Here is a 117,838-nt window from a genome sequence, read left to right on the forward strand (position 1 = left end):
CGGATCCGTCAGGGTGATGAGTGGAAGACTGAATTTAACACACGTGATGGACACTACGAATATTTGGTCATGCCCTTCGGCCTGTGTAACGCTCTCGCAGTATTTCAAGAATTTGTGAATGACATTTTTCGTGATCTCCTCTATGTTTGTGTTGTGGTGTATCTCGATGATATCTTAATTTTTTTCCCCATATCTTGTGACTCATCAGGGCCATGTCCGCCAGGTGTTGCTTCGATTAAGGGAGAATCATCTTTACGCCAAGTTGGAGAAGTGTGTGTTCCAAGAGAAGTCTCTACCCTTCCTGGGCTATATCATCTCTGATCAGGGTCTCAAGATGGACTCTGAAAGGTCAAGGCTGTCCTGGAGTGGCCACATCCACAAGGCTTAAGGGCCATACAATGCTTCCTGGGATTCGCCAACTTCTACAGATTGTTCATTCCCAACTTCTCTTCTTTGACAGCCCCCATCTCCACCCTCACTAAAAAGGGTATGAATGCCAAGGTATGGACTCCAGAGGCAGAAGTCGCATTTAAAACCTTAAAGGCCTTTACGTCAGCCTCTAATCTTCATCACCCTGATGTGTCTCTACAGTTTTCATTAGAAGTGGACGCCTCCTCTGTTGGTGCTGGTGCACTATTGTTCCAGAGAGGTTCGAAAGGCAAGACGGTGGTATGTGGTTACTACTCCCAGCTGTTTTCTTCCGCAGAGTGCAACTACTCGATTGGAGATCGGGAGTTACTGGCCATCAAGCTGGCTCTGCAGGAGTGGAGACACCTACTAGAAGGCTCAGCTCATCTTATCTTGGTGTTCGCGGACCACAAGAACTTGACCTATCTACAGACGGCTCAACGGCTGAATCCTCGTCAAGTCAGGTGGTCATTGTTTTTTGCACGGTTCCAGTTCGAACTCCACTACCGACCTGCCGACAAGAATGTGAGGGCCGATGCCTTGTCTAGGTCATTTGAGACAGAGGACACTGTGGAGTCCCCACAGAATATTATCGATCCTTCCTGCATCTACTCTGTTAACCCTCTGCAGGTTAGAGACATTCCTCTGGGAAAAATTTTTGTACAGTGAAGGAAATAAGTATTTGATCCCTTGCTGATTTTGTAAGTTTGCCCACTGTCAAAGACATGAACAGTCTAGAATTTTTAGGCTAGGTTAATTTTACCAGTGAGAGATAGATTATATAAAAAAAAAAAAACAGAAAATCACATAGTCAAAATTATATATATTTATGTGCATTGTGCACTGAGAAATAAGTATTTGATCCCCTACCAACCATTAAGAGTTCAGCCTCCTCCAGACCAGTTACACGCTCCAAATCAACTTGGTGCCTGCATTAAAGACAGCTGTCTTAAATGGTCACCTGTATAAAAGACTCCTGTCCACAGACTCAATTAATCAGTCTGAGGCTAGATTTACACGAGCGTGTACGTTTTGCGCGCGCAAAAAACGCTGCGTTTTGCGTGCGCAAAAGGCAATTGACAGCTCCGTTTGTCATCCGTGTATGATGCGCGGCTGCGTGATTTTCGCGCAGCCGCCATCATAGAGATGAGGCTAGTAGACGCCCGTCACTGTCCAAGGTGCTGAAAGAGCTAACTGATCGGCAGTAACTCTTTCAGCACCCTCGACAGTGAATGCCGATCACAATATACACCAACCTGTGAATAAAAAAAGACGTTCAAACTTACCATGAACTGCCTGCTTCCTCCAGTCCGGTCTCCCGGCCGTTGCCTTGGTGACGCGTCCCTCTCTTGTCATCCGGCCCCATCTCCCAGGATGACGCGGAAGGCCATGAGACCGCTGCAGCCTGTGATTGGCTGCAGCCTGTGCTTGGCCTGTGATTGGCTGCAGCTGTCACTTGGCCTGAATTGTCATCCCGGGAGGTAGGACTGGAAGAAGGAGCCGGGACTTATCGGTAAGTTAGAACTTCTGTTTTTTTTTACACGTATATGTATATTGTGATCGAAAGTCACTGTCCATGGTGCTGAAACAGTTTAAGTCTTTCAGCACCGTGGGCAGTGACTGTCTCCTGACGTCGCATACCCGAACATTTTTTGCGGTTCGGTCAAAACGAGTTCGGCCGAACCCGGTGAAGTTCGGTGCGCTCATCTCTAATTTGACACTCCGTTTGGATGTTTGTAACCAGAAAAGCACGTGGTGCTTTTCTGTTTACATTCATCCTTTTGACAGCTCTTGCGTGATTTTCGCGCATGCAACGCAGGACCGTCCGTGTGGCATGCGTTGTTTTCACGCACCCATTGAAGTCAATGGGTGCGTGTTGCGTGAAAAACGCAAGAATATAGAACATGTCGTGAGTTTTACGCAACGCACTCACGCAGCGCAAAATTCACGCATCGTCTAAACAGCCCCATAGACTATTATAGGTGCGTACGACACGCGTGAAAAGCACGCGCGTCGCACGCGCGTATAATACGCTCGTGTAAATGAGGCCTAACTCTAACCTCTACAACATGGGCAAGACCAAAGAGCTTTCTAAGGATGTCAGGGACAAGATCATAGACCTGCACAAGGCTGGATGGGCTACAAAACCATAAGTAAGATGCTGGGTGAGAAGGAGACAACTGTTGGTGCAATAGTAAGAAAATGGAAGACATACAAAATGACTGTCAATCAACATCGATCTGGGGCTCCATGCAAAATCTCACCTCGTGGGGTATCCTTGATCCTGAGGAAGGTGAGAGCTCAGCCGAAAACTACACGGGGGGGACTTGTTAATGATCTCAAGGCAGCTGGGACCACAGTCACCAAGAAAACCAATGGTAACACATTACGCCGTAATGGATTAAAATCCTGCAGTGGCCGCAAGGTCCCCCTGCTAAAGAAGGCACATGTACAGGCCCATCTGAAGTTTGCAAATGAACATCTGGATGATTCTGAGAGTGATTGGGAGAAGGTGCTGTGGTCAGATGAGACTAAAATTTAGCTCTTTGGCATTAACTCAACTCGCCGTGTTTGGAGGAAGAGAAAAGCTGCCTATGACCCAAAGAACACCGTCCCCACTGCCAAGCATGGAGGTGGAAACATTATGTTTTGGGGGTGTTTCTCTGCACAGGACTACTTCACTGCATCAATGGGAGAATGGATGGAGCCATGTACCGTCAAATCCTGAGTGACAACCTCCTTCCCTCCACCAGGACATTAAAAATGGCTCGTGGCTGGGTCTTCCAGCACGACAATTACCCGAAACATACAGCCAAGGCAACAAAGGACTGGCTCAAAATGAAGCACATTAAGGTCATGGAGTGGCCTAGCCAGTCTCCAGACCTTAATCCAATCGAAAACTTATGGAGGGAGCTGAAGATCCGAGTTGCCGAGCGACAGCCTCGAAATCTTAATGATTTACAGATGATCTGCAAAGAGGAGTGGGCCAAAATTCCATCTAACATGTGTGCAAACCTCATCATCAACTACAAAAAAACGTCTGACTGCTGTGCTTGCCAACAAGGGTTTTGCCACCAAGTATTAAGTCTTGTTTGCCAAAGGGATCAAATACTTATTTCTCTGTGCAAAATGCAAATAAATATATATAATTTTGACAATGTGATTTTCTGTTTTTTTAAAAAATATAAATCTATCTCTCACTGGTAAAATTAACCTAGCCTAAAAATTCTAGACTGTTCATGTCTTTGACAGTGGGCAAACTTACAAAATCAGCAAGGGATCAAATACTTATTTCCTTCATTGTATGTCTGGTAGAGGAAGAATCCTTCGCTGGGGTCACCGTTCCAATCTGGCAGGTCATGCGGGTGCCCGTAAAACCCGAGACCTAATTGCCCTTCAGTTCTGGTGGCCCATGCTGCCCAAAGATGTCATGGACTTTCTCTCCTCCTGTACGGTGTGTGCAGCAAACAAAGTTGCCCACTCCAGACCAGCCGGTCTGCTCCAACCACTGCCTGTGCCCAATGCCCCCTGGCGGCATATTGCTATGGACTTTGTCACAGATCTGCCTCTCTCTGTGGGATGCAGTGTGATCTGGGTGGTGGTGGATTGTTTTTCTAAAATGGCTCATTTTGTTCCTCTGACTGGCCTGCCTTCTGCTGCTCAACTGGCTGATCTCTTCATGCAGCATATCTTCCGTCTGCATGGATTACCCCTGCATATTGTCTCGGATCGAGGGTTCCAGCTCACCTCAAAGTTCTGGAGAGCACTCTGCGGCCTGCTCAGTGTAAAGTTGGACTTCTCTTCAGCTTACCATCCTCAGTCCAATGGACAAGTTGAAAGGGTTAACCAAATAATGGAGAACTATCTGCGGCACTTTGTCTCCAGACGACATGATGACTGGGTGCAGCTGCTCCCGTGGGCGGAGTTCTCTTACAATAACCATACCAGTGAGTCCATCACTTCTAGCCTGTTCTTCATAGTCTACACCAACATCCTCGAATACCCCTGCCTGGCTCTACTATGTCCCAGGTGCCTGCAGCCGACTCTACCTTCAGGAACTTTCTGCAGATATGGCAGCAGACATGATCTTCTATTCTGCTGGCGGTGGACCGCATGAAGAGAAGGCAGACACTAGAACATGAGAACCGCCCAGTTTCTTCCAGGTACAAAGGTCTGGCTGTCTTCCAGGAATATCCGGCTGAGGGTACCATCTTGCAAGTTTGCTCCCAGTTTCCTGTGTCGTACAATCTTCGACTGCCTCCTACACTCAAGATCCCTAACTCCTTCCACGTCTCCTTGCTAAAACCCGTGGTCCTGAACCGCTACTCCAGGACTCCTAGTTCCGCAGTGGCTCCTGTCGGTTCATCCGGAACTTTCAAAGTGAGGGAGATCCTGGCCACCTAGAAAGTAGGAGGAAGGACGTTTTATTTCGTGGATTGGAGGGGATTTGGTCCAGAGGAGAGCCCCTCATAAAAGGGGGGTACTGTTAAGGATCTGCCAGGCACAGCTTCTGTATCCACGCCCATAGGTAATCAGTCTGCACCTGCTCCTATGTCTGTGAGACTGACTCCATCTTCCACCACTCAGGATGGCAGGCTTAGGAGTGGGAGAGCCTATCACAGTCTGGCCAGACGGAGCTAGCTCCCGCCCTCTGTCTATTTATACCTGCCTTTCCTGTTCCTCCTTGCTTGTGAATCTTCTCTGTTGGATTCCTGGCCCTGCTGCAGCTTCTGTACTATTTGACCCTGCTTCATATGACCCTGGCTTACGGACTACTCTTCTGCTCTGCGTTTGGTACCTCGTACACTCCTGGTTTGACTCGGCTTGTTCACTACTCTCCTGCTCTGCGTTTGGCACCTCGAACTCTCCTGGTTTGACTCGGCTCGTTTACTTCTCTTGTTGCTCACGGTGTTGCCGTGGGCAACTGCCCCGTTTCCCTTTGTTCTGTGTTTCCTTGTCTGGTTGTCTGTCGTGCACTTACTGAGTGTAGGGACCGTCGCCCAGTTGTACCCCGTCGCCTAGGGCGGGTCATTGCAAGTAGGCAGGGACTGAGTGGCGGGTAGATTAGGGCTCACTTGTCTGTTTCCCTATCCCTGTCATTACATATATACTGAGTATACTCACACTATATGTAGTAGAGTATAAACACGGTATCACAGTCCTAATTATACCACCACCCACTTACCTAAACATACATAGAAGTTACAACACAATACACGCTCACTATTTCTGTCCCATTCCCTCCTAATGTAACTTTCCCTATACACTAAGGGTTAATACGGGATAACGAGCAACAAGGGGAATGGGTTTCTGTGTACCTGGGGGTTTGCAGGTCAAGGGTAACTGCAGGGTACTTAGTGCAGCAAGGGTAAACAGGGACCGCAGGAGGATAATAGGATAACAAGGGGAATGGGTTGCTGTGTACCAGGGGATAACAGGTACATGGTGGGAAAACGTTAAACAGGTATGCAGGTAAAGGGTTGAAGTAATGAGGGGGAGAGCATAACGTGTACCTGCTGCTTCACATGGATAATTAGCGGTCCATGTGGTTAGGCAGGAAAAGAGAGCAGAGCAGCAGGGAAGTGGAGTCCGTTGGTAGCAGGAAATAAGAGAGCGAGTGTGAGGCCGTTGACCCTCTTATAACTTGTCCGTGCACATCTGTGTGACATCACAGCTCATGCACGTGAAAGGGGGGCCTGGGCCTCATGGCTACCTCATGGAATACCATTATCTAGTAGTGGGATGGAAGGGCAGTTGGAACTTCCTGCTTCCTGGATTAGTTTACTGTTTATGGTTTCCATCCCCCAGGGTGTCTGATTACCTGGTAGGGAGATGAATATACACCTTTCTGGAGGGACAAATATATATATCTACACTCACATGTACATAGATATAAAAATATAAAAGACTTCCCTTTACAGCCGGCATCTCCCTGGAGGGAGCGAACGCCATGAAGAGAGATGTCCATGGCCGGGGCCGTCAAGTGGTAAGTCTGAACGACGACCCCTGGCCATAGACGTAACAGTATCCCCCCTCTTACGCCTCCTCCTCTTGGGATCAGAGCGGGAAAGAAATTTCCTCACGAGGACAGGAGCATCAATGTTTTTCTCTGGCTCCCAAGACCTCTCCTCTGGACCAAATCCTCTCCAATCCACCAAATAAAATGTCCTTCCTCCTACTTTCTTGGTGGCCAGGATCTCCCTCACTTTGAAAGTTCCGGATGAACCGACAGGAGCCACTGCGGAACTAGGAGTCCTGGAGTAGCGGTTCAGGACCACAGGTTTTAGCAAGGAGACGTGGAAGGAGTTAGGGATCTTGAGTGTAGGAGGCAGTCGAAGATTGTACGACACAGGAAACTGGGAGCAAACTTGCAAGATGGTACCCTCAGCCGGATATTCCTGGAAGACAGCCAGACCTTTGTACCTGGAAGAAACTGGGGCGGTTCTCATCTTCTAGTGTCTGCCTTCTCTTCATGCGGTCCACCGCCAGCAGAATAGAAGATCGTGTCTGCTGCCATATCTGCAGAAAGTTCCTGAAGGTAGAGTCGGCTGCAGGCACCTGGGACATAGTAGAGCCAGGCAGGGGTATTCGAGGATGTTGGTGTAGACTATGAAGAACGGGCTAGAAGTGATGGACTCACTGGTATGGTTATTGTAAGAGAACTCCGCCCACGGGAGCAGCTGCACCCAGTCATCATGTCGTCTGGAGACAAAGTGCCGCAGATAGTTCTCCATTATTTGGTTAACCCTTTCAACTTGTCCATTGGACTGAGGATGGTAAGCTGAAGAGAAGTCCAACTTTGGTCCTCTCCTCAGGCCCGTATCCTCTCCAATGGACCAGGTACTGGAGGGAGCCTTGGACCATCTTGCTGTCCACAATCTTGGCCACCTCGAATTCTACCCCCTCAGGGGTGAGAACGGGGACAGGAGATTTCCTCGAGGCAGCCAAGGACGGGGAGCAGCGTTTAAGGAGGGAGGCATGAAACACGTTGTGTACTCGAAAAGATGGGGGCAACTCCAGTCGGAAGGAGACAGGATTGAGGACTTCAATGACCTTGTACGGCCCTATAAACCGGGGAGCAAACTTCTTGGACGGGACTTTAAGGCGCAAGTTCTTAGACGATAGCCACACCAGATCCCCGACCATAAACAAGGAGTTAGCAGAACGTCTTCTATCTGCCTGAGTTTTTTGTATGCTCTGGGACGCCTCTAGGTTCTTCTGAACCTGGGCCCAGACTGTGCACAGTTCCCGATGAACGACCTCTACCTCGGGATTGTTGGAACTACCAGGTGAAACGGAGGAGAACCGTCGATTAAACCCAAAATTACAGAAAAAGGGGGAGACCCCTGACGAGTTACTGACCCGGTTATTAAGGGAAAATTCGGCGAGGGGAATGAATGAGACCCAATCATATTGACAGTCAGAGATAAAACACCTTAAATATTGTTCTAGAGACTGATTAGTCCTCTCAGTTTGGCCATTAGTTTCAGGATGGCAAGCAGAGGAGAAGGACAGATCAATCTCCAACTTTTTACAGAAGGCTCTCCAAAACAATGAAACAAATTGTTCCCCCTCTGTCAGAAACAATATTGACAGGGACCCCATGGAGACGCAGGATGTGTTTGACAAACAAGGTAGCTAACGTCTTAGCATTGGGTAGTTTTTTGAGGGGCACAAAGTGGCACATCTTACTGAAGCGGTCTACTACAACCCACACCACCGACTTGCCTTGAGATGGAGGCAAATCGGTGATAAAATCCATGGAGATATGGCTCCAAGGTCTCTGGGGAATGGGCAAAGAACATAGTAAGCCCGCTGGTCGGAACCTGTGAGTCTTGGACCTAGCACAAACCTCACAAGCGGCGACGTAGGCCTTAACGTCTTTAGGCAACCCAGGCCACCAATAGTTTCTGGCAATGAGGTGCTTGGTACCCAGGATGCCTGGATGACCAGACAGTGCGGAGTCATGATTTTCCCTAAGTACCCTTAGCCGGAATTGCAGGGGAACAAACAGCTTGTTCCCAGGAAGGTTCCCGGGAGCTGAACCTTGATCAGCAGCAATTTCAGAGACTAAATCAGAATCAATAGAGGAAATGATTATACCTGTAGTCAAAATACAAGCAGGATCTTCCTCCGAAGGAGGGCTGGCCATGAAGCTACGCGACAGTGCATCAGCCTTAATATTTTTAGACCCAGCCCTATAGGTAACCAAAAAATTTAATCTGGTAAAAAATAATGCCCATCGAGCTTGTCTCGGGTTTAGCCTCCGGGCCGATTCTAGGAAAACCAGATTCTTGTGGTCGGTAAGGACCGTTACCTGGTGCCTAGCCCCCTCCAGGAAGTGGCGCCACTCTTCAAATGCCCATTTAATGGCTAAGAGTTCGCGGTTGCCAATATCATAGTTACTCTCAGTGGGCGAAAACTTCCTGGAGAAGTAGGCACAGGGACTGAGATGGGTGAGGGACCTGGTACCCTGGGACAAGACAGCCCCCACTCCCACCTCGGACGCGTCAACCTCCACGATAAATGGCTCCATTTGGTTGGGCTGAACCAACACCAGGGCCGAAATAAAGCACTTCTTAAGGGCCTCAAAAGCCTGGACAGCCTCAGGAGGCCAGTGGAGGAGATCAGCACCCTTGCGAGTGAGGTCCGTAAGAGGCTTAGCGATGACCGAGAAGTTAGCAATAAATCTCCTGTAATAATTAGCGAACCCCAAGAAGCACTGTAACGCCTTCAGGAAGGCAGGTTGGACCCATTCCGCCACAGCCTCGACCTTGGCGGGGTCCATGCGGAATTCATGAGGAGTGAGGATTTGACCCAAAAATGGTTTCTCCTGCACCCCAAACACACATTTTTCTGTCTTCGCAAACAGTTTGTTTTCCCGAAGGACCTGGAGCACCTTCCTGACATGCTCAATGTGGGAGGACCAGTCCTTGGAAAACACAAGTATGTCATCAAGGTACACTACAAGAAATACCCCCAGGTAATCTCTTAAAATCTCATTTATGAAATTCTGGAAGACCGCTGGAGCATTACACAACCCAAAGGGCATGACGAGGTATTCGAAATGACCTTCGGGCGTGTTAAACGCAGTCTTCCACTCATCCCCCTCTTTGATGCGGATAAGGTTATACGCCCCCCCGTAGATCAAACTTAGAGAACCATTGGGCCCCCTGAACCTGATTAAAGAGATAAGGAATCAAAGGAAGGGGATACTGGTTCCTTACAGTGACCTTATTCAAGTTACGGTAGTCAATGCATGGCCTAAGACCACCATCCTTCTTCCCTACGAAGAAGAAGCCAGCACCTACCGGAGAAGTAGAGGGGCGAATGTAACCCTTGGCTAGGCATTCCTGGATATACTCTCTCATGGCTTCACGTTCGGGACAAGAGAGATTAAATATCCTACCCTTAGGGAGCTTAGCTCCTGGTACCAAATCGATAGCGCAATCGTATTCTCTATGAGGAGGTAACACTTCGGAGGCCTCCTTAGAGAAAACATCAGCAAAGTCCTGAACAAACTCAGGTAGCGTGTTCACCTCCTCAGGGGGAGAAATATAATTAACAGAAAAACATGACGTCAAGCTTTCATTACCGCATTTGGTAAGATCCCCAGTATTCCAGTCAAACGTGGGATAATGCAACTGCAACCAGGGAAGGCCTAAAACCAAATCGGACGATAATCCCTGCATCAACAGTACAGAGCACTGCTCCAAATGCATGGAGCCAACAAGGAGTTCAAAAACAGGGGTATGCTGTGTAAAATAACCATTAGCAAGAGGAGTGGAGTCGATACCCACTACCGGGACAGGTTTAGGCAAATCAATCAAAGGCATAGATAGAGACATAGCAAATTCCACAGACATGATATTAGCAGACGACCCTGAATCCACGAAGGCACTGCCGGTAGCAGACCTACCACCAAAAGAGACCTGAAAGGGAAGCAAGATTTTATTACGTTTCATATTTACGGGAAATACCTGTGCGCCCAAGTGACCTCCCCGATGATCACTTAGGCGCGGAAGTTTTCCGGCTGCTTATTCTTACGTCTGTATATACACTCACTCTTATTTGTTTTGTCATCCTGTTCTCCGGGTCAGCCCGTGGTTCTGGTTCTCCTGAACAGCATGGGCGCCGGGGGGCCCGTTACCGTCTTTTGCGGTCCTTTTAATCTGCAACATTGACGAAATTGGTATTATACAGTTTATACTTGCTCTAGTCTCTCTATTTTTTTCCTTTTAATTTTATGTAATGTATTTATCTATTATGTAAAAGGTTCTTTTATATAGCGAATTGTAAATTTGCGTTTTTAATTTGACAAATTATCATTTTTTCTTTTTGCTTTAAATCATACTAGGATTTAATTTTTAACTTTTGATATTATGTATATTTTATACTGTATTGTGTGTATCTATGTATATATTCAATACCTTTCTCCCTTTGGTATTTATTTGGTGGTTTCAATTGCCGCAGTCAAATTTTATAGCATCCAAACGGATGCTTTTGGGCATTATTAATTGTCTGCTTTTCTCCCCCTTTTTTTTACGTTCTTTCTACATGATTACTCAAATTGGATTACTATTACTATTATTATTATTTTGGATATTAGAATAATGGCTTTGAACGGCCATTTGAGCCTTCCGTTTGGGATGATTGACAGCCTAGTAATTTTAAGGTTGTCATGTGTGGAGATATACATGTTTTATATATATATATATATATATATATATATGTATGTATGTCTACTGCGTATTTCACCGTGTTTATTATACAAAGAGATGTTTATCTCGTTAAACATCGGTATGGTTGTGTAGAAACACGCTTGCACTACCTATTGAGCAGTGTTTCTAATCCTAAACTGCACGTGCCGACTACTATGTACTGTAAATTTCAGGAATGCCAGCTGTCCTTCAAATGTTACGATATGGTATTGTTGCTTGTTCAAGTAATGATGTAATTTATCATTCATATATATTTTATTTTGTGTTTGTTATGTTCAAAATTCCTGTACTGATTACGTCATTGGTGCCCTCTGACCTTGATCACATTGGCGGTTTTTTTCTGCGTGGTGTATTTAAAGCAGTTCTGTTCTGACTGCAATTTATATGGCCTGAGGAAGATGCCGGTGCGGCATTGAAACGCGTAACCTTCATCAAATAAACATCATTTAATAATTCATGCATCATTATTGAGTAGCAGCGCCGTATATGATCCCGTTTTCTACTTTTACTTGATTATTCTTACGTCTAGGACAGGTGTTCACTTGATGCTTGTCATCCCCACAATAGAAGCAGAGACCATTCTTCCTGCGGAACTCTCTACGTTGTTGGGGGGACACGGAGGCCCCGAGTTGAATGGTTACCTCCGAGTCCTCCGTGGAAGAACGAAGCAACGGAACCTCGGGAGGCATCATGGGGGAGTCAGAGGAGAAAACACATAAACGTTCACGTTGTCGTTCCCTGAGACGTCGGTCAAGTCGTACCGCTAAAGCCATAACCTGGTCTAGGGAGTCAGAAAAGGGATAGCTAACTAGCAGGTCTTTCAGGGCGTTCGACAGACCCAACCTAAACTGGCAACTTAAGGCAGGGTCATTCCACCGAGAAGCTACGCACCACTTCCTAAAGTCAGAGCAATACTCCTCAACAGGTCTCTTACCCTGACGTAAGGTCACCAGCTGACTCTCGGCAAAGGCAGTCCTGTCAGTCTCGTCATAAATGAGTCCGAGAGCAGAAAAGAAAAGATCAATGGAGGAAAGTTCAGGGGCGTCAGGAGCCAAGGAGAAGGCCCATTCTTGGGGCCCTTCCTGGAGCCGGGACATAATTATACCCACCCGCTGGCTCTCAGAACCTGAGGAGTGGGGCTTTAAATGAAAATAGAGCCTACAACTCTCCCGAAAGGAGAGAAAAGTCTTCCGGTCCCCTGAGAACCGGTCAGGCAACTTGAGGTGGGGTTCAAGAGGTGAGGTGAGGGGCACTACCATGGTAGCATCAGGCTGGTTGACCCTCTGAGCCAGGGCCTGGACCTGTAGGGAGAGACCCTGCATTTGCTGAACCAGGGTCTTAAGGGGGTCCATAGTGGTGTGTGAGGGACCAGGGTAGAGTAGGTATATGGGCTTGTGTATATGTAATGACAGGGATAGGGAAACAGACAAGTGAGCCCTAATCTACCTGCCACTCAGTCCCTGCCTACTTGCAACGACCCGCCCTAGGCGACGGGGTACAACTGGGCGACGGTCCCTACACTCAGTAAGTGCACGACAGACAACCAGACAAGGAAACACAGAACAAAGGGAAACGGGGCAGAAGAGAAGTAAACGAGCTGAGTCAAACCAGGAGAGTACAAGGTGCCAAACGCAGAGCAGGAGAGTAGTGAACAAGCCGAGTCAAACCAGGAGTGTACGAGGTACCAAACGCAGAGCAGAAGAGTAGTCAGTAAGCCAGGGTCATATGAAGCAGGGTCAAATAGTACAGAAGCTGCAGCAGGGCCAGGAAACCAACAGAGAAGATTCCCAAGCAAGGAGGAACAGGAAAGGCAGGTATAAATAGACAGAGGGCGGGAGCTAGCTCCGTCTGGCCAGACTGTGATAGGCTCTCCCACTCCTAAGCCTGCCATCCTGAGTGGTGGAAGATGGAGTCAGTCTCACAGACATAGAAGCAGGTGCAGACTGATTACCTATGGGCGTGGATACAGAAGCTGTGCCTGGCAGATCCTTAACAATATATTAACGTGTTATATATATTGGGGTATACTGATACTATACTGTGATCAGTTACTGTGTTCTGTGTTTGGTGTATTTTATATGTAAGTGTGATTATTGTTAGTAATAAATATTACCCTTTATTTACTACACAATTGTATTTACTATACGGTCTTATTCCCTTGAGTAGAAGCAAAGCAAGTAGACTAACGTTAGTATAAGGAAAAGGTAGGGGAACTAGGCATAACCAAGTAGGTGAAACACGCTATTATACAAGCCCTTTTACACAAGTGGGTGTGTAGTGAGCATATATAGCTCATATATATATATATATATATATATATATCAACCGAAAGCAGCAGCACTCACTAGATGTTAAAGTATAGGTGCCAGGCAAGTCGTCCCGTTCCAAGGACAAAGCAATATACAAAAGTAGAGATCTTGCAGCACTCCAAATGTGAAAAAATAGTGGTTTTATTCAGCCAACAAACAGCGACGTTTCTGTCCAACAATAGGACCTTTATCAAGCATGGTAACACACTAAGTGGTAACAGTTTATATAGAGCAAGAAAGCATTTACATAATTAATCTTATTAAAATACAAATAAAGTGCATAGTGCAAACAATACATTGTATCTATGTGTTCATACGGTATCAAATACAATCAAAAAGTTGATACATAAAGTGCAAGTGCATATACATATATAATAAATAATAATACAGCATAGTAAATATACAGAATTACATGATTATGACATAATCAAATACACACCAGTCGTGTCAGAACTAATCATGATAGTTCCACTCACCAATCAGAGCTTCAGGACCTTCTTGATGAAAATCACCATCAGGTTGTATGTATCCCGGTGATCATTCCACACCACGTTGTATTCAAAATATGTGAGTGTGTACGTGTATTGCCGACATCCGGTTGAAAAACCGGAAGTCATACGTCGCTATGCAACAGAATGCTCCAGGAACGTAGTGAGGACATCACACGCAGAGCGTCCACCGTTGTCAGGCAACCACCAACCAATGAATCCTGTCTCAATAAAGAGGTAAGGCTTGTAGCACGATCGTTGATGGTATAGTATGTAGTCCCAACCGAAAGATCATAACATAATCTAAAATACGCTCCTAGGGACAATCAGTGTTAATATAGCGGTGCACATGTCTAGCAATTCATATATATTGACAGATAAAAGGCACCTAAAGTTCCACACGCAGGTATCCAAGATCCCTGGGCACACTTCCGTGGTCAAAGGGTTCAAGTCCCCAGGATCTGCAGGATTAAACCAATTAAATTTTCATGCATATAGGTAATCCAAAAGATCACAAACGTGTAACGGACCTGCGTGTATCGATGCCATAACCATTCCAAAATACTGATATTTATATTAATAACGATGTGTGTACCTGGGTAACGAACCCAATATCACCCTACTGATTATCACCAACGGAGACAAGAAATGATCAATATATAAACAAAATTACCTTTATTATATAGGTTGGGACTAAACAAACCAAAAGCAATGACAAGCAAGTGGCGTGATGACATAATCGTGCCGCTTGCATCGTTGAAAGGCGCTGATTGACAGGGCATTAGTGCCAATGCCCTGCCAATGCCCTGCCAATCAGTGCCTTTCATAGACACAAGCGGCGCGATGACGTCATCTCGCTGCTCACATCTTTGAAAGGCGCGGATTGGTAGGGCCGAATGACTTGTCTTGTCAATCAGCGCAAAGAAGTAATCGTGCCGCCAGCGTAGTTGAAAGTAGCGGAACGTACCCGACCATTCATCTCTTATCCCTAGGAGGGGTTGGCGGCGGCTGGTTTCAGTGGTGCTGCCCCTGTGCCCCCCCCCCCCACCTTCCCCCAACTTCCCTCTTAGTTGCACATAAAGCCATGTAGTGTAGGCATACATCTACCTCCAATAGATGTCTAGGAACTTTTGAACACCCAACAGGAGCCTCCTGGATATATATATATATTTTTTTTATTGTGTCCCAGTAAAATATCTGATTGTATTTGTAGAGTAAGAAAGGTCTCTAAAATAAATTTTTGCATTTGAGCACGCTTAATTCTAACCCCCTCAAAACACAAAGTTGTTATCTGGTTTGGACTTTGCTTCACATATGCCAACTTATGGCAAAAAGCAGTGAGATATCCCTTGATCAAATGTAATTGCAAGGAAAAGGTGCTGTCGATTTAATTCTCTTCAAAATAAGCTGCAAGTAAAATAATGCATTACATGGTCTGAATTGAAACTCTGGGCAGAGGGGTAATTCTTTGCAGTGACTCTCCAAATGGGTCTGCTGACTGAGACATCACTGAGGTGAGGGAAGCTGCCACATATGATCCTTACTGGATGTGGCACTCATCATTCTTGTTTGCTAAACTGGGCTTGGTAGATCTACACTACCGTTCAAAAGTTTAGGGTCACTTAGAAATTTCCTTATTTTTGAAAGAAAAGCACAGTTTTTTTCAATGAAGATAACATTGTTAATGTGCTAAATGACTATTCTAGCTGCAAACGTCTTGTTTTTAATGCAATATCTACATAGGTGCATAGAGGCCCATTTTCAGCAACCATTCAGCAAGCATTCCAGTGTTCCAATGGTACATTGTGTTTGCTAACTGTGTTAGAAGGCTAATGGATCATTAGAAAACACTTGCTTGAAAACCCTTGTGCAATTATGTTAGCACCGCTGTAAACAGTTTTGCTGTTTAGAGGAGCTATAAAACTGACCTTCCTTTGAGCTAGTTGAGAATCTGGAGCATTACATTTGTGGGTTCGATTAAACTCTCAAAATGGCTAGAAAAAGAGCTCTTTCATGTGAAACTCGACAGTCTATTCTTGTTCTTAGAAATGAAGGCTATTCCATGAGAGAAATTGCCAAGAAACTGAATATTTCCTACAACGGTGTGTACTACTCCCTTCAGAGGACAGCACACACAGGCTTTAACCAGAGTAGAAAGAGAAGTGGGAGGCCCTGCTGCACAACTGAGCAACAAGACAAGTACATTAGAGTCTCTAGTTTGAGAAATAGACGCCTCAGAGGTCCTCAACTGGCAGCTTCATTAAATAGTACCCGCAAAACGCCAGTGTCAACATCTACAGTGAAGAGGCGACTCCGGGATGCTGGCCTTCAGGGCAGAGTGGCAAAAAAAAAAGCCATATCTGAGACTGGCTAATAAAAGGAAAAGATTAATATGGGCAAAAGCACACAGACATTGGACAGAGGAAGATTGGAAAAAAGTGTTATGGACAGACGAATCGAAGTTTGAGGTGTTTGGATCACACAGAACATTTGTGAGACGCAGAACAACTGAAAAGATGCTGGGAGAGTGCCTGACGCCATCTGTCAAGCATGGTGGAGGTAATGTGATGGTCTGGGGTTGCTTTGGTGCTGGTAAAGTGGGAGATGTGTACAAGGTAAAAGGGATTTTGAATAAGGAAGGCTATCACTCCATTTTGCAATGCCATGCCATACCCTGTGGACAGCGCTTGATTGGAGCCAATTTCATCCTACAACAGGACAATGACCCAAAGCACACCTCCAAATTATTCAAGAACTATTTAGGGAAGAAGCAGGCAGCTGGTATTCTATCTGTAATGGAGTGGCCAGCGCAGTCACCAGATCTCAACCCCATAGAGCTGTTGCGGGAGCAGCTTGACCGTATGGTACGCAAGAAGTGCCCATCAAGCCAATCCAACTTGTGGGAGTGCCTTCTGGAAGCATGGGGTGAAATTTCTCCCGATTACCTCAGCAAATTAACAGCTAGAACGCCAAAGGTCTGCAATGCTGTAATTGCTGCAAATGGATCATTCTTTGACGAAAGCAAAGTTTGAAGGAGAAAATTATTATTTCAAATAAAAATCATTATTTCTAACCTTGTCAATGTCTTGACTATATTTTCTAGTCATTTTGCAACTCATTTGATAAATATAAGTGTGAGTTTTCATGGAAAACACAAAATTGTCTGGGTGACCCCAAACTTTTGAACGGTAGTGTACAGATTTACACTTTCATTATTAAATACCTGAAAATACTGGAATAAGAACGTGTCTTCTTCAAGAAACTCTAAACGCTTATCGAAATCATAAAGCAAAACAGTTTAGCATAGCGGTATGGGGAGCGCTCTACCCATCCTCTGCTACGTGAACAGGGCCGATTCTAGGTTTTCTGCTGCCTAAGGTGAAAATTGAAATGACACCCCCCAGATTTTGATTGACATCCCCGTCTGTTCTAAATCACTAGCAGCCTCCCAAAAAACACCAAAAAACCATACCAGCCATTATTTTGCTGCAGATCATAGTGACTACAGTACTGATTAGAGGCAGAATAAACATTAACATTAAGTGACGTCTCCATCCAGTCCAGACCTCTATGATGACTTCTCCTGGCCATGCCCCATTTCTGCAGTTTTCCACTCAGATTTCTTCAGCTTCCCACTTTTCAAACCTTTCTTCACCTATAAATGAAGATAAAATTCACATGGGGCAACACAGAACGCCCCTGAATATAATCGCGCCATACACTGCACCTCTAATTCTAATAGAACCATACAATGTGTCCCTGATTATACTAGCACCATACACTTTCTCCCACACACACAGTGCCCCCCATAGAGCCCCCTGTATATAGTGCCCCGTGACAGTGCCCCACAGAGCCCCCTGTAGACAGTGCCCCACCTAGAGCCACCTGTAGACAGTGCCCCACATACATAGTGCCACCTATAGAGCCTGCTGTAGATACTGCCCCCATAGAGCCCCTGTAGATAGTGCCCCCCATAGATAGTGCCCTACTTAGATCCCCATGCAGATAGTAGCCCCTGTAGATGGTGCCCCACATACAGCCCCTGTAGATAGCGCCCCACATATGACCCCCCTGTAGATAGTGCCCCACATATGGCCACCCCTGTAGATAGTGCTCCACATAGACCTGTCCTCAGGGTGGCCTGAAGCATGGCCAGTATTTTCCCCACTGCAGAAGTTGTATGTAGTAACAGGGGAATCGTTCTTACCCCAAGTATTGAACTTGTGTTTGTCCAATGATAAGATATCAACAGTTCTCCAGATGTTATTCCAAAGTTAGTTTGTTTAACCCCTTAGTGACGAGCGTTGGATATATCCGTCGCCGGCAAGTGTTACTTCGCGCAGAGCGATGGATATTTTTGAAAAATAAAATAAAAAATAAAGACTTTTGATCACCCCCAGTACCCCATTTTCTACCCTCCCCCTCCTTTTTGCTAATAAATAAAAGTGAAAAAAATAAATAAATAAATAAAAATATATATAAATAATACAGTCCAAAAGCAAAGGTACATAGAAATATATATATATATATATATATATATATATACATATATATATAGAGTAGCGTTCGGCATAGGGTATTAGGTAGCGTTAAGTGTTGGGCGTTAGTTAGGGGGCAATTAGTTGGAAATAGTTAGTTAGGGCTAGTGTTAGGGAACATTTATTAGCGTTAGGTTTATGGTGTGGTAGTTGTAGCATTTAGATATATAAAAAAAAAAAAAAAACTAGTGTAGTGTTTAGTTAGCGTTAGACTTTGTTGGTAAGATTAGCATGGCTCAGCGTCTGTATCCGAGCAGATCATGGCGTAGTCCTCTTCTGTCGTTTACAGAAAGCGCAAGTGAGCAATTTTTCGTTTTGTCATCGACCACCAGCACCAGGCAAGATTGTCCACATCGCACTAGTCCCATTGATCCTGATTGGGTGCCCACTGAGTCATATACCCCGTATGTTCCAGAATTTAATTCTGTGACGGGCATCAGAATCGGCATCGAGGGGTTTCGGGAGGAGGACTTTTTTTTAAATATTTCTCTCAGAGGAATTATTAGTCCTAATGGTTGAGCAGACCAATTCATATGCTGCTCAATTTATTGCCAGTCACCCCACCTCCTGTTACGCCAAAAATAGCGGTTGGCGACCAGTAGTTGTGGCAGACATTTTAACATTTTGGGGCCTCTTATTCAACATGGGTTTGGTTAAGAAACCCACAATTAGGTCTAATTGGACATCTGATGTCCTGTACGACACACCTATGTACAGGGAAGTGATGACAAGGCAGCGCTTTGAGACCATACTGCGCTTCCTTCATTTCGTGGATAACACCCTTTGCCCACCCCGCAGTGACCCCATCCATGACCGGCTTTTTAAAATTAGGCCACTTTTTTAAAAGGCAAGTTTTCACAGACCTATACCACCGAAAAAAATATTGCCATGGATGAGTCCCTGGTCCTTTTCAAAGGCCGGCTTCAATTCAGGCAATATTTGCCAAATAAGAGGGCCCGATTCGAGTTAAAAATGTATAAATTATGTGAGAGTGCCCCCCTTCACTCAACGTCAGTGGGAAAATTGTAAGGGACCTTTTGCACCCTCTTTTTGATAAGGGGCACCACTTATACATGGACAATTTTTATTCCAACATATCTCTCTTTAGGTGCCTGTCCGAGAAAAAAACGTGGCCTGTGGCACCATACGCCACAATCAAAAAGGCCTGCCAAAGTCCCTGGTCAACCAAAAATTAAAAGCTGGGGAAATCAGGGGACTTTGTAAGCAATACTTGCTGCTTGTAAAATTCTGTGACAAGAGAGATGTTCTCATGCTAACATCAATTCACCCAGACAGCAGCAACCACATTCCTGTACGCCGGAGTAGTAGTACTGTCTGTAAGCCTGTGGGCATACATGATTACAATAAATATATGGGTGGGGTGGACCTTGCAGACCTGATGCCGCAGTCCTATAGCGCTGTCCGGAAATCCCGGATATGGTACAAAAAACTGGCCGTTCACCTCATCCCAGTATTCCTATACAATTCATTTGTGATTTTTAGAAAGGCGGGGAGCCAGGGATCCTATCTTGAATATCAAGAAAAAGTGATAAAATATCTTATTTTTGGAGACCAGGCCCAAGGGAGGGGAGGGGTGGCATCATCAAGTCAAGCCAGCAGAATTGTCCCAGGACAACATTTCCCATCCGAAGTGACCCCTACTGCCAAAAAAGCCGACCCCAAAAGAGATGTCACGTATGTTCTAAAAACGGCATAACGGAGGGAAACCAGTTACCAATGCGACACCTGCCCAGAGAAACCAGGGCTCTGCATTAGGGAATGTTTCCGGGTGTACCATACAACCCTAAATTTATGATTTAATTTTAAATAGTTTTTTATAGCCCTTATGCATTTTCTGATATTTTTCTAAATTGAGATTTTTTTTATCTTCACCTTTTATTACCCTATAGCCCACATATAAATGTAAAAACTGTAAAATAATAAATAATAATTCTCACTACACCCCTAGATGAATACCTTGTCTTGTAAATGACGTATATGTGAAAAAAAACACAAAAAAACGACATTTTATTTTTTACAATACCTTTGCATTCATTCCTGCAACCAAACGTGGCCTTTAACTACTCACTACACCCCTAGATGAATACCTTAGAGGTATAGTTTTCAAAATGGGGTTACTTTTGGGGGTGTTACATCGTTCTGCCAGCTCAAATCCTTTGTAAAGAAGGAGTGGGGCCTATAAGTCATTAAAACTAAAATTATGTCCTGAAAACCATAGAGGGGTTCCTGTCATTTTGGGTCCCACCAGGCAATGGATTACGTCCTAAGTGGGGGTACTTTTGAAAACCGTAGAAGCAGTGCAATAAATGTTGGGGTGCATTTTCTCATTTTTTATGTACTATGTACGAAAAATATGTCCTACAAATGACACATTTGTGAAAAAAAAAATCGAAATTTAATTTTTTACGCTATCTTTGCATTAAATTCAGCAAATAACTGTGGGGTCAAAATACTCACTACGCCCCTAGATAAATACCTTAAGGCGTCTAGTATTTTAAATGGGGTCATTTATGGGGAGTTTCTATAGTTTTGGCAGCTCAATGCTTCTCCAAATGTGCAGTGGGGCCTAAAACATTTTCAAGCAAAACATGTGTCCTGAAAGCCAAAGGGTGCTCGCTTCCTTTTGGGCCCTGCGGTGTGTCCAGGCAGCACATTATGGCCACAATGGGGGTGTTTTTAAAACAAGAGAAACAGGGTGATAGATTTTGGGGTGTGTTTCTTCATTCTCATGGTCGCTTTACAAAGAAATCGGTCTTCAAACAAATACTTTTATGAAAAAAGTGAAATTCTTTTTTTTTTCACCTGATATGCATTAAATTTAGCAAAGAACTGTGGGGTCAAAATAATTACTATATACCTAAATAATTACGTTAATGGGTTAATGGGTAATTCGTTTTACAAAGAAGTCAGCCTTTAATATGCTACATTGGTGAAAAAAATGTAATTTTATTTTTTTTCACCTGCTTTGCATTAAATTCAGCAAAAAACTGTGGGGTCAAAATACTCACTACACCCCTAGATAAATACCTTAAGGGGTATAGTTTTCTAAATGGGGTAATTTATGGCGAGTTTCTATCGTTCTGGCAGCTCAATGCCTCTCCAATTGTGCAGTGGGGCCTAAAACATTTTCAAGAAAAATATGTGTCCTGAAATTCACCGGGTGCTCCCTTCCTTTTAGAACCTGCCGTGTGTACAGGCCGTATATTAGGACCACAATGGGGGTATTTTTTAACACAGGAGAAAAGGTGATAGATTATGGGGTGTGATTCTTCATTCTCATGTTTGCTTTACAAAAAAATCTGCCTTTAAAATTATACATTTGTGAAAAATATTAAATTATATTTTTTTACACCTGCTTTGCATGAACTCCTACAAAAAAAACTATGGGATCAAAATACTTACAACACCCCTTAATAAATACCTGAAGGGGTGTAGTTTTCAAAATGGGGTCATTTATGGGGGTTTCCATAATTCTGTCACCTATGAACCTCATGAAATTTGGCTTGGTGCAGGAAAAAAAAATGTACTTCAAAATGTATAAAATTATTATTACATTTGTAAGTCTTCTAAATTGCTCAAAAATGATTATTTTTTTTCAAAAGTGCAGCCAAAATGGAGTAAAGAGATAGAAATATATATTTAATAAAAACAATTGGATAGTATGTATGTGCATATGTGACATATTGCAGTTCAAACTAGGGAAAATTAACATTTTTACAAAATGTCTTCAAATTTTGAATTTTTGTATTAATTTATGGAAATCGTATCTGTCTACTTTTACCACTAAAATTAAGTACAACATGTGACAAAAAAACAATGTCAGAATTACTTGGATATACAAAACTCTGATAAAGTCAGACATACCAGATTTTCTAAATCTGGCTTGGTCATTAAGTGACAAACAGGCCCGGTCATTGACCCCTTAAGGACGCAGCCTAGTTTGGGCCTTAAAGAGGCTCTGTCACCAGATTTTGCAACCCCTATCTGCTATTGCAGCAGATAGGCGCTGCAATGTAGATTACAGTAACGTTTTTATTTTTAAAAAACGAGCATTTTTGGCCAAGTTATGACCATTTTTGTAATTATGCAAATGAGGCTTGCAAAAGTCCAAGTGGGTGTGTTTAAAAGTACAAGTCCAAGTGGGCGTGTATTAGGTGCGTACATCGGGGCGTTTTTAATACTTTTACTAGCTGGGCGCTGTGAAGAGAAGTAACATCCTCTTCTCTTCAGAACGCCCAGCTTGTGACAGTGCAGATCTGTGACGTCACTCACAGGTCCTGCATCGTGACGGCCACATCGGCAGCAGAGGCTACAGTTGATTCTGCAGCAGCATCAGCGTTTGCAGGTAAGATCGACTTACCTGCAAACGCTGATGCTGCTGCAGAATCAGCTGTAGCCTCTGGTGCCGATGTGGCCGTCACGATGCAGGACCTGTGAGTGACGTCACAGATCTGCACTGTCACAAGCTGGGCGTTCTGAAGAGAAGAGGATGTTACTTCTCATCAGAGCGCCCAGCTAGTAAAAGTATTAAAAACGCCCCGATGTACGCACCTAATACACACCCACTTGGACTTGTACTTTTAAACACACCCACTTGGACTTTTGCAAGCCTCATTTGCATAACTACAAAAATGGTCATAACTTGGCCAAAAATGCTCGTTTTTTTAAAATAAAAACGTTACTGTAATCTACATTGCAGCGCCGATCTGCTGCAATAGCAGATAGGGGTTGCAAAATCTGGTGACAGAGCCTCTTTAAGACTCAGAGCCCATTTTTCAAATCTGACATATTTCACTTTATGTGGTAATAACGTCGGAATGCTTAAACCTACCCAAGCGATTCTGAGATTGTTTTCTCGTGACACATTGGGCTTCATGTTCGTGGTAAAATTTGGTCGATATATTCAGTGTTTATTGGTGAAAAATAGCAAAATTTAGAGAAAATTTTGAAAAAATTGCATTTTTCAGAATTTAAATGCATCTGCTTGTAAAACAGACTGTTATACCACCCAAAATAGTTACTAGTTCACATTTCCCATATGTCTACTTTAGATTGGCATCGTTTTTTGAACATTCTTTTATTTTTCTTGGACGTTACAAGGCTTAGAACATAAACAGCAATTTCTCATATTTTTAAGAAAATTTCAAAAGCCTTTTTTTTAAGGTACCTCTTGAGTTCTGAAGTGGCTTTGAGGGGCCTATGTATTAGAAACCCTGATAAAACACCCCATTTTAAAAATTAGACCCCTCAAAGTATTCAAAACAGCATTTAGAAAGTTTTTTTTAACCCTTCAGGCATTTCACAGGAATTAAAGAAATTTGCTGAATTTCAATTTTATTCAGTTTTTTTCTGTATCACAGAAGGTTTTACCAGAGAAACACTACTAAATATGTATTGTCCAGATTCTGCAGTTTTTAGAAATGTCCCACATGTGGCCCTACTGCGCTCGTGGACTAAAACACAAGCCCTAGAAGCAAGGAAGCACCTAGTGCATTTTGAGTCCTCTTTTTTATTAGAATATATTTTAGGCAGCATGCCAGGTTTGAAGAGGTGTTGAGGTGCCAAAACAGTAGGAATCCCCCAATAGTGACCCCATTTTGGAAACTACACCCCTCAAGGAATTCATTTATGGTTGTTGTTACCATTTTGACCGCACAGTTTTTTCACAGCACATATTTGAATTGGGCTGTGAAATGAAAAAAATGTCATTTTTTTCCAATAAAATGTCATTTGGGATCAAAATTTCTTACTTTCACAGGGAACAAAATACCTCATTTTGTTGCCCAATTTGTCCTTAGTGTGGCAATACCCCATTTGTGGTGATAAACTGCCGTTTGGGCCCATGGGAGGGCTCAGAAGGAAAGGAGCGCTATATGTTTGTTGGAGTCCAGATTTTGCTGGATTGGTTTTCGGGTGCCATGTCGCATTTGCAGAGCCCCAGAGGTATCAAAGCAATGGAAACCCACCAGGAAGTGACCCCATTTTGGAAACTAGACCCCTTGAGGAATCCATTGTAGCTTTCTTGGGGTGCATGCGGCTTTTTGATCAGTTTTTATTCTATTTTTAGGTGGCGTGGTGACTAAAAATCAGCAATTCTACTATTGTTTTTTTACAGCGTTCACCGTGCGCTATAAATGACATATTCACTTTATTCTGCGGGGCGATACGATTACGGCGATACCAGATGTTTATAGTTTTTTTATGTCTTATGGCGTTTGCACAATAAAATACGTTTTGTAAACAATCATTCACTTTTTGTGTTACCTTATTCTAAGAGCCAGAACTTTTTTATTTTTCAATCAATAAAGCCGTGCGAGGACTTATTTTTTGCGTAACGAACTGTAGTTTTGATCAGTACCATTTTTTGGTACATGCGACTTTTTGATCTCTTTTTATTCCATTTTTTGGGAGGTGAAGTGACCAAACAATTGTGATTCTGGTACGGTTTATTATTATTTTCTTTTACGGCGTTCACCGTGCGGGATAAATAACGAAATAATTTTGTAGTTCAGGCCGCTACGGACGCGGCGATACCAATTATGTATAGTTTATTTGTTTGTTTATATATTTTTATTAATAATAAATGACTGATAAGGGAAAAAGGGTGATTTTTACTTTTAATACTTTTAAAACTTTTATTTTCTTATTTTTACACATATTTTTTTAACTTTTTTTTAACTTGATTACTTTGTCCCACTAGGGGACTTGAGGGCAGGAGGCCCTGATCGCAATTCTAATACACTGCACTACATGCGTAGTGCAGTGTATTAGAACTGTCAGCTACTCACTGACAGCAAGCATAGTGGGTCCTGACGTTGTCAGGACCCACTAGGCTTCCGTCTATGGCATAGCCGGACGCCATTGTTTGGTGTCCGGTTGCCATAGTCACCATCGACGTCCGCTATCGCGTAGCAGGCCGGCGATGGCAGCTTAACCCCTAAAAAGCCGCGATCTCTATAGAACGCGGCTTTTAAGGGGTTAATCAGCGGGGACACAGCGATCGGTCCCCGCTGTAGGAGCTGTGACAGCTGCTGAACAAGACAGCAGCTGTCACATCTCCTGTATGTGTCGGGAGGACGGCCGAAACGGCCGTTATTCCCGAGACGTACTATTAGGTCATGGAGCGCGAACGATACAGCTGCCATGACCTAATAGTACGTCCAGGAGCGGGAAGGGGTTAAGGGGTTAATAATGATGTTCAAGAAGTGTTGTGGGAATAATAAATACTAAGGTTAAGTTTTATGTAAAGTTCTAGACCAGCGTGCCTTAGCATTTGACTATTGGAGGCATGCGTCCGATAAAAGGTACAGAAGCGGAATATTCCCATTTGAAATTTTTTTTTCGTTGTGAAAGGAACATTTTAGAGCAGAGAATTCTGTGTAGTCTATATATAAAGAAGAAAGATCAGTTCTCATGTATCACTTCAAGTTACTGCTCAATGTGAATGTTTAATATAAAGATGTTATTTGTTAATGTTTTTCTTCAATTGAATTATCTGATCAAGATCAATTAATGATTATGTAATGTAAAAGATTGTTCTCCACAGGAAGTGTCCAACTGGGATTGAAAGGCGTGAAAACCAGATTCTAACAGAATATGGATGGATAAAGGAAGGTAAACCGGTGTCACGATGCGGGGTGTGGACCCACTGGACCGTACCGCGTGGCGGAACGGCAGCTGACCAAACAGGTAAGTACAGAGTCTATAGTCCAAAGAGGGTACCTGTGGCAACTTGGACAGCAGCAAGGCAAGCTCGGCGGGGACCAGGCAGCAGGTAGACATGTGGCGTGGCATAGCAGAACAGGCGTGTATGCAGCACAACACGACAACAGCTCAGCACAGTACTAGATCTGGATAGAACGGGAAACAGGATACAGGAACATGGAACACTTGGAAACTGGAAGACACTAGGGGACCATTAGCAGACAAACTTTGGGTAACGAACAATGCTCAGGCAAAGAACAAGAGGGCAGGGCCCTTTTTATAGCCCATTCTGGGCTTGATTGCAGACTTCTTGCAATTATGTGCACACTGGCCCTTTAAGACCGTGCACGCGCGGGCGCCCTCCGGGAGACAGTCTCGGTGCCAGGAAGTGAGTGCCGGCGCCTCACTGGGGGATGACGCACCAGAGAGCACACATGTCCGTGAAACGTCGGAACGACGGGCCGTGGCCATAGACGTAATAACCGGTAGCATCCAAGGCACTCTTGATGGCACTTGCATTGATGGTGTGTGACCTCACATATGCCCCCAAGACTGTAAGGATTGATTTGGTAAGATCTAATTGGTATGTCCTAGGTTTTCCAGCTGTTGCTGCTCAATTCTGTTAGAGCTGTTTGATTTGCCTACAGAACAGTCCTGGCAGACCGGTGCCAACTTCATCATACTTGCCTCTCACGAAGAGAAGCGACCTTACATACAATACAAATTAGAGTAAGAAAAATTGGTTTGCGACACTTGTCAGATAAACATATGGTATCTGCGTATATTTTTGTGAGTAGGAGCTGTTCCAGGTAATCAGCTCAAAACAAGGTACAAATCCTGCTGAAAAGTGCAGCACCAAGTGCAAATACAATGTAGCCAGTAACTACACATCTTCTAGGTGCCCTGTCCATTGGAACAGAGAAGTTTTTCTTATATAAAGGTGTGTGTTTGATTTAGTTTAAGAGTTTAAGGGCCTGACATTGTTATTGTAAGTACTTAGTACAATTTTTATATTATGTAGATGATGTTATCACCAGATTAGCATTTATTTTAACAATTGACAAAGGTTAGGGGTCCCCAGCAAGCGCCAGTAAATATGAAAAGACTTTGATATGATGAACTCCATCACTGAGATGCGGCAGGCGCAGCCTGAGCCAGTACAACGCGTTTGTGACGGCAGTGTCACAATTCTAAGTGCAGACAAGCAACATGCCGGAGGAAGAGGACAGATGCGGAGGGTTTCTGGTAGTCACAATAAAACTCCACTACTCCGTTAACATGGGAACTCACCCCAGGCTCACAGTACAGCCCGGTGATGTATACTAAAAGAGACGGTGTGTCTGACAGATGAGAAGGACCAAGCCAAGTCCTGATGACATCAGCAAAGTTCAAAGTAAAGCAAAGACCAAAAACCTAAGTGAACCCGTTAGCAGCATCCAAGTGTTTTAATAAGTAAGTGACCTTAATAAGAGTCCACAACTGTGTGGTTTACCCTAAGGGCGACAGTCAGTGAAGAGCAGAAGACAGAAGAGGATGACGATGTGCAGGACTTGTCAATGCACTGGTGGGACCCTATACCCCAACCTGAGATTGCTGATGGCATTATGTTATTAGTTGTGGCCCTATTGATATATTGTTTGAGGTTTACAATCATAATATGTAATTTCTGTAATTTAATATGAGAAAAAGGGGGATTTGTGAAGGATGGTTTATTTGCTTATATTCTCTGTATGAAATTACATTTTGAATTATCAAGCAGGATGCCGTATTACTAAGATATGCATTTTGTAATGAACTTTCCTCTATAGAATTCTAGATGAGTCTCAAGGAAATGTCTTATCTTCATGTGTTCATAATATGGTCTTCAGAACCCATTGTAGCGGGTTGGCTGAACGCCCAGACAAAGTGCAACTATTTCTCATTAGCACAACAAACTCCCTCCCTCAACTGCCCATTATATGTTTGTCTCCAGGTGTTACCTGATGTCAGCATTTTAATGAAGAATTAGAATTATGTATTTGAAATATTCTTATAGTCTGCTATTGACTGAATACGAAATATATATATTATTATAATTGAGTTTGGCAATAAACCTCCAGAGGAGAATTTTGAGCATACCAGCAGCGTCTGTGTGTTATTTCTCCTCTCTCTATATATATCGGTATGAAATCTCCTGATTAGGATGCTGGATAAAGTGCCTGGCGTGAGTGTCTGTTGGAACACTCATCTAAATTTTAGTCTAATATATTTTGAGCCATTGACTTCCACGACACAGGTCAATTTCTGAGCGTTTCTTCTGCTCAGTATTTACGCAGCGTGTGGATGACATTTGTTCAAATATCATCCAATCTGCTGCTACTGTATTATGCTGTGAATTTCCGTATGAATTGACCCTTAGGGTATGTGCACACGGTAGCAGGCTTTTACGTCTGAAATGACAGACTGTTTTCAGGAGAAAACAGCTGCCTCGTTTCAGACGTAGAAGCAGCTCCTCGCATTTTGCGAGGCTTCTCTGACAGCCGTAAATTTTGAGCTGTGTTTCATTGAGTTCAATGAAGAACGGCTCAAATTACGTCTGAAAGAAGTGTCCTGCACTTCTTTTGACGAGGCTGTATTTTTACGCGCCTCGTTTACGTCTGAAAATAGGTTGTGTGAACCCAACCTTAAAGAGGCTCTGTCACCAGATTTTGCAACCCCTATCTTCTATTGCAGCAGATCGGCGCTGCAATGTAGATTACAGTAACGTTTTTATTTTTAAAAAACTAGCATTTTTGGCCAAGTTATGACCATTTTTGTATTTATACAAATGAGGCTTGCAAAAGTCCAAGTGGGCGTGTTTAAAGTAAAAGTCCAACTGGGCGTGTATTATGTGTGTACATCGGGGCGTTTTTACTACTTTTACTAGCTGGGCGTTCTGACGAGAAGTATCATCCACTTCTCTTCAGAACGCCCAGCTTCTGGCAGTGCAGATACACAGCGTGTTCTCGAGAGATCACGCTGTGACGTCACTCACTTCCTGCCCCAGGTCCTGCATCGTGTCGGACGAGCGAGGACACATCGGCACCAGAGGCTACAGTTGATTCTGCAGCAGCATCGGCGTTTGCAGGTAAGTCGATGTAGCTACTTACCTGCAAACGCTGATGCTGCTGCATAATCAACTGTAGCCTCTGGTGCCGATGTGGCCGACACGATGCAGGACCTGGGGCAGGAAGTGAGTGACGTCACAGCGTGATCTCTCGAGAACACGCTGTGTGTCTGCACTGCCAGAAGCTGGGCGTTCTGAAGAGAAGTGGATGATACTTCTCGTCAGAACGCCCAGCTAGTAAAAACGCCCCGATGTAACACACATAATACACGCCCAGTTGGACTTTTACTTTAAACACGCCCACTTGGACTTTTGCAAGCCTCATTTGCATAAATACAAAAATGGTCATAACTTGGCCAAAAATGCTCGTTTTTTTTAAAATAAAAACGTTACTGTAATCTACATTGCAGCGCCTATCTGCTGCAAAAGCAGATAGGGGTTGCAAAATCTGGTGACCGAGCCTCTTTAAGCTTGGTGTAGGAGAAATACAATTCTGTTGCTGTGGTCATAAAAAAAAGGGAATGAAATTCTAATAAATTATGAAATTCGAGAGAGCCTTCAGAAAGTGTCAGTGTATGTAGGCTTAGGTTGCTACTACTCCTGTGTGAATTCACGATTCTTCATTAAGGGTATGTTCACACGGCCTATTTACGGACGTAATTCGGGCGTTTTTGCCCCGAATTACGTCCGAAAATAGCGCCTCAATAGCGCTGACAAACATCTGCCCATTGAAAGCAATGGGCAGACGTTTGTCTGTTCACACGAGGCGTAATTTACGCGCCGCTGTCAAAAGACGGCGCGTAAATAGACGCCCGCGTCAAAGAAGTGACCTGTCACTTCTTTGGCCGTAATTGGAGCCGTTATTCATTGACTCCAATGAATAGCAGCGCCAATTACGTCCGTAATTGACGCGGCGTTCAAGCGCCTGCACATGCCGTTACGGCTGAAATTACGGGGATGTTTTCAGGCTGAAACATCCCCGTAATTTCAGCCGTTACGGACGCCCTCGTGTGAACATACCCTAAAGATTGCCCAAGCTGCAGTCTAAGGGCAGATACAGACGGACGTTGCGTTTTTGCGCGCGCAAAAACCATTTGACAGCTGCGTGTGTCATCCGTGTATGATGCGCGGCTGCGTGATTTTCGCGCAGCCGCCATCATAGAGATGAGGCTAGTCGACGCCCGTCACTGTCCAAGGTGCTGAAAGAGCTAACTGATCGGCAGTAACTCTTTCAGCACCCTCGACAGTGAATGCCGAACACAATATACAGCAACCTGTTAAAAAAAAAGAAAGTTCGTACTTACCGAGAACTTCCCGGCCGTTGCCTTGGTGACGCGTCCTTGGTGACGCGTCCTTGGTGACGCGCCTCTCTTGACATCGGGCCCCACCTCCCTGGATGACGCGGCAGTCCATGTGACCGCTGCAGCCTGTGCTTGGCCTGTGATTGGCTGGAGCTGTCACTTGGACTGAATTGTCATCCCGGGAGGTCAGACTGGAGGAAGAAGCCGGGAGTTATCGGTAAGTGAGAACTTAGTTTTTTTTTACAGGTTCATGTTTATTGGGATCGGTAGTCACTGTCCATGGTGCTGAAACAGTTTAACTCTTTCAGCACCCTGGACAGTGACTATCTCCTGACGTCGCGTACCGGAATTTTTTTTGCCGGGTTCGGCCAAAACGAGTTCGGCCGAACCCGGTGAAGTTCGGTTCGATTGTCCGGGTTCGCTCATCTCAAAGACACTCCATTTGGATGTTTGGAAACAGAAAAGCACGTGGTGCTTTTCTGTTTACATTCATCCTTTTGACAGCTGGTGCGCTGTTTCAGTCGGTTCGCACGGAAGTGCTTCCGTGCGACCTGCATGGTTTTCACGCACCCATTGACTTCAATGGGTGCGTGATGCACGAAATACGCGGAGATATTGAACATGTCGCGTTTTTTGCGCAGCAGACAAACGCTGCGCAAAAAGCACGGACTGTCTGTACTGCCCCATAGACTTGTATTGGTCTTTGCGTGGCGCGTGAAAACCACGCGGCCCGCACGGACCGAATACACGTTCGTGTGAATCCCCCCTAAAGGACAGAGTCAATTTACTTTTTTTTTTGTAAATTGGGCTTGTAAAGCCAATATGCTTTAGCAGGCAGAGCACACGATCCAGGAAAAGATACAGACTAGCTTTTTCACACTAACTAGCTAGTGATTTCTTTTATTTCAGGACATGGACTCTGCGGCCTGCAACTTTCCTGCTATGATGGCAATATTTTCCACACAGCTGCAGAGATGTGGGGATTGAGCTGCAGCAAACAAAGCATATTACTTTTTGGTCAGCAGGCAAACTAAGTAATATTACCAGAGGCAGACACAGACTGCAAAGGCCCCCTGTGCAAACCATGTGCCTGGGCCCCCCAAAACCTAACCACACGCATGTAAAACTATACAAATCTAAATTGCACATTTTATTTACTGGTTTAGGACACAAGTACCAAACATAAATAATGCAAATATTTTCTAATAATAATAATGCAAATAATGTTACTGAATAATACCTCCACACCATAACCATAGTGACTGAATAATACCCCCATACTATTACTGAATACCACCACAACATAACCCCATAGTGACTGACTAATACCCCCATACTTTTACTGAAGAATACCACCACACCATGACCACATAGTGACTGAATAATAACCCCATACAGTTACTGAATAATACCTCCACACCATAACCCCATAGTGACTGACTAATACCCCCATACTTTTACTGAAGAATACCACCACACCATAACCACATAGTGACTGACGAATACCCCCATACTTTTACTGAAGAATACCACCACACCATAACCACATAGTGACTGAATAACACCCCCATACAGGTTACTGAATAATACCACCACAACATAACCCCATAGTGACTTACTAATACCCCCATACTGTTACTGAATAATACCGCCACACCACAACCACATTGTGACTGAATGACACCCCCATGATGTTACTGAATAATACCATCACAACATAACCCCATAGTAACTGACTAATGCCCCCATACTGTTACTGAATAATACCTCCACACCACAACCACATTGTGACTGAATGACACCCCCATGATGTTACTGAATAATACCATCACAACATAACCCCATAGTAACTGACTAATGCCCCCATACTGTTACTGAATAATACCTCCACACCACAACCACATAGTCTCGCAATCTCCAGGGGGAGATGGTTGGCACACATAGACAGTTCATTCCAACACGTTGAATAAGGGTTTAAACCAGCCGCAGCTAGCTTTATTGTCTTCAACACAGCAAGCAGTGTTACAACAAAACCGTACAAAGTAAACCCTAGGCCGTCAAGCCTCTAACTAAACATTAAGTGTCTCTCCCTAAGAGACCCTGAGCCTTGTGCCCAGTACCTCAAAACCTTCACAGCTTTATCTTACACGGTAGTGACCAGGGCCGCCATCAGGAATTTCAGGGCCCCCTACAGCTGAATTTTCTGGGCCCCCCTACCGTGGCACCGCCTGTTAACGGTACTCCGTCCAGCACTATATCATGGTACCCAGGGCCGCCATCAGGGGGGGTATTAGGGGTACTGATGTGAGAGGCGCGGCCAAACCTAATTGAAAGGGGGGCCCGGCAAACTGCCGCGACTTGCCTTTGTTAGAAAAAAAACAGGCCCCTGCAATGGGGCCTGTTTTTTTCACCAAAAGAATGTCATGAGCTGCGGGCCCCCCTTTCAATTAGGTTTGGCCGGGCCTCTCACATCAGTACCCCTAATACCCCCCTGATGGCGGCCCTGGGTAGCATGGGGGTCGTCATGGGGGCCGTCAAACACCGCCGCCCGTGCGACCGATCGCGCGCACCCGAAAACTCCCGCGCATGCGCACCGGCGACCGCCTGGAACCGCGCACCGAATTTTGAGGCAGATTTTGACCTGCCCACACTATCTTGCCGCGTCTTTTGCCCGCGGCGATTGAGGACAGCAGACAAAAAACGCAGCGAAAAATGCATTTTCTGCCTCCCATTGATTTAGATGGGAGGTCAGAGGCAGAACCGCGGCAAGAAAGGACGTGATGCTTTTTCTTTTTTCCGCGACTGGCTCCCATTGATTTCAGATGAAATCAATGGGAGGCGGTTTTGGAAGTTGTTTGGTGCTGATTCTGATGCAGTGTCCGAGTCAATATCAAGGCCCAAAAACTCTGTGAACTGGGCTTTATTGTTAGGGCTTATTCAGACGAACGTGTAATACATCCGTGCAACGCGTGTGATTTTCACGCATCTCGCACGGACCTATGTTACTCTATGGGGCTGTGCGGACAGTCAGTGATTTTCATGCAGCGTGTGTCCGCTGCGTAAAACTCACGACATGTCCGATATTTGTGCATTGTTCGCGCATCACGCACCCATTGAAGTCAATGGGTGTGTGAAAATCACGCCCAGCACTTCCGCAGCAGTATAAACTATGAATGAAAACAGAAAAGCACCACGTGCTACAAACATACAAACAGAGTGTCATAATGATGGCGGCTGCGCGAAAATCACGCAGCCAAGCATCATACGCTGCTGACACACGGAGCTGTTATGGACCTTTTGCATGCACAAAACGCCACGTTGTGGACATTCCTCCTAATTATTGAGTTCAGGTGTTTCAGCAACACCCATTGCAAACAGGTACAGAAAAGCAAGCACAAAGCCATACAATCTCCATAGACAAACATTGGTAGTAATATGGTTCATATTGAAGATTCAACAGGTGAGTACTGTGTTTTTTTTATTTTGTCTTTTAGGCCTCGTTTACACAGTGCAGATATGATGCATATTTTACATGCATTTTTGTAAGATAAAACCAGAATTGGATACGGGAGAGGAGAATACACAAAATACGTCTGAAATTATGGAGCTGTTTTCAGGCAAAAACAGCTCCTGAATTTCAGACGTTTTTGCAAGTACTCGCGTTTTTCGCGCCGTCTTTTACGGATGTAATTGGAGCTGTTTTTCATTGGAGTCAATGAAAAACGGCTCCATAAACGTCCCAAGAAGTGACATGCACTTCTTTGACATGGGCGTATTTTTACGCGCCGTCTTTTGACAGCGACGCGTAAAATGACAACTCGTCTGAACAGAACATTGTAAAACTCATTGCAAACAATGGGCAGATGTTTGCAGACGTAATGGAGCTGTCTTTTCATGCGTAATTCAAGGTGTAAAACGCCTGAATTACGTCTGAAAATAGGCAGTGTGCACATACCCATACATTTTCTAAGAAAAGCTGCGAGGTGATCTTCAGGCTGATCTTTCGTCTATGGCTAAACTTAAAGAGGCTCTGTCACCAGATTTTGCAACCCCTATCTGCTATTGCAGCAGATAGGCGCTGCAATGTAGATTACAGTAACGTTTTTATTTTAAAAAAACGAGCATTTTTGGCCAAGTTATGACCATTTTTGTAGTTATGCAAATGAGGCTTGCAAAAGTCCAAGTGGGTGTGTTTAAAAGTACAAGTCCAAGTGGGTGTGTATTATGTGCGTACATCGGGGCGTTTTTAATACTAAGTAAGTCGATCTTACCTGCAAACGCTGATGCTGCTGCAGAATCAACTGTAGCCTCTGCTGCCGATGTGGCCGTCACGATGCAGGACCTGTGAGTGACGTCACAGATCTGCACTGTCACAAGCTGGGCGTTCTGAAGAGAAGAGGATGTTACTTCTCATCAGAGCGCCCAGCTAGTGAAAGTATTAAAAACGCCCCGATGTACGCACATAATACACACCCACTTGGACTTGTACTTTTAAACACACCCACTTGGACTTTTGCAAGCCTCATTTGCATAATTACAAAAATGGTCATAACTTGGCCAAAAATGCTCGTTTTTTAAAAATAAAAACGTTACTGTAATCTACATTGCAGCGCCTATCTGCTGCAATAGCAGATAGGGGTTGCAAAATCTGGTGACAGAGCCTCTTTAAGACATTTTGTTGCACGAACTTTGTAACCTCTAAATTTGTGCTACAATCGCTATTCATAGAGATGAATGAAGTTACCCACGATTCACTATATGAAAGAGAAACGAGAGCGTTTTTTTTTTTTAATCGCTACATGCCTGGATTTTGCACCGATTTCCCATAATCGTGCTACAAGTCTTTTATGGGACAACATGGAAATTGTTGTTACTAGTCTGTAATAGCGATTTCTAAGAGATTTTGATGTCACTTCCTGTGTCTGCCGTTTGGAAAAAAAAATTTAAACTTTATTTTCACATCAAAGAGATAAAAAATAACTGTAAGGGTATGTTCACACGCAGTGACCAAAATCTTCTGAAAATACGGAGCTGTTTTCAAGCGAAAACAGCTCCGGATTTTCAGATGTTTTTGTAGCAACTCGCGTTTTTCGTGGCGTATTTTACGGACGTTATTGGAGCTGTTTTTCAATAGAGTCAATGAAAAACGGCACCAAAAACGTCCCAAGAAGTGACATGCACTTCTTTTTCGCGGGTGTCTTTTTACAAGCCGTATTTTGAAAGCGACGCGTAAAATTACACCTCGTGGGAACAGAACACCGTAAATCCCATTGCAAGCAATGGCCAGATGTTTGTAGGCGTATTAGGGGCGTTTTTTCAGGTATAATTCGAGGCGTAAAACGCCCGAATTACGTCTGAAAACACTGCGTGTGAACATACCCTAAAAGTGCTGTGAAATCAGTGGTGATTTTTTTGTTGTTAGACAAAAATCACTTCAAAATTGCTAGTAATTTCCATACAGCGACAAAGTCTTGAGGCAAAAGTAGTTTAAAAAAATCACTTGACATTGAGCACTAAAGCGGTAAATCGTTCCAGGAAAGTTTAGGCGTAGTCCTAACCTTAAGGCCTTATTCACACGAACATGTTAAACGTCCGTGTGACGGCCGTTGGAACAATGGCCATCAAACAGACCTATATAATTCAATGTGGCCGTTCACACGGCCCTTGTTTCAACGGACCGTGTGAAGATTCGGTGAGAAAATAGGAAATGTCCTATTTTTTCGCGCTTCCCTCCATAGACTCTAGTCTATGGGGGATGCGTGATATAGCATCCCGCATCGCAGAGCACGGATGCACCTCGGATGTGAAAAACTGCTCGTGTGAATCCAGCCTTAGGCCGGATTCACACGAGCGTGTGCGTTTTGCGCACGCAAAAAACGTGGTGTTTTGCGTGCGCAAAAGGCACTTAACAGCTCCGTGTGTCATCACCATATGATGCGCAGCTGCGTGATTTTCGCGCAGCCGCCATCATGATGACACTGTGACGTGGTGCTTTTCTGTTTTCATTCATACTTTTCAATGCTGTTGCGCGAATCACGCGCGTCCCACGGAAGTGCTTCCGTGTGGTGCGCGTGATTTTCACGCACCCATTGACTTCAATGGGTGCGTGATGTGCGAAAAACGCACAAGTATAGGACATGTCGTGAGTTTTACGCAGCGGGCACCCGATGCGTAAAAGTCACGGACTGTCTGCACGGCCCCATAGACTAATATAGGTCCGTGCGAGGCGCGTGAAAATCACGCGCGTTGCACGGACGTATATCACGTTCGTCTGAATAAGCCCTTAGGGTAAGGCCACACGGTGGGTTGTTGATGCGGTTTTCTTGCATTTGAAAAACGCATATGGTCAACTGCATGCGTTTTTTGTCTCTGTAATGCTGCAGTTCTGTTGCGGTTTATTTACACACATAGGTTATGGACTAAGTTTTCACAGGTGTTGAAGTTTGTTAGGTGCTTCCTGTATATAGTTCATTACCAGGGGCGTTACTAGGAAAGACTGGGCCCCATAGCAAACTCTTGACTGGGGGCCCCCCAGGTACCACACAGCCCCCTTACAGATAGTGCCCCCTGTGTAGATAGTGCCATACAGCCCCCCTATAGATATCGCCATACAGCTCCCCCTGCATATAGTGCCACACAGCCCCCTCCCTTGTATATAGTGCCACACAGCCCCCCTTAGTAGATAGTGTCACACAGCCCCCCTTAGTAAATAGTGCCACTCACAGACCCTTGTAGATTGCGTCACACACAGCTCCCTGTAAATAGAGCCACAGCCCCCTTTGAAAATAGTGCCATACAGCCTCTCAAGTAGATAGTGTCACATAGCCCCCTTAGTAGTGCCACGCTGCCCCTTGTATATATATATAAAATGATCGCTGCATCTTAGTGGTTGGCAGCAGATAGGCAGTTCTGCCCTGCAATCGCAGGACTACAAACTGCTACTATGGCAACAGGAGGCCTAGCAATTGTCTCATGCTTTGCCATTACGGAAGCAGAAGAGGCCCCACCCGGAGGCGAAGCCTAATCGGCTTGCTTTCAGTGAATGACTGTCAGATCTAATACATTGCACTTCATAGGTAGTGCAATGTATTAGAAAATGAATCTGACAGTTGATCCTTCAAGTCCCCTAGTGGGACTAAAGAAAAGTGAAAAAAAAGTATAAAAAAAGTAAAACTAAAAGTTGTTAAAAGTAAAGTAAAAGTTTAAAGTAATAAAATAAAACACAGTCGCCCTTTTTCACTTATCAAGTCTATTATTATTGAAGAAAATAAATAAACTATACATATTTGGTATCGCCGCATCCTTAAAGAGGCTCTGTCACCAGATTTTGCAACCCCTATCTCCTATTGCAGCAGATAGGCGCAAAAGTCCAAGTGGGCGTGTTGAAAAGTAAAAGTACAACTGGGCGTGTATTATGTGCGTACATCGGGGCGTTTTTACTACTTTTACTAGCTGGGCATTCTGATGAGAAGTATCATCCACTTCTCTTCAGAACGCCCAGCTTCGGGCAGTGCAGATCTGTGACGTCACTCACAGGTCCTGCATCGTGTCGGCACCAGAGGCTACAGTTGATTCTGCAGCAGCATCAGCATTTGCAGGTAAGTAGCTACATCGACTTACCTGCAAACGCCGATGCTGCTGCAGAATCATCTGTAGCCTCTGGTCCCGATGTGTCCTCGCTCGTCTGACACGATGCAGGACCTGTGAGTGACGACACAGCGTGATCTCTCGAGAACACGGCTGTGTCTGCACTGCCAGAAGCTGGGCGTTGTGAAGAGAAGTGGATGATACTTCTATACACAACGCCCAGCTAGTAAAAGTAGTAAACACGCCCCGATGTACGCACATAATACACGCCCAGTTGTACTTTTACTTTTCAACACGCCCAGTTGTACTTTTGCAAGCCTCATTTGCATAAATACGAAAATGGTCATAACTTGGCCAAAAATGCTCGTTTTTTAAAAATAAAAACGTTACTGTAATCTACATTGCAGCGCCTATCTGCTGCAATAGCAGATAGGGGTTGCAAAATCTGGTGACAGAGCCTCTTTAACGGTCTGAACTATATTATGTTATTTATTCCACGAGATGAACGGTGTAAAAAAACAACGTAAAAAACAATGCCAGAATTTTGTGTTTTTGGTTACTTTGCCCTACAAAAATTGGAATAAAAAGTAATCAAAAAGTCACATGTATCCAAAAATGATACCAATACTAACTACAGCTTGTCCCGCAAAAAACAGCCAACATACTACTACGTCTATGAAAAAATAAATTCGTTAAGACTCCAATATGTCAGGAAAGAAAAATATGCAGTTTTGCAAAAAGTTGTAAAGCATAAAAAAGTGCTAGAAATTAGGTATCGCCGTAATCGTACTGACCCGCAGAATAAAGTTACCATGTAATTTATGACGCATGGTGAACGTTGTATAACAAAAATTAAATAACTATGCAAGAACTGCTGTTTTTTGGTCACCTTGCCTCCCAAAAAACTAGGATAAAAAGGGATCAAAAAGTTGCATGTATCCCAAAATGGTACCAATAATAACTACAGCTCATCATGCAAAAAACGGCCCCCATAACACTACGTCTATGAAAAAATAAATTAGTTAAGCCTCCAATATGTCAGGAAAGAAAAATATGCAGTTGTGCAGGCCCGAGGAGAACATTTCTTCTCTTTCAAAAGGTGATTTATCAAGGCCCTAAAATTAGGGAACCAGGAAGGGTAGGGCCCAAACATAACTGCTGGAAGTAAGGGTGCCCGTATTATACCAGGACAACACTTTCCCAGCAAAATTCCCTAAACTGCAAAGGTGCCGAGTATGTACCAAAAGGGGGATAAGAAAGGACACCATTTATCAGTGCGACACTGGCCTGTGCAGAAAGGATTGCTTCACAGCGTAACAAATATTTATGGATTATTTTATTGTTTTTTTTATCCCATTATTATACCACCTGACTATGCCCCTTATATACTCCGCCCGGCTTACATGTACCCCTACATTATAAACTAAAATACCAGTAAAACTCCAAACAAAACCACTACTAAGCAAAATCCACGCTCCAAAAGGCGCAACCTTCCTTCTGAACCCTATAGCGTGCCCAAACAGCTGTTTACTTCCACATATATAGCATTGCCATACCCGGGAGAACCCTTTTAACAATTTTTGGGGTGTGTGTCTCCAGTGGCACAAGCTGGCCATGGCATATTTGCCACTGAAATGGCATATCTAGGGAAAAATTTAAATTTTTACTTTGCACCATCCACAGTGCAATCATTTATGGAAAAGACCTGTGGGGTGAAAATGCTCATTACTCCACTTAATAAATTCCTTGAGGCGTGTAGTTTCCAAAATGGGGTCACTTCTCAGGGGTTTCTTTTATTATTTCACATCCGAGCACTGCCATTGTGAACCAATACTTTGAAAGTCGCCAAATTAGGCCTCAATTTCGCATGGTGCTCTTTTACTCCTGAGCCCTGTCGATCGTCCAGGCAAAAGATTAGGACCACATGTAGGGTGTTTCTAAAACCGGGAAACACCGCATAATAATTGGCATATCATATATTATAATAATTACCACATATTGGCATATCTATGGAAAAATTCCTATTTTCACTCTGCAACATCGAGTGCACACTAATTTCTGAAAAACACCTGCGGTTTTAACATGCTCACTACACCCAGAGATGAATACCTTGAGGTGTGTAGTTTCCAAAATGGGGTCACTTCTGGGGGGTTTCTACAGTTTTGGTCCCACAGGGGCATTGCAAATACGACATAGCGCCCAGAAACCAATCCAGCAAAATCTGCACTCCAAAAGTCAAATGGCACTACTTCCCTGAGCCCTACTGTGTGCCCAAACAGCAGTTTATGACCACAAATGGGGTGTTGCCGTACTCTAGAGAAGTTGCTTTACAATGTTGAACGAATACAGCTCAATTTAGTGCAACCCGTGCCGTATAGGTTTGTACGGCGTAAAACTACAGCAAACGCATGGGCAGAACAATGGTAAGGATATGCTGGGAGATGCTGTTTCACAAAAATAAAAATCATACCACCCATCATCTCGCTGCAGATCATACAGTGACTACAGTACTGATTAGAGGCAGAATAAATATTTACATTAAGTGACTCACCGGTGACGTTACATATTCTAGTTCTTTTTCTCCTCCCTCCGGTACAGACCTCTATGATGGATTTCTCCCGGCCACGACCCATTTCTGCAGTTTTCTGCACAGATGTCTTCAGCTTCTCACTTTTAAAACATTTCTGCACCTAAAAACGAAGATAAAATTCTCAACATCTCTAAACATATATATATATAGCGCCATACACTGCACCTCTAACTATAATAGCGCCATACACTGTGTCCCTGATTATAATAGTACCATACACTGTGTCCCACACAAACACAAACACTGTGCCCCCTGTAGATAGTGCCCCCATAGCCCCCTGTAGATAGTAAGTGACCCCATAGAGCCTCTGTAGATAGTGATCCCCATAGAAGCCCCTGTAGATAGTGCCCCACATACAGCCCTCTGTAGATAGTGCCCACATATGGACTCCAGAGCTGCAAGGCAATAATGCTAACCACTGAGCCACCGTGCTGCCCTACATATAGCTTCCCCTATTGATAGTGCTCCACATATAGCCCCTCGGTAGATAATGCCTCACATATAGCCCACCCCTGTAGACAGTGCCCTACATATAGCCCCCTGTATATAGTGCCCCACAGGTAACCCACCCCTGTATATAGTGTTCCACATATAGCCCACCCCTGTATATAGTGCCCTACAAATAGCCCCCCTTATAGATAGTGCTCCACATATAGCCCACGTCTGTAGATAGTGCCTCACATATAGCTCCCCCTGTATATAGTGTCCCACATATAGCCCACCCCTGTAGACAGTGCCCTACATATAGCCCCGTTGATAGTGCCCCACAGGTAACCCACCCCTGTATATAGTGTCCCACATATAGCCCACCCCTATAGATGGTGCCCTACAAATAGCTCCCCTATAGATAATGCTTCACATATAGCCCACCTCTGTATACTTTGTCCCACATATAGTTCACCCCTGTAGATAGGGCTCTACATATAGCTCTCCCTGTATATAGTGCTCCACATCAACACATATAGACCCCCCTGCAGATAGAGCCCCCACTGTAGATAATGGCACTCAGTTTTAGTAGAAAAAAACAAAACTTTACATACTCACCCTGATCCTGTTCCCGCGCCGACCGGTGGCAATGCAGATCTGCCCTCTTCTGAGCAGGTCTGCTGGAGCTGAACGACGCAAGCGGCGCGTCGTTGAAAGGCGCTGATGTGCAGGGCAGAATGACTTGCCCCGTCAATCAGCGCCTTTCAACCGCGGAAGCGCTGATTGGCGGGGCAAGTAATTTTGCCCCTCCAATCAGCGTCATTGTAAGGCGCTGAATGGTCGGGCACGGAACGTGCCCGGCCATTCATCGCTAATGCATGTATTTGTACCTGCGTGCTATAGACGCAGGTACAATTACTACAAGAGGGTGTGGCTGTTGCTAGCATTGGGGCCCCCTCCGGTGGTAGCGACGCCACGGGGCCTGAGAGGGCCCGTGCCGCCCAGCCCATAAATGTTAGAGGCTCGGCGGCGCGGGCCCTGTAGTAGCGTCGCTACCACTGTAGCATCCATAACGGCTGCTAGCGGCGCCACCGGGCATATAGGGGGGCGTGTCGGCAAGCGGCACGGGCCCCCTCATGCCGTGGACTCCGTAGCAGCCGCTACGGCTTCTACAGCAGTAGTTACGCCACTGCTCATTAAAATGCATTGCAGAACTGCAAAAACGCAAGCAGTTCAGCAACAACTTTGGCAGCGCGGTCATTAACTGCATGCGGTCAGACATTATTAACATGCACAAATTTAACCGCACAAAAAACACATTGTAATATAATAGCAGCAGTCTGTCCATAACAAACATCTCACCATTGACTTCTATTGAAAAATTACTTGCTGCGGTTTAAAAATGCAACGTGGCCGCACCCTAAGGCTGTGTTCACACAGAGTTTTTTGCAGGAGGAGAATTCCTCCTGCAAAAACTGCTCAAGATGTTTGTTGCACAGTGGTTTGACAAAAACTCATCAAGGTGTTTTTTTACCCTTTCTGACTGATTGAAATGGGGTTTTGGAAGCGGAAACCGCCTCAAGATGGGTGATGGGTCATGTCGCTTCTTTTTACTGCGACGCGGTTTTTTGACTCGCGGTAAAAAAAACTCGCCCAACTCCCATTGAAATAAATGTGAGGCATTTTCGGGCGTTTTTTGACGAGTTTTGCGGAGCAGTTTCCGCGCAAAAAAACTCAGTGTGAACAGGGCCATATGCCTTTTTAGGTTAGCCGAGTGGGCATATTATTTCTATGAAACAAGGGTGTAGCTGGGAAAATGGGGATGACGGGGCATATGCCCCAGGTGCTGGGTGCCAAGTGGCTGCAGACAGGCATATGCCCCAGGTGCTGGGTGCCAAGTGGCTGCAGACAGGCATATGCCCCAGGTGCTGGGTGCCAAGTGACTGCAGACATATGTACACATCTAGTGCTGCTTATCAGTGGGAAAACGGATCAGGGAATTTGAAATCTATCATTGGGTCACTGCTACCCTCAGATGAAGGGGGTGATTTGCCGATCCCCATATGCATGATTGTCCTCCAGCTTTCGATATCGCCCAGATCCGATAATGCTGGTAGATACTGCACAGTACTCTGACTAGACCAGCAGATACAGGCTGACAACAACCAGTTGCAGGCATAGTTTTGCATAGCAGTTGCTGAGAGTTTCTTCCCCTAGGTTATTACAACACTCCCACACATAACGAGAGCGTTTCTGATGATGATAATGATAATAACAATAAGTATTCCTAGAATTGTGTCTGAGATAGAGCTGCCTAACAACATAAGGCGCTGAACCTGCAGGGGGCGCTTCCGACAACCTGGAGGTAGAGGAAAGTTACATAGACCAATCAGCGTTAAAGAGGCGTGGCGACATTTCACTTCCGCCTTTCCTTGTAGGTGGCGCTGTTCGTGTCTTTGCCTACCCTGCTACCAGACTCCTCCGCCTCTTCCTTGTCATGATCATGGCTGCCGGCTGTGAAGAACCTTTTCCTTTTCATGGGCTGCTTCCCAAAAAAGAAACCGGAGCCGCTTCTTTCCTCTCCCGGTATCCGCACTATGATGGACGCGGGGCGCTGATTGCAGTGCTGGACACCGGGGTGGACCCGGGTGCCCCCGGGATGCAGGTACATGAGGGCAGCCATTTCTGCTACACTTCCTATTTGTAATAATTCAACTTATGTGTAAAATAGCGTTGTAAGATGCCAGCTGTGCTGCATGGCGTCACTCTGCTGTATAACATGCCCTGTGTCTGGTGGTGCTGAAGGGGGGCAATGTCAACAATGGCAGGAGCGTGCCTTATAGCCGGGCTGATGGCAGTGCCAGTGTGCCTGGGTCACAAGAGATGACTTTACTGTCTGGTGCAGCTGGCAGCCTCTTCATCTGATCATGTTTCACTACATAAAACAAAGCTGATCTTCTAACTCGCCCAGCTATGTACCCAAAAACACATGGGGAAAAGTCCTGAGCGTTTGTGTTCTTATACGGTGCGTTTATATCCGTATATACCCCGTTACGCGATGCCTCCTAGCTGTCACACAGAGGGGCAGGCCTTGTGTATGCGTTTTGTCTAACCCTTTCCGTTTGCCCTATTGCGGGGTATATGGAAAGGTGGGGTCCCCTGATCAGCACCCATTATTACCCAAAACAAAGACTCTTTCTTGCCCTCTCACAGCGTGAGCAAGGCCTCAGGGTACTGACTGGCAACTGGTGCCCCGTGAGCCCATGTGGGTCTTGAAATCTCATCCTTAGACAAAATCTTTTGCTTTACCACTGCGCTGGCACACTGCAGTATATTATGACCGTGGCAAACAAAATAATACCAGTGAATTTACCCTAAGGCCTCATGCACATGTCCTTCACCATCTTCTCGTCCGTTTAAAACGGGTACGTTGTGACATCCGTGTGGTTTCTGTTGTCACTCCGCATCCGCTCCGTTGTTCCGTTTCAAACGTATGCTGTGCTTCTGTTTGTCTAACGTTTTAAACGGTCTGTTAAAATCCATCTTGCGTGTTGAATGCAGGGACGTTTGGCACGCCCTGCCATTGCTTAAAGGTAATGTGTTGCCAGAAAAACATGTTTGTTTGTTTTTTATTAAACATTTAGTGTGTAGGTGATTAAACATTGTTCAAATTTTTTTTATTTTTTTCACGAGTCAGGAAATATTATAAATTAATTCTAATTTATAATATTTCCCATTGCTGGTCACTAGATGGAGCTATTCCCAAAATTGCAGCATTGCAAAATTGGGTAAAAATCCCTGGCTCTAGTGAGCTCTCAGCATCCCCCCCTCCTTTATCCTGGCTAGTGCCGGGATAAACGAGGGGTTTGAACGGTGTAACCTCCTACACTGTGTGTCGCCATTTTTTGAGCTAACACACAGTGTAGTAGGTTTACATACAGTAGTAAACGTACACAAACACGAACATCCATTGAAATCTCTTACCTGCTCTTGCCGCGACCGGAAGTAGTAATCTTACTGTCCGGCCGCGACTTCCGGTCCACAGGAAAATGGCGCCGGACGGCGCGCATTTCAAATTGGACTGTGTGGGAGCGGCGCATGCGCAGTTCCCACACAGACGGCGTACATGTTAGTGGATGGAACGGGCCCCGTTCGCAGTCCCTATGGGACTGTGGCTGCCGTATTCCATGTCTGTATATGTCGTTAATCGACACATACAGAAATGGAAAAAAAAATGGCAGCCCCCATAGGGAAGAAAAAGTGTAAAAATAAGAAAAAGTAAAACACAAACACACAAATGAATATAAACGTTTTTAATAAAGCACTAACATCTTTAACATATTAAAAAAAATATTGTGATGACACTGTTCCTTTAACAACGGATCCGTGAAAAACTGACTGCACACGGATGCCGTCCGTGTGCAGTCTGTTATTTTGATAGACCCGTATGCTACAATGGGCACCCCGGGCACTCAACGACAGACAAAATTAGGACATGCACTACTTTCGACGGAACAGTCAAAACAACTTAAGTGTGCATGGCCCACAGAAATGAATGTGTCAGGGTGCTATCAGTAAAAAAAACTGGATGGCACCCTGAAGAAAATAACTGAAGAGGGCATGAGGCCTTAGGCTATGTTCACATCTGCGTACCGTCGGAACGGAGCCCTGATTGACACAAACTGAAACCGTAGGTTTCCGTTTCCATCACCATTGATTTCAATGGTGACTGATCCGGTGCCAATGGTTTCAGTTTTGTCTCCGTTGTGCAAGGGTTCCGCCGTTTTGACGGGATGAATACGGTATTCATCCTGTCAAAACTACGGAACCCTACGGAGATAAACTGAAACCATGGGCACCGGATCCGTCACCATTGAAATCAAAGGTGATGGAAACGGAATGCTTCGACGGTACTTCAGGTCAGAGCCCTGACGCAGATGTGAACATAGCCTAAGGCCTCATGCCCATTTCAGTTATTTTCTTCAGGGTGCGATCTGTGTTTTTTTTTTTAACGGATAGCACACTTACACATTCATTTCAATGCTGCCATTCGCACTTCTGTTGTTTTAACGGAACCGGGTGGCCGTTCCAACAAAAATAGGACAGGTCCTACTCCTGTCCGTTTTTGACGGAACAGTCTTGGCCATTATATTCGTTTGGTCTGTTGAAACAACGGACTGCACATTGAAACCATACGTGTGCGGTCTGTGTTTTACGGATCCATCGTTAGCGGCCGTTAAACAGCCACCGGAAATGTGCATAAGGCCTAAGCCTTTACGGAGGCACATGAAGTCTTTGAGGTGCTGTACTATGGAGCCATCGGAACTCGTGTGCTGCTGTACGGTGCCATCGTCCAGTGCCCTATTACAGAGATATTCTTAAGGAGAACCTTTCACCTCCCCATACATGTGCAGCATGTAATGAGGAGGGCTGCACAAACCCTGGGGCACTTTACATTTTTTCCTACCTCCTTTATTTTCATATTGGTGCCGTTATATTTGGCGCCCGATATTTAAAGAACCCCATGAACAGTCAACGGGGCGTGTACTGGCAAGGGGGCGTGTTACTATGGCTGTGACACTGTCCAATCAGATATGGACAGTGCAACAGCAAGAGCGAGGAGAGAGGGTGTGCGATTGCAGTCTTTTCACCCGAACTGGAAAGGGGGCGTGTCACTGCTACGGACAATGTAAGAGCTGGGGAGTGCTTGCACTGTCCGTAGCAGTGACACGCCCCCTTTCCAGTTCGGGTGAAAAGACTGCAATCGCACACCCTCTCTCCTCGCTCTTGCTGTTGCACTGTCCATATCTGATTGGACAGTGTCACAGCCATAGTAACACGCCCCCTTGCCAGTACACGCCCCGTTGACTGTTCATGGGGTTCTTTAAATATCGGGCGCCAAATATAATGGCAGCGATATCTAAATAACGGAGGGAGGTAGAAAAAAAAAAATTTGTTCAGCCCTCCCCATTACAAGCTGCACTCAGCTGCACATGTATGGGGAGGTGAAAGGTTCTCTTTAAGGGAATCCTTTGACATAAAATGCGTCATAGTAGGTCCTTTATAGGTGCCATTTTATGGCTTTGTACAACATGGGTTATATGGAACCATAATATCGTATGCATGAGCACTACCACTCGATTCCTTCAGTTTTGTTGCAGTTGAAATAAACAATTACCAAGTGGTAGGACCTCTGCTGATCACCAGAAGAGGAGCATTTTTTCCCCCCCTTTCATAATATGTTAATAAAATATTGGGGGAAGAAAAGTTTTTTTTTTCCTAAATGTAAAAAAAAAAATTACCTTAACTATTATGTCCTAGAGTTGCACTAGGTGGATCGTCCAGACGCTTCGGAATTGCCGCTTTTTTTCCGGTCTGAATTTTGGCTGGAAAAAAACGCTGCAGACTACAGTAGCAGCATAGTGGATGAGATTTAACCAATTCCATCCACATGCTACGTAAAATTTCCGAGCCGAAATTAACCTGCAGTGCGTAATTTACCGACCGCAGCATGTCACTGAGAAAAACGCAGGAAATAGTGCGTTTTTGCCGCAGCGGAAAGCCTTTGACTTTCAACGGAATTGCTGTGTGTGGACAAGCCCTAATGCGGAAATGACACACGGATCGTTTTTAGAAGCGAGGCTTCAACAAGATCTTCTGAGTGGACGAACCCTGTCCACATGTCCTATAGGGCCGTACCTAGCAACTATTGATGTCTATGGTTTGCGGAGACTGATCTTTGCCCCTAGCGGCTGAGGGTCATTGAAATTCTGCTAGTTGTATGGGAATGGGCTGCTTAAATCTATGTTGTACATGGTTTTTATTGTATATATTTATTTTTTCCTCAGCAAACATCTGATGGAAAGCCGAAGATAATCGACATTATAGATACAACTGGAAGTGGAGATGTAAACACCAGTACTGTAGTTGAGCCAAAAGAAGAAGTAATATTGGGCCTGTCTGGTAGGACTTTAAAGGTATGTACATTTATTATATTCAGATGCTAGAAATGTCTGTTAAATACTTTTATAAAGGAGAACTAGCATAAATGTGGAGTTTATCGGTAGAGCAGGTGAAGTCTTGTAGACACACCCTTAAAAGGAGCCTAAAACAGGTTTAAGGCCCTGTTCACACAGTTTTTTGTAGGCAGGAAATTCTGCCTGGAAAAATCAGCTCTGTTTTTTTGTCGTGTTTTGTGACGCTTTTTTTCTTACCCATTTCTTCAACAGCAATAGGGAAAAACCGCGAGCGGTTAATAGACAAACTGTGTCAAAGGACGCGTCAGCATTTTTTCCGTCTACCATTGATTTCAATGGGGTTTTTGAGGCGGAAAACGCCTCAAGATAGGTCATGTCGCTTCTTTTTCTTGCGAGCGGGGCAAAAATCACCTCCACCTCCCATTGAAAACAATGGGAGGCAATTCCAGCCATTTTTGCCGGCGGTTTCCGTGGCAAAAAACGTGTCAAAACTCTGTTAACAGGGCCAATAGGGTAACTAAGCTTTTAAAAAAAACTTTTGACATGTCAGAAATTTTGATTAGTTGACGACTGAACACTGAGACCCCTACCATTTTGATAAAACGATGTGACAGAAGCACTCGGGTGAGCGCTGTGCTGCCTAGTTTTTGACCGGCTTTCTTCGGAAAGCTGAGCAAGTGTTGTACCGGCTCAATACCCCACATGTCAGAAGTCCTTTTTTTTTTTTTATAGTTTAGTTATACTTTAAATAGCCTCTGTCACCAGATTATAAGTGCCCTATCTCCTACATAATCTGATCGGCGCTGTAATGTAGATAACAGTGGTTTTTATTTTGAAAAACTATCCTTTTTGAGCAATTTTAGATTTATGCTAATTAGTTTCTTAATAGACAACTGGGCGTGTTTTTATTTTTTACCATATGGGCGTTGTACAGAGAAGTGTATGACGCTGACCAATCAGTGACCAATCAGTGTCCTACACTTCTCATTGTTCCGGCCCAGCTTATTTCACTGCACAATCACACTGTGCTGTGGATCATGCTGGGCTGGAACAATGAGAAGTGTAGGACACTGATTGGTCACTGATTGGTCAGCGTCATACACTTCTCTGTACAACGCCCATATGGTAAAAAATAAACACGCCCAGTTGTCTATTAAGAAACTAATTAGCATAAATCTAAAATTGCTCATAACTTGCTCAAAAATGATCGTTTTTCAAAATAAAAACTACTGTGATCTACATTACAGCGCCGATCAGATTATGTAGGAGCCAGGGCACTTATGATCTGGTGACAGAGTCACTTTAAATTAAAGTCAGAAGGTGAAGAGAAGAAAATGCAGTGTAATTACGGGTATCGGCGCCAGGCTGCATTTTTTTTTCTCTTCACCTTCTGACTCCCACCTTGTCCCAGGTACTAAGGATTTAGCACCAAGGGACAGCAGTGGGTGGCAGCCGGCTATCTACACTTCACCACCCCATAAGAGTCTCGGAGGAGCGCCGCCATCCCCTCACCTTTTTGCTGTACTAACTCTTTAAATTAAAGGCATTTTCTGAAGAACTACATATATCTCATACTGATTGGACATGACATAAATTGGACACATGCCGATAGTGCCTTGTCAATTCTAATTTCTCTTGTTCGATCTAATGTCCCATGAACAAGACAGTATTTTTCATCAGTAAATATTGACAGTAATTATGGACCCATTCATTTCTATTGGCCACGGACACCTTTCGGTATTTTTACTGATGTGTCCGTGCTGAAAAATTATAGAACCTGTCCTATTCTTGTCATAGAATGTGTGAGCTTCCGTAAATACGGACGGTATACAGATGTGCATCCGTATTTATGAAAGCGTTGCTATGCAACATGCTGACGACATAATTTGCTTCCCCCCCTCTTTTTTTACGGTTCCGTATATACGGATGCAATACGGACTGTATTTATGGACACCCTTCCATATATACTGATGCTTATGGATTCGTATTTACAGACAGTATTTCGGGATAGATGAAAATACGGTAGGGTGCATGGGCTTACGGGTATGTTCACACGGCTTTTTTTTTGGGCCGAAAAATCAGAAGCAGAACGCCTCCAAACATCTGTCCATTGATTTCAATGGGAAAAATGTCGTTCTGTTCTGACGGGCCGTGTTTTTACAAAACCGGCCGCATAAAGAAAACTCCCGCAAAAAGTGCATGTCGCTTCTTTGGAGCCGTTTTTCATTGAAAATCAGGAGCTGTTTTCTCTTGAAGACAGCTCCGTGTATTCAGACGGTTTTGATTTTGTGTGTGTACATACCCTAAGTGTTGTTAAAATCCTTAAACAAAATCCGCTGTAAACGATTTGTGTTATTTTTGGTCATTTGCAAAATGAAACACTTCTTCTTTTTTGTGTTTCCTCAACTGTAGATTCCCACCAACTGGCAAAATCCGTCTGGCAGATATCACGTAGGTGTTAAGAATGGGTTTGACTTTTATCCGAAGGCACTCAAAGAGCGACTACAGGTAATCCGTGGGAATGATGGGAAATGTTTGCTCACGAGTCATGGGCTGAGCTCTCTTCTTTTAACTTATCCACTTAACCAGGGTTGTCAGTTATATAAACAGTGGATAGCCACTTAATGATTATTATCTGAACCTTGTTATGTATTGACTTGATATGATCACATGTCTGCGGTTTCACTAACTGTGAAAATCTTTAATGTACTCTAAGGCTATAGCTGCATGGCGAGTTTGACCACAACACAGGTTCAAACATCGCTGTGGTACGATATGCCCATTGTAGTAATGTGAGTGAATGTGGTCGCAAGTGGCGGTAGCAAGGAATCCATATTGTATGGATGTCTTGTAAATGTCAAGTTGCGTCAACTTGCGGGTTTCCACGTGGCCACGTTTACTTACATTACTGCCGTGTGCATAGCACGACACCGCGATCTTTGGATGCTGCCTATGTCGCTGTGTAGCCCGAGCCTTTATAAAAGTCCAATAAGTAGAATATACAATATGCATTACTCGGTTTAACATTAACATTGTTTCTACAACTCTAGAAAGAGAGGAAGGAGAAGTTATGGGACCCCGTCCACAGAGCTGTACTAGCAGACGCTTGCAGGAAGCAAGATGAGATTGACACAAGTTCTAATACTCCAACTTCGGTATTGGATCTTCCTCTTGTTCTTTCCTCTTCAAAAACTTTGTCATCTGTCATTTTTTTTTTCTTTATATTTTATCTATTTAATGGCCTTTCTTTATTTTGAATAGATGGGGAAATTGGTTAAAGAAGATATTCAAAATCAAGTTGAAATACTGAACACATTTGAAAAAAAATACAGCGATCCTGGCCCTGTATATGACTGCTTGGTGTGGCATGATGGGGAGAGCTGGAAGTATGTCATGTCTCACCTGTATTACCTCTGCATGCTGGATTTTAAGAAAAATCCGTGGCCTACAAAGTGCAAAGCCTTTACAATTATGAGTAACATGTCGGTCAGGCTGGCCGTAGGCATAACAATTAAAGTTGATGACCTCTTAAAGACTGAGTCTTTAAGCTCAATATAAAAATACTTTTATTTCATATTATTTGAAAATGACCATACATTAAAAAAAGGGATCCACAATGATGACCATAAGATGACTACAGGGACTAATATATATATATATATATATAATATATATATTTATTTATTATTTTTATTCTATGTGTATTTTCTCTATCACAATAGTTATAGATCTATGTTTCTTAATTAAGAGATAATATGCAATGCAATAAAAATAGATACTAAGGTGCAGTACATGTGGGCAGTATGGTGTAAAAATGGCTGAGTTGCCTGCGGCTAGTATATACGCCCATGTGCCAAGTAATACAGATACCAATGAGCTGCTACTTGGATAACTACAGTTTCGCCACACTGAAGCTTAAAGTGCTAAGTGCAAAGTTGATGAAATACAATTAAATCCCCCCACATCAATTAGTCACCATTACTGACCAGTAATGCTTAATTCCCTGCAATGATGTCCTGCCCCGACGCGCATTTTGGCTTGCACCTTCGTCTGGGGGTGACTATTCGAACTACTCACTATTTATGGGGACATTGACCAATCATGTGCACCTTGCTGCATATGAAGCAAGAGTTAGGCGCGGCAGAGTAGGGCAGTCTCTAATATCCTATATACTGTATGAGTACAGCTCTGTTACTTATTGAGATCATTTAGGTAATGAAATCAAATGCAGTGGATTTAGGTCAGATAACAATTAAAGGTAATGACCTAACTAGAAAACATCACTATTCTTAATGACTTATGCAGGATACTAGGCATTTTACGGGTGCCATGCAACTATGCCCCTAGCATGCAGTAGTGTCTTTATGCGCCCAATGTGTGGTCTGGCGGGAGATAGAAAATGCAGGTATACTTTAAGTCTCTTGGAAAATGATTGGATATAATTGATAGAAACCTGTTCTAAGAACCAATACAGATACAGGATTTGTTCTACGTTTTATTTTCTGTTGCCAATTTAAGTCTACCGTCATAATATTTGATCCGTTATCGTTTGATAAAATAAACAAGGAGCAATGTACATAAACAATATTTTCAACCGTGGTAGCAAGTTTCTCCTATGATTGTAGATATCTTGCAGAGTGTGACCCAGCCTGTCTTGTTTCCAGTCTATAAAGCTCACCATAATCTTTTGAATATACAGTAGTTCCTGTGTATGAATTATTTATAAACCATGTGGTGGTAAGAAATATTTTTATTTAAATGTTATAGATTGGATTTTGTAAGCACACTTTTAAAGGCTATGGATGCCTTTGCACTGTTTTTGCAAAGTTAAACCGCTTTCTAAGTACTCTTTATAAATAATTTGCTACATTTTTCTTGTGTAGTCTGTGCAGCTCCTGTAGATAACTGGCTGTGCTGCTGCTTCTAGCTCAAATCCTTCAGTCTACTTCTCCTGACAGGTGTTATCTGCTCTCCCCCCTCCCTTCTCTCTGTGTTGGAGACAGCAGCAGGGAGAGGAGGAGGTTGTACACGGCAGAACACACTGTAGAAAGAAAGCTGTGCTGATAAAGGAGAGCTAGTGAAGACGACAGCATCCTGGACTCAGACCTCACATCTCTGCATGTTTTGCAGAGAGGGCAGATCACACAGGCTGTTGGTATCTGTGTGTAGATAAGGAGGAGAGCAGAGGTGGAATCACACAGGCTAGTGTAGAAAGAAAGCTGTGATGATACAAGAGAGCTAGTAAAGACATCAGCATCCTGGACACCCAGAACTCACATCCAGCATGTATTACTGAGAGGGGCATGTTTACAGGAGAAAAGTCTGAAACTAGAGCAGCTTGCAAACTCAATATCAGGGGGTCTGAAAAGGAATGCAGATTGCAATTGAAACTTAGTGCAACTTTTTTTTTTTTTTCTTCCAGATAACCATAACATATATCAAAATTGTTCCCATGTCAAAACTTTTAAAGGCTGTGGAAACCTATCTACTGTCCATTACTGTGGTCCGTTTTGTTTTGGTTGTGGGATGCACACTTGAAATGATGTCTTTATAATTTTCTTGTTTGCCCTCTTGCAGAGCATGTATGGACACTAGTGAGTCTGGAGATCTTGACACCTGCACTGTGTTAGGAAACTACAGGGAAGCCCAAGATTATGCATCATTCGGTACAACGGAAATGCTGAATTATTCAGTAAACATTTATGATGAAGGCAATCTACTTTCAATTGTGACAAGTGGAGGTAAGTTCTCATAGCTTTCCTTACTCCTAGTGTAACAAATCTTGAAGCTCCCAATTAGGACATTCTGCAAAAAAACAGAACTGGAACAGTATCCTTGTTTCTCATAGCAACTAATCAGAGTGCAGTTTTCACTTCCAAAATGGCACTAGGAAAACTCACTCTGGTTTCTCTGGACAACAATGTGTTCAAACCTGCTCACATGATGAGATCTTAACAGGAGACTAGTCCATATTCACATGCAGTAGGATCCGGTCCATCGTGTCACGGTTTTGTGGAAGCCTCTGTATGCGTGCTCTTCTCATATGCTTATGGCAGACTACACTATTCTAGGAGGAGCAGAATATTTAAAGAGGACCTATCCCTTCCAGGGAAACCTTGTGAAGTAAGTGTTTGTTAGGAAAATTATAAACTCTTGTCCTTTACGAAAGGGTGACAGTAAGCAGTCAGTCTCAAGTGTTTTTCACAGTTTTGTGAGACTTCCTGGTTCTAAGCTAGGAGCAGGGCTGGCCTTAGGATAGATGGCGCCCCGTGTGAAATGATCCCTGAAGGAGCGGAATCCCAGTGTGGCCGGGGATTCCGCTACTGGAACGCTCCGCTTGATGTCTCTGTCCAACGCATGTGCAGTTCACACACAGACGGCGTACGCTATAGTGAATGGAACGGCTCCCGTTCGCATTCTCTATGGGGATGTATGTGCCGTATTCCATCTCTGTATGTGTCGTTAATCGACACATACAGAGATGAAAAAAAAATGGCAGCCCCCATAGAGAAGTAAAAGAGAGAAAAAACAAAGCAGTACAAAACAAAAACACAAATAAAATTTATTTTAATGACATACTAAAAGCAATAACATATAGAAAAAAAAATTTTCGTGACACCTTCCCTTTAAACTAGTTATTGGGAACCAATTTCCTTGGAATGGTTTGTTTGACGAATTCTTCTAAAGTGTCTTCTCTTTGAATCCGTGTTGCAACTGAAACAAATTTTCTCCGTCTTCTAATTATCATTATGTTTTACAGGTGCTCATGGAACACACGTGGCCAGTATTGCAGCAGGGTTTTTTCCTGATGAACCCGAAAGAAACGGTGTTGCTCCCGGAGCACAAATTCTAGCAATAAAAATTGGTGACACAAGGCTGAGCACAATGGAGACTGGCACAGGTCTTATTAGAGCGGTATGAATTTTGTTCTGTGGGCAAATTTTTTTTATTTTTTAAACTACAATTTTTGAAGTAGTTCTAAAGTCTTGTTTTTATTTCACAGATGATTGAAGCAATTAAATATAAATGTGACCTGGTCAATTACAGCTACGGTGAAGCAACTCACTGGCCAAACTCTGGGTATGTATGTGCATCTTTGCCGATATCTGTAGTGAAATAATACCGGACTGTCACTTTTGAATGGGTAGATTTTCTGCTGACTCCATTAAAGGGGTTTTCTCATCAGAGACATTTATGACCTATCCACATCCACAGGATATATCAGATCTGGGACCCGCACTTATTTCTAGAAGGGGGACCCCTAAACCCCGTTCTACTGCTTTGTGTTGTGGCTGAAGCTTGTGATTTCCGACCATGAATTACTGCTGAGCTGCGCTGTTTCCGTAAGTCCCATAGAACTAAATGGTAGTAACGGAAACCGCTTAGCTCGCATGCTACACTGCTTCCGTAACTGCCATTCACTACTATGGGAGTTACGGAAACAGCGTAGCTCAGCAGTAATTCATGGTCGGAAATAACAAGCTCCAGCCACAACACAAAGCAGTAGAACGGGGTTAAGAGGACCCCCTTCTAGAGATAGGAAGGACCCGCATCTATCTGACATTTATGACCTATCCTGTGGATAGGTCATAAATGTCTCTGTTGGGAAAACCCCTTTAAATGTAAATCTATCTATCATAACTAGTTTTTACAATAGAAACTGTTCAAACCCCTGCGTCAAGCATTGTATTTGTGTGTTCTTTACACAGGAGAATTTGTGAAGCAATTAATGAAGCGGTTTGGAAAAACAACATCATTTATGTCTCAAGTGCTGGCAATAATGGCCCATGTCTTTCCACTGTTGGCTGTCCTGGAGGAACTACCTCTAGTGTCATAGGTGAGCCAGTCTACCAGAATGCACTGACAGATATGTTTCTTGAATGATATACAGTAGTGGCATAGCTTAGCTTAGCATACATACTAGCTCTATTCACTAAGCACTGAAATGGGTTTTTATGTTACATTTTTAAATCTTTTTGTTTCTCTGGACACATTTTATTAATGTGACTGAAAAGTGTCAAGTAATTGGTATAGGGAGATACAGACAAATTTGGAAAGACCAAATCACCGTTTAATAGGAGGAAGCATGGGAGTCAAGTTGAAGGTCAAGTCCAACAGCAACATGCTGCTACTTGATATACAATACGCATGTATCTAACTAGTTTTCTTGGCTTTATAGGTGACTGGGAGGGTCAATGGCTTGTCGTGTTTTTTTTCATTCTGGATGAAAGGAATTTCACCTTCTATATGTACATTTACAAACAACTTGATATTGGTTCCTGTGAAATGTTGTTCTACCATTCTTTTCTCTTCAGGTGTGGGGGCCTATGTTTCTCCAGATATGATGGTTGCAGAATATTCCCTCCGAGAAAAACTACCTGCCAATCAATATACTTGGTCTTCACGGGGTCCTAGGTATGATTTTATTATTTTGTATTTTAAGGGTTTTTTGTTTTTTTTAAAGTTGAAGAGAACCTGCCACCTTTTTTGTTTTCATGCACACGGCAGGATGTGATTATTTGTATAATTGTAATACATTTTTTATTTTATTTTTTATTTAAAATTAACAAGGATAAGCCAGTGTATTTTTGCACAGAAAAGCGAGTCTCTCTGACATTAGGCACATCCAGCAGCTCCTCTACCCTTCCCAGACAGCCCAGTAACATGGAGCCATTTTTTTCCCCCTGTGGTGTTAAAGCAAATCTGTCATTATAATATGGTGCACTCTTGACATCCGCTGTACTATAAGCCCAAACGGCCCATAAAAAACTGTGCTGTTTGACCAATTGCCCTTACAAAGAATACAACAGACCTAAGTTACGAGCCTTCTATCACCCCCCCCCCCCTCTCACCAGTGACTGACAGCAGCCTTGTATCTACATGTATACATGGCAGCCATAAGTGAGGGAGACAAGAGGAGAGCATTCCTTATGAATATAAATAATTCCTCTTATATCTGGTAGTCTGCTGTATTCCTTGTTAGAAGCTATTGGCACAAAATTATAAATTAATATATTTATAAAAAAAATGTTCTGTTCGGGTTAATATTACAGCAGAATAATTGAGAAGAGTTACGCTTTAAGGATTTATGGTTCAATCTTTTTATTACATTTTTCAAATAGAACAAGTATGACAGTAAGTATAATGACATCTTATACATAATAGTAACCCAGTCATACAATGAAATACAACAAAAAAAGCATAGAAAAACATACAAAGTAGACAAACATACCACATAGTCGTAGTCTACGCTTTAAGGATTTAAAGTGTACAGTACACCGTGGCAACTACCATTTAAGGTACCAAAGGGACCAGTAGATCTATCTTACTTACCACTGCTAACCAGTAGTGGAATCTAAACATAAAGTATTATATTTATCCTTTTTTTTTTGTAAAAATAAGGATGGAAAAGAGTGACCAAATCTGTAGCGTGTGAAAGTGGCCTTAGTTCTCTTCTCCTAAAACCTATCCAGCGTTAATGTTTCAAAATGACTGCAGCCGTTGGATAATTCTAAACATTTGTATATAGAAGTTATTGATTTAAGGTAAAAAATAAATACTACATCGAAGGCTATGTTGACATTTGTGTCAGGCTGTCAGTTCGGAGCCTCCGTCACAGACTTCACTGCATCCTGGTTTCTGTTTAGAGAGCATTAATTATATGCGATGAAAATCTGCTCATCAGGTCCTCGACTGTAATGGCCATGTTCAGCAGTGCACAGGCTCACAGCAGGCCTGACTGAAGAACCTGTGGAGAAATGAAGGCGGAATATGTCCAACAGTCCCCTTGATATAATATCCACACAAGATGCAGTTTAGATTATGTTGAAATAACTCATTTAGTACTTTGGGCTTGAAGACCTGCCAGTATGTCTGAATTAAAGGGTTTTCTATCACTTGCGTAATCTAAAACTATAAACTGTAGTCCTAATGAAAAAAGACCCTCACTTATAGACTAGTGTACAGAAGATGTCATGTTCGCTCACTGTTCAATCCTGTAGCGATAACGTGTACAACATGTATAGATAGAGAAGTCATGGTTTGTTTTTTTCCCCCCTGTAATCAGTACTGATGGATGCCTTGGAGTCAGTATAAGTGCGCCTGGAGGAGCCATAGCATCTGTTCCAAATTGGACCCTGCGAGGGACTCAGTTAATGAATGGAACATCCATGTCTTCTCCCAATGCTTGTGGAGGCATTGCACTAGTATTATCAGGTACATTTAGAGCTTAACTTTATAATTTCAAAGCTGTAGGTATCGCCAATGTCTGAGCTGACTTGGATGGGTTAACTTGCTAAGCAGTGTGCTTATTTTCCACACATCTCCTGCTTTATTTTTCTTAATTTGCTTTTTTCCCGCCTTTTTTTTTTTTTAGGTCTCAAAGCAAATGGTGTCCCGTACACTGTGCATTCAGTTAGAAGAGCTCTGGAAAACACTGCTCTGAAGGCTGAAAACATTGAAGTCTTTGCTCAAGGGCATGGTATTATTCAGGTATGTGAACTTTTAGATAAGTGTGCCTATTTTTTTTTCTTTTTAATCTGTAGTCTTGTTCATATAGCAAATTGGTGGTTGTTGGAAATTTCTGAAGAGGGAGGTGGACTTCACATTTTACACACAGTTTTTGAATATTTTCTTTTTCTAGGTTGACAAAGCTTATGACTACCTCATGCAGAATGATTCACTAACCAGTAAGATAGGATTCACCGTTACAGTGGGAAATGGCCGTGGAATTTACCTCAGGGATCCTGTACAGGTTTCTGCCCCATCAGATCATGGTGTAGGCATTGAACCAATGTTTCCAGAAAACACTGGTGAGGAGAAATTCTAGTTAGATAAATAAGGTCTTTTTTTATTTATATTTTTTTTCAGAGAAGAAATTCTGATTCTCTGTATAAACATTCATCTTTTGACAGATAACTCTGAACGAATTTCCCTTCAACTTCACTTGGCGCTTGTCTCGAGTGCTTCCTGGCTTCAGTATCCCAGCCACTTGGAGCTAATGAACCAGTGTAGACATATAAATGTCCGTGTGGATCCTCGTGGTTTACGTGAAGGGGTGCATTACACCGAGGTAAAACGACATATCCCTATCTTTGATTATAAAGAAAAAATAATTTCTGGGGGAATAAGTGGATGGTTGAGTCTGCTGTGATGACTAGGGAAGGGAATTGTAGGGCCTGCTGTGATGACCAGGGAAGTGAGGGGTGGGGTCTCCCGAGTGGTGGGGAACGTAGTTGTAACTACCATGGGGAACTGTATTCTACTAAAGCCTCAAGTGCTATGTACCTAAAAGGCATCTTCCTGTGCTCAGAACCCTTTTTTGTGCTGCCAGTGCTTGGGTGCCAATCCAATATAAAACAATATCCTGGTCTCGGATGGTTTTAATTGCTCAGCAATTTACAAGGTATTGTAAATCCATTTTGAGTGATAATGAGCACTTCTGGTTAGTCAAAAAGACTATTTACTTCTCTCTACATGGCTCAATTTTCAGATCGGGTAGAAATATTGAACAAAGTAAAAATCCCAAAACTTGGCATATTGTCTTTCAATTGGAATATTCTTAAAGTGTTTACTCTTATGGATTGAGAATTTAGTATATGCTAACTAACCATTTGCTTGTCTAAAGAACTGTTATTTATTTTTTATTTCTTGCCTTCAGATTTGTGGTTATGATGTATCTGCTCCTAATTCTGGTCCATTATTCAGAGTTCCAGTTACTGTTGTCATTCCAGCAAAGTAAGTGGTATTAACCTAGTGTGTGTGTGTGTGTGTGTGTGTCTGTCTGTCTCGCCATTTTACTAGACACCTGCCCTTTTACAATTGTAGCTTCCCTGTATGGAAAATAGACTCATGACCCTGGTGTGCAGCATAAAAAAAATCAAGTGAGCAAGTTTTCCGTTGATCAGTTTCAATGTGAATATACATTAGAATTAGAAAATTGAGCGACTTTGAACGAGGCATGGTCATTGGTACAAGATTATCCAGGTACAGTATTTTAGAAAAAAACAAAACAACAAAACTGCCAAGCTTGAGGGATTTTCTCGTGCAACGGTGTCAAAAGTATACAGAGAATGGTGCAATCAAGGAAAAACATCCGGGAAAAGGAAACCTGTGGATGTAAACGACAAGTTGAAAGGGGTCAGGAGGATGTAAAGAATCGTCCTGACGAACAGGCGGTGCACAGTCAAGGCACTTGTAGCTGAATGCAAGCTGGTGCTCCAACTAGCATGTCCGTACGCACAGCTCGTTCCTTAGTACGGATGGGCTAGAACAGTAGGCTACCAGTTTGAGTGCCATCTCTGTAGAGGGAAACAAAGGCAAGACTCCAATGGTCAAAGTGTGCAAAAATTGGACCACTGAGCAGTGGAAAAACATTGGTCAGATGAATCCAGATTTCTGTTGCACCGTGCTCAGAATTTGGTGCAAACAGCATAAATCGATAAACCCTTCCTGTCAAGTGTCAACAGTCCAGGCTGGTCGAGTAATGGTGTGGGGTATGTCTTTCTTGGCACACCCTGAGTCCTTTGATATACTTGTGGGTGGACGTTTAAATAACTGAGTAGACATTTGTAGAATTATTTTGCTTAGATATAAATGTGGCTTTCCCCCGTTAAGGCCACATGCACACTACCTTAAAAACTGTCCGTAATCGCGGACTGTAATACAGTCCGCAATTATGAACCCATTCAGTTATATTGGCCACGGACACCTCTCTGTATCGCTACGGATGGGTGTCCGTGCCGTAGAAATGTTCCGAAAATTATGCAACATGTCCGTTGTTTAGCATTTTACAGGCCGTGCTCCCATACCTTTGCCAGAAATCGCGGGCTGTGATTACGGGCACTGCTGTGTGCATGGGGCCTAAAGGCGGTTATTCCTAACCTTGCATTTTTCCTGACCCACGTGTACTCGCTTAGTGTCTGAATGAAATAGGTTTTCAGTCATTAATGCCCCCTTCACACGGCCGTAGTCATAATCCCGGTGCGTGATTACAGCTACGGACGGCCGCGGAGGGGCTTCCGCGGTTGCGGTCCGTGCTCCCATTATAAAGTATGGGAGCACGGTCTGAAAAATAAGACGTCCCATTTTTTATGGAAGCTTTCTACGGCACGGACACTTTCCTGTAAATATATGGGAAGGTGTCCGTCGGCCATAGAAATGAATGGGTCCATAATTACAGTCCATAATTACTCATGAAATCCACGGTTGTGTGCATGGGGCCTTACTATGTGCTTTTTTTTTTTTTCTTCCATTGCTTTCCGGGTCCTCCGTTCCAACTTCTTGTTTCACTGGGCAGTCCTGCGGAGTGGCACATGTGACTGCTGTTTTGCAGTTAGAAACTAGAATTCCCACAAGCCCTGAATTTAGTTGTGCTAGACTCCACATTCTCAGCCTGTGAAGAACAAAACCGTGCATTGTCAGACAGCACAGTGAGAAGTAGCACGTCTATAGTAAAACAGCGGCTATATTACACAGCATGCCATTACAGAAGGATGCTACTAGGGGCAACCAGGCACTAACAAGCAGATATCGTGGGATATTTGGGTGAAAGTGGGTGTAACTGAGGAACCGTTGCAATTTGCTAATTGATTGTTTGCAAATATTTAATATAGGATTGGTTCAATGAGTATTAATAATGTGGTAATACCGGTTTAAAGAGGACATGTCCGCTCTCCTGACATGTCCGTTTTAGTAAATACTTGTATTCCCCGTAATATAACAATTCTGGAGCATCTTTACTTAGAACTTCTCATTGCATCTTCTAGAAAGACTATAGTTTAATTTTTCTTCATGTTTCTCTCAGACTCACTGATTCTACATATGACATGGAGCGCAAAGATATTAACTTCAGACCTGGACAGATTCAGCGCCATTTTATTGAAGTTCCTCAAGGCGCTACATGGGCTGGTAAGCTTACGTACTTTTGTTTTGTAGATTTACGAGGACTCCTGCTGAAGTTTGAAAGAGATTTAATTTGTTTTTCCCCATCCAGAGGTTACGGTGACCTCTCGCTCTTCAGATGTGGCTTCCAAGTTTGTTCTTCATGCAGTTCAGCTAGTGAAACAGAAGGCTTACAGAAGTCATGAGTTTTACAAATTTACATCATTGCCTGAGAATGGTTCTGTGACTGAAGCATTTCCTGTGCTGGTGAGTTGTACTCAATATGTAGAGCTTCTATTTTAGTGGGGTACCAATAAAATGTAACAAATTATGTAAAGATTTCACAATAAGGCCATTTACTTTTGAGCCCATTTTTTTTATTAATATACAATATTCTGTGAAGTGCTCACTTGTTAATCTGCGCTTAACTTTCTGCTGAATTTAAAAGGGTTTACCCATCTCCTTTCCATAACATATGCCATAAATGCATATTTATAGGTGTGGCCCTATGGTGGGAGCTTTTTTATCAAATTATTTACATAAGTTTTTATATAGCAAGTTTCATGTAAATGATCCTAATTTACGCATAATTTCTGTGCACTGAATATTTTTTTTTTTTTACTTGACTGCAGGGGGGCAAGACCATTGAATTTTGCATTGCACGTTGGTGGGCAAGTCTCAGTGATGTCAATATTGACTATTCCATTTCTTTTCATGGAGTTGCTTGTGGACTGACACAGCTGAATGTTGTAAGTTTTATAGTTGTATTACATTTGTGTAGTTCTTTAAAGAGGCTCTGTCACCACATTATAAGTGGCCTATCTCCTACATAAGGAGATGGGCGCTGTAGTGTAGGTGACAGCAGTGCTTTTTATTTTTATAAACGATCTATTTTCACCACGTTATTAACGATTTTAGCTTTATGCTAATTACTTAATGCCCAAGTGGGCATGTTTTTACTTTAGACCAAGTGGGCGTTGTACAGAGGAGTGTATGACGCTGACCAATCAGCATCATACAACTCTCCATTAATTTCCTCAGCGCATAGGGATCCTGTTAGATCCGTATGTGCTGTCTTATACTGACATATTTACGTTACTGAAGTGTTTAGACAGTGACTAGACATTCCTTCCAGCCAGGACGGGATGTCTATTCACAATCCCGGCACTTCGGTAACGTTTGTTTGGAACTTACAGCAGAGCAAAACGTAAACTCGCTGTAACCGGTCATTTACAGCGTGATTACGCTTGCTCTGCAGTAAGTACCACAGAAACGTTAGCGAAGTTTCGGGATTGTGAATAGACATCCCGTCCTTGCTGGAAGGAATGTCTATACACTGTCTAAATGTAACTTATATGCTGACTATATAGTTGGGCTCTGTTCACTCTTGCACTCGTGGTTTCCATGTATAACCTAAATCAAGACTTTGCCAAACACATCGTGCCATGGAGACCAGCAGCGCCACATGAACCCCATTAAATTACAATGGGGTCTGTCTGGTTCTGCTGAGGTATCTTATTGACGGGAAAAATAACTCCATGTGCTATTTGTCCCTTCAAATTTGAAAAAATCTGCGATGGAGGCTTCTAATGTAATCTCCAGATATTAACATACCTTTACTGATTTTCAAGGCTCCTTATATTATTAGAGCGCTTCTGAGTAAATGCAGGGATGCAATTGTTTTCTCCCTACACGTTGTAAAGCCTTAAGCCTGTATTGTACAATTACCTTTTTATGTTTTTTGTTACCAGCACGCATCTGAAGGGATCTCTCGTTTTGATGTGCTTTCTACTTTAAAGTATGAAGACCTGTCTCCCAGCATCAGTTTAAAGAACTGGGTGCAAACCTTAAGGTACTGTACAAAATAAAAACATTGTGTGTGTTCCTTTTCATATTGTGCACTGTACACTGAAGTTTGCTCCTCTATTAAACCACCCCCATAATGTATCTATTTTCTGATTGCAGGATCTAATGTACCTACTGCTTTATTTGGTACATTAACCTTTTCGTGTAGTTCTATTTTATTGTGGGTGAACTTAGTCAGCATTACCTATAATGCACAAAATGCCTGGTTCATTTGGTACCCACCCCACCTCCAAAATATGCCTTGCTTTTTCTCCACGATCCCGCATCCTGCTCTCAAGGTTAGGTCCTAAGCAGCAGATGTCATGGCTTCACTGGGAACCTGCACAGGAAATAATTTTCTGCCAATGTAGAAATAAAAGATTTGTATAAATAATGGGCATATATAAAGTAGTATCAGTGATCAAACACACACATTCTTCTGGTTCCTGAAGGCCCAAAATGCCTTTTTTAGCGTTCAAGGGTTAAATTTATTTTCCTGAAGTGGATAATTTGATCCCATATCAAAATGTTTATTTGCGATTTTAAGTTGACACGTCGAGTAAGGGTGAGTTCACACTGAGTTTTTTGCAGGCGAAAAATCTGCCTCTAAATTCAGTTTGGAATTTTGAGGCAGATTTTCCTCTGCCTGTATTTTCGCTGCGTTTTTTTCTGTCCGCGGCCATTGAGCGCCGCGGGCATAACACCGCAAAATAAGCTTTTTCTGCCTCCCATTGATGTCTCGCGGGGAAAAAACACCTCCGCCTCCCATTGAAATGGGAGGCTTTTTTGGCGCGTTTTCAGTTGCGGTTTCCACGGCAAAAAACGTGTAAAAAAAACTCTGTGTGAACTGGCCCTAATCGCTTCAGATTTTCTGGTGGAAAATCTGCAGCGTATTACAGTTGCAGCAAAGTGGATGACTTATAACAAATCTCATATCCACATGCTGCAGAAAATTTCTGTGGAGAAAATGACCTGCGGTGCAGGTTTTTAAATCTGCATCCTAGCAATTTTTCATTGATATCATTGGGGGACACAGCACCATGGGTATAGAGACCCTATTGGTAGGAGGCAAAGCTAGGTAGGTAAGAACCTTGGCTCTTTCCATACAGGCAATACCTTCCCCGACACTGGTTAATTCAGTTTTTAGCCTAGTATCCCTAGGATGCAATCCTTTTATTTATTTATTTTTATTTCTCTTTAGCTGCAGGTGGCCTGTCAGCCTGTTCACGGCCTAGTCAACCCCCCTGCGGGTTTCAAAAAAATCAGGCAGTCCTCTGCACTGAATTTCGCTTTCTGCCAGTCACCTAACTTGTTTTTTCTGCGTCCGCAGACAGCGTGCTAGTGACCCCAATATAGGTAGGAGCTTACTGATTTGGTGACTCTGCCTGCACCTGAAGTCTATGGGGAGTGAGTAGGTTATTTTCCATTCCCCCTCTAACACCCCTCCCCACTTACACCGTTTAGGGTCTTAGTATTTGGAGAGAGGGGCTAGATTTTTATTTTATCATTGAGAAGGAGATTTCTTCTAGACATCCCTAGGGATTTGCACCTCCCTTTTTTTTTCTTCTTTAACTTGCCTGTATTCCTGGGCATAGTTTCATGTTTTTTGGCATTGCTCTGACGGGCTATGTGTTTGTGCTGTTGTGCGCCATTTTTACACAGTTTGTCCCGCCAGCGCTTCTTCCAAATTTAGCTCCTGGCTTTTTCCAGACTTAGGCTGCGATCTCCCCTTTTTTGCACTGCCTCCTGTCTGTCACATATTGAGTTTTAACCTATTGCCTCCACCCTCCGTGTCAAAGGGGACTTGGAGGGAGGTTTTGGGGGTGGGGCGGATGATTAAAGAGGGCTGTGATCTGGAGCAGCACTATTTTCAACTGAGTGCTTAATCTTTAAACCACTCCAGTGGTCTGGTGGGCCATCCTTTTTGCTGTATCATTATTTTTGTGCAACTTCCCCAAGGGTATTCTTTCTCTTCAGACACTGCTGTTTGTTTTCTTCCCTTTCCTCCTCACTTCTGTCATGTCTTCTCGTGGAAAGATTCTACCAAGCAGCCTATACAGGTGGACATGGCTACATTCTATGCCTGTGGGGGCTGCAAAATAAGATATTCAGGTGGCCTGTCTACCCCATTCTTGCCTCAGTGCTTGCAATCGTGGCACCCCTTGAATGGGTGATATTTTTTGCTCAGGCCCTACTGGGCTTTTTCAGACTATCCCTGTCTATGGTTCAGTCTTTGGAGTGTTTGTTTTCCCAAATTTCGGTAGAGCATAGGCCCAGTCTACATCTTACAGTAGATCGCATAAGAGGCGTAGAAGTGCCAGAGACAGGTCAAATTCCTTGTCGTGCTCCCTTCAGGGGTTTCGCATTAGAATTTTTTTTAATGGCTATGTTGCTTACAATATGGACCAGTCCATTTTTTTTTTTTTGTATCCTCTTTCTTGGATTAAGAGTCAGAACAAGAATCGCAATTGACAGCTGCCATGCTGTCTCTACCATCAATATTTACAATGCCCAACTCCATATCCCCATCACAAGGAACCACCAGCGTTTCCTTCATTTACGGTTGGTTCTCTACATTTCCAATCTGTCGTCTTCCCTTTGGGACTCGCCATATTTGCTTGGTTCTTCACCAAGGTCCTGGTGCTTCCCTGCGCCAGGGAGGTTGCTGTCATCTCTTACCTAGACAACCTCTTTCAGGAGTTACGATGGTGGAAGACCTCATCGGCCATCCTGATGGGTCAATTTTTTTTCCTCCCCTCCGGTAACTGGTGGTCTGAACGGATGCCAGTCTGTCCAAGTGGGGTCGAGTTTTTGGTCTCCACACAGTTCAGGGCACTAGGTCGCATGAAGGAGACATCCTTACGGATCAACCTTCTGGAATTGAGGGCACTCTTCATCAGGGTCGGACAGTCGGTATCCAGATTGACAACTCCTCATTGGCTGCTTATCTGAATCACCAGGTCAGCACTAGGAGTCGGGCAACTCAGGTGGAGTCCTCTCGAGTCCTAATGTGGGCGGAGCAGCATATTCCAGCACGGTCAGTGGTCCACATACATCTACAGAAGTTGACAATTGGGCCGCAGATTTTCTCAGGCAAGATAGACCAGATCCGAGAGAGGTACCTCTACCCAGACGTGGAGCTCTTTGAATCCCATATCAAACAGTGTCCTGACCTATATGGCCAGGGCACGGGATCCCAAGGCCATCGCAGTCTATGCGGCGGTCCCTCCATGGAAATATTGTTTTCCCTGTATCTCTACCCTTCACTAACACTCTTGCCTAGTGTACTCAAGAAAGAAGGCGTTCCAGTGAGTCTGTGGCACCGGATTGGGCCTTCTATGCAGACTTAATCATCCTTCTTACGTAACTGCCTTAGCATTTTCCACTTCTCCTCGACCTCCTTTCCCAAGGCCTGCTACTCCACCCCACTTTAGCGCATATGCGTTTAAAGGCGTGGCCGTTGAAGCTGTGGTTCTGGGGGCTCTTTGAGCCTGTTATTCAGAAGATGTTGAAGGCTAGAAAGCCTCAGTCAGCCAAGGTCTATCGTTATATGTAGAAAGCTTATTTCCGCTGGTGTGAACATAGTAATTTTGATCAAATGAAATGTACCCCCCCCCCCTTTTGAGTTCTGTTCTTCTTGCAATCAGGCCGTGGCTTATTTTCCCTGAGGGGTCAGGTCACTTCTCTGTCCATTATTGTTCAGAGATCTGTGGCTTTTCGTTCTCTAGTGAAGATCTTTTTTGCAAGAGGTGGTTCAAGTGGTCCCTCCTTTCAAACATCCTATTGAGCCATGGGATCTTAATTTAAACCTCTTGGCTCTTCAGGTGGCCCCTTTCGAAGCTTTAAGAGACAATTTGTTGCATTTTCTCTCTGGAAGGTAGTTTTTCTGGTGGCTGTCACCTCCTTCAGGTGGGTTTCAGAACGTGCCGCCCTGTCCTGCAAGTCCCCTTTTTTGGTCATATATACAGATAAGTTGTTCCGCCCGATTTGGTGCTTTCTACCGAAGGTAGTCTCTGCCGCCGTTTTGCCCCTCCCCATCTCATCCGAGGGAATGGGCTTTTTCATGGTCTTGATTTGGTAATAGCAGTCAGAGTGTATCTGGCTGCAATCGTTTCGGCACTCTGATTCTTCCTTTTTGTTCTTGATTAGCCTCGCAAGGGTTTGGCACCATCCAAGGCGTGTTGGATCCGGTCTGTGATTTTGGAAACCTGTTGGTCCAATGATAAAGTTCCTCCCCTACAGGTTACTGCCTATTCTTTTAAAGGCATGCATCAAGCTTCAGTTGCTCAGGTCTGTGAGGTTGCTACCTGGTCTTCTGTGCACACCTGCACCATGTTTTACCAAATTCACTCTTTTTTGGCCTCTGCTGATGCCAGTCTGGGTCGCAGTGTGTTAGATGGGTCGCATGGCTGTACTTTATCCCAGTTCCTGAGACTGCTTTCAAATGTCCCACGGTGCTGTGTCCCCCAATAATCAGTGAGTACAGAAATCTTGTTTTATTCTTCAGAGTGGTTGTGCATTTGTTGCACTTTCCTGATTTGAGTGCATTGGGGAAGTGAAAAATATAGGTGGTTTTTTTGTGAAATAGCTGGATTTTCCCAGCGAAAATCGCAACTAGAAAAAAAAGGTAAGTTCCCACAGGTCAAATTTACCCTGGAAAATCAGACCCAGATTCCGCAAATTCAAACAAAGTACACACAAAATCATATTTTGTTCAGATTTTCTGCTAATTTGATGCTGCACAGGAAATAGAAAAACACATGATTTGATGCAGTTTCTGGCTAGATTTCTTTTGGAATCTGGGTCGGACTTGTTGCGGAGCTATGGGGTTATGTTATCAGCCTGCTGGGAATATAAAAAAACAAACCTCTGCAATATAACGGTACTGGTAGCAGTGAAAATTCAGTTTGCCATCTCTGGTATCATGACAGCTCTGTGGGTTATACAGTTTTCTTTTTATCATGTGCTTCATGTAACTAGAGCTTAATATTTTGCTAGATTGCCTACAGGTATATGAATATCTTCATAACAGAGCTCATTCTTGTACTTGCATATTAAAAATCTGTTGTCTCTGCAGGCCTGTCAGTGCCAAGACAAGACCACTGGGTGTCCGTGATGTTTTGCCAAATAACAGACAGTTATATGAAATCCTCTTAACCTATAATTTTCATCAGGTGAGTTTCGCCTCAATCCATTACTTTTTCATTCATGTTTTTTATAAACCTGTAGATCTTTTCTTTGTTTAACATGAAGTATAGCAGGGAATTTTATTTATAGCAGTTGTGTAATAAATACATATTATGTGAAGTGTTCTCTGTACAAGCAGTAACTTTTTTAGTAATAGGGCAGATTAGGCATGGGAAACCAATTCCCTGGATTGTTAATATAGAGAGTAATGGGGCTTTTGTCATTACACATTACAACTGCTGTCTCCTACCTGCACTGAGCTTTTGCTTTAACCCCTTCCCGCCATTTCACGTACAGTTACGTGATGGGAGATGGCCTTTTCCCGCATCTCCACGTAACTGTACGTGATGGAGATGAAGCTGGCTCAGGAGCTGAGCCAGCGACATCACCGCCGGGTGACAGCTGTATGTTACAGCGGGCACCCTGAGGTATCGGCCAGGACCGGAGCTAGCCTCCGATCCGACCGATTAACCCCTCACATGCTGCGTTCAATAGAGATCGCAGCATGTGAGGAGTTTATAGCCACCGGCGCCCCAGCAACATGATCGCTCGGTTGCCGGTGGCTGCAAATGCGATCGGAGGGGTAATACTTACCTCCCAATCAGCCTGTAACGGAATCCTCCTATGTCCCGTCGTCGGCGGGGCCCAGGAGGCTTCCGGTACCATCGGCAAGATGGCGCCGGCTCAGCTTCCGGCTCAGAAGCTGAGCCGGCGTCATCAGCAGTGGGTGTCCGCTGTATGTTACAGCGGACACCCCGATTTAACGCCAGGAACCGGAGCTAGCTCCGATTCCTGGCATTAACCCCTTCAATGCAGCGATTCAATGCAATCGCTGCATCCAAGTGGTTTGTATGCAATCGGCAGCCCTGCCATGCGATGGCAAGGCTGACGACTGCTACTATGGCAACAGGATGCCTAACAATGGCTTCCTATCTGCCATTACGTTAGCCGATTAGGCCCCGCCCGGAGGCGGAGCCTGATCGGCTTGCTGTCAGTGAACAACTGACCGTTCTAATACATTGCACTACATAGGTAGTGCAATGTAGTAGAACATCAAAAAAACTGTTGGACCTTCAAGTCCCCTAGTGGGACTAAAGAAAAGTGTAAAAAAAAGTGTCAAAAAAGTAAAAATAAAAGTTGTAAAAAATACAATAAAAGTTTCAAATAATAACACAAAACACAATCGCCCTTTTTCACTTATCAAGTCATTTATTATTGAAAAAAATAATAAAGCCATACATATTTGGTATCGCTGCGACCGTAACGACCTTAACTATAAAAATATTGTTATTTATTCCACACAGTGAACGCCGTAAAAAAAAAACTAAAAAATACTGACATAATTGCTATTTTTTGGTCACTTTGTCTTCCAAAAATTGAAATAAAAAGTGATCAAAAAGTCGCATGTACCTAAAAATGGTACCTATAAAAACTATAACTCGTCTCGCTAAAAACAAGCCCTCATACAGCTCCGTCGACGAAAAATGTAAAACCGTTATGGCTCTCACAACTTGGCGACAGAAAAAATCCATTCTCTTTACAAAAGTAATTTTATTGTGCAAAACGTTGTAAAACATAAAAAGTGCTATAAATGAGGTATTACCGGAATCGGACTGACCTGCAGAATAAAGGTAACATGTAATTTATAACGCATGGTGAACGCTGTATAAAAATAACTAAAAAAATATGCCAGAATTGTTGTTTTTTTGGTCACCTTGCCTCCCAAAAAAAAACGATAAGTGATCAAAAAGTCGCATGTGCCCCAAAATGGTACCAATAAAAACTATAGCTCGTCCCACAACAAACCAGCCGTCATACCACTACGTCTATGAAAAAATAAAATTAGTCAAGGCACCAATAAGGGAGGAAATAAAAATATGCAGTTGTGCCGGCCCGAGGGGAACGTTTCTTCTGTTTCAAGTGGCGAATAATCAAGGCCCCTAAAATTAGGGAACCAGGAAGGGGAGGGCCCAAACATATCTGCTGGAAGCGAGGGTGCCCGTATTATACCAGGACAACACTTTCCTGCAAAATCCCACAAACTGAGTGTGGACCAAAAGGGGAATAAGTAAAGACCATTTATCAGTGCGACACCGGGCTGTGCAGAAAGGATTGTGTCACAGCGTAACACACATCTATGGATTATTTTATTGTTTTTTTTTTACCCCACTATACCACATGACCATGCCCCTTATATACTCCGCCCGGCTTACATGTACCCCACATTATAAACGGAAACACCAGTAAGACTCAAAACAAAACTACTACAAGCAAAATCTACGCTCCAAAAGCCAAATGGCGCTACCTCCCTTCTGAACCCTACAGTGTGCTCAAACAGCAGTTTACTTCCACATATATGGCATCGCCATACCCGGGAGAACCCTTTTAACAATTTTTGGGGTGTGTGTCTCCAGTGGCACAAGCTGGGTGCCACATATTGTCATATCTATTGAAAAACCATTTTCACTCTGCAACATCGAGTGCAAACCAATTTCTGCCAATCACCTGTGGGGTTAATATGCTCACTACACCCCTAGGTGAATACCTTGAGGGGTGTAGTTTCCAAAATGCGGTCACTACTGGGGGGTTTCCACTGTTTTAGTGCCACAGGGACTTTGCAAATGCGACATAGCGACCAGAAACCAATCCAGCAAAATCTGTACTCCAAAAGCCAAATGGTGCTCCTTCCCTTCTGAGCCCTACTCTGTGCCTAAACAGCAGTTTATTACCACATATGTGGTATTGCCGTACACAGGAGAAGTTGCTTTACAAGTGTTGGGGTGCTTTTTTTCATTTATTTGTTGAGAATATGAAACATTTTCAGCTAAAACTACGTCTTATTGAAGAAAAAGGATTTTTTTTATTTTCACTGCCCAATTCTAATAAAATCTATGAAACACCTGTGGGGTCAAAATGCTCACTACACCCCTAGATTAATTCCTCAAGGGGTGTAGTTTTGTGAATCGAGTGACTTTTGTGGAGTTTCCACTGTACTGGTACCTTAGGAGCTTTGCAAAAGTGACATGGTGTCAAGAAACCAATCCAGCAAAATCAGTGCTCCAAAAGCCAAACGGCACTCCTTCTCTTCTGATCCTTGCCGTGTGCCCAAACAGCAGTTTATGACCACTAATGGGGTATTGCCGTACTCCAGAGAAGTTGCTTTACAAATGTTGGGGTTCTTTTATTCCTTTATTTGTTGAGAAAATGAAAAATGTTGAGCTAAAGCTACGTCTTATTGAAGAAAAAGGATTTTTTTTATCTTCACTGCCCAATTCTAATAAAATCTATGAAACCCCTGTGGGTTCAAAATGCTCACTACACCCCTAGATGGATTCTTCAAGGGGTGTAGTCTCCTAAATGGAGTCACTTTTTTGGTGTTTTCACTGTTTTGATCCCTTAGGGGCTTTGCAAATGCGACGTGGTCTCCGCAAACCATTCCTGCTAAATTTGAGCTCCAAAAGCCAAATGGCGCTCTTTCCCTTCTAAGCTCCGCCGTGTGTCCAAACAGCCGTTTATGACCACATGCAGGGTATTGTTTTACTCGGGAGAAATTGCTTTACAAAAGTAGTGGTGCATTTTCTCCTTTTAGTCCTTGTGGAAATTAGAAAAAATAAGCTAAACCTACATTTTCTTTGAAAGAATGTAGATTTTCATTTTCACGGCCTACTTCCAATAATTTCTGCAAAAAACCTGCGGGGTCAAAATGCTCACTATACCCCTAGATAATTTCCTCAAGGGGTATAGTTTCCAAAATGGGGTCACTTTTGGGGGATTTCCACTGTTTTGGTGCCGCAAGAGCCTTTCAAACCAGACATGGAGCCTAAAATATTTTCTAATAAAAAGGAGGCCCCAAAATCCTCTAGGTGCTCCTTTGCTTCTGAGGCTGGTGCTGCAGTCAATAAGTGCACTAGCGCCACACGTGGGGTATTTCTAAAAACTGCAGAATCTGGGCAATACATATTGAGCTGCATTTCTCTGGTAAAACTTTCTGTGTTACAAAAAAAATAGATGAAAAATGAATTTCTGCAAAAAAAAAAAGAAATGTGAACATTTCACATCTACTTTGCCTTAATTCCTGTGAAACATCTAAAGGGTTAAGAAACTTTCTAAATGCTGTTTTGAATACTTTGAGGGGTGAAGTTTTTCAAATGGGGTGAGTTATCGAGGGTTTCTAATATATAACGCCCTAAAATCCACTTCACAACTGAACTGGCCCCTGTAAAAATAGCCTTTTGAAATTTTCTTGAAAATGTGAGAAATTGCTGCTAAAGTTCTAAGCCTTGTGATGTCATAGAAAAATAAAAGGATGTTCAAAAAACGATGCCAATCTAAAGTAGACATATGGGAAATGTTAATTAGCAACAATTTTGTGTGGTATTACTGCCTGTCTTACAAGCAGATACATATAAATTTAGAAAAATGCTAATTTTTGCAATTTTTCACTACATTTTGGTGTTTTTCACAATTAAATACTTAATGTATCGAGCAAATTTTGCCAGTAACATAAAGTCCAATGTGTCACGAGAAAACCATCTCAGAATCGCTTGGATAGGTAAAAGCATTCCGAAGTTATTACCACATAAAGTGAAACATGTCAGATTTGAAAAAATTGGCTCTGTCCTGAAGGCCAAAACAGGCTGTGTCTTGAAGGGGTTAAGAAAAGCACATAAATAAAGATAATTTTTATTACGACGGATGAAAATGAATTATCACAACCAATATATAATATAAATATATTGTGTGTAGACATGTTCTCTCATGAATCATAGTGGTTTTTTTTTTAACCGAAACCAGTATAAAGCAGATTATAGCCTGCAAATCTTCATCCGGTAGGTAGGCTGAGTTTGGTGGAGAAGGTTGTCATGTAACAGAATATCCTAGCACTTTTTTTCTGGTTAGTAGGTAATGCGTGTGCCATGCTCTTTCTCATTAATCCCAGTTTGTAATATTGTGTAACAGTACAGTGTTTTCTAAAAATTCAGATCTTTTCCTTGCATTTATTTATTTTGAAGCCTAAATGCGGGGAGGTGACACCTAGCTGCCCGTTACTCTGTGAGCTGTTGTATGAATCTGAATATGATAGCCAGCTTTGGATTATTTATGACCAGAACAAGAGACACATGGGCTCAGGAGATGCATATCCACATCAGGTATTGTATGATCTTGTATGTGTTGTGTCCTCTAGGCAAAAACATTAACATAAATATATCAGTATAGCTGCATGTGATATCTGTGGAACATGAATTGCTAGTTGTTTTGTTGACAGTGCTAATAATTGTTTCACTTGTGTATATGAGATGCGGATGGTAGACTGGATCTCTGACCTAAATTTCTAAAATATTAAGTTTACAAAACGTGCTATGATTGGTTATTGTGCAAACTGTTTCCTTAAGTTGCCCATAACGATTTGATTTTTGTCACTCTATCCTTCACATAATCTAATGTTTAAAGAGCTGAAAGGAATTCTGATAGCTCGGTTGTGGATGGATACGATTTTACTTGACCAATACTGGTCTTGATCTTTTTCCTGGAAATATGCAGCATCCATAAAATTACCATGCACATTGATGGCTCGTTTACACGAGCGTGATATACGTCCGTGCAACGCGCTTGATGTTAGTCTATGGGGCCGTGCAGACAGTCCGTGATTTTTGCGCAGCGTGAGTCTGCTGCACAAAACTCATGACATGTCCTATATTTGTGCGTTGTTCGCGCATCACGCACCCATTGAAGACAATGGGTGTGTGAAAATCACGCATGCCACACGGAAGCACTTCCATATGACGCGCGTGATTTGCGCAACCGCTGTCAAACTATGAATGTAAACAGAAAAGCACCACATGCTTTTCTGTTTACAAACATCCAAACGGAGTGTCATAATGATGGCGGCTGCGCGAAAATCATGCAACCGCGCATCATACGGGGATGACACACGGAGCTGTTAAGTGCCTTTTGCGCACGCAAAACGCAGCGTTTTTTGCGTGCGCAAAATGCAGACGCTCGTGTAAACCTGGCCTATATAGTTTGATTAGCAGTTATCTAATAAGTTTTGTTATAGCGCAGTTTGCTGAAATAATGTAATGGTAGGTTGACGCTGATCTCCATTTAATTTTGCTGAGGATATTTGCTGCTGACTTAAACTCAAACCAGTGATTATATTTTTACAGAGATGCTTTGGGATACCGTTCCGGTGGCTATGATGAGTTGAGGGCAGCAATTCTCCGCCTGCATGTGATCATGATGCACTGCACCACAGTACTTTTTCATCAAGATTAATGCTCTTTATCATTTTGTTCTTTTCAGTACGCTGTGAAACTTGAAAAGGGAGATTATACAATAAGGATGCAAGTTCGTCATGAACAATTAAATGAGCTGGAACGTTTAAAAGACCTTCCCTTTGTGATTTCTCACAGGATGTCCAACACTTTGAGTCTAGATATATATGAAAGTCACAGCATGGCCCTTTTGGGAAAGAAAAAGGCAAACACCATAACGTTGCCTCCAAAGCACAGCCAGCCTTTCTTTCTTACAATGCTACCTGATGATAAGTAAGTAACGAACTAGAGAAAAAAACTCAACCTATTTGTGTATTAAATGTCTCACAATCGACAAGTCCAGCACCAGTGGATGTTAGTCAAATTCTATTTTATGGCACATAGTTAAAATTCAAATAGGGTAACGGGACATAGTGCAAAAGTTTGTCTCCACGTTTCAGGCACACAACTTGCCCTTAGTCGTAGCTATGTCGTGTTAGCTGTATTTATTGGTCTGTGCGGTCATGGCATTAGCAAATATATGTATTTTTTGTTTTACTACTTGTTGCACAATATCAGATTTAATGGAAAGAAAATGTTTTTGGTTTTTTTTTGTTCCTGTATTTCTACTCTTGCACCCACAAAATGCAAACAGAGTGTAGTTGACCCTGTTACTATATTTTCTGCTGCATTCCAAGAGCCATAACTTTATTTCTCCATCTATTTAGCTGTACGTAGGCTTAATTTTTGCGGGGAAAGTCATATTTTTTAATAGAATCATTTTGGGGTACAAACAGTCCTTTCGCCAACGCGCTATGCCGATGGAGCCTTCTATCTTAGTCCCTGGGTTTTTGACACACTAGGCGGCAGCTCTCCAACAGTTTTCCCCACCCACCAAGCTCCTGTGACTCTCTTTGGTGTATCGTCCACTGTGCTGGCTGCTGAGTGGGTGAGCCTTGGCATTCTCATCGTAGTCTTTCGATTGGTCTGTGGGTAGTATTTTTAATTTTTTTTTACTCTTAAGGAAGGTTCCGCTGACACTTGTTTTACTAGACAAGAGAACCACCCTCTCCCAGCATGTCTTCCTCCCAGGAGGATTTCAATTGGCAACTGGCTCTCGTGGCGTTGGTGACCCACTATAGTTGCTTTAACAAATTAATACCCCTGCGGTCAGCACTGGATGACTGAAGTTTTGGACGACTGCTTGCTCTTAGGCGCCTTTCTGTCGTCACCGGCGCCATCCACTAATTTTCCCAAAACACATCAAGTTTGAGAAACTATCCCTTTAAAAGAAATGGAAGCACCCTGACAGAGGGGAAGAGCTTATGTCGAGGCAGTCCAAGAACGCCACCCTACCACTCTCAGATGTGACATCTATTATTGATTCTTTTGACGAGATGGGATTTTCTAGACAATTCTTGTTTTGTGGTGGCAGGTTCTGCCCTGCGCCCAGCATTCGCCTCCTCCTGCATCAGTAAACCTTGCTCTGTCTGGGCTAAAAATCTTTACCAGGGCTTTACAGAAGAAGCTCTGCAGGAGGACCTGATCGGGCTTCACAGCTTATCCATGCTTATAAGGGTATGTGCACACGTAGTGACCAAAAACTTCTGAAAATACAGAGCTGTTTTCAAGGGAAAACAGACCCTGATTTTCAGACGTTTTTTTGAGCAACTCGCATTTTTCGCGGCGTTTTTCGCGCCGTTTTCGCGCCGTTTTTTACGTCCGTTTTTGGAGCTGTTTTCATTGGAGTCTATGAGAAAACAGCTCCAAAAACGTCCAAAGAAGTGTCCTGCACTTTTTACGAGGCGTAATTTTACGCGTCGTAATTGCCGTACGACGCGTAAAATTACGCGTCGTGGGAACAATACAGCGTTATACCCATAGAAAGTAATGGGCAGATGTTTGACAACGTATTTGAGACGTATTTTCAGACGTAAAACGAGGCAAAAAACGCCTCGTATACGTCTGAAAATAGGTCGTGTGAACCCAGCCTTAGTCCTAATGCGAAGCTTCACTTGGGTTGGCCCGTTTCGCTGCCAAAGCAACGGCTAATTCTGTGGCAATACGCCACTCAGATTGGCTTAAATCCTGGGTGGCTGACACTGCTTCTAAGAAAACTCACAGGTATTTCCTTTGCCAGGAGCAGATTCTTTGGTAAACGTCTGGATAAATTTATCTCTGAGGCCACTGGTAGCAAGAGTTCAATCCTACCTCGGAACAGTCCTTGATACCATTCTTTTCATAACTCAGAGGTCAGAGAAGAGGACTAGCCATTGCAAAGAGTGGAGAGATCCATCCTTCAAGCCTCAGCCCCCTGTCAGGGACACCCTAGGCCCCAGAAGCCTTCTACTTCCAAAACAATTTGTTCCTTAACCCCTTTCTGTCAAAGCCATTCTCTGGATTTTCATTTTTTTTCCTCCCCACCTTCCAAAAGCCATAACTTTTTTATATTTTTCTGTCGATAAAGCCATATGAGGGCTTGTTTTTTGCGGTACGAGTTGGAGTTTTTCACAGCACCAATCGTAGTATCATTATAATGTATTAGGAACCTGGAAAAAAATTCTTTGTGTGGTGGAATAGGAAAAAAACTGTGATTCCTCAATCTTTTGAGGGGATTCGTTTTTACAGCTTTTACATACAGTGATAATGGCATGTTAAATTTATTCTACCGGTCAATACGATTACGGCGATACCAAATTTATATATTTATATTTTTTTTAATGTTGTTCTACTTTTACAAGGAAGAAACTAATTGTTTAAAATAAAATTTTGTTTTGTCGCCGCATTCTGGGAGCCATACGTTTTTAGTTGTTTTTTTTCGTTTTTACCGGCGATTTCAGCAGTATGAGGGCTGATTTTTTTTATTTATTTTTGCAGGCTGAGCTTTCGTTTTCTATTGTTACCACTTTGGGCTACACGATACTTTTTGCCCATTCTTTTTCATTTTTTTTTTTTTGTGGGATATGAAGTGACCAAAAAACAGCGATTCTGGCTGTTTTTAATTTAGTTCGTTTTTTTTACTGCGTTCACAGTGTGGCTTAAATGGTGTATTGTAATAGTTGGGACTATATATATGTGTGTCCTTCTCAATGAGTTAGAATATCATCAAAAAGTTAATTTATTTCAGTAATTCAATTCAAAAAGTGAAACTCATATATTATATAGATTTATTACATACAGAGTGATCTAGTTCCAGCATTATTTTCTTTTCATGTTGATGATTATGGCTATCGGTTAATGAAAACCCAAAATTTAGTGTCTCAGAAAATTAGAATATTAAATAAGCCCAAATTATTTTTAATACCGAAATGTTGTACTACTGGAAAGTATGTACAGTATAGGCACTCAACACTTGGTCGGGGCTCCTTTTGCATGAATTACTGCATCAATGCGGTGTGGCATGGAGGCGATCAGTCTGTGGCACTGCTTAGGTGTTAAGGAAGCCCTGGTTTCATTAACGGTTAGCCATAATCATCAACATTGAAATTAAAAAAATTCTTGAAATACATCACTCTGTATGTAATGAATCTATATAATATAGGAGTTTCTTAATCTAATTACTGAAATAAACTTTTTGTTATTCTAACCCATTGATAAGGGCGTGTGTATGTATATATAATTTTACACTACTAAAAACTTATCGCTGATACAATACACTGCAATACTATAGTACTGCAGTATATTGTGATTTTCACAGTCTCCTGTTAAGACTTGTCAGAGCCTGTTAAGCCTTGGCAACCATTGGCACCCCCCTAATCTCAATGGTTGGGGCGGCGATGAGCTGTCCTCTTTGTAGAGTTTTAGATTCTGTGATTGATCGCAGCATCTAAGGCGGTAAATGGCCAGGAACAGTGTGATCACTGTTCCTGGCCATTAGTCCTGGGTGTCAGCTGTAAAACACAACTGACACCTGCGGGATCACAGAGTGAGCCCAGTCCAAACATCACCTCCCCCCACCACGATGCAATAGTACGTTGTGGTGCGGATAGGGGTTAAGGTGTCTCTCCATTTGTGGCTTCTCTTTGTGTCGGAGGAATAAAGTCGTGTCATCATTCGATATTTTTGGTTCACGTGGCCAATGCCTGAAGTCGATAGGTCGTGTCGAGAGAATACAAGATAGTTCCTGACCCTTCCCCCAGATCCGTTTTTTTGTTAACTCCGATTCAGGCCAAAGAACATGGTTCAGCTTTTTTCTAGCCTATACTGTTCTCTTTGAGGGACTGCCTCAAATAGGACCACTTCAGTATGTTGGACCTGAACAAGTTGAACTGCTTTCTACATGCTAGTAGGTACCAGCTGGACTCACTACTGCTTCCAGGGTCTTTACTAAGGTCCTGGCGACTCTCATAGCACGTCTCTGGGGCAGAGAAGTTGCTGTTATCCCTTACCTGGACATCCTCTTGGTAATGGCCACCTCTAGAAAGGAACATCTTTCTGGTCTCCAAATTACCCTGGACACCTTGAAGAGATTCGGATGGATCGTCAATTAAGAGAAGTTGTCTGGTGCCAGCCCAGTGTAAGGAGTTCTTGGGTATGATTTTCAACACAAGAAATGCAAGCGTCCTTCTCCTGGTGAACAAGATCAGTGCCATTTTCGCCACACTGTCTCTTTTGCCAGAATGCTCCAGTTTACATTCATTCTGCTTTGTCGTGCTGGGAAAGATAATGTCGTCCTTAATGATATCCCCTAAGCCCAATTTCACATGAGGCCTCTCCAGAGGGCAATCTTGGCATTCTGGGACAAATCCTAGGATTCCCAGAAAAAGTCGATCCTCCTGTGTTCGTCCGTCCCCTCACAGGTTCAGCAGGAGTTGCTTTTGGTGGGCGACCTCCATAGTCCATTGTCAGGACTGGTCAATCCTGCCCCTCGTATCTGGGCTTCGATACACACCTTCACAAAGTTTCACAAAATTCATACTCCGGCTTTCTCCGATGACAGCCTGGATTGCAAGTTACTCCAACGTGCCGTGCCAAAGGCGGATAGATTTCCTTCTTTGCCCGCCATCTAGGACTGTTTTTTAGGCTGTCCCATGGTGCTGTGTCCATGAATGAGAGAAGTTGGATTTTTGTACTCACAGTAAAAACCTTTTTTTATCATTGAGCTTATTGGCAGACGCAGATCCTGCCCCCTTTTGATCTTCCTGCGCACGGGACTTTGGTTCTGGTTGTTTTCCTCCCGGGACCATAGATGTGCTATTATATTTCATATTCTTGCTTTTGTACAAACTGATACTCCGTGTTTGTGGGAAGCGTATGGCCTGCGTGGGCAGAGCCAATGCTTTTTTTTCTTTTTCTTCCCCCTACCTATTGTCAGCCTCTTAGTGTCAAGGTCTTATACTATAGTCCTGTGTCCCCCAATTAATTCAACGGTAGGGATTTTACAGTAAGTACAATAATCCCATTTTAGTCCCACTAGGGGACTTTGCAATGCAATCCTTTTGATTGCTTCTATAATGCTTTAGTATATTCCGCATACCAAACCATTATTGCCTGTCAATGTAGAACGGACAGGCAATCTATTAGGCTGTGTCTTTTGGCATACAGCTCTACGGCAGGCCTGGGGGGCCAGTGTAATGGCCCTGGCTGCCATGGAAACCTGCGATAGTGTCCCCTTCCTCTGCCAAAACACCTAGATGCCTTGGTTGCTATTGACCATGGCATCTTATGGGAATCCCAGCTGTTGTATATTACAGCCTGCACCTGCTGTACATGGTGCAGGCACAGCTCCTATGCCTGCGCCATACCACGAACCTAACTGTACGCCAGTTTACAGGAAGCTACAGCTAAAATTGAGGGAAAGCAGTTAAAGTTCTCTCCCCCCCCCCCCCCCCCCCCCCTCTGGTAAAATTTGCATGTGTTACATGAGATTTGCTGCAACAAACCTGTGGCCATATGTCCTCCTACCTCCTTTTTTTTTCCTTCAGGCAGATGCCTTACACCCACTACACACTAATGGGGTCAGCACTGATAGTGAGAGCAATGTTCTAGTTTTTCTTTAGAGAACCTTTCGCTCACCTACCCATACATGTGCAGCTGAGTTTACAATCTATGGACGAAAAAGTATCAGAAATATTGGTTTGTCATAAGGTCCTGTTAGGAGTTGAATCATTATTAAAATTGTCTATCAAACAAGCCACCCAGTCATTACAGACTTGAACGTTCTGACCATTAATCTGCATGAATCCTGTTCATCAAAATGCTAGAAATTTTCTTTAATTTTATTCTTGCTACTGGTTACTCGGGATAATGTGTTTATATACAAAGCCTAAAAGATGTTTCGTGTTTTTTTACGTTGTCTTTCTGTGGTTTTGTTCAACAGAATACCTAAGGGTGCTGGTCCAGGCTGCTATCTAAGTGGCACACTGACATTGTCAAAAACTGAACTAGGCAAGAAAGCCGTAAGTATCATATCTTTTTTTTTTTTTTTTTTTCCTCAAGTTAATGCACTGGGAATAATAAGTTAGTGGTTTTTCTGCCAGACCGGTACCTTGAGGAGCAAAATGCCTCAACTGAGAATCGGTTACTTTTTGTTTAGACCAGTCTTCCCCAAGCAATGGCTTAGACGCCACATGTGACTCTCAGGCCACCTGCATACGAATATGCACTAGTAGCACCAGGGATGTCTTAGCATTACTAGAACTTGGCGCTGGAGTAAAAACCATATAACTGGTAATCTATCGCTCAGTCGACTATCGACTTGTTCACTTTTAAAACTCTGTATGGCTTAACAACACCTGTCATATTCAAAAGTGACTCACAAGCTACAAAAGGCTGAGACCTCAAAACACTTGAAATACACTGCCTACCTTGTGATATTCTTTTTCATTACTGAAGTAAAGCATAACCACGCCAGCTTTGCTGTGTCCATGTGTTTTTTTGTTTTTTTACATAGGTAAGTGACAAATACTCCAGATTCTTGATTTTTGCTGTAAGACTTGGGATATAAAACTGCTTTGAACAATATTACTAAGGATACTTTGTAAAGTTTAACTTCTGAGAATAGTTTAGAACGCTAGCAGCGCTGTTTGGTCTATCAGTTTATACTTCGTGCTGTAATTGAAGCAATAAGATATTGTTCTCCGCAAAGCACTTTTAGTAATATCATTGAAGAATGATGCAGCTATATTGATTCATAAAACCAACCTGAAGCACTGTAAGCAACACTCCAGTCCAATAGGTTATAAATGGTGTTACTGCTAAACCTAATTGCTTGATAACACTGACAAGTTTAAATTGACACTCAAAGAATGGGCGAATCTCACTCCGAAATTAGAATGACACCCTTCTTAAAAGTCCTTTTTAATTAGAGACAAAGGGGGTATACCACCTTGGCATTAAAGGGGTTTTCTGGTGCCCCCAAAAATATTATTTTACCTTTACTGCAATTCTTTAGTCTTATCTAGTCTCACCCTCCTGGTTGAGCACACAAATTTCAGATTTTAGACTTGCATCTTTTCTGCTGTTCAGACTACAATGCATCCTGATTTCCGGTCCATTTGTGGTTTTACAATAGAGCGTGCGCCAGTAAAGCGAGAAAAATGCTAACTTAGATCTTAGGGGTCGCATGATCTTTCTCCCACCCACACTATCTACGCTCAATATTTTTAAGTCTTTGATCCCTCCCATCCTTACGGTCTCTACCCCTCAACCTCTTACTCCAAAATTTGATTTCCTTCCCAGAGCTAAGTAAAGTACACCTTCGGTTTACAGTGTTACCCATCCCTGTACACCGTACGTGTAATTTTTGTTTGACTAAGTGCTATCAACTTACACTCATACCCAATACACAGGTTGCACTCTCTTCCCTCCTCCGTGACTTTTTGCCGTGTGTTGCTTTATGATTACAAAAACTGGGTTTACAGAAGGTAAAAGGGCTGCAGTCACGTGATTTTGTGACGCAGCGAAGAAAAGCAGTGGGCGAGATGAAAAAGAAAGCTAGAGGGGTGGGCTGACATTACCAGGAGAACAGCCCTCTAGGGTGACTCAACAGTGACGACACAGGACTATCATCACAAGATAAAAGCATCCACGTTTTCTAGAAAACCTATATTATTACGTATTTAAAGTCTATAGATAAAATGATGTGCCAAAAGATTGTTTCCCTGGGAAACCCCTGTAACAACCCCTGTAGGTACACTTTTGCCTCACTTTGTAAATGTATAACACTAGGTGAGTCCCCCTTTCCTGGGACCTTCCCATCCATCTTCTCTAAAGAGGATCCTGTACTGCCCTAAGCAATCTGAGGCTGTCATCTTTTTCTTTATCAAAAAGCTCCAGCATCTAAAGGGTGTAGCATAATAATGCCATATTAGTAAATAGTTTCATGTTATATACCTACAAAAAATTGCATAAACAGCTATCAATTGTGGATGCTTCATTAGCAATTTATCGTAGTGTCATCGGAAGTATTTGTAATAAAACATATCTGTTTCGTTCAAATATCTTCCTTTCCCAGAACTCCTTCAGATCTTCTCAATTCTAATGTCGCGTTTATGATTATACTATGGCGCTGTTGAAAGAAAATTCAGACTATCTCTGATGCGTAATTCACGAGTGCTAAACCGCTCACTGACTAAATATGAATTAAGATAAATAAAATATAACTTATTTGATCTGCCTTAAAAACTGCGTATTATATTCAAGTTCAAATAACCAGCGTAAAAAAAATATTCCCCTTAGGAGTAGGATGCAAACTACATCAGTTGCTTGACCGATGGAAAAATGGCCCCAGTAATATCCATATTACGAGGGTATGTCAATAAATAAGGTCACGTCACATAGGGATAATTGTCATACAAAAATAATAACCCTTAATGTACCTACTGACCTTTTGAATGCACATAAAACAAAACGGGTCTATTGATGATAAACCAGCAGCCACACAAACCAGTATATTTTCTGTAAAGGTTACCACATCTCAACGCGTTTCTTCACCGCTGTTGTGCAGTGACTCATCCGTAGATAAAATTCAGTCATGCGACCGCAGTTTATTCCGTCGCATGAAATGGCTGCACCAGAACCTCACTCCTAGAATGCCAGTACATTTTCTACTATGAGAGAGCAGACATTGCTGTTTGCATCACTAGCTAACACTGGTAGTATGAACAGCACTGATAAATCCAGCACTGGAATAGATGTTATTTAGATAGAGGACTGCTCCCCTGATGTACACTATACGGTCACCCTAAATTGCCCACGACAGTAACAGTTAGCAGAGATTGTATTGTTAACTAAGAGAACTCTGTCACCTTTCTACTAGCTACAATGAATTCACTAGCTGACTACCTAGCTAATAATATCTGCTGGTACACAGATGGTGTGAACCAGCATTCGGTGTGTTAAGAACTGTGCGGGGACAGCACTCTGATGGTGTGTACTGCCAATAGTAAGCCACGATGCTGGCTTGTGAACACCAGACATTTAAAGGGGTTATGTGGGGACCAAAAATTATTAGTGTGATCACAGCAGTATGTGAGTACACTCGCTAATATACATTCCGGTCCCCCGTTGAGCTGTTTGTGAGATTTTCATAGTGCTACCGGGAGACCAAAGTCTAGTTGCACAGCCTTCTTTGATGAAACGAGACTTCCTCACGTGACCGGCCCAGCTGTACTCTATGTAATCACATGAGTCGTGTCGTCATGAAGGAAGACTGTGCAATTAGACTTCCGATCCCCCGGCAGCGCTATAAAAAAAAAAAATCTATGAAAATCTCACAATCCGTGTGATGGGGGACCGGAATGTATGTTAACGAGTGTACTCACTACAGTGAGTACACTGCTAATAGAGATATCTATATCTCTATCTAAATACATTTTATTTTTTCCTAGCCTAGAATTCGTTACTTAAATTATCCCACACAAATCCTAAAAATACAATAAATCTGCCTAAAGTTCATATGGTAGTGCATCCACACTTTAGGAGTATATGGTCAATGGAGTCATACATTTTGTAGAATATTCTATCCTAATCCGTATTTGATAAAGATAATTAATATAGGCGATATTGTTGGATTATTTTTGTTGTTGTACCTATTATAAGAAAGGGTCTAGTAGCATGGTGTGTGCAGAAGCAGATTGTTACATACAGTTAGCCTCTCTTCACAGTTCCGCTATCTTTCTCACTCGTGTCATTTGAGGGCTCAACCCTTGGCTTCTGCCACTATTAGGAGACTAAGCAAAAAGTGTTATCCGCTCATACAAAGACTATACCACTTCTGCAGATACTGAGCTAAATCTATTTTTGCTTACGGATTGTAGGAGGCTGACATTTATGTTATTTATTTTTTCTTAGTCCATTTTCCTCTTTTATTACCCCATTATGAAGAAAGTCAAACAGCGTTGATCCACTCAAAGAAACAGAAAAATTATGGACCCATTATAAGACAATGGGATCCATTAGGACCAATTAGAATCTGTTACAAAATGAATCCTAACAAATCAATCATATTCTTTATTGCAATAAAAATGGAAGCTATGACCTCCGTGTGAACAGAGCCTTACTCTGTATGGTTGAAAAAAAATAATACATGTTGTTGTACTTCAACCAGAAATAGGAAGGGTGGTGGATGCCTTTGGGTGTGGCTTGGGAAATCCTAGTTTACTTTCATTTACCCAAAAAAAGTGAAAGAAAAAATAAACACTATACGGCAAGGGCCAATTTGCCCTAAAGGGGTAATAATTCCTTCCAGACTGGATAATCCTTTAGCAAAGATTTTATACAACCAATTAAGCATTTATTTTGCTTCTCTGAAGGCATTTAGTTGTGTCTGCGAAATTCCATTTAGGAAGACTACTGCACAACTTCACAGCTTTTACTTTAGGGCTGGATTCACACGATCACATTATGTCAGTAATGTACGGACGTATTTCGGCCGGATGTCCCCGACCGGACAGACTGCAGGGAGCTGGGCTCCTAGCATCATAGTTATGTACGACGCTAGGAGTCCCTGCATCTCCGTGGAACTACTGTCCCGTACTGAAAACATGTTTTCAGTACGGGACAGTTGTCCGGCAGCGAGGCAGGGACTCCTAGCGTCGTACATAAGTATGATGCTAGGAGCCCGGCTCCCTGCACTGTGTTCGGTCTGGGACTTCCGGCCGAAATACGTTCCGTCCATTACGGACGTAACCTGGTCGTGTGAATCCAGCCTAAAGAAAATGTTTCTCAGCTGCTGGATATGAAAGTTATTTTCCGCAAGCCAGAAATGGTGCGGACTTTTTGTTTCATTACCGTGAGCCACTTTTTCCTCATAGTTAATCATGTCCCTATAAATGCCTCTTTTCAAGACTAAAGGTAATTCTTTCAATTTAATTTCCAGCACTAAATCGTTGTAAGCCGAATATTGCCCAGCAGTATTGACATTGCATGCGGTTGTTGAGTCTATGATAAACTAGTACATGCATATCCTTTTCTGCAAGTGTCTGTGTCCCCCCCCCCCCCCTGGGATATATGAGGCACTCATGTATTTGGGCACTAATAATCTAAGTGGATATTTATCCACATTGATAAATGGTGGTTATCCACTTGGCAAAAACCATTCATTATATTTATGTCTCGAAGGGCAGTGCTCCACTTTTTATTTTTATTTTTTTCGGCACTTTATACAAAGTAGCCAATGCATCGGTTGTGCAGAACACAACTCCATTAACATTTCCACCACTTTTCGTGTCCGTTCACAATTGTGCAAATACTTCGGGTTTTCCACAATGGAATTCATTGCAGAAGCATAAAACATTAGCAGCAAAGTGGATGAGGGAACCAATTCCATCCACGCACTACGTAAATACGGAGCTGAAAAAAAAAGCTGAGTTTTATTCCGCAGCATGTCGCTTGTATTTGCGTAAATGCTGCTTATTTGTCGCTGATTTTACCCATTGATTTCAATGGGGAGGTAAAATCCGCCGCAAAAAAGCGCAACTCCGGAAAAAAAAATTTTTCATACTTACCCAGATGTCTGTTTCTTCCTCCAGGCTGGCCTCCTGGGATGATGTTTCATCCCATGTGAAGGCCGCTGCAGCCAATCACAGGTGGCAGCGGTCTCCTGGGATGAAACGTCATCCCAAGAGGCCGGCCTGCTAGCAGCAGCATTTCCTGCGGCACACAGGGCGGATACGCTTAGTGTTACGCAGCGTATCCGCCCTGTCAGCATTCTACTTTCTTTTTACCTTGCACTAGATTCATCCACAGGGTGTGTTGTTAATCTGGAACACACTGCGTGGAGAAGAGTCACTGGCACCGCATTCACACAGTGCACCAGTATTAATGAATTCCCCCCACTTTGTCTAGGTCAGCTTGTAATTTATAAACTCCTTCCATGAACTGTATTACACTACATTGCTTGATGTCATTGCCCAGACTGAAATATTTCTATTAATCACAGGCTCTATATCGTGTCTAGTTTTTTTTAAATGCTTTTTGGGGGTACATTTACAACAGTGGACCATTCATAGTATGAATCAATGAGCACTACCTTCTACATACGTTCCTGGAGCCAGTTTTTAATACAATTGCAAAGTATTTAACCAAAAAAAGCTCATTTTCTCAATGCCTGAGGGATATATGCATATTCGTGAAGCCTGTTTACAGTTTAGTGTATATAGAGTATATATACACCGAGAAATGCTTTGAGTGGTAAAGATGTTGGCATGCCTAGAATTTCTTACCAATCACTTGTATGGTCTTTTGTAGAATCATCCGACTGTTCAACAAGAAAATATTGCTCAATTATAAATAAAGGAGCATTTTTTATTTGTTTTGTCCATTTAAGTACATTTTATGACCGGTCAAAAAGTCAGATCGGTGTGGGTTCAGCAGCTCGAACAAGTGTCGCAAGCTGGTTCCCAGTTTCAATGGTGAGATCACCATATTAAAATTGCTGGGGGTTCTAGTTGCTTTATCTCCATCATTCTGACTTTTATGACATGTCAATCAGATAATTGATCTATTAGACACCATTAATATGTAAGGCAGAACTGTGTATACTTTTAAACATGCATAGATCAGATGTGCTTACGTCTCAAAGATTATTAAGGAGTGAAAAGGTTTTTCCGTTCCTTTGAAGACTGCATGTATTCTTACAGTATGTTGTTCTAACTCCCAGGGGCAGTCTGCAGCAAAACGACAAGGAAAATTTAAAAAGGTACTGATGTTAGTTACTGTAACTTCATAATGTTGCATATACTGTTAATCTGGAAAAACACGGACAGGAGACGTGGAACAGATATTTCTAGATCTTCCTATATTCTATTGTATCATGTGAAAATGAAACACAAAGTTAAACCTAAAGTCACATGCCAATATCACTTTCATGGCAATCCAAATAAGTTTAGCAGGAATCCGGGTGTGTTTTATAAACTACCTTTATTATATTGTTTTGGTGAAGATTCTCTTAGGCTGGGTTCACACAGTTTTTTGCAGGCGGAAAATCTGCCTCAAAATTCCGTTTGGAAGTTTGAGGCAGATTTTCCTCTGCCTGTACGCCTATTTTCGCGGCGTTTTTCGCCCACGGCCATTGAGCGTTGCGGGCATAAAACGCAGCGAAATGCGTGTTCTCTGCCTAGGTCAGAGGCATAATCGCGCGAAGATAGCGCATGTCCCCTCCTTTATCCCGTGAGCCAGTTTTACCGCTTGCGGGAGAAAACCGCCCCTGCCTCCCATTGAAATCAATGGGAAGCATTTTTGGCCGTTTTTGGCGAGTTTTGCGGAGCGGTTTCCGCGTAAAAAAACTCAGTGTGAACCCAGCCTAATCTGTTTTGTTTTCTTTTTGTTGCTTTCTTTTTGTCTATTGTTTGTAGAAACAAGCTTTTCTCATCTGTCATTGGGGGACACAGGTGACCGTGGGTATAGCTGCTGCTATCAGAAGCCGACATGAAGTAAGAAAAGTGTTAGCTGCTTCTAACAGGCTACAACCCTCCTGCACACAATGAGCTAACCACCTTTTTTAACTTCGTGCCCACAGGAGGCAGACTCGCCTTCTTGACAGATCAAACTACTATTTAGTATTTCTTTGACTTATAGGTTGGAAATACAGGTTTGACAAGATCAGTGTTACCCCACTAGCAGGCGAGAAAACTGTGGTCTAACCTCTTTGTTGCCTGCCCTACCTACAGCTCTTGCCTTTGACACCCAACTGGACAAGATCATTTCTGAGGCTACAGGTGGCAAGACGTCCCATCTTCCCCCAAAGCAGGCCTTGTCCTTGTGGTGAGCCTCGCTCGGTCTCCGCCTTTTTGGTGCTTCTTGAGCCTGCTCCCTTCTTTCAGGAAGCAAGGCCCTTAGAGCCATACTTTAAAGGGTTATTCCCGTCTTACCCCTTTATTTTATTTTTTTATACCCTAAATCTTTTTATTTATCAAAAATAAATATTACACCACTCAATTGTTTGATCTTACCCCCATAATCCCGCTACAGGACTGCATGGTCCTGCTCCTCGTCCCCTATAATTTCTGCTTGAGTGGGTGGTACAAAGCTCTTTCCATTCACATAACCAGCATATGGTGCTGTGAAAATATCACAGCACCACTTGCATCAGCATGCACGCCCCCGATGCTGCTATTTATTGTATTACATGCAGCATTGGGATTATACAGTAACATAGTGCCAAAATAACGTCTAACAGGCGGTTTACTCATAACTCCCTCGTTATCATTCACTATGTGCTGTGTAAAAGTACAATGTCCTCTCCCCTCTTTCTCCAGTTCAGTGTTCTGGACTCCTAAACTTTGTCCACAGTAATAAAAACTATTTGTGTTTGTTCCATAGTCTATTCTGATATCTCTATTTACAAATAGAGATTTCAGAGCAGATACAAGTGTGAAAGCCCTGATAAGGGCTCTGCTGTAGTAGTCTCAGCAGCTATGTGCAGAGAACAGCTGAATAGGACAGCTCTCCGGCTACTTCACACGTCGGGGGAGCCCTTCCTATACACTGCTATTGCAGAGGGGGATGCTTGGCTGAGCGCTGAATAGGACCGCTCCCAGGCTACTGCACATGCCGGAGAGCTGTAAAAGGGAGGAGGCTGGGCCGGGAGTTTCGGCGCATGCGAGACCAATGCGTGCTCCTAAGAACCCGGCCAGACAAATGGAAAGATGTAGAGGCGCATCTGCGCAAGCGTGGCCACTGCTGCAGGATCCTGGTGGTGGTCGTATCGATTGGAAACAGATAATATACAACAAAGAGGACATCAGATCCAAGAGGAGGAATATCTCAAACGGTGGGAAAAAAAGCAAAATAAGGTTAATTGCTAAGTGTTATTAATTTACATAAGGAACCTATTGAAGTATGATCTTTAAGTTGGGAATACCCCTTTAAGTTGTGTCCCTCCGGGAACCCCTGCACGCAGTTTTATTTATTTTTTTAAAAACCTGCCCCCAGCAAAACCAACACTGCATTAGTCATTTCATGATCGCTCACTTGGGGGGTGGGAGCTTCTTTCTTTCTTTCTGGGATGTGTGGCTCTCACTTCTCAGATTCCAGAGTATGCGAGGTGGTTTCTACGGGCTACAAGATAACCTTTAATTCTGTGGCCTCCAGTCTTTCTTCTGGAGTGTCTCCACTCCCAGGAAGTGATATTCTGGTTGCTCCTAGAAGTGTTTGGAGGATTTTATTCAAACCTGTATGTTTTCAAGAAGGACCGAATGGTGCTCTCTAACTGTGTTCGAAGTGATCACATCCATGGAACAAGGATAATTTTTGTAGTCTGTGAAAATCAAGAATGCTTACCTTCACAATATCTGTGTTCCCATCAGCAATTCCTTTGCTTCTGGCCTGTCAACAGCCCCTCGGGTCTTCACAACAGTCCTCTTCTTTACACTCGGAGTTGTGGCCAGTACATATCTGGATGACATCATGAAGTCTTCAGATAAATTTGCAAACTCCGATCCCAGCAACAGGAAATTCGAACCCCGGGAAAGTGGGGGGGGGGGGGTGCTGTCCGTTGTCTGTCTGCCACTGCACCTGGATTCTGGACCTGATTGCCTCTGCCCAGTGTCGTCGTTCTCTCCTGTGGCGACTTTTCTCCTCTCGTTCCACTAGGCCACTCTTTGCTTCTGTTTGGGTGGTTGGCATCCGTGGTTAGCACCAGTCTCCTCTGGTGGCATCAGTCTTAAATAACCTGACTGCTCAAGGTAGGGCTGGGCAATTAATTGAAAAATAATCAAAATCGAAATTCAGCGCAATCGACATCTTGCAAATTATTTTTGAGTGGTTTAAACTGTATGCATCTTCAGGACGCAGATACAGTTTTATCATCTGCTCTACCATTCACTATGCATCACCGGACATGAGGCAGTGACGTCTGTATTGTGCCGCACAGACCAAAGGAGCAGAGGGATCTCCTTCACTCGTCATTGGAATGGGGTTAGGTGAGGGATGTATATTATTTGTATCAGGCATTATACAGCGTGGGGGCAGCTATGGGGGACTTTATACTGTGTGAGGGCATCTATTGGGGCATTCTACTGCGTGGAAGTCAGTTATGGGGGGGCATTATACTATATGAAGGCAGTTATAGGGGTATAATGTGTGGGGGCAGCTATGGGACATTATACTGTGTGGGGAGCACTATGGGGGCAATATACTGTGTGGGGGCGGTGTCAGGGGGTATATTTTATATACAGTTTTATACAGCAGGCTCGGGATAAATACGAATTCAATGGCGTAGCATGCAAATAGTGGGCGAAGCATGAAAAAGGGGTGTGGTCTAAATTGTCAGTCAAAAATCCTAATTTAGGTTACATGCTCCATTAATCGTGACTTTGATTTGGGTCATTATTGCTCAGCCCTAGTTCAGGACATATATTTTGGGATCTGCTCTCCCAATCAACGTCCTGAAATTTAGGACCATTCTTCTAACCCTGCTATATTGGACATGCCTTCTGTTCAGTCACCCTATCCGTGCAGTTGGACTGGAATGCAGACTTCCTCAGCCTAGAACATATTGTTCCAAGGGAATAGGCACTTCATTCTAAAGGCTTTGAGGGAATCGTCTCGAGTGGGACTCTAAGGTGTCTGTGGTGGGCGCATTAGTCACTTCCTTTCCTATCCCAGATCTTCAAGAAGATCAAGGCAAAATATATGGCAGTGATTCTTCTTGCTCCATGAGGCCTAGTATGTTGTCTACCTTCCAGCTGATGCCCTTTGGCATCTTCCTCTCCAAAAGGATCTGCTTTTCCAGGGTCCCATCATCCACCTGTATTTAACAGCTCTTCATTTGAGGGTAAGGCCACACGGTGCGTCGTTGATGCGGTTTTGTTCCGTTTGAAAACCGCATGCGTGTTTTTGTTTTTTTTACCCTCTTAGTCCTTATTCACATGAACGTGTGCGTTTTGCGCACGCAAAAAACGCTGTGTTTTTTACGCGTTGCAGTTGCGTGTGTTATGTGCTGCGTGGCTGAGTGATTTTTCACGCATATGCCATGCTTATGACCCACGGTTTTAAAGTTTAGAAGTGCTTCCATGTGCCATGCGCGATTTTTATGCACCCAATGACTTCAATGGGTGCGTGATGTGCGAAAAATGGGCAAGTATAGGACATGTCGTGAGTTTTATGCAGCGGACATACTCTGCGTGAAAATCACGGACTGTCTGAACGGCCCCATTCACTAACCTAGGTCCGTGCGACGTGCGGGATTTTCACGTGATTTTCACGTGCGTATCACGGACGTAATACACGTTCGTGTGAATAAGGCTGCAGTTCTGTTGCGTCTTTAAAGGAAATAATTGATGGACATAGTTTTCACCCGTGTTGAAGTTTGTTAGGTGCTTCCCGTATATAGTTCATTACAATGCATTGCAGAACTGTTAGCAAAAACGCAAGCAGTTCAGCAACAACTTTGGCAGCGCCGTCGGACATTATGAAGATGCAGTTAACTGCACAAAAAGCACATTGCAATATATCTGCAGCAGTCTGTCCATCACAAAAATTTCACCATTGACTTCTATTGAAAAATGACTTACTGCAGTTTAAAAACGCAACATAATCGCACCGTGACTGCACCGTGTGGCCTTACCCTAACAGTTGAGGCCACCTTATTGTGATCATGTGGCTTCTCCGAGCAAGTGATTAAGACTATGAGCAAGGCTAGAAAGCGGTAGTCTTCTCAGATATACCACAGGACTTTTAAGTCCTTTTTCCGTTGTTGCAAGGAGAGAGTTTCCCCGTTGCAGTTTTACCTTCCTCATCTTACTATCCTTAAGAGGCTTCCTGGGACCCACCCCCACCCTATCCCTTGTCATTCAGTACTCCCCATTGGAGCTGCTTCACAGTATATCCTTTGGCCTGCTCTCCTGGATGGGGTCTTCTTCCCCTTCTTTTATTTTTTTTCTGGTGGATCCAATCTGCTTATTGGCAAGGCGTATTGTGTATGGGGCAAGGAACCTCCCTTCCATGTTACGGCCCAGTTACACTAGAGCGGTGGGTGCCTTGTAGGTGGCTCAGCATAGAGCCATGGCTCTTAAAGTGTGCAAGGCCACTACATGGTCTTCTCTCCCCACCTTCTTAAAATTCTACAGGATGCATACTGCTGCTTCCTTAGATGCCTCTCCCGGCTGCATGGTGTTGCATGCCGTGGTGCATTAGTCATCGCTCGGTCCTCCTTTTTTTTTTAATTTTTTTTTTTTATTACACCAATGGGCTATATTTGGGACTTCCCAAGGTCACAAGTATCCCCTAGTAACATGGACGAGAAAATATTTTGTTTTTTTTATTACTTACAATAAAGTCTCTTTTCTCATAAAATTTATTAGGAGACACGTCCCCTGCCCAATGTTTTTCTTTTAGGTGTTTAACACCTTCCCGACCGCCCACTGTCTTTTGACGTCAGGCAGTGCAGGTGCTTAGTCTACAGAGACGTCTTTTGGCGTCACTGTAGATTAGGCTGATGAGCGCTCGTGTGAGCGCTCATCCTCTAAGCAGGAGCTGTTACTAACAGCTCCTGATCTTAGAGCAGCCTCCTGAGCACAGCTGGGGTCGGCACACATTCGGACCCCAGCTGTTTAACCCTTTGATTACCGCGGTCCGTGACCGCGGCAAGATCAAAGGGAATTCCCCTCTTTGATCGCATCACCGGGATTCCAGTGATGCGATCAAACAATGGGGAATCCCTCTGCAGTCAGCCCTGGGGACCTACAAAGGACCCCAGGGCTGTCTGTTCCATGTGCCTGCTGTTCGGGCACACTATGTGCTGCCCGATCAGCAGCCTGTGTCATAGTGACACAATGTAATGTATTAGCGTACAGAAGTATGCTAATACATTACAAGTAAAAAATAAAGTTACAAATAAAGTTCTCTTGATGGGATTAAAAAAAAAAAAAGTAACAAAACAAATAAATAAATAACATTTTGCATTAAATACATTTTATTGCCCCTACACTAAATAAAAACAAAAAACCTACGCATATTAGGTATCTACACGACCGTAATAACCTGAAGAATTAATCTAATGGGTTATTTAGCGTGAAAAGTGAACGGGATAAAAAATAAACAAAAAAAACTATTCAGAGAATCGCTTTTTCCTATATTCACGGCGTAAAAATTTTTTTTACCCCCAAACTGTGGGGAAAAAAAAATACTATTTCTCTCGCATAAAACAAGGCCTCATACAGCCACGTCAATGAAAAAATAAAAAAGTTATGGCTGCTGAAACGCAGAGAGGCAAAAACAGAAAAATTGAGCTGGTCATTAAGGTCTTTTCAGGCCCGGTCATTAAGGGGTTAACTTCATGGTGTTTTCTTCCTCAGGTTCACAGTAGTCATCGTTATTAGTTCCCACCGTTATTAGTTCCCACCGTTTGTTCTACACTTCCCCTACTGCTTACATACCAACTGATTAGCTCAGTGTCTGTAGAAGAGGTATAGCATGGTAGGAGATTCTAACAATCCACTAGTGTCCGCCTCCTAGTCGCAGCAGCTATGCCCACGGTCACCTGTGTCTCTCCAAATCCATTTTTTCCCTGTACTACCAAATGTTTCACTTTCAGTACTTACTGTGTTTGTACCATGGAGGTGCCCTTACAAATACAGTGGAATTCTGCTCTGACTGTCCCGTTTGCTTTGTATCCTGTGACAGACTTCCCCTTTCCAGACTCCTCAGTTAGTAAACAAATTAAAGGGGAAATAGTCTGCAATTCAGTTCCTCTAAAGGCCGATCGGGCGTACAAACGCTTGAACGTGATCATTGACCCGTGTAAATATGGCAGCTATAAGGCGACGATCGAGCAAACGCTCCATAGTCATCTGATCAATTTGCAAACTATATATGGAGGAATGATCGTATTATCATCGATCTATTTAAATGGAGCAAACTAACGTTGGTTGACATGCTGTTCTTGTCTATCAGCTTTAATTAATGGGCCTGAAATCTGTTAAAAACACCCACCCTCCTATAAGGTGTGGAGGGTTGTGGCGGAGTATGATCTGGGCACTCCTTGTCCCAGAATGTTTTTGTGATGTTTTGAGTGATGGCATGAAGTGGGCAGTAAGTGTTTACACTTCTTATGGCATAGTCTATACACTGATATGGATCAGGCATCATTTTACGAAGCATTCCAATAGGTAGACTCTTTTACACCTTTTAGAGGTGATGTGCTCTAAAGGAGAAGAGCTCTTTCCTGTTGTAGTCAAAGTTGCAGGCAGCATTTACATCCTAATTTGTGCATGTTGCTTTTGGTTCTGATTATGCTGCTCTTGTCTATCTGAGCAATCTGCCTATCCATTCATAAACAGATTTTGTCTGATCGGAGGTTTTTTTTTTTTTTTGGTTTTTTTAAAATCTAATTTCATAGAATTATTTAATATTTAGACCTACCTTGTTTGTGACTTATCCTGTCCTTGTGATCATTCTGTAATACACTGTGCAACCATGAAGCCCAAGAGCATTTGGGCCAAGCTTCTATACACTACTGTAAAACTATCAGCATGTTTGTTCTTACAGCCTGAACACCTGATTTCTGTTTTGATATTTTAGTTGGATTCATTGATTCCCAATTTGGATAAAGAATTTTTTTTTTCTTGCTGCTGTTGATGTCTCAACAGCGTAAAATGTAACTCCTGTAGAAAATGAATGAGTATCATTTTATGAGCACACGCATGGCTTACTCACTAGTTCCTGTCCTCCCCTTTTAGTTTGTGATTCTATATACACAAGTAGGTATCTACAGTAACACACAGATATTTGCATTGGTAAGACACTTACGTTTTGGTTATTACAAACGGATAGCACAGCGTTTTGCCAACTGAACTTCCGGACCATAATGATCCAGAGCATAAATATAACCTATTTAAAACTATATAAAGGACAAGGCCTTTTGTTTGGATTCCTTACTGTATACTCTATATGAACACTATCTTTTTAAACTATCAGCTCATCAGGACGAGTTTTTCATCCTCAAATAAGTAGAAAATATAAAACTGCCTTTGTCTTTTTGTAGGATGTTGTTTCTGTTCATTATCACTTGATACCATCTGTAAATAAGCCGAAGAATGGCAGTAAGGATAAAGAAAAAGAGGCAGAGAAAGAAAAGGATGTGAAAGAGGAGTTTACTGAAGCTCTACGAGACTTGAAGATACAGTGGATGACAAAGTGGGTCAACATATTAATATAGCTTATTTATAGGTTATTTATTTTAAAACAAAAACACAAAGCTTTAGCATAAAGGCATGTCCCCTGTCTGTCTTCACTGCCCACGAAAAAAAAAAATAATATATATATAATGTTTGTGTGTGTGTGTGTGTGTGTATATATGTATGTGTATATATACACACACACACTATGTGTATAGATAGTGTCTTGTGTTTTTTTTATAACCTAGAAATCTATTCTCCAATGCTGGCCACCATACTTCCAGTACATAGTCTGTCCTGGTCATGTGATAGACACATAGGTATACAAGTCACTAGATTTACACTAGTTAACTGAGTACTCGCTTGTAATCAGTCCTGCACCTGTAATATAATAACATAACCAGGACAGCTTTTTGTCTCTGGAAATCAACAATGATTGACAGCACTTGGAGATCTTGAAAACCATGAGGAAGTATATTTGCAGATTGTATAAGTTTTTACAATAAGAAGCCTCTGGAGGTTCTTCCATCATTTGTTAGTCTGATGGCAGAAGTGTCGCTGACTAAGCCCCCTGGAAGTGCAGTAGAAGAGTCTACTCTTCCAGGATGTTTCCCCTTTTTTCTGGGGGTCTCCCCGACATACTGGCATAGTGGACCACCACTAATGTACCTTTAGAGCTCTATAGTCAGGAAACCATGACAGTTTAAATAAAAAAAGAGGTTTATAAACATTACCCCCTCCAAACCAGAGTTCAAGGGTGATCTACAGTCCTGAGAAGAATGCCCTGTGAGTAAGCATCTGTCCCCGAATGTTTCGTTCACATTTGCGTCAGGGTCACGTTCTGACGTGCCGCCGGAGCTTCCTGTCAGAACGGGACCCTGACTGAAACAAACGGTAACCATAGGTTTCTATTTGCATCACCATTGATTTCAATGGTGAAGGATCTGGCGCAGATGGTTTCCGTTTGTCTCAGTAGTTCAAGGGTTCAGTCGTTTTGATGGAATCAATACTTTAGTTGACAATGCTATTCTTTCTGTCAAAACAATGGAACCGTTGCACAACTGAGACACAAACGGATACTTGGCATTGGATCCGTCACCATTGAAATCAATAGTGATGCAAACGGAAACCTATGGTTTCCGTTTGTTTCAGCAGAGTCCCGTTCTGACGCAGATTTGAACAAAGCCGAATCCGTGTTTCCAAGAGTGTTGTTTCTGAGGACTGGCTGGAGGAGAGCTGCTGACTGACGTGACTCTCAGATTTGCTGCTCATACGTGCTTTTCACAATATGGGCTAATCCTGCGCTTATTTTATTTGCTCTTGACTTCTGACGGTGGTGCTTTAAGACGCTCCGTAGTAGTTTTTTTTTGTTTTTTTACTAGGGTTAATGTGTTGTAGGCTCAGGTTTGGTGTTTATATTATACAGTGAGTTGCCAGTTATTGTTTGCTTAAATTTTCTGGCTTTCCAAGCAGTTGCTTACTACGTAAAAATTTTGTGAAGAAATATATAGAAATAGGTCTAAATGTCTTTTGTTTTTTTACACCGTTCTGAAGCATAATAGACAATTTACCAGTATATTCTTACGTGCAGCAGGTTTGACAGCAGCTGTCTCATATCTTGGTTGTGACTTGCATGAAGCTTTTTTTTTTTTTTTTACCCCTAAAAAAAAATTAGTTTTTCGTTCCTTGCTACATATGGATGGAGTTTTTAAAACCTGTATTGTACTGTAAATGGTTGCGAATTTTCAGTTTGGGATTTGCACTGAAAATTAAACCATTCCATAGTGTGTTTATTCATCATTACTATTATGCTTCTTTGTTTGGCATAATGACGTGTCATCTGAATTTTACTTGAAGTTTTTATTTTTGTATTTCTTGCTATCTGACATCCGTTTTATATGCCCAGAAACCCCAGTATTTAATATTTTGCCTTCTCGCTTGGAGGTGTTTCTAGGCTAGATGATCTAGCCTAGGAATACATTCAAAAGAAGAACATGTACAATAGCCCAATAGTGGCTGAGTTTACTGATATTTTGCACACATCCTAGTAACAAGCTTGCAGAGAATCTCCATATAGCTAGGTTAATTCTAAGCATGTGCATGCTGTGATATTGCAACATGTGCTCCCAAAAAGTAGGTAGAGAAGGGAACAATTATATCATATTGGGCTTCGTTCACATCTGCATCAGTCTTCTGTTCATGGGTCCCGTTTTCATAGCTTTCCGTTTCCATTACCATTGATTTCAATGGTAATGCTTCCGTTGCAAATGGTTTCCGTTTGTCTCCGTTCCGTAAGTTTCAGTTTTTTTTGGAGGAATCCATAGCGTAGTCGACTGCGCTTTTTGTTTCTGCCCAAAAAACGGAAAGCTTACAGAACGGACGCAAACGGAATCCATTTGCAATGGAAGCATGAGGGTATGTTCACACGATGAGAGGCATTTACGTGTGAAAAGACAGACTGTTTGCAGCTGCCTCGTTTCACACGTAAATGCTCCTCCTCGTAATTTACGAGGCGTCTGAGACGCTCGTAAATCTTGAGCTGTGCTTCATTGAGTTCAATGAAGAACAGCTCAAATTACGTGGCAAAGAAGTGTCCTGCACTTCTTTGCCGAGGCAGTCCATTTACGCGTCGTCGTTTGACAGCTGTCAAACGACGACACGTAAATGACAGGTTGTCTGCACAGTACGTCGGCAAACCCATTCAAATGAATGGGCAGATGTTTGCCAACGTATTGCAGCCCTATTTTCAGACGTAAAACGAGGCATAATACGCCTCGTTTACGTCTGAAAATAGGTTGTGTGAACCCAGCCTTACCATTGAAATCAATGGTAATTCAAATGGAAAGCTATGGTTTCCGTTCATGGGTTCCCCTGACGACGAAAAGGTCTAACGGAACCCATGGACCGAAGTCTAACGTAGATGTTAACAAAGCCTTAGTGGAAAAAAATAAAAAATCAGAATGTGTTGCATTCAGATCAAATTTCCAATATCTGTTGATGCAGTCTTCGAGACAAGATCTTGAAGACACTTGCTGCATAAAGGTGCCATGTATTGTTCACTTAAAGAGGCTCTGTCACCAGATTTTGCAACCCCTATCTGCTATTGCAGCAGATCGGCGCTGCAATGTAGATAAGAGTAACGTTTTTTGTTTTTTTTTAAAAACGAGCATTTTTGTACGCACATAATACACGCCCAGTTGTACTTTTACTTTAAACACGCCCACTTGTACTTTAGAAAGCCTCATTTGCATAAATATAAAAATGGTCATAACTTGGCCAAAAATGCTCGTTTAAAAAAAACAAAAACGTTACTGTAATCTACATTGCAGCGCCGATCTGCTGCAATAGGAGATAGGGGTTGCAAAATCTGGTGATAGAGCCTCTTTAAGCCTTACGGCCAATTTGTAGAAGCTGTGTACATTGCAGTTTGTCTGTAAACCATACAAAACACCAATAGTCAAAAGTGCACCAGAAATGCTTCAAATTTTCTGTTCATGGTAGTTATTGCTAGAAGTTTCCTATGCAGAACAATGCAAGTGTTCAGTTTTCTATAATTGTAGTAAAATCTCTGCATGTATGTTGCATGTACGGACTAAGATTCATTGTTACTAAAAATAAAACTGGAATATTTGAGCTTACATGGTTTATATTTGCGTACTGTGGTGCTGGATGCTCATTTTGAGTCCTAATGGATCTTTTTTTTTTTTTTTGTGTGATTTTTGCAGACTTGAAAGCAATGATATTTTTAGCGAATTAAAAGAATCATTTCCCAACCATCTTCCACTATACGTGGCAAAGCTTCATCAGCTGGATTCTGAAAAGGTAAGGTGCATTTATCTAAATGGCATTGGGAATTTAAAGGTTATGGGCACCTTATTTTTGTTTTATTCAGGCTCTTCATAAATGTAAAATCAAAGGGGGGTTATCGTCCATTCCCTTGAATGGGAGAAAGCTGTAATACTGTGCACATGTTCTACGAATGTCACTGCGTTGTGCAGTACAGAGCTGTGGAATCCGTGAAGGGGATGCCACAACCTCTTCAAGCAGTCAATTGTTGAGGGTCCGGATAGTCGGACCCCCATTGATCAGATATTGATGGCCTATCCTGAGGATAGGACATAGACTAAATAGAAAGTTTGTAAAAGGAGTTATTCCGTGAGGTAAATATATGTAAACTTCCTACCATTTTGTTGCTGTACAGTCCAGTGCAACTCCTGTATATAACTTGTTGCCTTGCTGCTTCTGACGCAGTCCCGACGGGAGTAAAGTGCTGTCGGATCTGAGTCATTTTTAGGTCTCTTTCACTCTTTTTAGTATTTAGGTCAGTAGTTTTTGTCAGTATTTGTATGACAATACCAGAAGTGGAACATAAACAGGAAAGTATAATGAAAAGATTTGCACCTCTTCTGGATTTTGGGCCCACTTTTTAGTTTCGTCTTTTATAAATACTGATGCATAATACTGTGACACTGGCTTTAGAGATACCAGCGGTGAGGGGACGAGATTTGACACACGAGATCACACAGGCTGTGTAGAGGAGAGAACCCAGCAGAACTTGTCAGGAAAGATCACACATCAGAGCATCCGTGTGTAGAGACAGGAAAGAACCCTGATTCATAGACCAAAACTGGCCCATAGACTCAGCCGTCATTTATCGCGACCTTCAGTTAAGTCAAATATTTACGTTATTTCTGCCAAAGGTGAGTGGGGAAAGAGGAGGAACCGCTTAAAAAAATAAATATCTGTCTGGAAGCTTTAACCCAGCGCCCTCAGCAATTAGTTGGGTGTAATGTCTGATAAAAATATGTTTGTGGGCAGCTTTAGGCCATGTGTCCACGCTGTGAACAGTGTAGTCTGCATAGGTTGGCTAGCAATAGGGCTGGGCAATTAATCGTAAAAAAAAAATTCAGCGCAGGTAACTGACGTCCTCATTCAAATTTTGGTTTTCTCGTTTTGTTCCGGTTTCAACCGATACAGTTGAATCCTATGGTAGAGCAGGTAGCCGTCCGTTCCTTGCTCCACTATTCACTGTGTAACGCTGGCCACTCACGGCTCAGCGCAGACAGGCGCGATGACGTCCCTGCCTCGCACCTGTCTGTGCTGCGCCGTGAGCTGCTCAACACGCATATTTTCAGAGTCTGCTGGACTTCTGCCATTGCAGGCATCCTATTGGTCCATGGTGTCCTCAATGCCCGCTCACCATTGCAAACTGATAGTGTCCGCCCCAATTGTATACACGGCTGATGGAGGTTATATACATGGTTCATGAGGTAATATACATGGAAGAGGGGGTTCCCTGTATATAACTCCCATTATTCCTGTGTATAATATTACCCAATCAACCGTATATACAGGGATGATAGGGGTTTATATACAGGGATAATGACTGACTAATATGTACAGGGATGATGGGGGTTTATTTACAGGGATAATGACTGACTAATATGTACAGGTATGATTGGTTTATATACAGGGATAATATACAGGGACCCACATCCCCATATATATCAGTTTGCCATAATCTCTGTATATAAACTCCATCAACCCCGTATATAACACCCATCATCCTTGTATGTACATTGTGGTGGGCTTTGAGCCTAGACAAAAAGTAAATGGGGTGGGCATTGAGGACACACGGGTTGTCACGATACCAGAATTTGGACATCGATAGCGATACTTCATGTAATATTGCGATACTCTATACCAAAACAATACTTTTGCCAACAATAAAAAAAGACAACAACTTTCTTTCATTTTCTGATGTGAGGCATGATATATTATGAATTTTGAATCTCCATGTGCCTCACATTAATAGTAAATAACCCCAACATGTTCCGCAGTCATAATGGACAACATTGGGTTAATATGAGAGGTACATGATGGGGTTAATTACTATTAATGTGAGTCACATGGAGGTTCAAAATTAATTCCCTGTGACTCGATCCAAAGGGCATCCCTCCTTCTCATTTTCTCCTGAATTCTGCGGTCCGCTTTGATCGCTGCATTCAGGGGAATAGCGGCGGAGATCAGAGGTTTCTCTGATCTCTGCAGCGGGGCTGCGGCTGTGTAATACAGCCACTGCCCCGCTCCTGAAAACAAGTGCGTGTGCGGTCAGCATAAGGTGATACGGCCGGCGCTGCACCTAATGAGCAGTGGCACAGGCACTGAAGACAGAACATGGGGGTTGTTTTGCAGTGCGCCCACCATGTTCTCTGTCTTCAGTGCCGCAATCAATAGTGCAGCGCTGGCGCATCACATCATGCTGACCGCGTGCGCACTTGTCAGCACTCATGAGTGGGGCAATGGCTGTATCACACAGCCTCAGCCCCGCGCTGATTACATTCATGTGTTAATGTTCACACGGCCTATTTTCCGGCCGAGAAATCTGAAGCAGAATGCCTCCAAACATCTGCCCATTCATTTCAATGGGAAAAACAGCGTTCTGTTCAGACGGGGTGATTCTTACGCAGCTGTTTTTTTGTTTTTTTTTTTTTAAAACATCAGTGTAAAAAAATGCCCATGAAAAAGTGCATGTCACTTCGCTGTTTTTGGAGCCATTTTTCATTGACTCCGGCCGTGAAAAACGCGAGTTGCTTAAACTTGTTCGTATTTTCAGAAGTTTTTTGCGAAGCTTGTGAACATACCCTTACAATGCTGAGCTGTGCAGTCGCACAGCTTCGTATCGAAATACATGAAATAATGGTATTGAACAGTTTGAGGGTGCACAGTATCGAAACAGTATAGAAGTTTCGATGCATCGTGCAACCCTGGAGGACGCCGTGTACCAATAGGATGCCTGAAACGCTGGTATATGGCACAAGTCCAGCGTAAACTAAAAATATGTGTGCAGAGGGATCTCTTCCACTTGCTGGTGGAACAGTGTTAGTGGAGTATGTATTTTATTTTTATTAGACACTACTGGGCCTGTATGGGGGCTACTATAGGGACATTATACAATGCCAGGGAGTATATTATATACAGTAGTATACAGCAGGCTTAGGGGCTCTATATATTAATTTAATGGCGTGGCATATAAAAAGGGTGTGGACTAAAATAGTTTATTAATCATAATTGAGGTTTAATTGTGCTTTAATTATTTTAGGTCATAATCGCCCAGCCCTACATAGCAATGGGTGAAATGTGTGGCAAATCCAAATCAAATTCTTTCAAAATAGAGCATGCTGCTGATTTTAAAATCTGCAGTATACTCTCAAATTTGTGCTAAAGTTTTCCATTACTAATCCAATTCATATACATTGTATAGTGCTTTGTTGCAGATTTTTGAGAGGAATGGCCTTAATCTATTATGAAGGTAAAAAAATCGAGGCACTCATCTGTGACGGCAATAAAAAAAACCTCGCTTTCAAGAACTTGGTCTGTTATGCTTCACCTCTGTTCGTCACATGACTTCTCATTGACTTCTGCACAGCAATTTTAAATATCCTCAAGATAAACAAATCTAGAAAATCATTGTAATTAACCCATTAGTGACCGCCGATATGCCTTCTCACGGCGGCCACTAACTGGATTTATTCTGATGCATATGCCTTTTTACGGCGCTGCATCAGAATAAAGCTGCGCCGCCGGGATCAGTTAAAACTCCCTGTTCTCAGCTATCAGAGGTAGCTAAGAAGTTGGGCCAGCGCTGCTTGAGTGGGCGGATAATACACTGCAATACAGAAATATTGCAGTGTATTCTAAAAGCGATCCGACGATCGGATATTGATGTCAACTAGTGGGACTAGTAAAGTGAAAAAAAAATGAAAAACCCACTTTTTCCCCTTACAAAATGCTTTTATTATGGGGGGTTAAAGAGGTCACATATTAGGTATTGCTTCGTCTGTAACGACCCGAACTATAAAGCTATTATGATATTTGACCCGCTCGGCAAACGCTGTAAATATGAACAATGCCAGAATTGCTGTTCTCTGTTCATGCTGCTTTAAAAAAAAAAATGTGATTAAAAAGCTGCATTCACTCCAAAATGGTACCGATCGAAACTACAAGTCGTCCCGCAAAAAATAAAACCTTCATACAGCTGCATCGGTGGAAAACTAATAAAGTTATCTCTTCAAATATGAAGACACAAAAACAAATAATTTTGAAAAAAGTGTTTTATTGTGTAAAAGTAAAGAAAACCATATAAATTTGGTATTGTCGTAAGGATGCAAAAAAAGTGGCGAAATTGCTGTTTTTTCTGTTACACCCAAAAAAAAGTTAATAAGTTAATCCATAAGTTATATGTACCCCAAAATGGTGCTATTAAAAAATACAACTTGTCCCACTAAGAAGTCCTTATACAGCGATGTCGATGCAAAAATAAAGTTATAGCTCTTTAAATGAGATGATGGAAAAACTTAAAAAAATAGCATGGTCGTCAAGGTTTAAAATAGGCTGGTCACTGAGGGGTTAAGGGCCTGTTCACATCAGTGTCGGGCTTCCGTTCATTGGTTCCGTTCGACCTAACCAATGCAAACGGAAGCTATTGTTTCCATTTGGCTTTACGTTCATCATTTCCCTCGACAAAGGTTAAATGGAAACCCAACGCTGTGAACAGGCCCTAAGGTGATTGTACAACGCTTGTAACGTGGAGTGTGAAGAGATGCTGCTACACGCTGGGCTGTAGCAACCGTCGGACACATGCCAGGTTTAATGCACGCATCCTAGTCTAATATTACTCGTCCACCATACCTGTCAAGCATAGGACTGTTGCCTCCACAAGAAGAGAGGAGCTGCACAACCCCATTAAGAAATCAATCTGGCTGCAGGGTAGGTTCTACAAAAAATAAAAAAATTAACATTGCTCAATGGTTGAATCCTTTACCACTCCAGTTCCAGGGTCCCCCGCCGGTTTTTGTTTTTCCTGCAGTGATGTTTTGTACATGCATGTGATCACTGCAGCTAATCACTGGCCTCCGCATTGATGCTAGCATTGTATCCCCGGCCAGCAGCTGTGCAGGAAACTGCAGCATGACCCCATTCAAGTGCGTTCCCTGCACAGCCGGGAGCGCCACTGTTGAGGAAGAAGTTAGATGGGGACACCACGCTAAATCAGTGCTGCTGCCGCCCCTTAGAGGTTTTTTTTTCATCAGACGTTTATGACATCCACAGGATATGTCATAAATGTCAGATAGATGCAGCTCCCTCCTCTGGGACCCGCACCTATCTCTAGAATGGGGACCCCTAAACCCTGATCTATTGCTGTGTTGTGGCTGAATCGTGTGATTTCAGACCAGGATTTACGAAAGCGCGTAGCTCGCTGAGCTATGCGGTTTCCGTAAGTCCCATAGAACTGAATGGTAGTTACAGAAACAGCGTTGCTCCCATGCTACGCTGCTTCCGTAACTGCCATTCACTACTATTGGAGTTACGGAAATAGCGAAGCTCAGTGAGCTGCACTGTTTACGTAATTCATGGTCGGAAATCACACGATTCAGCCACAACACAGAGTAGTAGAACGGTGTTTAGGCGGCCCCGCTCTAGAGATAATGCAGGGCCCACCTCTGGGACCAGCACCTATCTGACATTTGACATATCCAATGGATATGTCATGGATTTTCCCATCTGAGACATTTCTTTTAATTCTCTTAATGCGCTACAGAACAATTTATAAAAAGCACATTACTGTTGACTCACCCTATACTTTGCAAAAAACTTTACACGGCTTAAAGAGACTCGCCACGTTATAAGTGCCCTATCTCCTACATAAGGAGATCGGCGCTGTAATGTAGGTGACAGCAGTGCTTTTTATTTCTAAAAACGTTCTATTTTTACCACTTTATAAGCGATTTTAGCTTTATACTAATGAGTTTCTCAATGCCCAACTGGGCGTGTTTTTACATTGGACCACGTGGGCGTTGTACAGAGGAGTACTCCTAACGTGGTAAAAATCGTTTTTCTAAATAAAAAGCACTTCTGTCACTTACATTATAGCGCCAATCTCATTATGTAGGAGATGGGCCACTTATAATGTGGTGACAGGGCCTCTTTAAGCACGTGATTGGTGTACGGCGTATCAGCAGAGCGGACAGAGCGTGGGGTCGGCAGTCATGTGACCCCGTGGTAGCATCACGAAATGGGGACACTTTTTAAACACTAAGTGAATTACAATTGTGAGGTCCCTATAAAAGTAAGTGAGGTAAAAAAAATTCTCTTGGAAAACACCTTTGGGCTCAAATTCCATCTTAGAATTGTTGTTAAATGTGGCAAAAAAATTACATTTTTCACTCTTTAGGCATATGATCCTTATTAGACATTTGCCATCACCTTTTTCCTAATGTTTTTTTTATTTTATATCTCAGGAACGCATCAAACTGATCAATGAAATAATTTCAGCTGCTGATGAGGTCATCTCTAGAATTGACCAGACTGTTCTTGCGTTTTTCTTTGCCATGAAGACTGATCCAAGACCTGATGCAGCCACTATAAAAAAGTACCTAACCAGTAAATATTTTGTTTTATTGATCCTTTTTGCGGTACAAATAAAAATGTCGTCAGCATGTTTCCTAGAAATGCTTTCATAAATACGGGCGGTATACTTATGCACATCAATAGCCGTCTGTATTTACGGAAGCTCCCATAGGCTTCTATGGGAGAGTCCTTGCCGTAATTACGGACAAGAATAGGACAGCTTCTATAAATTTTTCAGCACGGACGCCCATCAGTAAAAATACTGAAAGGTATCCATGGCCAATAGAAATGAATGGGTCCGGAATTACTGGTAAAAAATACGGTCGTGTGCATGGAGCCTTATGAGGCAATTGCCATCTATCTCTTGGGGGGTTTTGCCTTCCTCTGGATTAACACGGTAGGATTGTAGGCTGGACTTGATGGCTCTTGGTCTTTTTTCAACTTTATGAACTATAAGTACCTGTATACAAAGAAAATTCTATATACACAGAAGTGTTTGGAGTCACAGGACTTATGCTTTTATGTACTGGGTATTTAGTTTGTAAGCAATATCTATATTCCACTTCAGGTTTTGTTATACTTCATAATATATAAACAGGCAATGAATATTGCTTTGTTGATTGTGAGACCCTACCCTCCTTTCACTTCCAGTCAATGTAGTTGTGCTCAGTCGGACCCTAATTCTGGGTTTACAAAGTTTTCTGGTGCTATTTTAGCAGGCTAGCCAGATGTGTAAATGGGAATAGGGTGATTTTCTGATTCCCGCACAGCTTTAATAAACACTGTGGGTTTTAAGGGCCTGTTTTAGAACTGCTGCTTGCCTTGACCTTTTATGTATCTTTTGTTTTTTCGTTTAAATGTATTTTTTTTTTTTTTTACTTCAGTGGAGAAAAATGCAAGAACCACACATTATTTTGGAGATTTTATAATATATTATACTAAGAATTATCAGGCTCAAAATGTAGACAATTTTTTCTTTAGATGAAAAAAAAAATGGAGATTTACTAAACAAAATTTGCCAGAATTGTGGCACCAGTGGCGTGCACCAAATTTATTTAAAAAAAATTTAGACCATTTTTACACCTCACTCGACTGTCTAGAAATATGGGCGCTCCAAAGTGGAGTTGTAAAATGTGTCTTAAGTGTTTTTTGGCTGCAAAATATTTATGGAAATTGGGATATTGAAGAGGAGTGTCTAGTAAGATGTACCAAATGTTTGTTTTTTCCATACAGCGTGTGCCACTGGTTAATTCGGCGCAGTTTCTGCCAATTGCTATGGGTTAAATACACACATGCAAACTTTTCACTAAACTGGAACAAAATTCACATGTCTATCCGTATTTGACTGAATTTTGGTGTGGTTTTTGACTAATTCTGTAGCATATTATGTACACTGTGTGAACCATACCCATCCATTTATACGCTGTCAGCTAAAAGGGTGACAAACTATAAACTTCCGTGACCTTGCCATTTAAGATTTACACTGAATTATTAATTTTTTGAGAATGTAATGAATATACCCAATTCTTGAACTTTTTTGTGCACGTTCTTCCAGCGACATGGACAAGCAGAAAAATACCCTAATTGATGCCCTTTGTCGAAAAGGCTGCGCCTTGGCAGATAAAGTGCTTCACCTGCAGTCCAAGGAAGGTGCTGCTTCATGTGATGCTGATGGAAAAGAAGATGATCTTGAGGTCACATTAGAAGCCTTAAATGAAACTTACTGGGAAGTGACTAAATGGTCTGATGTTTATGACTCAAAGGTGAAGTTTTATGTTTGCAAATTCTACCAATGTGCAAAATATGTTTTGTGGTGATCTAATTACAGCCAAACTTTCTGTAATATGTTACATTTTATTTGAAATTTAAAGAGGCTCTGTCACCACATTATAAGTGTCGTATCTTGTACATAATGTGATCGGCGCTGTAATGTAGATTACAGCAGTGTTTTTTTATTTAGAAAAACGATCATTTTTAACTGACTTATGACCTATATTAGTTTTATGCTAATTACTTTCTTAATGGACAACTGGGCGTGTTTCACTTTTTGACCAAGTGGGCATTGTGTAGAGAAGTGATGACGCTGACCAATCAGCATCATACACTTCCCCCATTCATTTACACAGCACATGGTGATCTAGCTAGATCACTATGTGCAGCCACATACACACACATTAACGTTACTCAAGTGTCCTGACCGTGAATAGACATCACTACCAGCCAGGAGGTGATGTCTATTCACAATCCCGACACTTCGCTAATGTTTGTGTGAGATTTACAACAAGGCAAGCGTAATCTCGTGAGTTTACACTGTAAACTGTCATTTAAAACAAGATTACGCTTGCTGTGCTGTAAATCTCACACAAACGTTACCGAAGTGTCAGGATTCTGAATAGACCTCACGTCCTGGCTGGTAGTGATGTCTATTCACTGTCAGGACACTTCAGTAACGTTAATATGTGAGTAAGTGACTGCACATAGTGATCTAGCTGTGTAATTGAATGGAGAGAAGTGTGTGACGCTGATTGGTCAATGTCATTCACTTCTCACCACAACGCCCACTTGGTCAAAACGTAAAACACGCCCAGTTGTACATTAAGAAAGTCATCAGTATAAAGCTAAAATAGGTCTTAACTCCGTCAAAAATGATCGTTTTTCTAAATTAAAAAAACACTGCTGTAATCTGCATTACAGCGCCGATCACATTATGTACAAGATAGGCCACTTATAATGTGGTGACAGAGCCTCTTTAACCTCCCTTTGTTCTCAAACCTGAATTTGTAGGTACAGTTGGGGCTAGGCGATTTTTGCCCAAACATAAAATCTAGATTTTTTTTCCCAGTTTATTTAACGGAATACCCAGAGAAAATTGAATACATTTTTTTCTTTCTACAAATAACTTTTTGTCATATATTGCTATAATAATTGTACATAACTTCACAACTTTTAACCGCTGCAAATACTTTTGTATCAGAAATACAATTGGAAAAATGTATATCTAATTGATTATAATTTCTATATATTTCAGAATCTATAATCAATGATGCGCTGCGTGCACTAACATCCCTCTCTTCCCATCACCACCTCAGCCAGTCTCTGACATTGCAGGCGAGCGCAGTCTCAATTGCAGCAGTGATTACATTAGTGTCTGAAGTCTGAGCATGATCCTGTGATGTACCGGCCCCACTATAGTGTTTTAAATAAATTACATCAAGGCTAGATTCACACGACCGTGTTTGGGCTGTGAAAAACGGTCTGTGTCTCAGCTGTGATTACCCGGCCCGACCACGGTACATGTGAACGGGACTACCGGCATCAGACATTTATATGCTACATTCACACCACTGTAAAAATAAGGGCCATTAAAAACGGTCAGTTTTTCATGTCCATTTTGCATCAGCGTGTCTCCAAATGGATTTCTTTTATCAGGGTTTTTTTTTGTCCCAATCCCCTGAAAACAGCAGTGACGCACCGCCCCCATATAGTGCCATACACTCTTGTAGATCGTACCCCCTTCCATTTAGATAGCGCCACTAGGAGCTGAATCCCCGGCCTAGTTGGAGCTACAGTGGTGTGATCTACAAGGGGGGGTTGGGGGTGCGATCTACATGGTGTTGTGGGTACATATTAGGAGTCCCTGCTTCCTCCACAGAACTGCCGTTCCGTACTGTCATTTTGTTCAGTACAGAACAGCAGTTCCGTGGGAAAGCAGGGACAGAACGGGGCGCAGCTTGTCAAATGGGGCAGACGAGGCGGCGGCGTGGAGCTTCCTCCTGCAGCACCACTAAAGAATAGATTCAACGATTCTGTTAAACAGAATAGTCAGAGGCCTCGAGGGCAAATTAATTTGATCGTCCAGCCCTAGGTACAGTTATATACAACCCTCATATTCATATGGGAGCTGAGATCTGTCGTCGTTTAGAGGGTGACTGCATTAAAGTATATTTAAAGGGTAGAAATATCTTTGATCACCATTGTAGAGTTAATATATAGAATTAATCTATAAAATAATAAAAAGTTAAGCAACTTTGTAAATACATTGCATCACTTTTATACTGAACTCTGTACATGGTCTCGGCTTCGTGGTCCTCTGTAAATATGACTTGAGAAACAAAAAAAGATTGTACTGTACGCAGGTCTGAATTTTGAAAGTGAACTTAAAGTATAATTTTATACGATCATCCAGTCCTGAATCTTCATTCTAGCTGGAACTTTTAATTTAAAAACCATTATATTCCATGTATGGTTTTGCCTCTGATTATGTTGCTTCTCATAACAGGTCTTTTGTTCAAATCAGACCGTCTTCTGCTCTCCATTTTGCTCCACAACCCGGGCAAAAACGTTCCCACTAATATCTGCAATAATTATAGCAAACACCGTCTATCCACAATATTGGGAGGGTGGTTTTAGTGTTAAGGCTCATATAAAAGTTGACAGATAGATATAGAAGTCTTGTGTGACCTTTTATTTCCAGTAGACTAGTGGGGAAAATGTATTTATTTTGTTCCTTTATGAATTATATAATTTGTGGTTCTGTACTACCATTCTAGACATTGGCTGGCTTCATGTGTACTAGTCCTGTTACACATTCATGAATTTGTGCTCTGTGAATATATAGAACTATATTTTGTCATAACAATAATTACATAACGTTCTTTTTTTTTTTTTTTTTTTTCTCCCTCTTGTAAAGGTGTTACCATTTGTCTATAAACATGCCTTAGCAAATAAATTATATGGACGAGGTATAAAATCGGCAACAAAGCTTGTGGAGGAGAAGCCAATTAAAGAAAACTGGAAAAACTGTGTCCAGGTGAGTGAAATCCACGTTTTCCAAACAGTTTGATCATTTTTCTGAGCTGATTTTTCTCAATAGAACAATTTTTATCCCGAATAGGGTATATAGACATGGTTTATCTTCATAACCCCTTCGCGCACTAACGTCCTAGCACGTCCTGGGGAGGGGCTGATGTATGGAGCGGACTCAAGTGCTCGGTCCGCTCCATACGTTGCAGGTGTCAGCGTTTCATTACAGCTGACACCCTGGACTAATGGGCAGGAACAGTGATCATGCTGTTTCTAGCCGTTTAACCCATTAGATGTTGTGGTCAATAGTGACCGCGGCATCTAAGCTGTTAGAAAGAGGGGGGTGGTTGTCATGGCAGCCCAGGGGCCTAATGAATTCCCCCAGGCTTGCCTTCTCTCTGCTTCTGTTAAGCTCTGGCAGGTCTTAACAGATAATAAATGTATTGCAGTATATTGGCATATTTACATGTCCCCTAGGGGGAATAATTGAAATACGTAAAAAAAAAAAGTTTAACGTTTTTGTAGTGAAAAAAATATATAAATTCAAAAACCTTTTTCCATTTTTGCTCAAGTAACGTAAAAAATAAAATTGGTATTGTCACGTCTGTAAAAGTCAAAACTATTACAATATAATATTTCACTCACACGGTGAACGCTGTAAAAGGGAAAAAAATGAAACCACCAAAATTGCTGTTTTTTTGGTCACCGTAGCTCTCAAAAAATTTTTTAAATAAAGTGGCTGTTTTTACCGCACACATTTTTTTTTTTTTCAGTTTCCCAGTACATTATATAGTACTGGAAATAGTGCCAATAGAAACAACAACTCCACCTGCAAAAAAAATAAGCCCTCGCACCGCTCCATTGATGGAAAAATAAAAAAGTTATGGCTCATAGAAGGCGGGGAGTGTAAAACAAAAAAGGAAAAGCATAAAATGGCTTAGTCCTGAAGGGGTTAAGGTCACTTGCTATAAAGCCTCTGCATCAGTCCACAGAAATGCTTTTTATCTAGTATAAGATTGTATATGGTACATGCAGCACCTTCTGCAGTGGTTCAGTGTCTTCCATAGATACCATTGCATAGGGTCGTGCATCTATCTATAAATCAATACCTCCTGATCGTGTGATGGCTTTTGCCCAAAAAAAAGTTGAAAGTAGAGCAGTCCTTTCATTTATACCCTTTCCGTCCTTTTAGATTCACTTCTGATTATGGCTCAAAAATCGGAGCCAACAATTGCATGAAAACTGTGTGTGATCTTGGCCTAAAATGCAATGTTTTTATATTTACACAGCTGATGAAGTTGCTTGGATGGACCCATTGTGCATCTTTTACAGAAAACTGGATCCCAGTCATGTATCCACCAGAATACAGTATTTTCTAAAATCACGCCCATGACTAAAGCCGTTTTATACAAAAGTCTTATAAATGGGGATATTTAGAGCTGTGTATCATTTTTATGTTTTTTGGTTTTTTTTTCTAACGCATGTTATTAATGTAAGGCATCTGTTAATCTGTGTATTTATCTGCCAATTCACCCATGTGCTTCATAGTGTGAGGGAGTTTTGATGGGTATGATTTTTGCATGCCTAGTTGGATATTTTAAAAGGAAAGCAGGATTTTACAGCTGGCACATTTTAACATTTTATGTTCAGGTTATGAATGCCTTAATGACTCAGAATAAGTCAGTTTATTTATTGCTAACAAATAACCGCGTGCCCGTTGCTTACGCTGAGTGGAGGCTATATCTATGTATATAGAGTTGTTCCCACTATAAGCAACTGTTACACTTTCAACACAATACAATTTACAACAAATGAAGAGGCTTTATTTTAAAATCAATCAGTTTTATACTAAAGGGACAGCCAGATTATGTTTTTGACCTTTACGAAAATGTCCCTCCATGTTTGAGTAGTTCTGCTTTTACAAGTCTTTTTTTTTGCATTTACTCTATGTATAAAAATGAGATTACAGAACGTGTGTAGACTTTAGAGAAGTTTATTTAGGCAGTAGCAAAAACCTGTATATCAACAATGGTGTACCATAGGCATTTAATGCTTTTTATTCAGGTATACTGTAAAGTTATACATACTGTATGTTTATCAACAAAATTATGTCAAACAAAGCAGAAACCAACATGCACACAACAAATATGTATCACATTCTGGTATCTAGATTTTTTTTTTTTTACATTAATTACATGAATTATTAAATGATCATGGCATCTCTGTTTTTGTGTGGTTTTTTTTTCTCCGTTCAAATTAAAAAAAAATTAAAAAAAAACATCAACTTGATTCCCCAGATTGGCACTAGTAGTTACCAATCGAGCATGTGTATTCGTTAATGGAAGAAATTATTGCCATTAGCAGCTTTTCATCCACCCCATCATTTCCCTTGGTTGCAATTTAATGGACGTGTGTATTCGGAACAGACCTTTTGGAAAATGTGAGCAGCACCTGGCATTTGTTTCTGTAGGCAACTTTTTCACTTTTCCCTTAGCATACTACCCCAAGGTTTTTGTTTGTCTCTGCTATATATTTTTGGTTACATATATTTTTAATTTAGAAATCGGTGAGTGGAGGTTTTAGTTAATTCCCGTTACAATTAATGACCCAAAAACTCTGTACACCACTTTTCGTTAGTAGCTTTAGCTATCTTAAGCACACCCAGGTACACTGTAAAGTAACGCATGCAGTCATGCAATTATTAAAAAAAAGCTTGGGACTATTAAGGTTGCCTTTTAAAATATGGCATCCTATTAAACTATGGCATCCTATTAAACTAGTCAATGCTGCGTCAGCACTATTCTTTGAGAATTTCAAGTATTGCGTTTCCTTGACAAAGCAACAATGGACTGCAGTAAAGCACACGACTATTTGTATGAATCAGTCTGTTGCGCCAGTCTAGGTTTAGTGAGTGCCAGGAAAATTATTTCCTACTGAAATGCATAGTGCCATTTATAACATTAGGTAGAGGAGGAATAATTGCCTGGTACATTTTTCCATTGTTTCTGTTGGCCACAATGCTGTTCAGTGTCAATCACAGCAGCCGGGCTCACTCTACAGCCCTTCCTGTCGTCTTCTGATCGAGAAACCACTTTAATTTGATCAGAATTCAGCTTAGATGAGCGTTCAGGAGAAGACGCATGAGGCTGGAGAGTTAGTCCGGCAGCTGTGATTGACGGTGAATGGCATTAAGCAGCTTGCAATGTATTGGAATACATACAAGCTGCAGAAGAAAAACTGCAGCGTTCCTTTATTTATATATATATATATATATATGTGTGTGTGTGTATGTACCAAGTGCATATATTATGGGTTAAAAAAAACTTTTTTGTAATCTAAATGTATTTTGATCAAATTTTTATTCAATTTTAATGATGACCATCTTAATGCCATGCAATGGTATTGTAGAGAATGGTCTACATACTCAGAAAGTCTTCCCCAGTGTTTGTGGAAGTAAACCAATCGAAGATGGGTGCTTGTATTGTGAAGGTGGCTGCAAGCTTTCCCATAAATATATGAAGTCTCTGTATTGTATATGTATGTAGTGGGTATGTGCATTTGTGCTCTATAATCCAGCTTTAAATTTACACAATAAGCTTCTGTCTCATTATTGTATTAGAAGGCCCAACATCAAATTACATTGCTTACATTACAAGAAACTAATAACGAGGTATGTTCTAGTGTCAGAATTATGCCTGGTCCAGAAATACATTATCACGATTACAAATTAATTGATATTTTAATTGTTTACATCAGTGCTATAATGCAACTTCTTGATCCAGTATTAATCTGATCCATATATTTATTGGGTAATTTATTTAAACATAGTCATGATTATTAAGGGGCAAGTGTGCTTGGCTTTTGATGTAACTCCCAAAAAACTGAAATGTAGAGCCACCTCTCCATTCATTCTTCGCCTGGATATGGGGACCCCTGTTCTTGACATAGGTGCGTTTGCCATAAGTGCCTTGGGAAAAACCATTTAAAAGTCTAAAATTGGTATCTGTGCACCAGTTCAAGTGCAAATGAATAGAACATCAATAGACAGGATCTTGGAAAAAACATTTGCTTTTTAAGCGTAAGACTTTTTGGTGTTTGGATCTAGCCAGGATGATACCACAAAGGAAAATAAAGTTTTAGTTGCCTAGGTCTGGAAAAGGTTTTAAAAAGTTTGTCCGACATTTGGGCATCAGTCACTCTACTGTTTGAAATCACCTCCACTTGTACCACTTGTAGATGATTCAACATAGCTGACAACTTGGTCAGGCCATCCCATCAAATTCAGCACAAAAGCAGAACTCAAGAGGCTGAAATAAGACTTAGGGTATGTTCACACACACTAATTACGGACGTAATTCGGGCGTTTTTGCCCCGAATTACGTCCGAAAATAGCGCCTCAATAGCGTTGACAAACATCTGCCCATTGAAAGCAATGGGCAGACGTTTGTTCACACGAGGCGTAATTTACGCGTCGCTGTCAAATGACGGCGTGTAAATAGACGCCCGCGTCAAAGAAGTGACCTGTCACTTCTTTGGGCGTAATTGGAGCCGTTATTCATTGACTCCAATGAATAGCAGCGCCAATTATGTCCGTAATGGACGCGGCGTTCAAGCGCCTGCACATGCTGTTACGGCTGAAATTATGGGGATGTTTTAAGGCTGAAACATCCCCGTAATTTCAGCCGTTACGGACGCCCTCGTGTGAACATACCATTAGGCTGGATTCACACGAGGTCATTACGTCCGTAATTGACGGACGTATTTCGGCCGCAAGTCCCGGACCGAACACAGTGCAGGGAGCCGGGCTCCTAGCATCATACTTATGTACGATGCTAGGAGTCTCTTCCTCGCTGCCGGACAACTGTCCCGTACTGAAAACATAATTACAGTACGGGGCAGTTGTCCGGCAGCGAGGCAGGGACTCCTAGCATTGTACATAACTATGATGCTAGGAGCCCGGCTCCCTGCACTGTGTTCGGTCCGGGACATGTGGCCGAAATACGTCCGTCAATTACGGACGTAATGACCTTGTGTGAATCCAGCCTTAAAGGGTGTCTGTTGCCAGAAATGTCTCAAACCAGTAGCATAGTAATATAGTGTAGCTTCAGCTCAAAAATGTAAATGTAGATTCAGGTGAGTGGCTCTGTTGCAGCGAAAATCACTTTATACCTTGTATGCAAATGAGTGTTTTGGAGTTAAGATGGTGTCACTGTTGTTCCAAACTCATCTCCCTTCTATCCCCAGTCCGACCCTCGCTTCCCCCTTTTTTCTTTGACAGGGCAAGGCGGTGTAGAAGACATGATTACGCTTAGTCCCGTATTCTCCATGAGTCTGCCTGTGCCAGTACCTCACTGAAGCTCCACCGGTCTAATCGGCTTCACTGCGCATTTGCTGATTACATCACACTACAATGTACTGCGCATGTGCCGGTTAATCAAGGGTGGGTGGGTCGGTCGGTCTAGGGATAGATGGTAGAGCAGTTTGTAGCAACGGTGACTCTCACTCGTTGCTCCAAAAAGCTCATTTGCATATAAGGAATAAAGTGATTTTTGCTGCAACTGAGCCACTCTGCTAAAAAAAAAAAAAATTATGAAAAAAGGTGTTCGATTCAGGTGAGGCTATGCTATATTACGGTGCTGCTGGGTTTTATAGGTAAATTTCAGGTGACAGACTCTTTAAGGGTATGTTCACCCACCATGGGTTTGCCATAGGGAAATCTGCCGTAGAATTCTTAGAAAATCAT

General features: G+C 42.6%; 1 protein-coding gene across 3 annotated transcripts; it reads left to right on the top strand.

Annotated features, from left to right (window-relative positions):
• Positions 1-43,638: 43,638 nt before the first annotated feature.
• On the top strand, positions 43,639-114,322 carry TPP2 (tripeptidyl peptidase 2). 3 transcript variants are annotated; one of them, XM_075852456.1, is made up of 30 exons: positions 43,639-43,843; positions 48,027-48,155; positions 50,568-50,663; positions 51,206-51,310; positions 51,417-51,541; positions 53,733-53,896; positions 54,916-55,070; positions 55,159-55,235; positions 55,865-55,992; positions 56,471-56,570; positions 58,222-58,370; positions 58,531-58,646; positions 58,798-58,966; positions 59,069-59,226; positions 59,815-59,891; positions 61,960-62,063; positions 62,149-62,303; positions 62,669-62,785; positions 63,788-63,888; positions 68,959-69,055; positions 74,081-74,218; positions 75,372-75,616; positions 81,642-81,720; positions 88,425-88,463; positions 96,750-96,901; positions 100,608-100,704; positions 107,184-107,314; positions 108,848-109,055; positions 111,983-112,102; positions 113,385-114,322. In XM_075852456.1, exons 1-30 carry the CDS (start codon positions 43,676-43,678, stop codon positions 113,472-113,474), a joined length of 3,789 nt encoding a protein of 1,262 aa, XP_075708571.1. In that variant the 5' UTR covers positions 43,639-43,675; the 3' UTR covers positions 113,475-114,322. The 3 variants fall into 3 exon arrangements, with proteins under 3 accessions (XP_075708571.1, XP_075708572.1, XP_075708574.1); XM_075852457.1 differs by lacking the exon at positions 88,425-88,463; XM_075852459.1 differs by lacking the exons at positions 111,983-112,102; positions 113,385-114,322 and having other exon boundaries at positions 107,184-107,325; positions 108,848-108,975.
• The last annotated feature ends 3,516 nt before the right edge of the window (positions 114,323-117,838 follow it).

Source organism: Rhinoderma darwinii, chromosome 2 (assembly GCF_050947455.1).
Source record: "Rhinoderma darwinii isolate aRhiDar2 chromosome 2, aRhiDar2.hap1, whole genome shotgun sequence".
Classification (NCBI taxonomy): Eukaryota; Metazoa; Chordata; class Amphibia; order Anura; family Rhinodermatidae; genus Rhinoderma; species Rhinoderma darwinii.

Bases quoted from the DNA above. Each gene is read 5' to 3' on its own strand.
- TPP2 (XM_075852456.1), top strand. From the start codon at position 43,676: ATGATCATGGCTGCCGGCTGTGAAGAACCTTTTCCTTTTCATGGGCTG. The intron at 69,056-74,080 runs GTGAGTTTCGCC...TTTATTTTGAAG, and splicing joins TAACCTATAATTTTCATCAG to CCTAAATGCGGGGAGGTGAC. The intron at 96,902-100,607 runs GTGGGTCAACAT...TGATTTTTGCAG, and splicing joins AAGATACAGTGGATGACAAA to ACTTGAAAGCAATGATATTT.